Below are 144179 nucleotides of genomic sequence, written 5' to 3'. Positions count from 1 at the left end.
GAACCTGTGACGCACCCCAATGCGCATTTCACCGCCTCTGCAGTTTCATCAGGAGGTAAGTAAGCACCATATCTGGCCTCTTATATAGCCCCCATATAGGTCTCTGACCACCTACAGCTGTGCACGGCGCGTCACCGCCATGTTGTGACGCGGCAAGGAAGGTGGCGCTCAAGATACGCGTCACAGGGTCACATGGTCCGGTCATGTGACCGGGCCTGTTGCCATGCAATGCAACGCCCTCTAAAACACCAGCCGCCTCACTGCAGCACAGCGCATGCACGGTGCGCGCTCAAGCCTGTGGTATCAGGAAGTATTTTAAATCCGTTCAAAATGGATATCCTAGTGGAAAACGTCTAAGCCTAATATCACGCCCATATAAAAATGCAGCAAAAGGGCTAATATAGATATATATAAACATAAATATTACCCCATCTTAATTGACATACACAAACTATATTACAATCTAAATCCATAAATGACAGTTACTTCATTTATGAGTACATTAAAAATACATAGGCAATTGAATACCAAAATATACCATAATCTGCAGCTATATATAATGATATCAAGAGATCAATATAAAATACACAAACAATAAGCTACAAATATAATATTTATGATAATAAGATATATAATGTACATCAGTATGTTAAATCTGCCCTAATACAGAAGAATAATGAACATTAATCTATGCTAGTATCCACAATTAAATCCTTAATGATACACTAATAAAGGGATACATAAATTATTGTACATGTTCCTAAAAAGAAGCACAACAAATTCATCAATTTTCTTCCATGTCCGGTGTTCTAGAGGTTAAACAGTACGTAGATTTGCTCGATATTTTTCTCTTTTCATCCAAAGGGGATTGTTATTTAGGCTGTGTCTTTGGAACTTCTGGAAGAGATCTGTAGATCCCCAGAACAAGCCCCTGACAATACTCCTCCACAAAAACTATTTGTCCCGGCCACATTCCGCCTTCAAGTTCTGATGTAATCACATGATTCCGTCCTTGCAGGGCATCCAGGTATCAATAACACCATCAGACTTGTAACCAGGAATTTTTGGTGGCTAATAGAGTTGAGCGAAACGTGGCGGTCAAATTCATAAGTCGCCGACATACACTGAAGTCGGGTTTCATGAAACTAAACCCGACCATGGCGTAAGGTCGGCCACGAGGTCGGCGACCAGAGCGCCAAAGTCGCGTTTCAAATGTAGCTTCCAGCGTCCTTTTTCAGCCAATGATGGAGGACCCACACTGTGGGCAACGCGATGACAAGGGCATCGGTCACCACCATCTTTGAGAAGGGCATGCAAGTGATTGGCTGGCTTTGTGTGGCATCACATGGGCTATAAAAGGGCGTGCACTCTGACCGTCATCTTACTTCTGCCGATCTTAGCATTAGGGAGAGGTTGCAGCTACTGATTCTGAATAAGGGAGAGCGTTCGGCAGGGAAGAAGATACAAAAAACTGCTTCTGCTGTTAGCGATTTCCACTTACAACACAACACTTTGTGTGCAGTGACAGGGGAGGCTATATTTTGGTGCATCAGCTCTGTTGGTTATTAGGATGCCTTATAAGGCTCCCTGATAGCTGCATTGTTGTTTGCAGACTGCTGTGCAAACTGATTTTTTTAAAAGCAAAAATACTTTTCTTCCTCTTTTCTGCACAGTTACCAAGCGTTCATTTTTCCACACTTTTGTGTGCAGCAGTCCTGCTTATTAGGCTGCCTGCGTCCATACTTGAACTGAGAGCATCATTGTCAGCCTCCTAAAATCTCTAGTGAGATCCAAATTCTCTCCAATACTCTATACACACCTTTTGCCTGGTCATACACCTGCCTATTTCAGCCTGTTAAGTTGAGGTGTATTCTTTACTGGGCCTGAGATAATAGTTCAGCCTCCTAAAATCTCTAGGGCGCTTCCAATTCTCCCCAATACTATATACATCTTATACCTGGTCATACACCTGCCTATTTCAGCCTGTTAAATTGAGGTGTAATCTATAGTGGGCCTGAGATAATAGTTCAGCCCCCTAAATTCTCTAGGGAGCTTCCAATTCTCCCCAATACTATATACACCTTGTACCTGGTCATACACCTGCCTATTTCAGCCTGTTAAATTGAGGTGTAATCTATAGTGGGCCTGAGATAATAGTTCAGCCTCTTAAAATCTCTAGGGAGCTTCCAATTCTCCCCAATACTATATACACTTTGTAACTTGTTTTACAGTACCATACAGCTGGTGGTATTTTGGGTACATTTTTCCAAAAATGAAGAAGTATGATGGAAGAGGCCGTGGAAGTGGGTGGGGGTTGCCAGATGGTACTGATGGTGGTGGTGGTGCATCTGCAGGTAGTGGCAAAAGCACAATATCATCTAAGGAAGGAGGTGTTAAGCCTGCATCATTGTCTGGCTCCACAAGGCCTTGAAGGCTCCATTTTCTGGGAGTAGGTAAACCGCTTTTAAAGCCGGAGCTTCAGGAACAAGTTTTGGCTTACATTGCTGACACAGCCTCCAGCTCTATCGCCTCCTCTTCTGAAGTTTCAAAAAATAAAAGCACTGTGTCGTCAGTGGAGACTCCTGGTCAGGAACAACAGCTTTCCTTGTGTCCTAAACCCCTACCAAAAGTGAAGGATGCGGCAGGCCAAACTACAAATTACTCCATGGAGCTCTTTTCACATTACATGCCTGGGTTATGAAGTCAAATAGTGAATTCCCCAGTCCAAGATGAATCTGACATGGAGTGCACTGATGCACAGCCACTGCTAGATTTTTCTGCTGGTACATTCACTCAGAGCACTACATTGTCCTCACAGTGTACTGAGCCAGAATCTGACCCTGATGAAACTCAGGTGCCCCTTCCCGCATACTATACCACCTTACATTGTGACACAGAGGAAGGTGCACATGAAATTGAAGAGGAGGTGATGGATGACCCAGTTGTTGACCCAGATTGGCATCCATTGGGGAAGAGGGTGCCGCTGCCAATAGCTCAGTAGTGGAGGAGGAGGATCCGCAGCAGGAATCGACGTCGCAACAGCTGTTATCTGGCAGGCCCGGAGCAGTCCAAAAACGGTTTACAAAAACCAAAAGAGCTGCAGGTCATCTTGGCCAGACGGTCAAATTAGCACAGCATGCAAAGCCTGAAAATGTCTTCCATAGTAGGAAGAGTGCAGTGTGGCACTTTTTTTAACAAAATCCTAATGAACAGGCAAAGGTTATCTGTAAGAAGTGCGCAAAGACCATTTGCCGAGGGAAAAATCTGAGAGATTTGAATACCAGTTGCATGCTTAGACACTTAACCACCATACACTTGCAAGAGTGGACGGACTACCGAACCTCACGTACCACATGTGCACCTGCTCCGAATGAAGGTAGTCAGCAACGCTACATCGCTTCCCCCACTGTAAGCCCACCGGTTAGCACACCACCAGCAGCAAATGTTGAGGTGTCGCCGCAAGGCCAAAGCAGTCAGGGAATCACAACGTTATTGCGGTGAAAGACTGAATCTAGGCCATCAGCAACCCCACCAACACCATCACCATCACCAACCCTCTCTCAGTCCGCCATGTCCACCGCTAGTTCCACCATATGCAGCTCTCAAGTCCAGCTCACCCTACCAGAGACTCTGACTAGGACAAGAAAGTACTCATCCTCTTATCCGCGTACACTGTGTTTGAATGCCCAAATTGCCAAACTAATCTCGTTAGAGATGATGCCCTGCCGGTTGGTTGAAAGCGAAGCTTTCTGCGAGTTCATGGCCTACGCAGTACCACGCTATGACCTACCCAGTCGGCACTTCTTTTCTTGAAAAGCCATCCCAGCCCTCCACCTGCATGTGAAAGACCGCAATGTCCATGCACTTAAGCAATCAGTGAGTGGAAAGGTGCACCTCACAACAGATGCGTGGTCCAGTAGACATGGCCATGGCCGTTGTATGTCCATCACTGTGCACAGGGTTAATGTGGTGGATGCAGGGTACACAGGGTACAGCGGTAGTGGGACAGTGCTGCCTGTCCCACGGTATAAGAAACAGTTGGCGGTAGGTGTTCGACCCTCCTCCTCCTCCTGAAGCGAAAGCTCGTCCCCAGAGCGCAGTCGCATGAACAGCCTTGCCTGGCTCACACCTTGAACCTGGTGGTGCAGTGCCTCCTCAATAATTATCCGGAGTTAACAGCCCTGCTCCAGAAGGTGCGAAGACTGTGCGCGCACATCCAACGGTTGCCCGTACACTCCAGTCAAATGCAGAAGCTGCAGCGATTGCTCCACCTTCCCAAGCACCGCCTAATTATCGACGTTGCAACATGGTGGAACTCCACCCTGCACGTGGTTCAGAGGCTGTGTGAACAGAGGCAGGCTGTAATGCATTTGTGGGAGGATACACGGGCAGGCAGTTTGAGGGCTGACATGGAGTTGTCTGGTGTGCAGTGGTCGAAGCTGAAAGACCTCTGTAAAGTCCTTCAGTGTTTTGAGGAATGCACACGGCTGGTAAGCGCAGACGACGCCATCATAAGCATGAGCATCCCACTTATGCGTCTGCTCATGCAAACTTTGACGCACATTAAGGAGCAGGCGTCTGCAGCCGAGGAGGAAGAGGATGAGGGAAGCCTTGATGACAGTCAGCCATTGTCTGCTCAGGGAACTCTGCTGGACAATGTGGAGGAAGAAGAGGAGGAGGAGGATGATGGGGATTATTTAGGGGAGGAGGATGCTTCTCAGGGGGCAAGAGAAAATGTTGGCGTGGCAAGGTCAGGTACAGGGTTTGTGCGTGACTGGAGGGATGTTGATTTGCCAGAAAGTGCTCCTCCATCCAGCACTCGCAGTGCATCATTGACACCTGTAACATTGGCCCACATGTGTGATTATGCCTTGCAGATCATAAAAAGGGACCCCCGCATTGTAAAAATGATGAACGATGATGACTACTGGTTGGCCAGCATCCTGGATCCACGCTTTAAAGGCAAATTCCAAAACATCATGCCATAGGAGAACCTAGAGCTAATATTGGTTAACAAACAAGCAACTCTGGTAAACCGTTTGCTTGAGGCATTCCCAGCACACAACGTCGGTGATGGTTCTCCCACGAGCCATAGGGGGCAACATGGAAGAGGAATTCATGGTGCACACAGTCGAAGTGGCGTTGGACACAGGGGTTTCATGACCATGTTGTGGACTGATTTTTCAAGTACTACTCACACGACTGGTAATACTGCATCAATCGAAAGTGACTGGAGACAGCAGTTGTCAACGATGGTTACAAACTACTTCTCCCATATAGATGTTCTTCCTCACAGGTCATTCCTCTTTGACTATTGGACCTGTAAACTGGACACCTGGCCTGAATTGGCACAATATGCCTTACAGGAGCTCGCTTGCCCTGCTGCTAGTGTGCTATCCGAAAGAGTCTTCAGTGCTGCTGGATCAATCCTGACAGAAAACAGGACCCATGTGTCGACCCAAAATGTTGATGATCTAACCTTCATTAAAATGAACTATGCATGGGTTTCAAAGGATTTTGTCCCACCTTCCCCTGCTGACCCGTAGGTTTCCAGAAAAATGGCTCGCTTTTGTCCTCCTCTTCCTCGGACTTCTCCAATTCCTCCATTTGCAGCTGCTGAATGTCCAACATCAACATATGCCGTTTTTTCAACCTCCCTAACTGGGCTGCCTCCCCCAGGGCTGGGGTCACCACCTGGCGCATGCACCCGTGTGAGTGCCGTTGACCTGGACAGGTGGGTGGGCTCACTCTTGGGTGACGGCACTGGCACAGGGTCCCTCATAGTACAATCAAGTGTCGCTGATGGTGTAGGTGCACACCCACCGTCAGACACACCGGCGTACTATGAGGGGCCCTGTGCCAGTACTGCCGCCCATGAGTGGGCTCCCTCTGCTTGCTCAGGGCCCCAGCACTTGCAATACTTACCTCTCCCTGCTCCACCACTGTGTAGTCTGGGCTGTTAAATCCTTCACTGGGACTGCCAAAACAAATTTGGTGAACTGATAGTTGATGGTTAAGACGTAGCTATGCCCTGTCCTGCTGGGCTCTATCTCCAGATGATCAATGGCTTTTATTTGTTATGGACGTTGACTCACAATGAGATGCATTGTTGGTTTATCATCAGCTTTCACGGTTTTCCTACTCACAGACTTGTGACATTCCTGCCCACATTTTTAAATATGTCCTCTTATGCCAATCCAATAGAATCGCCTATGGCCTGTGGCTTCTGTCTTTTGCACTCCAAAGTTACCTGACAGATCATGATAGGCAGTGAGGACAATGTCTACATCTTTCTCTGTGATCATAATTTGATGGAGATGAGTAACGGTGATGGGATCCATGGTACTGCGATACAGCAAAACTTTCTTCACAAAGAACTATTTTCGCTGTCTCTACAGACAAAGTAATTGAGGGTCAGCATCGCCTCTGAGAATTCTCCCTGGAGTTTTTCCCGTGATTACTAATTCCAAAATTTCTGCAATCACTTGACTTTCCGTCTGTACTTGTATACATCTCGTTTCCTCTTGCGGAGAGTCTGGACTGTCTTACTGAGACTGAAATATATATGAAGATTGAAAAATACCCCAACAGTGTATACTAGTGTACGCTTCGAATACATTACCCTTTTTCTACTTTTTAAATTCTTGTCTAATCCATACTGAGGCTGTGAGTGTCTTTGTCGGACTCCGGAAATATACACAGAGATTTTTTAATGTTTAAACTATGCTATATATACCTGGTATCCAGAGATACTGTACCCTTTCTCAACTTTCTACAATCTTGTCGAATCCATACTGGGCCTGAGACCGTCTGCAATCTGTCCATCCTTTCCGTGGCTGGCATGGTTGAGGTTGCCCGTGTGGAGTCCAACTAAGCCGCAGGCTCCTCTCCTGGTGGTGCCCTTCTGCACATTTCTTTAAGGTTCAGCCTTGCAACCATACTGCCCCCGGAAACCAAGCACTTTGCCTTCATGAACGCCTTTCTTGACTTTATAAGGGCATGACATGCCTATATCTGTGTCTCCTCCTCCTCCTTTTACTCCTCCACCTCTTTTCTTTATGTAGTTGCCCATCTCCATATGTTATTTGCGTCTTCAGAGAATTTTGTCTGCTTTGGGACACCTTTTAAGGTGTTTTGTAATTGTTTTCTATGTGTTTGTATGTGTTTGTATTTGCCTGCCATTGTTTTTAATGGGGTTCGACGGTGTTCGTCGAACGTTCGATGAACATTCGACGAACTTGCCTCCTGTTCGACGAACCGAACCAAACTCGAACACTAGCGGGGTGGCTCAACACTACTCCTGATATATAGACGTACATTTTTAATGTTTAAACTATGCTATATATACCTGATATCTGGTGATACTGGACCCTTTCTGCCAGGAAGTCCTCCTCCACCCACCACTCTAACTGTATAATTGACACCTGGAACATTGGCCCATATGTGTGATTATTTCTTGCGGATCTTCTTTTTATATTGTGGTGTGATCCATTCTGAGCGTGTGAGAGTCTGTGGGTTACTCCTGCAATTTAGATGTACATTTAAAAATTACCCCAACACGAGTGTATACAGCACTACGCTTGTGATACATTACCCATTTACTGCTTTTTATATTCTGGTTTAATCCAAACTGACCAAGTGAGTCACTGTTTCTGACTGTGGAAATAAATACTGAGATTGGCAACAATGACCCCTACACTGTGTACAGCTGTACGCTTCAGATCCATTACCATTTTACCAGTCATGGTCTGGCTCCGGAAGGCCTGGATGGCTACCTTTTCTGGGAGTAGGTTAACTGCTTTTAAAGCCAGAGCATCAGGAACTAGTTTTGGCTTACATTGCCGAAACAGACTCCAGCTAATATGTCCTCCTCTTCTGAAGTTTCAAAAAATGCAAGCACTGAGTCGTCAAGTGCTGGCTCATGGTCAGGAAGAACCCCTTTCCTAGTGTCCTTCACCCCCACCAAAAGTGAATGATGCAGCAGGCCACACTTCACATTAGTCCATGTAGCTCTTTCTCACATACCATGCCTGGGTTATCAAGTCAAATTGTGAATTCCCCAGTCCAAGATGAATCTGACATGGAGTGTGGGTGGCAAGCCAGGGCAGTGGGGTTAATTGGTACCAGGCCGGTGTCTCAGAGGGATGTGTCACGGTGGTGACCCGGTCCGTGGCCCTGGGCGTCCATGCAAAGGGGTGAATAACGTTTATAGGTGAATGATACGTGATGCCACCTGTGGTTTCTGATCAGATTGACCAGCGCTGCAGTGTCACTTCTCTAGGACAGATGTTGTGGTGCAGATAAGATGTAGAAGCCCTGCACAGGTAGGGTCGTAGTCGCAGGGCAGATGAAAGAGTTGGTAGATGGTGTGCAGTGCAGGATGTAGCAGAACCGTGCGCCAGGCGCAGGAGAAAGATGACAGACACAGTTGTGCAGTTCCTTTACCTGTACTTGGTAAGTGCCGTCCAAGACCCAGAGTACAGATGGAGAAGGAGAAGGTCAGCCTGGAAGCAAATTAGGAATTCTCTCTCTGCAGATAGGTAGTGTGGCCTCCGTTCTAGCGCTTATCTGAGGTACTCGCAGTACTGAGTTCACTGAAGTTTCTCCTGTTGACTCTCTTTTGAAACTTTCTCGTATGCAGGCAGCCGTAGCCTTCTCCTTCTGGCTCACACAAGTCGCTGCTGGGGCCTCCGAGCCTTAGTTGGGAACAGAGCATTTACAGCTGCTACTTCCTCCGGTTTCTGCTGCAGGACCGTCAGTGTCGCTACAAACTCGGAGACCGGAATCCTGACCATGTGCTCCAGCTAAGAGTGAGCCTTAACTCTGCTCATCCTCCAGCTCCCCTTCTCACATCCACACACTTCCCCTTAACTTCACGGACTGCCCTAATTTCCCTCCTCCCAACCACAGAGAGCAGCTCCACAGCAGTCAGGTTCAGAGCTCTCCCTGCTGGCCTGGAGTGGGAACTGTGTTGTGTGTTGGTTTAACTGCTAGAGAGATCCTTTGTTGCTCCCAAGCATGATATCACACTCCCTAGGAGGAAGGTAATGCCACTGTGGCGACCTTACTCCTGGGGGCGCCACAAAAGCACTGATGCCCAGCCACTGCTAGATGATTCTGCTGGTACATTGACCCAGACCACTACATTCCCCTCGCACTCTACACAGCCAGAATCTGACCCTGATGAAACTCAGGTTCCCCTTCCCGCATACTATACCACCTTACAGTGTGACAAAGAGGAAGGTGCAGATGAAAGTGCAGGTTCCTTGAGCAGGTGGGGGGGCATATTCATGGGCGAAGGCACTGGCACAGGGCCCCTGATAGTACGCAAAAGTGCCGTCAGACACACTGCCGTACTATGAGGGGCCCTGTGCCAGTGCCGTCGCCAAAGAGTGGGCCCCCCTACTTGCTCAGGATCACAGCACTTGCAAACTTGAAATACTTACCTCTCCCTGCTCCACTGCCGTGACGTCTTCCGCGTTTCCTGACAGTGATATTCTGGTCAGAGAGCGCGATGACATCACGTCTGTACGCCCTCTGCCTAAACAGTCCATGTGCAGAGAGATGGAAGATGGGGATGACGCGGAGTCCAGACTAGTACAGGGATTCCCTAGTGAGGAGACTTATTTAATTGTTTTAAAGGTTGGGAGCAATTTTTGGGGAGCACTATACTCTGGAGAATGATATATTTGGCCCACCATACACTGGAGCATTTCAAAGGTGGACATCAGACGCTGGAGCAGCATTTACAGAGCCTATTATACACTGGAGCATTAGAAATGGGGCCCATTATATATGGAGCATTATTTGGGCCCATAACACAGTGGAGCTTCATCCATGGGGACCAACATATTCTGTAGCATTATGTGGAGCTCATCATATACTGTATCGAACATTATATGGGACCAATGATTCTGTATGGAGAAATATATGGGCCTCATTACTCTGTTTAGCGCACTATGCGGTGGCCATAATACTGTATGGAGTAATATACTGTCCGTTTTTGGAGCTATTGGAGAATTTAAAATCGATATCAGTCATGTGATGTAAGAAGTGAAGTTTTTTTCATTGTACTATATCGCTATTTCTCTGTCGTATCAGAGGATCATGAATTGTGGCATGTGTTAAAGGAGCCCATTGACACTCTTTGGCCCTGGGCCCACGAAAATATGGAGTCAGCCCTACCCCCCCACAACTTTAGCCAAATAATCCCCAGTTTTCAATGCCTATCTATTATTAAAAAGTAAATTAAGGTTGACAAGCTTAAGTAATAAGAATTGATGTTTGTGGCATTAAAATGGGCACTGTAGGTGTGTTTCCTGTCCTCCACTCACTGCCGACTTTTCTTCCCCATTGGCTTGCATTGGGTTTCGTGTTTCAGTCGGCCTTCGACTTTTCATGATAATCGGCCGATTGCGTTCGACCCGACTTTTGCGAAAGTCGGGTTTCATGAAACCCGACTCGACCCGAAAAAAGGCAAAGTCGCTCATCTCTCTTGGCTAACTATAGTAAAGGACTGTAAGGACTATGTACTGGCTTGTGAAACCTGTGCTCGCGCTACGTCTCCCCATAATCGCCCTGCCGGATGGCTCTAGTCGTTGCCTACCCCTGAGGGTCCTTGGACTCATATAGCCATGGACTTTATTACTGACCTACAGCTCTCAGAAGAGAAGACGTGTATCTGGGTGGTTGTTGGTAGATTCAGCAAGCAGTGTCATTTTGTTCCTCTGTCTGAATTACCTAATTCCAAGACTCTAAGCAAACTATTCATTACTCATGTTGTACAACTGCATGGTGCTCCTGTGAATATTGTATCCGACAGGGGCACCCAGTTCATTTCGAAATTTTGTTGGGCACTCTGTAAACAGATTGGAATTGAATTGTCCTTTTCCTCTGCCTATCACCCTGAAACCAATGGTCAAACTGAGCGTACCAACCAAGCTCTTGAGCAGTATCTACGTTGTTATGTCTCTGAGCATCAGTCCGATTGGGTGGAACACCTGCCACCAGCAGAGTATACCATAAATAATCAGTACCAGGAGTACATCAAGACTACCCTTTTCTACAGTAATCATGGGCTGCACCCGCGCTTTGGTTCGTTTTCTTCTAGGATGTCAGATGTCCCTGGGGTAGAAAGGTCCATGGATCAGTTAAGAACTATCTGGTCGGAAGTCAGCGTAAACATGAAAGGGGCTCAGACTAGACAGGCTTCTTCTGCTAATAGAAGGCACTCCAAGGGCCCGGACCTGGGAGTTGAGGACAAAGTTTGGTTTTCTACAAGGAATATTAAGCTCAAGTGCCGTCTGCCAAGCTACGTCCCAGGTTTATTGGTCCATATGAAATTATTGAGGTAATTAATCCAGTAGCCTTTTGTGTGAAGCACCCTCAATCATTTAAACTGCAGAATGGATTCCATAAGTCCCTTCTCAAATTGTAGCGCTATCCGATTTGTCCTGTCCAGTCCCCTCCTCCTCTGGTTTCGGTCGGAGGTGCCTCGGAATACGAAGTCCAAAGAATCCTTTATTCCTGCTTAGTGAGAGGATCCGTGCAGTATCTGGTGCATTGGAAGGGCTACGGTCCAGAGGAAAGGTCCTGGGTGCCTGCCAGTAACGTCCACGCCAAGGGTTTGATCAGGAAGTTTCTGTTAGGAATGGCGGAATGCACTAAATAAAAATAATAATAAAGTGCGTTCGCCACTCGGGGTCCACCGTGCAGTAGGTGATATAACCGCTGCTAAGTGGTGGCAGGAGCAATATGGTGGAAATGCGCACCGGGTTAAACTTCACCCAGGTGCGCAGAGCAATCTCAGTTAATTCACAGAGATGACAAATAAACACAAATACAAAGACTGAGCCTGTTGAGATCACAGTACTCAGTATAAATACACACACGGTGTCAGGTCACAGGAGTAGCCCAAGACGGCGGCACTACGTCCGTCTAGACCTACCGTGTGTGCCGCGTCGCAGCTGCGGACGCTAAGGAGGGCTGCTACTGCAGCACGGCGTGGACACTGCCGCCAAACGACAAAGCTATGACGCAAGCGCAATGTCGGACGCTAGCAGCTGTGGATGTTGCAGCAGAGGAGCGCTGGCGCTGATTCTAAACTCAGTCCCTAACCACATACGTAATATCAGAGGGAAGGGGTTTTATAATGAGTCATTCACCAGAATCATGCATCCGTCCTCATACACACAGCAGCAAGTAAGTCTATACTGACGCGTGGCGGAACAGCCATGCGCGCCTTTTATAGCAGCCGGGACCTTCTGCAAGCCTCCAGATATCTGAGATGGACCAATGAGATCTGGAGCATGACCTGAACACATGACTCCCGATCTCCAATGAGAGATCGTCCCATGAGCATGCTCAGTAGGAGGGCAGAAGGACTTAAGGCCCTGTCACACTAAGCGATCTACCAGCGATCCCGACCAGCGATATGACGCGGTCAGGATCGCTGGTACATCGCTAAGTGGTCGCTAGTGAGCTGCCACACAGGCAGATCTCACCAGTGACATCGCTGGGGACGGGGGTCGCTACTTACCTGTCACACCAGGTGATCCTGCGTCCTCCCGCCCGCATCCACGCGTCGCTCGTCGTCACAGCAGGAAGCGCCACAGGAAGCTGACGACGAGAAACAGTCCTGGACGTTCTTGCGCGATCAGCGATAACCAGCGGGGGAGCCGGTCGTAGGTAAGTATCAGACACAGCGATATCGCTAGCAATATCGCTATAACGTCACAAGTTCCTTGAAGTCCTACTTTGCTAGGGCTCCTGTGCTACATCGGTCCGATGTGGATAAGCCCTTTATCCTGGAAGTGGATACCTCTTCCATCGGTGCTGGAGTAATCCTGTACCAGAAGTATGCCCATGGTCGGAAACATCCTTGTTTCTTTTTTCTAAGACCTCTGCAGAGAGGAATTATTCTACCAGGGACAGGGAGTTGGTGACCGTGAAGATGGCCTTCTTGGAGTGGAGACAGCTCCTAGACGGAGCTCAGCATCCCATCAAGGTATTCACATACCACAAAAATCTGCTCTATTTGCAGACCGCTCAATGGCTGAATTCTCACCAGGTCAGGTGGTCCTTATTCTTCTCCTAGTTTAATTTTACCATCCATTTTTTCCCTGGGTTGAAGAATTTACATGCCGATGCCCTGTCCTATTCAGTAGTTTCATCTGAGGAGGGGGACGATCCATGGCTAATTATCCCTTTGGAGAGTCTCTGAACGGTAGCTCCGGCGTCGCTTGAGCAGGTGTCTCCGGGCAAATCTTATGTACCAACTAACCTGCAGCCGGAAGTCCACTCTTGGTTTCACACTTCCAAGTTATGAGGGCATTTCGGCATTAAGAAGAACACTGAGCTTTTGGCGCGGACTTTGTAACAAGAGGTTAATTTGGGTAATCATCGACCATTTTTCCTAAATGGTGCATTTGGTCCCCCTTCCGCGCATACCATCTGCATGGGCTTTGGCGGCACTTTTTGTCAAACATATTTTCCTCCTTCATGAGATGCCTGACAAGATTGTCAGTGATCGGGGTCCCCAGTTCGCATCTCAGTTCTGAAGAGAGCTTTGTCGGCTGCTCAGCATAGAGCTCAGTCTCTCATGTGTGCACCATCCTGAGATGAATGGGCTGGTGGAGAGGGCCAATCAGACTCTGGTCACATATATATGGCATTTTGGCTCTGCCAGGCATGACGACTGGGCATCCTTTCTGCCTTGTGTGGAGTTTGCTCTGAATAACGCTGTCTCCGATTCCACGGGGCAGACACCATTTCTCCTAAACTACAGTCATCATTCGCATGTTCCCATGCCCATCTCGTCTTCCAACTCTAGGGTGTTGGACTGGGCAGTGGAGGCTCGTGACATCTGGGACCTAATGCAGGATGCTATCAAGGAGAGAATGAGGTTCTCCCCCATCGCGTATCATCGTCCCGCTCCTGACGATTTAGTGTGGCTGCCAGCTCATAATATCAGGGTGCATGTAGAGTCCATTAAATTTGCTCCACGCTACCTAGGTCCTTTCAAGGTCCTTGAACAGGTGAATCTTGTATTATATTGCCCCAGCCTTCCTCCACATTTGAACATCACCGACATCTTCCATGTGTCTCTGTTGAAACCCTTATATATGTCCCGACCTTCTGGGACTCCTGCTGGGACCCCGGATATGTCCTCGGACAATTTTGAGGTCAATGCCATTGTCAGGTCCAAGGTGGTGCGCGGCAATATTTTTTTTGGGGTGGACTGGAAGGGTCATGAGCCTGAAGATAGGACCTGGGAGCCTATAGAGCACATTTTGTGCCCCCAGATTATTGCGGCTGTCAAGCGTGGCGAACATCATCGGGGGGAGATGCTAGCGGGGGTAATGTTAGGTGCCGGGACTCTTCCACTGCACAGGGTAGATCCCAAGCCTTGTTGGCCTTTGTGGTATCCCATTCAGCTTCTGTTGCTGTGGGTGCTCCTGAGTATAGACATCGTTCCCGCTCCATATTGCGCAGCTACCCTTAGTTTCTAATCATGACCTCAGGTATATAATTTTGTTTCCTAAGTCAGGGTCTTTCTCTTTCTATTTTCTGTGCTTGACTCTGTGACATTGTATGCATTAAGTTGACAGGTCTACCATTTATATTTAGCACAATAGAGGATATTGATTGTTAGACTATGTAATTAATTTTACCACTGGTCACTTTTGACTGCGTATAGTCTAAATAATACAGGAGTATGACTGTGTCTTGCTGCTAATTTAACTTATGACTTACTATTAGTATTGCTGTGTATTTTACACAGCTGGACATGTCATACTGCATTGTATTTAACTTTTAGTGGTTAAGTGCTCACCTATTTTGAGACTTCTGAGTGGGATGCCATAGTGGGCACCTACCCAGGGCGTATTTAGAGTTTATGCTGCCCTAGACACTTTTAATGCTGCCTCCTCCATTGGTGAGTATGACTAATGCAGACACTTTGGCAAAAATCGCTGATGTGAAAGTAGACTTTCACCCTATTGCAGCTATCTCCCCAGTGCACCCATCTCCCCAGTGCACCCATCTCCCCAGTGCAGCCCTCTCCTCAGTGCACCAATCTCTCCAGTGCAGCCATCTACCCAGTGCACCCATCTCCCTAGTGCAGCCATCTCCTCGTTGCGCCCTTCTCCCCATTGCAACCATTTCCCCAGTGCACCCACTTCCCTAGTGCAGCCATCTCCCCAGTGCACCTATCTCCCTACTGCAGCCATGTCCCTACTGCAGCCATCTCCTCAGTGCAGCCATCTCCTCAGAGCACCCATCTCCCTACTGCAGCCATCCCCTCAGTGCAGCCATTTCCTCAGAGCACCCATCTCCCTAGTGCAGCCATCTCCTCAGTGCACCCATTTCCCCAGTGCAGCCATCTCCTCAGTGCACCCATCTCCTCAGTGCACCCATCTCCCTAGTGCAGCCGTCTCCTCAGTGCAGCCGTTTCCCCAGAGCAGCCATCTCCCCAGTGTAGCCATCTCCCCAGTGCAGCCATCTCCCCAGTGCAGCCATCTCCCCAGTGCAGCCATCTCCCCAGTGGAGCCATCTCCCCAGTGCACCCATCACCCCAGTGCACCCATCACCCCAGTGCACCCATCTCCCCAGTGCACCCATCTCCTCAGTGCACCAATCTCTCCAGTGCAGCCATCTACCCAGTGCACCCATCTCCCTAGTGCAGCCATCTCCTCGTTGCACCCTTCTCCCCATTGCAACCATTTCCCCAGTGCACCCACTTCCCCAGTGCAGCCATCTCCCCAGTGCACCTATCTCCCTACTGCAGCCATGTCCCAACTGCAGCCATCTCCTCAGTGCAGCCATCTCCCTACTGCAGCCATCCCCTCAGTGCAGCCATTTCCTCAGAGCATCCATCTCCCTAGTGCAGCCATCTCCTCAGTGCACCCATTTCCCCAGTGCAGCCATCCCCTCAGTGCACCCATCTCCTCAGTGCACCCATCTCCCTAGTGCAGCCGTCTCCTCAGTGCAGCCGTTTCCCCAGTGCAGCCATCTCCCCAGTGTAGCCATCTCCCCAGTGCAGCCATCTCCTCAGTGCAGCCATCTCCCTAGTGCAGCCATCTCCTCAGTGCAGCCGTTTCCCCAGTGCAGCCATCTCCCCAGTGTAGCCATCTCCCCAGTGTAGCCATCTCCCCAGTGTAGCCATCTCCTCAGTGCAGCCATCTCCCCAGTGCAGCCATCTCCCCAGTGGAGCCATCTCCCCAGTGCAGCCATCACCCCAGTGCACCTATCTCCCTACTGCAGCCATGTCCCTACTGCAGCCATCTCCTCAGTGCAGCCATCTCCTCAGAGCACCCATCTCCCTACTGCAGCCATCCCCTCAGTGCAGCCATTTCCTCAGAGCCCCCATCTCCCTAGTGCAGCCATCTCCCCAGTGCAGCCATCTCCCCAGTGGAGCCATCTCCCCAGTGGAGCCATCTCCCCAGTGCAGCCATCTCCCCAGTGCACCTATCTCCCTACTGCAGCCATGTCCCTACTGCAGCCATCTCCTCAGTGCAGCCATCTCCTCAGAGCACCCATCTCCCTACTGCAGCCATCCCCTCAGTGCAGCCATTTCCTCAGAGCACCCATCTCCCTAGTGCAGCCATCTCCCCAGTGCACCCATTTCCCCAGTGCAGCCATCCCCTCAGTGCACCCATCTCCTCAGTGCACCCATCTCCCTAGTGCAGCCGTCTCCTCAGTGCAGCCGTTTCCCCAGTGCAGCCATCTCCCCAGTGTAGCCATCTCCCCAGTGCAGCCATCTCCTCAGTGCAGCCATCTCCCTAGTGCAGCCATCTCCTCAGTGCAGCCGTTTCCCCAGTGCAGCCATCTCCCCAGTGTAGCCATCACCCCAGTGCACCCATCTCCCCAGTGCACCCATCTCCTCAGTGCACCAATCTCTCCAGTGCAGCCATCTACCCAGTGCACCCATCTCCCTAGTGCAGCCATCTCCTCGTTGCACCCTTCTCCCCATTGCAACCATTTCCCCAGTGCACCCACTTCCCCAGTGCAGCCATCTCCCCAGTGCACCTATCTCCCTACTGCAGCCATGTCCCAACTGCAGCCATCTCCTCAGTGCAGCCATCTCCCTACTGCAGCCATCCCCTCAGTGCAGCCATTTCCTCAGAGCATCCATCTCCCTAGTGCAGCCATCTCCTCAGTGCACCCATTTCCCCAGTGCAGCCATCCCCTCAGTGCACCCATCTCCTCAGTGCACCCATCTCCCTAGTGCAGCCGTCTCCTCAGTGCAGCCGTTTCCCCAGTGCAGCCATCTCCCCAGTGTAGCCATCTCCCCAGTGCAGCCATCTCCTCAGTGCAGCCATCTCCCTAGTGCAGCCATCTCCTCAGTGCAGCCGTTTCCCCAGTGCAGCCATCTCCCCAGTGTAGCCATCTCCCCAGTGTAGCCATCTCCCCAGTGTAGCCATCTCCCCAGTGCAGCCATCTCCCCAGTGCAGCCATCTCCCCAGTGGAGCCATCTCCCCAGTGCAGCCATCACCCCAGTGCACCTATCTCCCTACTGCAGCCATGTCCCTACTGCAGCCATCTCCTCAGTGCAGCCATCTCCTCAGAGCACCCATCTCCCTACTGCAGCCATCCCCTCAGTGCAGCCATTTCCTCAGAGCACCCATCTCCCTAGTGCAGCCATCTCCCCAGTGCAGCCATCTCCCCAGTGGAGCCATCTCCCCAGTGGAGCCATCTCCCCAGTGCAGCCATCTCCCCAGTGCACCTATCTCCCTACTGCAGCCATGTCCCTACTGCAGCCATCTCCTCAGTGCAGCCATCTCCTCAGAGCACCCATCTCCCTACTGCAGCCATCCCCTCAGTGCAGCCATTTCCTCAGAGCACCCATCTCCCTAGTGCAGCCATCTCCCCAGTGCACCCATTTCCCCAGTGCAGCCATCTCCTCAGTGCACCCATCTCCTCAGTGCACCCATCTCCCTAATGCAGCCGTCTCCTCAGTGCAGCCGTTTCCCCAGTGCAGCCATCTCCCCAGTGCAGCCATCTCCCCAGTGCAGCCATCTCCCCAGTGCAGCCATCTCCCCAGTGCAGCCATCTCCCCAGTGGAGCCATCTCCCCAGTGCAGCCATCACCCCAGTGCAGCCATCTCCCCAGTGCAGCCATCTCCCCAGTGCAGCCATCTCCTCAGTGCACCCATCTCCCTAGTGCAGCCATCTCCTCAGTGCAGCCATTTTCCCAGTGCAGCCATCTCCCCAGTGCAGCCATCTCCCCAGTGCAGCCATCTCCCCAGTGCAGCCATCTCCCCAGTGCAGCCATCTCCCCAGTGCAGTCATCTTGTCATGATCCCAGTGCAGGGTTTTGAGCTGCACACCTGGGGTTAATGTCTGGAGCTCGGTGCAGGTTTAGACCTGCACACATGGGGTTAATGATTGTGGCCTCTTTCTGGTTCTGGGAGAGCTTCTTAAACCCCTGGGAAGCTTCAATTCCTGCCAGTTTTACTTTTGCCTTTGGCCTAGTGTGCTGACCCCCGTGTGCCTGTTTGTTGCTATAGCTTGTTTATATGGTTCTGACCCGGTTCTGTTTCCCGTTGTGAGTTTGCCTGTTGATTTTGTACTGCGTTATTATCTCTGTGTATGTCTCATTGCCTGTGACCTGACTACTCTCTGCTCGCCCCTCTTGTACCATACAGCTATCTCTGTGTGTGACTCATTGGCTACATCCTGACTATCCTCCCGTCTATTCCCCTTGGTAACTTTGTCTCGCAGTTACCCTGCTAGGAGTTCTCTTGCTGCTCCTAGCTCTGTGGAGTTTAGGCCACGTCCCTAGCAGTCACGTGCTTCAGGTCCTGCGGCTCTAAAGTACGCATCTACTCAGCTGCTGCCCGCTCCACAGGTATTTTTGATCACTGTTCTCTTTACTCAGGACACATGTACTGGCTCAGTGAGCAAGTTCAGTGCGGTGTTCCTGACACATCTCCCCAGTGCAGCCATCTCCCCAGTGCAGCCATCTCCCCAGTGCAGCCATCTCCCCAGTGCAGCCATCTCCCCAGTGCAGCCATCTCCTCAGTGCACTCATCTCCCTACTGCAGCCATCTCTCCAGTGCAGCCATCTCCCTAGTGCACCCATCTCCCCAGTGCAGGCTCCGCTCATTCCCCCAGAACACATCCCCCCGGCACTCATTCTCCCTCCCTCCCTGTATGCATGGCCCTGGGCTCAGTCTCCCCCACTGTATGCATGGCTCTGGGCTCAGTCTCCCCCCCGTATGCATGGCTCTGGGCTCAGTCTCCCCCCCCATGCATGGCTCTGGGCTCAGTCTCCCCCCCCATGCATGGCTCTGGGCTCAGTCTCCCCCCCATGCATGGCTCTGGGCTCAGTCTCCCCCCATATGCATGGTTCTGGGCTCAGTCTCCCCCCTATGCATGGCTCTAGGCTCAGTCTCCCCCCTTGTATGCATGGCTCTGGGCTCAGTCCCCCGCCTCATGCATGGCTCTAGGCTAAGTCTCCCCCGTATGCATGGCTCTGGGCTCAGTCTCCCCCCCATGCATGGCCCTGGGCTGAGTCTCCCCCCCTGTATGCATGGCTCTAGGATCAGTCTCCCCCCTATGCATGGCTCTGGGCTCAGTCTCACCCCCTATATGCATGGCTCTCTGGGCCCATTCTTCCCCTCTCCCCCCCAGCGGGATCACCTGAGTCCTGTGTCGCGCGGTCCCTGTAAGTTGTTTATCTCCTGCCGACATGCTTCTTCCTGTGCACGCGGTCAGGTGGTACCATTAATTAAGGTCATGAATATGGACGCCACACCTATTGGAATGGCGTGACATCCATAGTCATTACTGTAATGAGCGGTACCACGTCACCGTGAGCACAGGGAGAAGCATGCCGGCGCCAGAGATCATCGCCGTTTCAGGCACTGCTGGAGCTGGAGGAGGTGAGTATGATGTCATCGAGGGAGGGGGGAGGAGGGGGGAGGGAGGAGGGATGGACTGACCCGGACTAAAAAAAAATAAATTAAAAACCATTGCTCAGGTGCCGCCCCCCCGCAGAGTCCCGCCCTAGGTGCGGGCCCACGAGTGCCTAGTGGCAAATACGGCCCTGCTCCTACCCTTAGTTTCTAATCATGATCTCAGGTATATAACTTTGTTCCCCAATTTAGGGTATTTCTATTTCTATTTTCTGTGCTTGACTCTATGACATTGTATGCATTACGTAGACAGGTCTGCCATTTATATTTAGCACAATAGAAGATATTGATTGTTAGACTATTTAATTAATTTTACTATTGGTCACTTTTGATTACGTATAGTCTATGTATGTGTGGTTTCACATTAGCGTTTCAGAGCGCATGTGTCCTTTTGACGGTGCACTGAGCGCAACCAAATTGCAACAGGTTGCGTTTGGCGCTGGTTGGCGCACCGTCAAAAGGACGCATGCGCCGCCAAACGCATACTGCGCACGGTCTGCGTCCCCAGTGATAAAGATAGGGGACACAGGACGCATGCAGCGTCATGTGCCCGTAGGCGGAGCTCCCGGAGGAGGCACAGCAGGGGGGGGGCATAGCTGCGGCCGTGCACAGGCCGTCGCTGCGCCCTGAAACGCTAATGTGAAACCACCCTAATACAGGAGTATGATTGTGTCTTGCTGCTAATTTAACTTATGACTTACTATTAATATTGCTGTGCCTACACTGCCTGCCTAGACACACAATTGCCATGCTAGTAGCGGCACATGTGCACACAGAGTGGTAATGCATCCACTGACACACACATAGCATAAAGGATCTTAGTGCACTAACATGTGCCCCAAAGACCATTTTATATGCTCTGCTTAAGTCCAGTCAGACAGGACCTTGCTCGTGGACCAATCTGGAACTGCTGCATCACCCGAGCAGCTGACCACTGACCACCAATGAGAGGTCGCCACCTCACGAGCATGTTCAGTAGAGTGATCTCTTGCCTCCAGAGCCTCTGTTTTCTGCCGCTAATTGCTGGTTACCATAGCTTTGGCTGGAAAGCCAGCAGTAATCAAGTGAATCGCACGGGTCTGAGCAAGATGCTGAGATTAACCTCTTTGCTGAGCCGATCCCACTGTGGTCAGAGCAGAATGGGAGGCTGCAGATGTAGACAAGGCTTGGGATCTACCCCGTGCAGTGGGAGAATCCTGGCACCTAACAGTATGTTTCACACTATATGTGTGTGCGGGACATTACAGCAGTGTGATCTTGTCAGCATGTGCTCAGGGTCAGCGGTAAGCCAAAAGAATTCCGGCAACTCTGGAGAGGAGTTTGCTTGAGTGCATTCACTGTTAGGCTAGTCTCACACTAGTGTATGGCAGAGCTGCGTAGGGATGTGGACTTCCTCCGTGAAGCTCCGCCCAGTGCCGCACCTCCTCCATTCAGCTTCGCATGCGGCTTGCGGACCCTATGTTTAGCATTGGGTACACAGGCCATGCCGATGTATGCGGATGCTTCCACATGCATCGTTTTGATGGTGCGGCAACAGGAACAAAATCTAACACGTTGCTTCGGCGCAGGTCGCCGCACCGTCAAAACGACGCATGTGGAGGCATCCGCATACCTCGGCATGGCATGCGTACCCAATGCTAAAGATAGGGTATGCAGGCCGCATGCCGATGTAGGCGGAGCTGAACAGAGGAGGTACAGCAGAGGGTGGAGCTTCGCAGAGGAAGTCCGCATCCCTCCGCAGCTCTGCCATATGCTAGTGTGAAACTAGCCTAAGTGTGTTCACTCCTTGCCCTGTGTGCCGGCTGCGTCTCCCTGTGAGGTTAACAGGGGATCGCATCTAGCGCCATACCTATTAACTTGGCACCAAGCTGCACTGGTCTGTCTAGGGGCAGCTTTATCTCTGTGTACACTCCTCTGAGATGCTATTAGAGGTGGGTAATTAGCTTTCTGTCCACTCAGGGTGATGTTTAACCCCGTGTGTTTTTTTTAGGTCGCTCTCCACACGGTTCTGCCATTACTCACTAGCAGCAGGTTAACATCTCTGCATGGTGGATCCCAGGTTGTGATCGCACTTTATGATTTATTTTTATTTAGTGTGATCCGTCAACACTAGCATCTACAGGTTAGATATTTTACTGTAGTTTTCCGTCATACGGATCACACACAAGTTTGCTCCAAATTCAGACATTTCTGGCCTCCATTTAAATTTTGTTGCAGGGTCTTAACGAAGTTATTGCACAAGTTTGCTGTGAGGAGCAGGTATCTACAGGACAGTTATTTAAAGCTGTCGTTTGTCTGTCACATGGATCACATATAACTGCGCTCAAAGTTCTGCCATTTCTGGAATCCATTTAACCCCTTAGTGATGGAGCCAATTTGCAGCTTAATGACCAGGCCAATTTTTACAATTCTGACCACTGTCACTTTATGGGGTTATAACTCTGGAACGCTTTAACAGATCCCGCTGATTCTGAGAATGTTTTTTCGTGACATATTGAACTTCATGTAAGTGGTAAAATTTGTTCGATATCACTTGAGTTTATTTATGAAAAAAACGGAAATTTGGCGAAAATGTTTAAAATTTTGCAATTTTCAAATTTTAATTTTTATGCCCTTAAAACCCTCCGTCAGGCGCAATAGATCTGACAGGCACACAGTAATTAGTTTCACTTCTCTCTCCTTGCCCACTTATCAGAAAACCCCACCCCTCCTAGTTATCTCCTGACTCTACAGGCTCTGTGAAACCTGATATCACAGTGACTCAGCAGACCTTCTAGTGAGCAGATATCAACACTTTGGCTTCTCAGGCACATTGCGCCTGATTTCAACACAAATTGAAAGGTTAGTATTTTCTTTTTTTATTCATCACGATTGTGTATTTAGCTTGTTTTATGAAGGATTAATGCTAAGTTAGTGTACATAAGTACTGTTTTCTTAGACAAAATGAGGGTGGCTTCTAAGGCACATTGCGCCTTAACACATACTCTTTCTCTCTTGCTTCAGATTTTCTGCTGCAATGGCCAGAAAACAGTATGATTTATCTAAACCCCTTCATTTAGAAGAAATGAAGATTTTTTTGTTAGAAGATGATGAGGAAGAACCAGCAGTAACTGAGGATTTAGAGGAATCTAGTGACATTTCATCTGAAGATGAGGTAGCAGGATGTAACACTGATTCTGGAACAGAGCAGGATGGTGATGACACTGATACAGAGGAAACAGACACAGATCTAGCTTATTATTTGGGCAAAGATAAAAAAACAAAGGACGTCCCAAGGACGTCCCAGAACAAACACCGACTCTACCACCTTCTAAAAGACGCAGTTGTACTACCTGCTCATTTGTATCTGGTTTCAGAAGGCTTTCTAAATATGACTGCAAAATATGTAAAGAATCAATCTGCCTTTCCCATGCAACTTTCGTCTGCCAGCCTTGCTTTTCTAAGTGTACCTGTGCTGCTTCTGCTGCAATTGAAACCACTGAAGATGAGTAGAAAATAATTAAGTAACATCTAAGTGCAATATCCTTTAAGTTTTTTTCCATAATTTTATATTTAAGCAATAGTTAAGTAAAGATAACTGGAGCCTATTTGGCGGTACTACCGAAAAGTGGTACTTTTAGTTTTAATAAGTTTATGGTTAATAAATGATTTTTTTTGCATCTGATTTGGTGTAATCTCTTTTAATACATTCCTATGAAGGTCACTGACTACTTCTATAGTCCTGAAATTGAAATATGTAGCTACTATAGGTGGTTTTCTGACCTGTGCTTGTCAGGCACATTGCGCATGAACTGAGGAGAATCTATATTGCGCCTGACGGAGGGTTAAATCAGAGAGATATGTCACACAAAATACTTCAGAAATAACATGTTCCACATGTCTACTTTACATAAGCACAATTTTGGAAACATTTTTTTTTGTTAGAAAATTTTAAGGGTTAAAATTTGACCAATGATTTCTCATTTTTACAACAAAATTTGCAAAACCATTTTTTTTAGGAACCACCTCACATTTTATGTCACTTTGAGGGGTCAATATGACAGAAAATACCCAAAAGTGACAACATTTTAAAAACTGCACCCATCAAGGTGCTCAAAACCACATTCAAGAAGTTTATTAACCCTTTATGTGCTTCACAGGAACTGAAGCAATGTGGAAGGAAAAAATTAACATTTAACTTTGCTTTTACAAACATTTTCCTTCAGAACCAATTTTTTTTATTTTCTCAAGTGTAAAAAGAGAAAATGGACAAAAAAAAATTGTTGTCCAATTTCTCCTGAATACATTGATAGCCCATATGTGGGTGTAAACCACTGTTTGGGCGCACAGCAGAACTTGGAAGGGAAGGAGCGCCGTTTGACTTTTTCAATGCAGAATTGGCTGGAATTGAGATCGGACACCATGTCACATTTGGATAGGCCTTGATGTGCCTAAACAGTGGGAACCCCTACAAATGGCACCATTTTGGATAGTAGACCCCTTAAGGAACTTACTATATGTGTGGTGAGTAGAGTTGAGCGAAACAGGTCATCAGATTCAAAAATCGCCAACTTTTGCCAAAGTCGGGTTCCGCTCGTGAAGTCGGCCATGCGCTCGTCGACCCGAGCGCCAAAGTCGCATTTCCCATAATGCTTTCAGGTGCCGTTTCTCTGCCAATGAGCAAGGACGCCCATTGTGGGCAACGCGATGACATGGGCAGTGGCCACCACCATCTTAGAGAAGGGCATTGCAGTGATTGGCTGGCTTTGTGTGGCGTCACAGTGGCTATAAAAGCCCTGACCGCCGACCGCCATTTTACTTCTGCCGATCTTAGCGTAGGGAGAGGTTCCTGCCCCTGTTTCTCAGTAGGGAGAGAGTTAGGCAGGCAAGAAAAAAGATAGGCAGGAAAGAAAAAACATTCTGTGCTTGTGCTGATAGCTGTACAGTTAGTGTTCAGTGACAGAGGAGGATTTTTTTGCGTGCAGCAGCGCTGGTTATTAGGCTGCCTGATATCTGCATTGCTGTGTGTACACTGCTGTGCAGACTGGTTTTTACATAGCACTCATACTTTTATTTTTTTTTTCAGCAGTTACCGAGCGTTCATTTTTTCCCACACCATATAGAGCTGTACGCTCCTAACACACTACCATGTACTGGCTGGTATCATGGACAAATATATGCTGACTAACTCTGTGTGACTCCGGAAATAAATATGGAGATTTAAATTTTACCCTACATCATATACAGCTGTATGTTTCTGATACAGTACCGTATATCTGCTGTTTGTATCATGGTCAAATCTATTCTGGGAGAGCGTCTGTGTGTGACTCCGGAAATAAATACGGAGATTTAAATTTTCCCCTACACCGTATACAGCTGTACGTTTCTGATAGAGTACCGTATATCTGCTGTTTGGATTACGGTCAAATCCATACTGGAAGAGCGTCTGTGTGTGACTAAAGAAATATATACAGAGATTTAAATTCTCCTCTACACGTGTAAAGCTGTACGTTTCTCATACAGTACCGTATATCTGCTGTTTGGATTACGGTCAAATCCACACTGGAAGAGTGTCTGTGTGTGACTAAGGAAATATATACGGAGATTTAAATTTTTCCCTACACCATATACAGCTGTAGGTTTCTAATACAGTACCAAATTTCTTCTCTTTGTATTATGGTCAAAGCCATACTGGGAGAGCGTCTGTGTGCGACTAAGAAAATATATACGGAGATTTAAATTTTCCCCTACACCTTATACAGCTGTACGCTCCTCATATAGTACCATATATCTGCTGATATTTCTGGTACATTTTCCCAAACATGAGGAAGTATGGTGGAAGAGGCCGCGTACATGGGCAGGTGGGGCCAGCTGGTACTGATGGTGGTGGTGGTGGAGCATCTGCTGATAGTGCCAAAAGCACAATAGCACCTAAGGCAGGAGGTGTTGAGCCTGCGTCATTGTCTGGCTTAAGGAGGCCTAGATGGCTCCCTTTTCTGGGAGTAGGTAAACCACTTTTAAAGGCGGAGCATCAGGAACAGGTTTGGCTTACATTGCCGAAACAGCCTCCAGCTCTATCGCCTCCTCTTCTGAAGTTTTAAAAATTGCAAGCACTGAGAAATCAGTGCAGGCTTCTGGTCAGGAACAACACCTTTCCTTTTGTCCTTCACCCTCACCAAAAGTGAAGGATGTGGTAGGCCACACTTTAGATTACTCCATGGAGCTCTTTTCACATACCATGCCTGGGTTATCAAGTCAAATCCTGAATTCCCCAGTCCAAGATGAACCTGACATGGAGTGCACTGATGCACAGCCACTGCTAGATGATTCTGCTGCTTCATTGACCCAGAGCACTATATTGCCCTCGCAGTCTACTGAGCCAGAATCTGACCCTGATGAAACTCAGGTGCCCCTTCCCGCATACTATACCACCTTACATGGTGACACAGAGGAAGGTGCAGATAAAATTGAAGAGGAGGTGACCCAGATGTTGACCCAGATTGGCATCCATTGGGGGAAGAGGGTGCCGCTGGCAATAGCTCATCGCAGTAGCGGTTATCTGGCAGGCACGTAGCTGTCCAAAAATGTGTTAAAAAAACAAAAAGAGTTGCAGGACAGCTTGGCCATACGGTCAAATTAGCACAGCGTGCAAGCCCTGAAAATTTATACCATAGTAGGAAGAGTGCAGTGTGGCACTTTTTTGACCAACATCCTACTGATGAGGCAAAGGTTATCTGTAAGAAGTGCGGAAGGACCTTTAGTTGAGGGAAAAATCTCCGAAATTTGAATACCAGTTGCATGCTTAGACATTTAATTACCATGCACTTGCAAGCATGGACAGACTACAAAACCTCAGGTAGCACATGTGCACCTGCTCTGACTGAAGGTGGCCAGCAATGCTCCATCGCTTCCCCCACTGTAAGCCCACCAGTAAGCAAACCACCAGCAAGAAATGTTGAGGTGTCGTCGCAAGGCCAAAGCAGTCAGGGAATCACAATGTGTTTGTGACTGAATCTAGGCCATCACCACCACCACCATCACCAATCCCCTCTCAGTCTGTCCGGTCTACCGCTAGTTCCCCCATATGCAGCTCTCAAGTCCAGCTCACCCTACCAGACAAGAAAGTACTCATCCTCTCAACCACTTACACTGGTTTTTAACACCTACATTACCAAACTGATCTCATTAGAGATGATTCCCTTCCTTTTGGTTGAAAGCGAAGCGTTCCGAGAGCTCATGGCCTACGCTGTCCCACGCTATGACCTTCCCAGTCGGCACTTCTTTTCTAGAAAAGCCATCCCTGCCCTCCACCTGCATGTGAAAGGCCGCATTGTCCATGCACTCAAACAATCAGCAAGTGGAAAGGTGCACCGCACAACAGATGCATGGTCCAGTAGGCATGGCCAGGGCCGTTACGTGTCAATCACTGTGCACTGGGTTAATGTGGTGGATGCAGGCTCCACAGCAGACAGTGGCAGTGGAACAGTGCTGCCTAGCCCACGGTATAGGAAACAGTTGGCTGTAGGCGTTCGACCATCCTTGTCCTCCTCCAGAAGCGAAAGCTCGTCGACAGCGCAGTCGCACGAGCACTCCATCCGCAGCTGCCAGTGTTGCACACGAGGTGTCCCACTATCGAACAGCTAGTGCTAAGTGTCAGCAGGCTGTTTTAAAGGTGATATCTTTGGGTGACAACAGAAACACCGTGGAGGTACTGGCCGAGTACCTGCAGCGAGAAACTGAGTCATGGCTGGGAAGTCTAGATCTTGAGCCAAGCAAAGTAGTCAGTGATAACGGCCATAATTTTGTGATGGCCATAGCCCTTGCAAAACTCAGACACATACCTTGCCTGGCTCACACCTTGAACCTGGTGGTGCAGTGTTTCCTAAATAATTATCCGAAGGTAACAGCCCTGCTCCATAGGGTACGAAGACTGTGCTCGCACACCCATCGCTCACCCGTAGACTCCAGTCGTATGCAGAGGCTGCAGCGATCGCTCCACCTCCCCAAGCACTGCCTAATCATAGACGTTGCAACAAAGTGGAACTCCGCCATGCACATGGTTGAGAGGCTGTGCGAACAGAGGCAGGTTGTAATGCATTTGTGGGAGGATACACGGGCAGACAGTTTGAGGGCAGACATGGAGTTGTCTGGTGTGCAGTGGTCAAAACTGAAAGACCTCAGTAAAGTCCTTCAGTGTTTTGAGGAATGCACATGGCTGGAAAGCGCAGACAACGCCATCATAAGCATACCACTTATGCGTCTGCTCATGCAAACTTTGATGCACATTAAGGATCAGGCATCTGCAGCGGAGAAGGAAGAGGAGGAGGAGAAGAAGGAGGGAAGCCTTGATGACAGTCAGCCATTGTCTGCCCAGGGAACTGTCCTGGACGAGGCGGAGGAAGAAGAGTAAGAGGAGGAGGATGAGGGGGATAATTATTTTGGGGAGGAGGAAGCTTCTCGGGGGCAAGAGAAAATGTTGACTTGCCAAGGTCAGGTACAGGGTTTGTGCATGACTGGAGGGATGTGGATTTGGCAGAAAGTGCTCCTCCACCCACCACTGTCAGTGCATCATTGACAACTTGAACATTGGCCCATATGTGTGATTATCTCTTGCGGATCCTAAAAAAGGACCCCCGCATTGTCAAAATTATGAAGGATGACGACTACTGGTTGGCCAGCATCCTCGATCCACGCTATAAAGGCAAATTACAGAACATCATGCCACAGGAGAACCTAGAGCGAATATTGGCAAACAAACAAGCAACTCTGGTAAACCGTTTGTTAGAGGCATTCCCAGCACACAGCAGCGGTGTAGGTTGTACTACGAGCCGTACTGCGCCAAATGGAAGAGCTGTTAATGGTGCACACAGCTGAACTGGCGTTGGAGGCAGGAGTTTCCAGACCATGTTGTGGACTGATTTCTTGAGGACCGCTCACATGACTGTTAATACTGAATCGATTGCAACAGACAGGAGACAGCAGTTGTCAACTATTTTTCAAAATTACCTCTCCTCCCCTATCGATGTTCTCCCTCACAGTTCATTCCCCTTTGACTACTGGGCCTCTAAATTGGACCCCTGGCCTGAATTGGCACAATATGCCTTACAGGAGCTCGCTTGCCCTGCTGATAGTGTGCTATCTGAAAGAGTCTTCAGTGCTGCTGGATCAATCTTGACAGAAAGAAGGACCCGGCTGTCGACCCAAAATGTTGGTGAACTCACCTTCATTAAAATGAACTTTGCCTGGGTTTCAAAGGATCTTGTACCACCTTCCCCTGATGACACATAGGTTGCCAGCAAAATGGCTCGCTTTGTCCTCCTCTTCCTCAGACTTCTGCAATTCCTCCTGTTACAGCTGCTGAACCTCCAACCTACACCTCAACATATGCCATTTTTTCCACCTCCCTAACTGGGCTGTACCCCCCCAGGGCCGGCATCAGCACCTGGCGCACCCGGCAAGTGCCGGGGCCCTGAGTAGGTGGGGGGACAAATTGTGAGCGATGGCACTGGCACAGGGCCCCTCACAGTATGCCGGTGTCGTTGACAGTAAGGGGGCACACTCGCTGTCACAGACACCATCATGCTATGAGGGGCCCTGTGCCACTGCCATCGCTCACGAGTGGGCCCCCCCTGCTTGCTCAGGGCAACAGCACTTGCAATATTTACCTCTCCCTGCTCCACAACTGTGACCTCTTCCGTGTTTCCTGACAGTGACATTGAGGTCAGAGAGCGCGCTGACGTCACGTCTGTACGCCCTCTGCCTGAAGAGTCCAAGTGCAGAGAGCTTTAATATGGTGACTCTGAGGAGTCTAGAGTGGAGCAGTGCCCTGCGAGGAGAGGTATTTCATTTTTTATAATGTTTGGAGCAATATATGGGAAGCATTATGCAATGGAGAACTATATATGGGGCCCTTCATACACTTGAACATCATACATTGTAACATACATACATAGTTTTGAAGGCTGAAGGAAGACCTTATGTCCATCTAGTTCAGCCTATTTTTAGTGCAGCTGTTCTGCATTGTTGTTCCTGGGGAAGGCAAAAAACCCACAGAGTAGGAGCCAATTTTCTCCATAGGGGAAAAAAATTCCTTCCCCTAAGCTGGGTCAACCATCTACCTATAATATTATGTTATTCGTAACCTTCTATACTGTTACTCACAAGAAAGATCCATTCCTTTCTAACATTCATTCAGTGAGTTGGCCATCACCACTTCCTCAGGATGAGAATTCCAGAGCCTCACTGCTCTTACCGTGAAGAACCCTCTTCTATGCTGGTGCAGAAATTGTCTTTCCTCCAAACGAAGTGAATTCCCCCCTTGTTCTTGTCACAGTCCTTGGTACAAACAGTTCATTGGAGAGATCTCTGTATTGCCCTCTGATATACTTGTACATATATATTAGGTCTCCCCTAAGACTTCTCTTTTCTAGAGTAAATAGACCTAATTTTGATAACCTTTCTGGGTATTGTAGTGAACCAACTCCATTTATCATTTTAGTAGCCCGCCTTTGAAGCCTTTCATAGATAGGGCCCATTATACATTATTCAAAAAGATAAATAAACTGGAGAAGTGGGCAGCAACTAACAGAATGGTTTTTAACAGGGAAAAATGCAAAGTACTACATCTGGGCAATAAAAATGAAAAAAGCATATATAGAATGGGAGGAATAGGGCTAAGCAACAGCACATGTGAAAAAGACTTGGGTATACTAATAGATCACAGACTGAATATGAGTCAACAGTGTGATACAGCAGCAAAAAAGGCAAATGCAATTCTAGGATGTATTAACAGAAGCATACAGTCTAGATAACGTGAAGTCATTATTTCCCTCTACTCCTCTTTCGTCAGACCTCATCTGGAATATTGTGATCAGTTTTGGGCACCACATTTTAAAAAAGACATCAACAAACTGGAGCAAGTTCAGAAAAGAACGACCAGAATGGTGACCGGTCTGCAAACTCTGTCTTAAGAGGAAAGGTTGCAGGATTTGGGATTGTTTAGTTTGCAAAAGAGAAGACTGAGAGGAGACTTAATAGCTGTCTACAAATATCTAAACGGCTGTCACATTGTAGAAGGATCAACTTTATTCTCATTTGCACAAGGAAAGACTAGAAGCAATGGGATGAAACTGAATGGGAGGAGACACAGATTAGATATTAGAAAAAGCTTTTTGACAGTTAGAGTGATCAATGAGTGGAACAAGCTGCCACGAGAAGTGGTGAGTTCTCCTTCAATGGAAGTCTTCAAACAGAGGCTGAACAGATATCTGACTGGGATGATTTAGCGAATCCTGCTTTGAGCAGGGAGTTGGACCAGATGGCCCAGGAGGTCCCTTCCAACTCTACGATTCTATGATTCTATACACTGGAGCATCATATGGGGACCATTATATATGGAGCATTATATGGGCCCATCATATGCTGGGGCATTATTAATGGGGCCGATCATACACCTGCGCATTATAAATGGGGTCCATCATACACTGGAGCATTATAAATGGGGCACATAATACACTAGAGCATCATATACGGGGTCCATTATACATTGGAGCATTATAAATGGGGCCCATCATACACTAGAGCATCATATACGGGGTCCATTATACACTGGAGCATTATAAATGGGGCCCATCATACACTAGAGCATCATATACGGGGTCCATTATATATGGAGCATTATACACTGTTTGTATAATTATTATTAGGCAAGTTGTATTTGAGAGGATTCTTATTATTATTGAACAACAAATATGTTCTCAATCAACCGAAAAGACTCATAAATATCAAATCTTAATATTTTTGGAAGTTGGAGTGGGGTTTTTTTTCTATTTGACAATCTTCGGAGAATATCTGTTTGTGGAGATAACTATTACTCTGCAGAATTATTAGGCAACTTAATAAAAGCCAAATATATACCCATCTCACTTGTTTATTTTCACCATGTAAACCAATATAACAACACAAAATGTAGAAATAAACATTTCTGACATTCCAAACCAAAAAAAAAGGGACCAACATAGCCACCTTTCTTTACGATGACACTCACCTTCCTTCCATCCATAGATTCTGTCAGTTGCTTGATGTGTTTACGATCAGCATTGCATGCCGCAGCCGCCACAGCCTCCCTCACACTGTTCCGAGAAGTGTACTGTTTTCACTCCCTGTAGATTTCACTTTTTTATGAGGGACCACTTGTCCTCTATGGGGTTCAGATCAGGTGAACAAAGGGGCCATCCAATGTCATGTACATGATACAATGTACAAGGTGCAATGCAGGGACATACATAGGAGAAACTAAACAAAAACTTCAAACAAGGATGAATCTGCATAGGCATATGATAAAAACTGAGCTGGACACAGCTGTAGTATTACACTTCTCTAGATCTGGACACAGTATGGCAGATCTAAAAGTCCTAATTTTGAAAGGTCATTTCAATAGTGACAGAGAAAGGAAAATATGGGAGTTCAAATTTATACATATGTTTCAATCTCTAACAATAGGACTCAATTTGACACCTGGATTCATGACTCAGTTCACACTCCACAAGAAGGTCTCCTGATATCTGACAGAACACTTCCAGTTCAGACCTCTACAAGAAGGTCTTCAGATCTCTAATAGAACACTTCCACCTCATCTACATGTATACAAAAACCTTAATTTGATTTCCTTGGCCTATCTTTCAGGCATCTCTCATGTCCTTGTATAATTCCTATATAAGTGTTGCCATCTCTTCTCAGTTTATGCCTGATGAAGGTGTAGGGAAGGTGACCTGACGGATGGACGGAATTGTCAGTTATGATAGAAGGGAAACAGCTGAACAGTGTAGACGAAGTGCAGTACCATGAATGACCACAAGATGGCAGGGGGGAGTGTGAGTTCAGGATTTGACAACAGCCTAGGGCTTTAGAAACCGTTGAAGCTAGATTTGCATTTGTGCTGTGGGTTTTGCTTTAAGAGCTGATATTATGTGGCAGAAGCTCTGTCTTGGAGAGGTCATGTGACGTTCATAGGCGTTGGCATAGTAACTGGGTCTGCCTGCGCATATCAATGAGCTCAACTGCCATTTCAATCGCCTCAGGGCACGTTTTGTCTATGGCAAAATGTCCCCATTCAAATGCAATGAGACAGTTCATTCCAATGACGGGAAAAAAAATTTTCAAACGCAAATTGCGCAAAAACTACAAATCCGATCTACACAAAAAATACTTAGCACACCTCTCATGGACGCTGGCTTCGAAACGACACCTCAATGGAGTCTGTGCGTGTAGCGGTTCGGGCCGCATTAATTGCGGAAATCAACTTAATAATAATAACTAGATGTGTATTTCCTGAAGGAAGTACAGATAGTGGTTTGAAATGGTGCCCGGGCTGCCCCTTTAAGAGACTTGCCTGTTGCCCCTGCAAGACTTTCAACTCAGGATACGATTTAACTGTGGGTGCCTCTCAGGGGCCACTTTGGCCTCATGGTCTGATTTTGTGGGTGGGGCCCCTCAGGGCCTGATTTTGTGGGTGGGGCCCCTCAGGGTCCGATTTTGTGGGTGGGGCCCCTCAGGGTCCGATTTTGTGGCCGGGGCCACTCAGAGTCCGATTTGGTGGCCGGGGCCCCTCAGGGTCCGATTTGGTGGCCGGGGCCCCTCAGGGTCCTTTTTGGTGGCCGGGGCCCCTCAGGGTCTGATTTGGTGGGTGGGGCCCCTCAAGGTCCGATTTTGTGGCTGGGGCCCCTCAGGGTCCGATTTTGTGGCCGGGGCCAATCAGGATCCGATTTTTGTGGCCGGAACCCCTCAGGGTCCAATTTTGCAGGTGGGGCCCCTCAGGATCCGATTTTGTGGCCGGGGCCCGTCAGGGTCCGATTTTGTGGGTGGGACCTCTCAGGGTCCGATTTGGTGGGCGGGGCCCCTCAGGGTCCAATTTGGTGGGCAGGGCCCCTCAGGGTCCGATTTTGTGGGTTGGGCCCCTCAGGGTCCGATTTTGTGGCCGGGGCCCCTCAGGGTCCGATTTTGTGTCAGGGGCCCCTCAGGGTCCGATTTTGTGTCAGGGGCCCCTCAGGGTCTGATTTTGTGGTTGGGTCCCCTCAGGGTCCGATTTTGTGGTTGGGGCCCCTCAGGGTCCGATTTTGTGGCCGCGGCCCCTCAGGGTCTGATTTTGTGGCCGTGGCCCCTCAGGGTCCGATTTTGTGGCAGGGGCCCCTCTGGGTCCGATTTTGTGGGTGGGGCCCCTCTGGGTCCAATTTGGTGGGCGGGACCACTCTGGGTCCAATTTGGTGGGCGGGGCCTCTCAGGGTCCGATTTTGTGGTTGGGTCCCCTCAGGGTCCGATTTTGTGGTTGGGGCCCCTCAGGGTCCGATTTTGTGGCCGGGGCCCCTCTGGGTCTGATTTTGTGGCAGGGGCCCCTCTGGGTCTGATTTGGTGGGCGGAGCCCCTCTGGGTCCAATTTGGTGGGCGGGACCACTCTGGGTCCAATTTGTTGGGCGGGACCACTCTGGGTCCGATTTGGTGGGCGGGGCCTCTCAGGGTCCGATTTGGTGGGCGGGACCCCACAGGGTCCGATTTGGTGGGCGGGGCCACTCTGGGTAAGATTTGGAGGCTGGGGTCGCTCAGCCTCCAATTTGGAGGCCGGGGTCGATGAGCTTCTGATTTGGAGGCCGGGGTCGATGAGCCTCCGATTTGGAGGCCGGGGTGGCTCAGCCTCCGATTTGGAGGCCGGGGTGGCTCAGCCTCCGATTTGGAGGCCGGGGTGGCTCAGCCTCCGATTTGGAGGCCGGGGTGGCTCAGCCTCTTATTTGGAGGCCGGGGTGGATCAGAATCCGATTTGAAGGCCTGGGTCGATCAGCCTCCGATTTGGAGGCCGGGGTGGCTCAGCCTCCGATTTGGAGGCCGGGGTGGCTCAGCCTCCGATTTGGAGGCCGGGGTGGCTCAGCCTCCGATTTGGAGGCCGGGGTGGCTCAGCCTCCGATTTGGAGGCCGGGGTGGCTCAGCCTCCGATTTGGAGGCCGGGGTGGCTCAGCCTCCAATTTGGTGTGTTGGCCCTTTAAGACTCATTTGGGAGTGCTGGCCCTTTAACAATCACTTTGGCGCATTGGCCCTTTAAGAGCTAGTTTGGCTGACTGGGCTTCTTTTAAATCCACTTTGGCGCACACATTCTCTCTCAGGGGCATGTGTCATGTGATGAAGCTAGATTTGCATTTGTGCTGTGGGTTTCACTTTAAGAGCTGATATTATGTGGCAGAGGCTCTGTGCTGGGGTTCAAGTGAAGTTCGCAGGCGTTGGCATAGTAACTGGGTCTGCCTGCGCATATCAATGAGCTCAACTGTCATTTCAATCGCCTCAGGGCACGTTTTGCCATTACCCATTGAAAAGCATTGGAGACAGTGCATTCCAATGACGGGAAAAAAAATTTTCAAACGCAAATTGCGCAAAAACTACAAATCCGATCGACACGAAAAATACTTAGCACACCTCTCATGGACTCTGGCTTCGAAACGACACCTCAACGGAGTCTGTGCGTGTAGCGGTTCGGGCCGCATTAATTGCGGAAATCAACTTAATAATAATAATAATAAGAAGAAGAAGAAGAAGAATAAGTTAGCAGCGTTCGGATTACAATATAGTGGTTTTTTCAAACCACTATAACTAGATGTGTATTTCCTGAAGGAAGTACAGATAGTGGTTTGAAATGGTGCCCGGGCTGCCCCTTTAAGAGAGACTTGCCTGCTGCCCCTGCAAGACTTTCAACTCAGGATACGATTTAACTGTGGGTGCCTCTCAGGGGCCACTTTGGCCTCAGGGTCTGATTTTGTGGGTGGGGCCCCTCAGGGCCTGATTTTGTGGGTGGGGCCCCTCAGGGTCCGATTTTGTGGGTGGGGCCCCTCAGGGTCCGATTTTGTGGCCGGGGCCCGTCAGGGTCCGATTTTGTGGGTGGGGCCTCTCAGGGTCCGATTTGGTGGGCGGGGCCCCTCAGGGTCCAATTTGGTGGGCAGGGCCCCTCAGGGTCCGATTTTGTGGTTGGGTCCCCTCAGGGTCCGATTTTGTGGTTGGGGCCCCTCAGGGTCCGGTTTTGTGGCCGCGGCCCCTCAGGGTCTGATTTTGTGGCCGTGGCCCCTCAGGGTCCGATTTTGTGGCAGGGGCCTCTCTGGGTCTGATTTTGTGGGTGGGGCCCCTCTGGGTCCAATTTGGTGGGCGGGACCACTCTTGGTCCAATTTGGTGGGCGGGGCCTCTCAGAGTCCGATTTTGTGGTTGAGTCCCCTCAGGGTCCGATTTTGTGGTTGGGGCCCCTCAGGGTCCGATTTTGTGGCCGGGGCCTATCAGGGTACAATTTTGTGACTGGGGCCCATCAGGGTCTGATTTTGTGGCCGCGGCCCCTCAGGGTCTGATTTTGTGGCAGGGGCCCCTCTGGGTCTCATTTTGTGGGCGGAGCCCCACTGGGTCCAATTTGGTGGGCGGGACCACTCTGGGTCCAATTTGGTGGGCGGGACCACTCTGGGTCCAATTTGGTGGGCGGGGCCTCTCAGGGTCCGATTTGGTGGGTGGGGCCCCACAGGGTCCGATTTGGTGGGTGGGGCCCCTCAGGGTCCGATTTGGTGGGCAGGGCCTCTCTGGGTCTGATTTGGTGGGTGGGGCCACTCTGGGTAAGATTTGGAGGCTGGGGTCGCTCAGCCTCCAATTTGGAGGCCGGGGTCGTTGAGCTTCCGATTTGGAGGCCGAGGTCAAAGAGCCTCCGATTTGGAGGCAGGGGTCGATGAGCTTCCGATTTGGAGGCCGGGGTCGATGAGCCTCCGATTTGGAGGCCGGGGTGGCTCAGCCTCCGATTTGGAGGCCGGGGTGGCTCAGCCTCCGATTTGGAGGCCGGGGTGGCTCAGCCTCCGATTTGGAGGCCGGGGTGGCTCAGCCTCCGATTTGGAGGCCGGGGTGGCTCAGCCTCCGATTTGGAGGCCGGGGTGGCTCAGCCTCCGATTTGGAGGCCGGGGTGGCTCAGCCTCCGATTTGGAGGCCGGGGTCGATCAGCCTCCGATTTGGAGGCCGGGGTGGCTCAGCCTCCGATTTGGAGGCCGGGGTGGCTCAGTCTCCGATTTGGTGTGTCGGCCCTTTAAGACTCATTTGGGTGCGCTGGCCCTTTAACAATCACTTTGGCGCGTTGGCCCTTTAAGAGCTAGTTTGGCTCACTGGGCTTCTTTTAAATCCACTTTGGCGCACACATTCTCTCTCAGGGGCATGTGTCATGTGATGAAGCTAGATTTGCATTTGTGCTGTGGGTTTCACTTTAAGAGCTGATATTATGTGGCAGAAGCTCTGTCCTCGGGGCGTCATGTGGCGTTCGTAGGCGTTGGCATAGTAACTGGTTCTGCCTGCGCATATCAATGAGCTCAACTGTCATTTCAATCGCCTCAGGGCACGTTTTGCCATTTCCTATTGAAAAGCATTGGAGACAGTGCATTCCAATGACGGGAAAAAAAATTTTCAAACGCAAATTGCACAAAAACTACAAATCCGATCGACACGAAAAATACTTAGCACACCTCTCATGGACGCTGGCTTCGAAACGACACCTCAACGGAGTCTGTATGTGTAGCGGTTCGGGCCGCATTAATTGCGGAAATCAACTTAATAATAATAATAATAACTAGATGTGTATTTCCTGAAGGAAGTACAGATAGTGGTTTGAAATGGTGCCCGGGCTGCCCCTTTAAGAAAGACTTGCCTGCTGCCCCTGCAGGACTTTCAACTCAGGATCCGTTTTAACTGTGGGTGCCTCTCAGGGGTCACTTTGGCCTCAGGGTCTGATTTTGTGGGTGGGACCCCTCAGGGCCCGATTTTGTGGGTGGGGCCACTCAGGGTCCGATTTTGTAGCAGGGGCACCTCAGGGTCCGATTTGGTGGGTGGGGCCCCTCAGGGTCCGATTTGGTGGGAGGGGCCAGTCAGAATCCAATTTGGTGGGCGGGGCCCCTCAGGGTCCGATTTGGTGAGTGGGACCCCTCAGAGTTCGATTTGGTTAGCGGGGCCCCTCAGGGTCCGATTTGGTCGGTGGGGCCCCTCAGGGTCCAATTTTGTGGGTGGGGCCCCTCAGGGTCTGATTTTGTGGGTGGTACCCCTCAGGGTCCGATTTTGTGGTTGGGGCCCCTCAGAATCCGATTTGGTGGGTGGGGCCCCTCAGGGTCCGATTTGGTGGACGGGGCCCCAAAGGGTCCGATTTGGTGGACGGGGCCCCTCAGGGTCCGATTTGGTGGGCGGGGCCCCTCAGGGTCCGATCTGGTGGGCGGGGCCACTCTGGGTCCGATTTGGTGGGCGGGGCCCTTCAGGGTCCAATTTGGTGGGGGGTACACAGTCTGATTTGGTGGGCGGGGCCCTTCAGGGTCCAATTTGGTGGGGGGTACACAGTCTGATTTGGTGGACGGGGCCCTGCAGAGTCCAATTTGGTGGGGGGGTACACAGTCTGATTTGGTGGACGGGGACCCTCAGGGTCCGATTTGGTGGGCGGGGCCCCTCAGGGTCCGATCTGGTGGGCGGGGCCCTTCATGGTCCGATTTGGTGGGCGGGGCCCTTCAGGGTCCAATTTGGTGGGGGGGTACACAGTCTGATTTGGTGGGCGGGGCCCTTCAGGGTCCAATTTGGTGGGCGGGGCCACTCGGGGTCTGATTTTTTTTAGCGGGGCCACACTGGGTCCGATTTGGAGGCCAGGGTGGATCAGCCTCTGATTTGGAGGTCGGGGTGGCTGAGCCTCCGATTTGGAGCCTCGGGTCACTCAGCTTTCGATTTGGCGCGCCGGACCTTTAAGACTCATTTCGGTGCGCCGGCCCTTTAACAATCACTTTGGCGCGTTGGCCCTTTAAGAGCCAGTTTGGCTCACTGGGCTTCTAAATCCACTTTGGCGCACATTCTCTCTCAGGGGCATGCGTCATGTGATGAAGCTAGATTTGCATTTATGCTGTTGGTTTCGCTTTAAGAGCTGAAATTATCTGCCAGAAACGCTGTCCTAGAGAGGTCATGTGAAGTTCGTAGGCGTTGGCATAGTAACTGGGTGAGCCTGCGCATATCAATAAGCTTAACTGCCACCTCACGACTGTCCCATGTTTTCCCTGTGGCAACATTTTCCCATTGAAATGCATTGAGGAAAATGTTTATTCAAACGCAAATTGCGCAAAAACTCTACATCCGATCTACATGAAAAATACTTAGCACACCTCTCGTAGACGCTGGCTTCGAAACGAGGCCTCAACGGAGTCTGTGCGTGCAGCGGTTCGGGCCGCATTAATTGCGGAAATCAACTGAATAGTAATAATAATACTAGATGTGTATTTCCTGAAGGAAGTACAGATAGTGGTTTGAAATGGTGCCCGGGCTGCCCCTTTAAGATAGATTTGCCTGCTGCCCCTGCAAGACTTTCAACTCAGGATCCGTTTTAACTGTGGGTGCCTCTCAGGGGCCACTTTGGCCAGTGGGGCCCCTCAGGGTCTGATTTGGTGGGTGGGGCACCTCAGGATCCGATTTGGCGGGCGGGGCCACTCTGGGTCCGATTTGGTGGACGGGGCCACACTGGGTCTGATTTGGAGGGCGGGGCCACACTGGGTCCGATTTGGAAGCCAGGGTGTCTCAGCCTCCAATTTGGAGGCTGGGGTGGCTCAGCCTTCGATTTCGTGCGCCGGCCCTCTAAGACTCATTTTGGTGCGCCGGGCCTTTAAGAATCACTTAGGCGCGTCGGCACCTTAAGAGCCAGTTTGGCGCACTGGGCTTCTAAACCCACTTTGGCGCACATTATCTTTCAGGGGCATGTGTCATATGATGAAGCTAGATTTGCATTTGTGCTTTGGGTTTCGCTTTAAGAGCTGATATTATCTGGCAGAAACTCTGCCCTGCTGGGGTCGTGTAGAGTCCGTAGGCATTGGCATAGTAACTGGGTGTGCCTGCGCATATCAATGAGCTTAACTGCCACCTCACGATAGCCCCATGTTTTCCCTATGGCAACATTTTCCCATTAAAATGCATTCAGACAGTGCATTCCAATGACAGGAAAATGTTTTTTCAAACGCAAATTGAGCAAAAACTACAAATCCGATCGACACGAAAAATACTTAGCACACCTCTCGTGGACGCTGGCTTCGAAACGACGCCTCAACAGAGTCTGTGCGTGTAGCAGTTCGGGTCACATTAATTGCAGAAATCAAATGAATAGTAATAATAATACTAGATGTGTATTTCCTGAAGGAAGTACAGATAGTGGATTGAAATGGTGCCCGGGCTGCCCCTTTAAGAGATACTTACCTGCTGCCCCTGCAAGACTTTCAACTCAGGATACAATTTAACTGTGGGTGCCTCTCAGGGTCTGATTTTGTGGGAGGGGCCCCTCAGGGCCTGATTTTGTGGGTGGGGCCCCTCAGGGTCCGATTTTGTGGGTGGGGCCCCTCAGGGTCCGATTTTGTGGCCGGGGCCACTCAGGGTCCGATTTGGTGGCCGGGGCCCCTCAGGGTCCGATTTGGTGGCCGGGGCCCCTCAGGGACTGATTTGGTGGGTGGGGCCCCTCAAAGTCCGATTTTGTGGCTGGGGCCCCTCAGGGTCCGATTTTGTGGCCGGGGCCACTCAGGATCCGATTTTTGGGCCGGAACCCCTCAGGGTCCAATTTTGTGGGTGGGGCCCCTCAGGGTCCGATTTTGTGGCCGGGGCCCGTCAGGGTCCGATTTTGTGGGTGGGGCCTCTCAGGGTCCGATTTGGTGGGCGGGGCCCCTCAGGGTCCGATTTGGTGGGCAGGGCCCCTCAGGGTCCGATTTTGTGGTTGGGTCCCCTCAGGGTCCGATTTTGTGGTTGGGGCCCCTCTGGGTCCAATTTTGTGGGTGGGGCCCCTCTGGATCCAATTTGGTGGGCGGGACCACTCTGGGTCCAATTTGGTGGGCGGGGCCTCTCAGGGTCCGATTTTGCGGTTGGGTCCCCTCAGGGTCCGATTTTGCGGTTGGGGCCCCTCAGGGTCCGATTTTGTGGCCGGGGCCCATTAGGGTCCAATTTTGTGACCGGGGCTCATCAGGGTCCGATTTTGTGGCCGCGGCCCCTCAGGGTCTGATTTTGTGGCAGGGGCCCCTCTGGGTCTGATTTTGTGGGCGGAGCCCCACTGGGTCCAATTTGGTGGGCGGGACCACTCTGGGTCCAATTTGGTGGGCGGGACCACTCTGGGTCCGATTTGGTGGGCGGGGCCTCTCAGGGTCCGATTTGGTGGGCGGGGCCCCACAGGGTCCGATTTGGTGGGCGGGGCCCCTCAGGGTCCGATTTGGTGGGCAGGGCCTCTCTGGGTCTGATTTGGTGGGTGGGGCCACTCTGGGTAAGATTTGGAGGCTGGGGTCGCTCAGCCTCCAATTTGGAGGCCGGGGTCGTTGAGCTTCCGATTTGGAGGCCGAGGTCAAAGAGCCTCTGATTTGGAGGCAAGGGTCGATGAGCTTCCGATTTGGAGGCCGGGGTGGCTCAGCCTCCGATTTGGTGTGTCGGCCCTTTAAGACTCATTTGGGTGCGCTGGCCCTTTAACAATCACTTTGGCGCGTTGGCCCTTTAAGAACTAGTTTGGCTCACTGGGCTTCTTTTAAATCCACTTTGGCGCACACATTCTCTCTCAGGGGCATGTGTCATGTGATGAAGCTAGATTTGCATTTGTGCTGTGAGTTTCGCTTTAAGAGCTGATATTATGTGGCAGAGGCTCTGTGCTGGGGTTCAAGTGAAGTTCGTAGGCTTTGGCATAGTAACTGGGTCTGCCTGCGCATATCAATGAGCTCAACTGTCATTTCAATCGCCTCAGGGCACGTTTTGCCATTTCCTATTGAAAAGCATTGGAGACAGTGCATTCCAATGACGGGAAAAAAATTTTCAAACGCAAATTGCGCAAAAACTACAAATCCGATCGACACGAAAAATACTTAGCACACCTCTCATGGACGCTGGCTTCGAAACGACACCTCAACGGAGTCTGTGCGTGTAGCGGTTCGGGCCGCATTAATTGCGGAAATCAACTTAATAATAATAATAATAAGAAGAAGAATAAGTTAGCAGCGTTCGGATTACAATATAGTGGTTTTTTCAAACCACTATAACTAGATGTGTATTTCTTGAAGGAAGTACAGATAGTGGTTTGAAATGGTGCCCGGGCTGCCCCTTTAAGAGACTTGCCTGCTGCCCCTGCAAGACTTTCAACTCAGGATACGATTTAACTGTGGGTGCCTCTCAGGGGCCACTTTGGCCTCATGGTCTGATTTTGTGGGTGGGGCCCCTCAGGGCCTGATTTTGTGAGTGGGGCCCCTCATGGTCCGATTTTGTGGGTGGGGCCCCTCAGGGTCCGATTTTGTGGGTGGGGCCCCTCAGGGTCCGATTTTGTGGCCGGGGCCACTCAGGGTCCGATTTGGTGGCCGGGGCCCCTCAGGGTCCGATTTGGTGGCCGGGGCCCCTCAGGGTCTGATTTGGTAGGTGTTGCCCCTCAAGGTCCGATTTTGTGGCTGGGGCCCCTCAGGGTCCGATTTTGTGGCCGGGGTCAATCAGGATCCGATTTTTGTGGCCGGAACCCCTCAGGGTCCAATTTTGCAGGTGTGGCCCCTCAGGGTCCGATTTTGTGGCCGGGGCCCGTCAGGGTCCGATTTTGTGGGTGGGACCTCTCAGGCTCCGATTTGGTGGGCGGGGCCCCTCAGGGTCCAATTTGGTGGGCAGGGCCCCTCAGGGTCCGATTTTGTGGGTTGGGCCCCTCAGGGTCCGATTTTGTGGCCGGGGCCCATCAGGGTCCGATTTTGTGGCCGGGGCCCCTCAGGGTCTGATTTTGTGGTTGGGTCCCCTCAGTGTCCGATTTTGTGGTTGGGGCCCCTCAGGGTCCGATTTTGTGGCCGCGGCCCCTCAGGGTCTGATTTTGTGGCCGTGGCCCCTCAGGGTCCGATTTTGTGGCAGGGACCCCTCTGGGTCCGATTTTGTGGGTGGGGCCCCTCTGGGTCCAATTTGGTGGGCGGGGCCACTCTGGGTCCAGTTTGGTGGGCGGGGCCTCTCAGGGTCCGATTTTGTGGTTGGGTCCCTTCAGGGTCCGATTTTGTGGTTGGGGCCCCTCAGGGTCCGATTTTGTGGCCGGGGCCTATCAGGGTCCAATTTTGTGACTGGGGCCCATCAGGGTCCGATTTTGTGGCCGTGGCCCCTCAGGGTCTGATTTTGTGGCAGGGGCCCCTCTGGGTCTGATTTGGTGGGCGGAGCCCCTCTGGGTCCAATTTGGTGGGCGGGACCACTCTGGGTCCAATTTGTTGGGCGGGACCACTCTGGGTCCGATTTGGTGGGCGGGGCCTCTCAGGGTCCGATTTGGTGGGCGGGGCCCCACAGGGTCCGATTTGGTGGGCGGGGCCACTCTGGGTAAGATTTGGAGGCTGGGGTCGCTCAGCCTCCAATTTGGAGGCCAGGGTCGATGAGCTTCCGATTTGGAGGCCGGGGTCGATGAGCCTCCGATTTGGAGGCCGGGGTGGCTCAGCCTCCGATTTGGAGGCCGGGGTGGCTCAGCCTCCGATTTGGAGGCCGGGGTGGCTCAGCCTCCGATTTGGAGGCCGGGGTGGCTCAGCCTCCGATTTGGAGGCCGGGGTGGCTCAGCCTCGTATTTGGAGGCCGGGGTGGATCAGCCTCTTATTTGGAGTCCGGGGTGGATCAGCCTCCGATTTGAAGGCCTGGGTCGATCAGCCTCCGATTTGGAGGCCGGGGTGGCTCAGCCTCCGATTTGGAGGCCGGGGTGGCTCAGCCTCCGATTTGGAGGCCGGGGTGGCTCAGCCTCCGATTTGGAGGCCGGGGTGGCTCAGCCTCCGATTTGGAGGCCGGGGTGGCTCAGCCTCCGATTTGGAGGCCGGGGTGGCTCAGCGTCCGATTTGGAGGCCGGGGTGGCTCAGCGTCCGATTTGGAGGCCGGGGTGGCTCAGCCTCCGATTTGGAGGCCGGGGTGGCTCAGCCTCCGATTTGGAGGCCGGGGTGGCTCAGCCTCCGATTTGGAGGCCGGGGTGGCTCAGCCTCCGATTTGGAGGCCGGGGTCGATCAGCCTCCGATTTGGATGCCGGGGTGGATCAGGCTCCCATTTGGAGGCCGGGGTGGATCAGGCTCCGATTTGGAGGCCGGGGTGGATCAGGCTCCGATTTGGAGGCCGAGGTGGCTCATTGTCCGATTTGGAGGCCGGGGTGGCTCAGCCTCTGATTTGGAGGCCGGGGTGGCTCAGTCTCCGATTTGGTGTGTCGGCCCTTTAAGACTCATTTGGGTGCGCTGGCCCTTTAACAATCACTTCGGCGCGTTGGCCCTTTAAGAGCTAGTTTGGCTGACTGGGCTTCTTTTAAATCCACTTTGGCGCACACATTCTCTCTCAGGGGCATGTGTCATGTGATGAAGCTAGATTTGCATTTGTGCTGTGGGTTTCACTTTAAGAGCTGATATTATGTGGCAGAGGCTCTGTGCTGGGGTTCAAGTGAAGTTCGTAGGCGTTGGCATAGTAACTGGGTCTGCCTGCGCATATCAATGAGCTCAACTGTCATTTCAATCGCCTCAGGGCACGTTTTGCCATTACCCATTGAAAAGCATTGGAGACAGTGCATTCCAATGACGGGAAAAAAAATTTTCAAACGCAAATTGCGCAAAAACTACAAATCCGATCGACACGAAAAATACTTAGCACACATCTCATGGACGCTGGCTTCGAAACGACACCTCAACGGAGTCTGTGCGTGTAGCGGTTCGGGCCGCATTAATTGCGGAAATCAACTTAATAATAATAATAAGAAGAACTAGATGTGTATTTCCTGAAGGAAGTACAGATAGTGGTTTGAAATGCTGCCCAGGCTGCCCCTTTTAAGAGAGACTTGCCTGCTGCACCTGCAAGACTTTCAACTCAGGATCCGTTTTAACTGTGGGTGCCTCTCAGGGGCCACTTTGGCCTCAGGGTCCGATTTTGAGGGTGGGGCCCTCAGGGCCCGATTTTGTGGGTGGGGCCCCTCAGGGGCTGATTTGGTGGGTGGGGCCCCTAAGGGTCCAATTTTGTGGCCGGGGCCCCTCAGGGTCTGATTTGGTGGTTGGGGCCCCTCAGGGTCCAATCTTGTGGCCGGGGCCCCTCAGGGTCTGATTTTGAGGGTGGGGCCCCTCAGGGTCTAATTTGGTGGGCGGGGCCCCTCAGGGTCTGATTTTGTGGGTTGGGCCCCTCAGGGTCCGATTTTGTGGCCGGGGCCCCTCAGGGTCCGATTTTGTGTCCGGGGCCCCTCAGGGTCCGATTTTGTGGCCGGTGCCTCTCAGGGTCCGATTTTGTGGTTGGGGCCGCTCAGGGTCCGATTTTGCGGCCGGAGCCTCTCAGGGTCCGATTTTGTGGTTGGGGCCCCTCAGGATCTGATTTTGTGGCCGGGGCCCCTGAGGGTCCAATTTTGTGGGTGGGGCCCCTCAGGGTCCGATTTTGTGGGTGGGTCCCCTCAGGATCCGATTTTGTGGTTGGGGCCCCTCAGGGTTCAATTTTGTAGGTGGGGTCCCTCAGGGTCCGATTTTGTGGCAGGGGCCCCTCAGGGTCCGATTTTGTGGCCGGGGCCCGTCAGGGTCCGATTTTGTGGCCGGGGCCCGTCAGGGTCCGATTTTGTGGTTGGGGCCCCTCAGGGTCCGATTTTGTGAGTGGGGCCACTCAGGGTCCGATGTTGTGGCCGGATCCCCTCAGGGTCTGATTTTGTGGGTGGGGCCCCTCAGGGTCCAATTTTGTGGGTGGGGCCCCTCAGGGTCCAATTTTGTGGGTGGGGCCCCTTAGGGTCTGATTTTGTGGGTGGGGCCCCTCAGGGTACAATTTGGTGGGAGGGGCCACTCTGGGTCTGATTTGGTGGGCGGGGCCAATCTGGGTCCGATTTGGTGGGCGGGGTCACTCTGGATCCGATTTGGTGAGCTGGGCCCCTCAGGGTCTGATTTGGTGGGCGGGATCTATCAGAGTCCGATTTGGTGGGCGGGGCCCCTCAGGGTCCAATTTGGTTGGCGGGGACCCTCGTGGTCCGATTTAGTGGGTGGGATCCCTCGGTGTCCGATTTGGTGGGCGGGGCCCCTCGGGGTCCGATTTGGTGGGTGGGGCCCCTCGGGGTCCGATTTGGTGGGTGGGGCCCCTCGGGGTCCGATTTGGTGAGCGGGGCCACTCTAGGTCTGATTTGGTGGGCGGGCCACTCTGGGTCCGATTTGGTGGGCGGGGCCCCTCAGAGTTCAATTTGGTCAGCGGGGACCCTCAGGGTCCGATTTTGTGGGTGGGGCCCCTCAGGGTCCGATTTTGTGGTTGGGGCCTTTCAGAATCTGATTTAGTGGGCGGGGCCCCTCAGGGTCCGATTTGGTGGGTGGAGCCCCTCAGGGTCCGATTTGGTGGGCGGGGCCCCTCAGGGTCCAATTTGGTGGGCGGGGCCCCTCAGAGTCCCATTTGGTGGGCGGGGCCCCTCAGGGTCCTATTTTGTGGGCGGGGCCATTCTGGGTCTGATTTGGTGGGCGGGGCCACTTTGGGTCCGATTTGGTGGACGGGGCCCTTCAGGGTCCAATTTGGTGGGCGGGGACACTGAGTCTGATTTTGTGGGTTGGGCCCCTCAGGGTCCGATTTTGTGGCCGGGGCCCCTCAGGGTCCGATTTTGTGTCCGGGGCCCCTCAGGGTCCAATTTTGTAACCGGTGCCTCTCAGGGTCCGATTTTGTGGTTGGGGCCCCTCAGGGTCCGATTTTTGGGGCCGGGGCCCCTCAGGGTCCGATTTTGCGGGTGGGGCACCTCAGGGTCCGATTTTGTGGGTGGGGCCCCTTAGGGTCCGATTTTGCGGGTGGGGCCCCTCAGGGTCCGATTTTGCGGGTGGGGCCCCTAAGGGTCCGATTTTGCCGGTGGGGCCCCTCAGGGTCCAATTTTGTGGCCGGGGCCCCTTAGGGTCCGATATTGCGGGTGGGGCCCCTCAGGGACCGATTTTGAGGGTGGGGCCCCTCAGGGTCTAATTTGGTGGGCGGGGCCCCTCAGGGTCCGATTTTGTGGCTGGGGCCCCTCAGGGTCTGATTTTGTGGCTGGGGTCCCTCAGGGTCTGATTTTGTGGGTGGGGTCCCTCAGGGTCCGATTTTGTGACCGGGGCCCCTCAGGGTCTGATTTTGTGGTTGGGGCCCCTCAGGGTCCGATTTTGTGGCCGGGGTCTCTCAGGGTCCGATTTTGTGGCTGGGGCCCCTCAGGGTCTGGATTTGTGGATGGGGCCCATCAGGGTCCGATTTTGTGGGTGGGGCCCCTCAGGGTCCGATTTTGTGGCTGGGGCCCCTCATGGTCTGATTTTGTGGCTGTGGCCCCTCAGGGTCTGATTTTGAGGGTGGGGCCCCTCAGGGTCTAATTTGGTGGGCGGGGCCCCTCAGGGTCCGATTTTGTGGGTGGGGCCCCTCAGGGTCCGATTTTGTGGGTGGGGCCCCTCAGGGTCCGATTTTGTGGTTGGGGCCCCTCAGGGTCTGATTTTGTGGGTGGGGCCCATCAGGGTCCTATTCTGTGGGTGGGGCCCCTCAGGGTCCGATTTTGTGACCTGGGACCCTCAGGGTCTGATTTTGTGGGTGGGGCCCCTCAGGATCAGATTTTGTGGCTGGGGTCCCTCAGGGTCTGATTTTGTGGGTGGGGCCCCTCAGGGTCCGATTTTTGTGGCCGGGGCCCCTTAGGGTCTGATTTTGTGACTGAGGCCACTCTGGGTTCGATTTTGTGGCCGGGGTCTCTCAGGGACCGATTTTGTGGGTGGGGCCCCTCAGCGACCGATTTTGAGGTTGGGGCCCCTCAGGGTCTAATTTGGTGGCGGGGCCCCTCAGGGTCCGATTTTGTGGGTGGGGTCCCTCATGGTCTGATTTTGTGGGTGGGGCCCCTCAGGTTCTGATTTTGTGGTTGGGGCCCCTCAGGTTCTGATTTTGTGGCTGGGGTCCCTCAGGGTCTCATTTTGTGGGTGGGGCCCCTCAGGGTCCGATTTTGTGACTGGGGCCCCTCAGGGTCTGATTTTGTGGTTGGGGCCCCTCAGGGTCCGATTTTGTGGCCGGGGTCTCTCAGGGTCCGATTTTGTGGCCGGGTCCCCTCAGGGTCTGGATTTGTGGGTGGGGCCCCTCTGGGTCCGATTTTGTGGGTGGGGCCCCTCAGAGTCCGATTTTGTGGCTGGGGCCCCTCAGGGTCTGATTTTGTGGCTGGGGCCCCTCGGTCTGATTTTGAGGGTGGGGTCCCTCAGGGTCTAATTTGGTGGGCGGGGCCCCTCAGGGTCTGATTTTGTGGATGGGGCCCCTCAGGGTCCGATTTCGTGACCTGGGCCCCTTAGGGTCTGATTTTGTGACTGGGGCCCCTCTGGGTTCGATTTTGTGGCCGGGGTCTCTCAGGGTACGATTTTGTGGGTGGGGCCCCTCAGGGTCTTATTTTGCGGCTGGGGTCCCTCAGGGTCTGGTTTTGTGGGTGGGGCCCCTCAGGGTCTGATTTTGTGACCGGGGCACCTCAGGGTCTGATTTTGTGGTTGGGGCCCCTGAGGGTCGTATTTTGTGACTGGGGCCCCTCTAGGTTCGATTTTGTGGCCGGGGTCTCTCAGGGTCCGATTTTGTGGTTGGGGCCCCTCAGGGTCTGATTTTGTGGCCGGGCCCACTCAGGGTCCGATTTTGTGGGTGGGGCCCCTTAGGGTCTGATTTTGTGGGTGGAGCCCCCTGGGTCCATTTTGGTGGGCGGGGCCACTCTGGGTCCGATTTAGTGGGCGGTGCCCCTCATGGTCCGATTTGGTGGGCGGGGCCCCTCATGGTCCGATTTGGTGGGCGGGGCCCCCTGGGACCGATTTGGTGGGCGGGGCCCCTCTGGGTCCGATTTGGTGGGCGGGGCCCTTCAGGGTCCGATTTGGTGGGAGGGGCACCTCTGGGTCCGATTTGGTGGGCGGGGCCCTTCAGGGTCCGATTTGGTGGGCGTGGTCAATCTGGGTCCGATTTGGTGGGCGGGGCTCCTTGGGGTCCGATTTGGTGGGCAGGGTCAATCTGGGTCCGATTTGGTGGGCGGGGCTCCTCAGGTTCCGATTTGGTGGGCGGGGCCCCTCAGGGTCCGATTTTATGGTCGGGGCCCCTCTGGGTCCGATTTGGTGGGCAGGGCCACTCTGGGTCCGATTTGATGGTCGGGGCCCTTCAGGGTCCGATTTGGTGGACGGGGTCACTCTGGGTCCGATTTGGTGGGCGGGGCTTCTCAGGGTCTGATTTGGTGGGCGGGGCTCCTCAGGGTCCGATTTGGTGGACGGGGCCCTTCAGGGTCCGATTTGGTGGGCGGGGACACTCGGAGTCTGATTTGGTGGGCGGGGCCCCTCAGGATCCGATTTGGTGGGCTGTGCTACTCTGGGTCTGATTTTTTGAGCGGGGCCACACTGGGTCCGATTTTGAGGCAAGGGTGGCTAAGCCTCCGATTTTGAGGCCGGGGTGGTTCAGCCTCCGATTTGGAGGCCGGGGTGGCTCAGCCTCCGATTTGGAGGCCGGGGTCACTCAGCTTTCGATTTGGCGCACCGGCCCTTTAAGACTCATTTCGGTGCGCTGGCCCTTTAAGAATCACTGTGGCACGTCGGCCCTTTAAGAGCCAGGGTGGCTCACTGGGCTTCTAAATCCACTTTGTCGTACATTCTCTCTCAGGGGCATGTGTCATGTGATGAAGCTAGATTTGCATTTGTGCTGTGGGTTTCACTTTAAGAGCTGATATTATGTGGCACAAGCTCTGTCCTTGGGATGTCATGTGACGTTCGTAGGCGTTGGCATAGTAACTGGGTCTGCCTGCGCATATCAATGAGCTCAACTGTCATTTCAATCGCCTCAGGGCACGTTTTGCCATTACCCATTGAAAAGCATTGGAGACAGTGCATTCCAATGACGGGAAAAAAAAATTTCAAACGCAAATTGCGCAAAAACTACAAATCCGATCGACACGAAAAATACTTAGCACACCTCTCATGGACGCTGGCTTCGAAACGACGCCTCAACGGCGTCTGTGCGTGTAGCGGTTCGGGCCGCATTAATTGCGGAAATCAACTTAATAATAATAAGAAGAAGAAGAAGAATAAGTTAGCAGCGTTCGGATTACAATATAGTGGTTTTTTCAAACCACTATAACTAGATGTGTATTTCCTGAAGGAAGTACAGATAGTGGTTTGAAATGGTGCCCGGGCTGCCCCTTTAAGAGAGACTTGCCTGCTGCCCCAGCAAGACTTTCAACTCAGGATCTGTTTTAACTGTGGGTGCCTCTCAGGGGCCACTTTGGCCTCAGGGTCCGATTTGGTGGGTGGGACCCCTCAGGGCCCGATTTTGTGGGTGGGGCCCCTCTGGGTCCGATTTTGTGGCCGGGGCACCTCTGGGTCCGAATTTGTGGGTGGGGCCCCTTAGGGTCCGATTTGGTGGACGGGGCCACTCAGGGTCCGATTTGGTGGGCGGGGCCACTCAGGGTCCAATTTGGTGGGCGGGGCCACTCAGGGTCCGATTTCGTGAGTGGGGCCCCTCAGAGTTCAATTTGGTCAGCGGTGCCCCTCAGGGTCCAATTTTGTTTTTGGGGCCTTTCAGAATCCGATTTAGTGGGTGGGGCCCCTCAGGGTCCGAATTGGTGGGCGGGGACCCTCAGGGTCCGATTTGGTGGGCGGGGACCCTCAGGGTCCGATTTGGTGGACGGGGCCCCTCAGGGTCCGATTTGGTGGGAGGGGTCCCTCAGGGTCCGATTTGGTGGGCGGTGCCACTCTTGGTCTGATTTGGTGGGCGGGGCCACTCTGGGTCCGATTTGGTGGGCGGGGCACATCAGGGTCCAATTTGGTGGGCGGGGACACTGAGTGATTTTGTGGGTTGGGCCCCTCAGGGTCCGATTTTGTGGCCGGGGCCCCTCAGGGTCCGATTTTGTGGCCGGTGCCTCTCAGGGTCCGATTTTGTGGTTGGGGCCCCTCAGGGTCCGATTTTGTGTCCGGAGCCTCTCAGGGTCCGATTTTGTGGTTGGGGCCCCTCAGGATCTGATTTTGTGGCCGGGGCCCCTCAGGGTCCGATTTTGTGGCCGGGGCCCCTCAGGGTACAATTTTGTGGGTGGGGCCCCTCAGGGTCCAGTTTTTTGGCCGAGGCCCCTCAGGGTCCAATTTTGTGGGTGGGGCCCCTCAGGGTCCAATTTTGTGGGTGGGGCCCCTCAGGGTCCAATTTTGTGGGTGGGGCCCTTCAGGGTCCGATTTTGTGGTTGGGGCACCTCAGGGTTCGATTTTGTGGTTGGGGCCCCTCAGGATCCAATTTTGTGAGCGGGGCCCTCAGGGTCTGATTTTGTGGGTGGGGCCCCTCAGGGTCCGATATTGTGGTTGGGGCCCCTCAGGGTCTGAATTGGTGGGTGGGATCTATCAGAGTCCGATTTGGTGGGCGGGGCCCCTCCGGGTCCGATTTGGTGGGCGGGATCCCTCGGGGTCCGATTTGGTGGGCGGGGCCCCTCGGGGTCCGATTTGGTGGGCGGGGAACCTCGTGGTCTGATTTGGTAGGCGGGCCACTCTGGGTCCGATTTGGTCAGCGGGGCCCCTCAGGGTCCGATTTTGTGGTTGGGGCCTTTCAGAATCCAAATTAGTGGGCGGGGCCCCTCAGTGTCCGATTTGGTGGGCGGGGCCCCTCAGGGTCCGATTTTGTGGCCGGGTCACCTCAGGGTCTGGATTTGTGGGTGGGGCCCCTCAGGGTCTGATTTTGTGGGTGGGGCCCCTCAGAGTCCGATTTTGTTGCTGGGGCCCCTCAGGGTCTGATTTTGTGGCTGGGGCCCCTCAGGGTCCGATTTTGAGGGTGGGGCTCCTCAGGGTCTAATTTGGTGGGCGGGGCCCCTCAGGGTCTGATTTTGTGGGTTCGGCCCCTCAGGGTCCGATTTTGTGGCCGGGGCCCCTCAGGGTCCGATTTTGTGTCGGGGGCCCCTCAGGGTCCGATTTTGTGGCCGGTGCCTCTCATGGTCCGATTTTGTGGTTGGGGCCCCTCAGGGTCCGATTTTGCGGCCGGAGCCTCTCAGGGTCTGATTTTGTGGTTGGGGCCCCTTCAGGATCTGATTTTGTGGCCGGGGTCCCTGAGGGTCCGATTTTGTGGGTGGGGCCCCTCAGGGTCCGATTTTGTGGGTGGGGCCCCTCAGGATCCGATTTTGTGGTTGGGGCCCCTCAGGGTTCAATTTTGTAGGTGGGGTCCCTCAGGGTCCGATTTTGTGGCCGGGGCCCCTCAGGGTCCGATTTTGTGTCCGGGGCCCCTCAGAGTCCGATTTTGTGAGTGGGGCCAATCAGGGTCCGATACTGTGGCCGGATCCCCTCAGGGTCCAATTTTGTGGCCGGGGCCCCTCAGGGTCCAATTTTGTGGGTGGGGCCCCTTAGGGTCCGATTTTGTTGGTGGGGCCCCTCAGGGTATAATTTGGTGGGCGGGGCCACTCTGGGTCTGATTTGGTGGGCGGGGCCACTCTGGGTCCGATTTGGTGGGCGGGGCCACTCTGGTTCTGATTTGGTGAGCTGGGCCCCTCAGGGTCTGATTTGGTGGGCCGGATCTATCAGAGTTCGATTTGGTGGGCGGGACCCCTCAGCGTCCAATTTGGTTGGCGGGGACCCTCTGGGTCCGATTTGGTGGGCGGGATCCCTCGGGGTCCGATTTGGTGGGCGGGGCCCCTCGGGGTCTGATTTGATGGGCGGGGCCCCTTGGGGTCCGATTTGGTGGGTGGGTCCCCTCGGGGTCCGATTTGGTGAGCGGGGCCACTCTAGGTCTGATTTGGTGGGCGGGCCACTCTGGGTCCGATTTGGTGGGCGGGGCCCCTCAGAGTTCAATTTGGTCAGCGGGGACCCTCAGGGTCTGATTTTGTGTGTGGGGCCCCTCAGGGTCCGATTTTGTGGTTGGGGCCTTTCAGAATCCGATTTGGTGGGTGGGGCCCCTCAGGTTCCGATTTGGTGGGCTGGGCCCTCAGGATCCGATTTGGTGGGCGGGTCCCCTCAGGGTTCCATTTGGTGGGCGGGGCCCCTCAGGGTCCAATTTGGTGGGCGGGGCCACTCTGGGTCTGATTTGGTGGGCGGGGCCACTTTGGGTCCGATTTGGTGGATGGGGCCCTTCAGGGTCCAATTTGGTGGGCGGGGACACTGAGTCTGATTTTGTGTCCGGGGCCCCTCAGGGTCTGATTTTGTGGCCGGGGCCCCTCAGGGTCCAATTTTGTGTCCGGGGCCCCTCAGGGTCCGATTTTGTAGCCGGTGCCTCTCAGGGTCCGATTTTGTGGTTGGGGCCCCTCATGGTCTGATTTTTGGGGCCAGGGCCCCTCAGGGTCCGATTTTGCGGGTGGAGCCCCTCAGGGTCCGATTTTGCGGGTGGGGCCCCTCAGGGTCCGATTTTGCGGGTGGGGCCCCTCAGGGTCCGATTTTGCGGGTGGGGCCCCTTAGGGTACGATTTTGCAGGTGGGGTCCCTCAGGGTCCGATTTTGTGGCCGGGGCCCCTCAGGGTCCGATTTTGTGGCCGGAGCCCCTCAGGGACCGATTTTGAGGGTGGGGCCCGTCAGGGTCTAATTTGGTGGGCGGGGCCCCTCAGGGTCCGATTTTGTGGGCGGGGCCCCTCAGGGACCGATTTTGTGGGTGGGGCCCCTCACGGTCCGATTTTGTGGCTGGGGCCCCTCAGGGTCTGATTTTGTGGCTGGGGTCCCTCAGGGTCTGATTTTGTGGGTGGGGCCCCTCAGGGTCCGATTTTGTGACCGGGGCCCCTCAGGGTCTGATTTTGTGGTTGGGGCCCCTCAGGGTCCGATTTTGTGGCCGGGGTCTCTCAGGGTCCGATTTTGTGGCTGGGGCCCCTCAGGGTCTGGATTTGTGGGTGGGGCCCATCAGGGTCCGATTTTGTGGGTGGGGCCCCTCAGGGTCCTATTTTGTGGCTGGGGCCCCTCATGGTCTGATTTTGTTACTGTGGCCCCTCAGGGTCTGATTTTGAGGGTGGGGCCCCTCAGGGTCTAATTTGGTGGGCGGGGCCCCTCATGGTCCGATTTTGTGGGTGGGGCCCCTCAGGGTCCGATTTTGTGGCTGGGGCCCCTCAGGGTCTGATTTTGTGGGTGGGGCCCCTCAGGGTCCGATTCTGTGGGTGAGGCCCCTCAGGGTCCGATTTTGTGACCGGGGACCCTCAGGGTCTGATTTTGTGGGTGGGGCCCCTCAGGGTCCGATTTTGTGGCCGGGGAACCTTAGGGTCTGATTTTGTGACTGAGGCCCCTCTGGGATCGATTTTGTGGCCGGGGTCTCTCAGGGTCCGATTTTGTGGGTGGGGCCCCTCAGCGACCAATTTTGAGGGTGGGGCCCCTCAGGGTCTAATTTGGTGGGCGGGGCCCCTCAGGGTCCGATTTTGTGGGTGGGGTCCCTCATGGTCTGATTTTGTGGGTGGGGCCCCTCAGGTTCTGATTTTGTGGTTGGGGCCCCTCAGGTTCTGATTTTGTGGCTGGGGTCCCTCAGGGTCTGATTTTGTGGGTGGGGCCCCTCAGGGTCTGATTTTGTGGTTGGGGCCCCTCAGGGTCCGATTTTGTGGCCGGGGTCTCTCAGGGTTTGATTTTGTGGCCGGGTCCCTTCAGGGTCTGGATTTGTGGGTGGGGCCCCTCAGGGTCTGATTTTGTGGGTGGGGCCCCTCAGAGTCCGATTTTGTGGCTGGGGCCCCTCAGGGTCTGATTTTGTGGCTGGGGCTCCTCAGGGTCTGATTTTGAGGGTGGGGCCCCTCAGGGTCTAATTTGGTGGGTGGGGCCCCTCAGGGTCTGATTTTGTGGGTGGGGCCCCTCCGGGTCCGATTTCGTGACCTGGGCCCCTTAGGGTCTGATTTTGTGACTGGGGCCCCTCTGGGTTCGATTTTGTGGCCGGGGTCTCTCAGGGTCCGATTTTGTGGGTGGGGCCCCTCAGGGTCTTATCTTGTGGCTGGGACCCATCAGGGTCTGATTTTGTGGGTGGGGCCCCTCAGGGTCTGATTTTGTGGGTGGGGCCCCTCAGGGTCCGATTTTGTGGGTGGGGCCCCTCAAGGTCTGATTTTGTGACCGGGGCCCCTCAGGGTCCGATTTTGTGGTTGGGGCCTTTCAGAATCCGATTTGGTGGGTGGGGCCCCTCAGGTTCCGATTTGGTGGGCTGGGCCCTCAGGATCCGATTTGGTGGGCGGGTCCCCTCAGGGTTCCATTTGGTGGGCGGGGCCCCTCAGGGTCCAATTTGGTGGGCGGGGCCACTCTGGGTCTGATTTGGTGGGCGGGGCCACTTTATGTCCGATTTGGTGGATGGGGCCCTTCAGGGTCCAATTTGGTGGGCGGGGACACTGAGTCTGATTTTGTGTCCGGGGCCCCTCAGGGTCTGATTTTGTGGCCGGGGCCCCTCAGGGTCCAATTTTGTGTCCGGGGCCCCTCAGGGTCCGATTTTGTAGCCGGTGCCTCTCAGGGTCCGATTTTGTGGTTGGGGCCCCTCAGGGTCTGATTTTTGGGGCCAGGGCCCCTCAGGGTCCGATTTTGCGGGTGGAGCCCCTCAGGGTCCGATTTTGCGGGTGGGGCCCCTCAGGGTCCGATTTTGCGGGTGGGGCCCCTCAGGGTCCGATTTTGCGGGTGGGGCCCCTCAGGGTCCGATTTTGCGGGTGGGGCCCCTTAGGGTACGATTTTGCAGGTGGGGTCCCTCAGGGTCCGATTTTGTGGCCGGGGCCCCTCAGGGTCCGATTTTGTGGCCGGAGCCCCTCAGGGACCGATTTTGAGGGTGGGGCCCGTCAGGGTCTAATTTGGTGGGCGGGGCCCCTCAGGGTCCGATTTTGTGGGCGGGGCCCCTCAGGAACCGATTTTGTGGGTGGGGCCCCTCACGGTCCGATTTTGTGGCTGGGGCCCCTCAGGGTCCGATTTTGTGGCTGGGGTCCCTCAGGGTCTGATTTTGTGGGTGGGGCCCCTCAGGGTCCGATTTTGTGACCGGGGCCCCTCAGGGTCTGATTTTGTGGTTGGGGCCCCTCAGGGTCCGATTTTGTGGCCGGGGTCTCTCAGGGTCCGATTTTGTGGCTGGGGCCCCTCAGGGTCTGGATTTGTGGGTGGGGCCCATCAGGGTCCGATTTTGTGGGTGGGGCCCCTCAGGGTCCGATTCTGTGGGTGAGGCCCCTCAGGGTCCGATTTTGTGACCGGGGACCCTCAGGGTCTGAATTTGTGGGTGGGGCCCCTCAGGGTCCGATTTTGTGGCCGGGGCACCTTAGGGTCTGATTTTGTGACTGAGGCCCCTCTGGGATCGATTTTGTGGCCGGGGTCTCTCAGGGTCCGATTTTGTGGGTGGGGCCCCTCAGCGATCGATTTTGTGGCCGGGGTCTCTCAGGGTCCGATTTTGTGGGTGGGGCCCCTCAGGGTCCGATTTTGAGGGTGGGGTCCCTCATGGTCTGATTTTGTGGGTGGGGCCCCTCAGGTTCTGATTTTGTGGTTGGGGCCCCTCAGGTTCTGATTTTGTGGCTGGGGCCCCTCAGGGTCTGATTTTGTGGGTGGGGCCCCTCAGGGTCCGATTTTGTGACTGGGGCCCCTCAGGATCTGATTTTGTGGTTGGGGCCCCTCAGGGTCCGATTTTGTGGCCGGGGTCTCTCAGGGTTTGATTTTGTGGCCGGGTCCCTTCAGGGTCTGGATTTGTGGGTGGGGCCCCTCAGGGTCTGATTTTGTGGGTGGGGCCCCTCAGAGTCCGATTTTGTGGCTGGGGCCCCTCAGGGTCTGATTTTGTGGCTGGGGCTCCTCAGGGTCTGATTTTGAGGGTGGGGCCCCTCAGGGTCTAATTTGGTGGGTGGGGCCCCTCAGGGTCTGATTTTGTGGGTGGGGCCCCTCAGGGTCCGATTTCGTGACCTGGGCCCCTTAGGGTCTGATTTTGTGACTGGGGCCCCTCTGGGTTCGATTTTGTGGCCGGGGTCTCTCAGGGTCCGATTTTGTGGGTGGGGCCCCTCAGGGTCTTATCTTGTGGCTGGGACCCCTCAGGGTCTGGTTTTGTGGGTGGGGCCCCTCAGGGTCTGATTTTGTGGGTGGGGCCCCTCAGGGTCCGATTTTGTGGGTGGGGCCCCTCAGGGTCCGATTTTGTGACCGGGGCACCTCAGTGTCTGATTTTGTGGTTGGGGCCCCTGAGGGTCCTATTTTGTGACTGGGGCCCCTCTAGGTTCGATTTTGTGGCCGGGGTCTCTCAGGGTCTGATTTTGTGGTTGGGGCCCCTCAGGGTCTGATTTTGTGGGTGGAGACCCCTGGGTCCATTTTGGTGGGCGGGGCCACTCTGGGTCCGATTTAGTGGGCGGTGCCCCTCATGGTCCGATTTGGTGGGTGGGGCCCCTCATGGTCTGATTTGGTGGGCTGGGCCCCCCTGGGTCCGATTTGGTGGTAGGGGCCCCTCTGGGTCCGATTTGGTGGGCGGGGCCCTTCAGGGTCCAATTTGGTGGGCGGGGTCAATCTGGGTCCGATTTGGTGGGCGGGGCTCCTCAGGTTCCGATTTGGTGGGCGGGGCCCCTCAGGGTCCGATTTGATGGGCGGGGCCCCTCTGGGTCCGATTTGGTGGGCGGGGGCACTCGGAGTCTGATTTGGTGGGCGGGGCCCCTCAGGATCCGATTTGTTGGCTGTGCTACTGTGGGTCTGATTTTTTGAGCGGGGCCACACTGGGTCCGATTTGGAGGCCAGGGTGGCTCAGCCTCCGATTTGGAGGCCGGGGTGGTTCAGCCTCTGATTTGGAGGCCGGCCCTTTAAGACTCATTTCAGTGCGCTGGCCCTTTAAGAATCACTGTGGCACGTCGGCCCTTTAAGAGCCAGGGTGGCTCACTGGGCTTCTAAATCCACTTTGTCGCACATTCTCTCTCAGGGGCATGTGTCATGTGATGAAGCTAGATTTGCATTTGTGCTGTGGGTTTCACTTTAAGAGCTGATATTATGTGGCAGAAGCTCTGTCCTTGGGATGTCATGTGACGTTCGTAGGCGTTGGCATAGTAACTGGTTCTGCCTGCGCATATCAATGAGCTCAACTGTCATTTCAATCGCCTCAGGGCACGTTTTGCCATTACCCATTGAAAAGCATTGAGACAGTGCATTCCAATGACGGGAAAAAAAAAATTTCAAACGCAAATTGCGCAAAAACTACAAATCCGATCGACACGAAAAATACTTAGCACACATCTCGTAGACGCTGGCTTCGAAACAACACCTCAACGGCGTCTGTGCGTGTAGCGGTTCGGGCCGCATTAATTGCGGAAATCAACTTAATAATAATAATAAGAAGAAGAAGAAGAATAAGTTAGCAGCGTTCGGATTACAATATAGTGGTTTCTTCAAACCACTATAATAATACTTTACACTTTACATTTCAGAGGAGACTTGTACAGACAATAGACATTACAGCATAACAATAATCACATAGATTATAACAGATACCAAGAGGAGTGAGGGCCCTGCTCACAAGCTTACAGTCTATGAGGGAAAAAGGGGAGACACGAAAGGTGGGTGGTAACAGTTGCCCTGATTGTATGGACCAGCCGTAATGTTAAGTGTGTAACAGTACAGACACAGAGGGCTAATGGATGTATAAAGCATGTGGGAACATGATGCGGGGATTCTGGTTATGGTAAAACTTTTGGCTGTGCCACACAGGGATAGATTAGGTTAATATGTTGAGGTGGTAGGCCACTCTGAATAAATGTGCTTTCAGGGCACGCTTAAAATTGTAGGTATTGGGGACTAATCGTATTGACCTGGGAAGTGCATTCCAAAGAATTGGCACAGCACGTGTATAGTTTTGGAGACGGGAGTGGGAGGTTCTGATTATTGAGGATGCTAACCTCAGGTCATCAGCTGAACGGAGGGTGCAGGTAGGGTGGTAGACTGCAATGAGGGAGGAGATGTAGGGTGGTGCTGAACCTTGGAGTGCTTTGTGGGTGAGGGTCCTCTAGACCATCAGCGCTCGGCGCCGTGGCTGCAGTGCCAGCAAAAGGATAGAATATATACAATTGCGCCAAGTGCGCACAGTAATGCTTTGTACTGTGGCTTATAGCTTAGCCACTGACAGGCGCTGACTCTAACCTCTAAGCCATAACAACAGTCACAACCAAGGGTAGGGGATTCATAATGTCATTCGCCGTAACAAACATCCGTCATCATACACACCATAAGCCTCTATACTAGCTCATGGCCGAGCGGCCACGTGACTCTTTTATAGCGGCGTCCTTCCGGGCACTTCCTAGTGGACCAATCAGAGCAGGAACGGGACCTGCGCATGTGACCTCCGACCTCCAATGAGAGGTCGTCCCACGGGCATGCTCAGTAAGCAAAATACAGGACTTAGTCTCTGGAATGTCTACTTACTGCTGACTCAAACATGGGGTTACAGCAGAGCCTGAAGGAGCAACCAGACACCTAGCATTAGACTGGGCAAGGCGCCTGGACCAATGTCTCTGCTGAGCAGGAATCTCTGCGGCCGCAGAGAAATGGGAGACCGCAGAGGACATGGCTTGAGATTCCCCCTGTGCAGTTGGGGAAACTCAACACCTAACAAACTGTCCCTAACTTACACTTAATCACCAAGTTAGAGTCCATAAAGTGCATAGACGACCTGCAGTCCGCAGTAAAAACACTGCTTTCCTTCACATCACCATCTCCTCTCCTTGCGTTTGGTGGCGCCACCTCCATAGGTTCAGATGGTGGCAAAACAACAGGATTAGAAGGGAGTAAAGGAATCTCTTGCTTTGTAACACCTCTCTCACTGAGTCATATCCTCGTCCAATGAGGTGGATGGAGAGCAAGAACATCCTTCAGGTGATCCAATAGTCCACTCCTGAACTGACATCTCAGCACAGAGTCATCCCAGGATGCCTCGATGGACCTCAGAGCAAGAGCTTCCCATGAAAGAGACTCATGATTGTGTCCTCTGCCACACTGACCCGGTCAGGCTCCTCAAAAATAAGTCCTAAGGCCTCAAAGAACCTATCCAGAGACACATGCTCAGGGGCAGAAGCAGGTAAAGAGGAAGCCCAAGATGGAGATCCCTCCCACAGTAAGGAAATGATTATCCCCACCTGCTAACTCTCATCTCCAGAGGATCGGGGTCTAAGAGAAAATAATAGCTTGCAACTCTCCTTAAACATACGTAACCTCTCCTTTTCCCAGAAGAAGGTATCTGGGAGCATAACTGTAGGTTCAGAAAAGTGCAATGAGATATCAACAGTGTTAGAGTGCTTATAGACAGACTGGGAAGAAAATCCTTGGAAAGATTTTACCTGAGTCAGAAAGTTCCCTGTGCAGGTGGTTATGAGTCGAGGCCAAGGCCGTATTTTTCATAGACAGATCCTGCATTGTGTCAGACTATCCATTGGATCCACCAAGGTATGGAGTGGATCCATAGTAAGCAGAGCAGAGAAAAAAACCTAGCTGTTTCAGGTTGGTTATAATGTAATGCCTGCTGCAGCCAAGTAGCACACAACCTCCACCAGGCGTGCGGGTGAAGGAAAAACAGGTACACTCACAATGAAACCACAGAACAGCAGGCAGGAGCAACTAGGTGGAGGAAGAGTAGTCACAAAAGCCAGGTCAGCAACAGAGAGGGAACGAAGTACCAGAGTTCACAGCAATACACGTGGTCAGAATCAAGCCAGATAATCAGCAATGGTCGGAAGTGGATTAGACAAAGACAGAAACAGGTCAGGATGCAAACCAAGTCGAAACCAGGGAATTAGCACACAAATGGGTAACACTGAGTCAGGATGGGAATAGGGGAAAACAGAGACATGGGATCAGATAGCAATCGTAGCAGGACCAATAAGAGCAATCAGAGTCAGCTACAGCAGCTCTAGACAGAAACTATAACCAACATCGCCTGCAGAAAGCAACAGCGACATATAGCAAACCTGAACCCAGACTGAGGCTGAGAAAGGTTAACCCCTATATGACCAGACCAGGAAAAAGGGAAAACAGGACTCCAACCCTGGTCTGGATCATGACAATTGTTACCTACAGACCAGCTATTTAAAATGGTGGTTTTCCGCCACACGTATAACATATAAGTTCGCTCCAAATTCAGCCATTTCTGGCCTCCATTGAAATTTTGTTACAGTGTCTTAGCAAAGTTATTGACACCAGTTTGCTGATAAAAATAATTACCTACAGGCAGGCCATTTAAAACTGTGGTTTGTATGGCAGACTAGAGATGAGCGAAACGTTTCGGCCAAATTCAGAATCCGCCGACTTTTGCTAAAGTCGGGTTTCGCCGATCGAAACCCGACCATAGCGTGAGGTCGGCCATAAGGTCGCAGACTTGAGCGCCAAAGTCACGTTTCCCACAATCCTTCCAGCGCCTACTCTCAACCAATCATGAAGGACGCACACTGTGGGCAACGCGATTACGTCACCACCATGTTAGAGAAGGGCATGGAAGTGATTGGCTGGCTTTGTGTGGCGTCACAGTGCCTATAAAAGGCCGTGACCGCTGACCGCCATTTTACTTCTGCCGATCTTAGCATAGGGAGAGGTTGCTGCTGATCGTTCTCAATAGGGAGAGTGTTTAGGCAGGGAAAAAGTAAAAAAAAAATGCTTGTACTGATAGTGAATGTCACTGTAAAACACAACTGTATAGTGTGCAGTGACAGGGGAGGATATATTTGTGTGCAGCAGCTCTGTTGGTGATTAGGCTGGCTCCCTGATAGCTGCATTGCTGTTTGCACACTGCCGTTCAGAGTGCTTTTTTAAAAGCAAAATTTTTTTTTTCCTTTTCTCTGCACAATAGATACTGAGCGTAAATTTTTTCACACACCGTATAGAGGTGTACGCTCCTCACACACTACCGTGTACCGGCTGGTATCACGGACAAATACATGCTACATGTGTGTGACTCCGTAAAAAAATACACGGAGATTAACATTTTTCCATACATACACCGTATAGAGGTGTACGATTATCAAATAGTATCGGATATCTGGTGTTTTTATTACGGTCACATCTCCACAGAGTCAGCGTGTGTGTGACACTCCGTAAATACATATACGGACATTTCCATTTCTCCATACACCGTATTGACTGCTGTCCGATTATCAAACAGTATCGGATATCTGGTGTTCTTATTACGGTCAGTGCACATCTACACAGAGTCAGTGTGTGTGTGCGTGTGAGACACTCTGTAAAGACATATACGGAGATTGACATTTTCACCAACAATGTATACAGCTGTACACATACACTTCTGATACAGTACCATATATCTGCTGGTTGGATTACGGTCAAATACATACTGGGTGAGCGTCTGTGACTCCCAAAATATATACAGAGATTTCAATTTTTACATACACCTTACAAAGCTGTACGCTCCTCATACAGTATCATTTCTCTGCTGGTATTTTTGGTACATTTTCCCAAACATGAGGAAGTCTGGTGGAAGAGACCGCGGATGTGGGCGGGGGGGGGCGCAGCTGGTACTGATCGTGGTGGTGGTGGTGCATCTGCTGGTATTGCCAAATGCACAATAGCAGCTAGCGCAGGAGGTGTTTAGCCTGCGTCATCGTCTGGCACAAGAAGGCCTTTAAGGTTCCCTTTTCTGGGAGTAGGTAAACCACTTTTAGAGCCGGAGCATCAGGAACAGGTTTTGGCTTACATTGCCGAAACAGCCTCCAGCTCTATTGCCTCGTCTTCTGAAGTTACAAAAGCTGCAAGCACAGAGTCGTCAGTGCAGGCCTCTGGTCAGGAACAACACCTTTCGTTGTGTCCCTCACCCACACCAAAAGTGAAGGATGCTGCAGCACACACTTCAGATTACTCCATGGAGCTCTTTTCACATACCATTCCTGGGTTATCAAGTCAAATCCTGAATTCCCCAGTCCAAGATGAATCTGACATGAAGTGCAATGATGCACAGCCACTGCTAGATGAATCTGCTGGTACATTCACCCAGAGCACTACATTGCCCTCGCAGTCTACTGAGTCTGTATCAGACCCTGATGAGACTCAGGTGCCCCTTCCCGTTTACTATACCACCTTACACGGTGACACAGAGGAAGGTGCAGATGACATTGAAGACAAGGTCATGGATGACCCAGTTGTTGACCCAGATTGGCATCCATTGGGCGAAGAGGGTGCTGGTGACAATAGGTCAGAACAGGAGAAGGATCCGCAGCAGGCATTGTCATCGCAGCAGTGGTTATCCGGCAGGCCCGTAGCTGTCAAAAAACTTGGCGAGAAAACTAAAAGAGTTGCAGGACAGCTTGGCCAGACGGTCAAATTAGCACAGCATGCAAGCCCTGAAAATTTGCACCATATTAGGAAGAGTGCAGTGTGGCACTCTTTTGAACAAAATCCTACTGATGACACAAAGGTTATCTGTAAGACGTGCCGTTGGACCTTTAGCAGAGGGAAAAATCTAAGAAATTTGAATACCAGTTGCATGCTTAGACATTTAACCAACATGCAATTGCAAGCATGGACGGACTACAAAAGCTCAGGTCGCACATGTGCACCTGCTCCGACTGAAGTTAGCCGGCAACGCTCCATCGCTTCCCCCACTGTAAGGCCACTGCTAAGCACACCACCATCAAGAAAAGTTGAGGTGAAGTCGCTAGGCCAAACCAGTCAGACAATCACAATATTTTCACGAGGAAACACTGAATCTAGGCCATCAACACCTCACCATCACCAACCCCTTCTCAGTCCGTCATGTCCAATACTAGTTCCCCCATATGCAGCTCTCAAGTCCAGCTCACCCTACCAGACACTCTGAGTAGGACAAGAAAGTACTCCACCTCTCATCCCGTCCCGCACGCTCGGTGCCTTGGGGTGATCCTCGACTCTGCGCTCTCTTTCAAGCCACATATCCAAGCCCTCGCCTCCTCCTGCCGCCTCAAACTCAAAAATATTTCCCGGATCCACTCATTCCTCAACCACGAAACCACAAAAACACTAGGGCATGCTCTTGTCATCTCCCGCCTCGACTACTGCAACCTCCTATTCTCTGGCCTCCCCTCTAGCACTCTGGCTCCGCTCCAGTCCATCCTACACTCTGCTGCCCGACTAATCCACCTGTCTCCCCGCTATTCCCCAGCCTTCCCCCTAGGCCAGGCCCTTCACTGGCTTCCTATTGCCCATAGGCTCCAATTCAAAACCCTAACCATGACATACAAAACCATCCACAACCTCTCTCCTCCATACATCTGTGACAAGGTCTCTAGGTACCTACCCGCACGCAACCTTCGATCATCTCAAGATCTCCTTCTCTACTCCCCCTTATCTCTTCTTCCCACAACTGCATACAAGACTTCTCCCGTGCTTCCCCCATACTCTGGAACTCTCTGCCTCAACACATCAGACTCTCACTATCAATGGAAACCTTCAAGAAGAACCTGAAGACACACTTGTTTCGACAAGCCTACAGCCTGCAATGATCCTCGGTCTACTGAACCACCGCACGACCTACTCTACCCTCTCCTACAGTATCCTCACCCATCCCTGTAGACTGTGAGCCCTCGCGGGCAGGGTCCCCTCTCCTTATGAACTTGTTTGTCCCTTGTCTTACACATGTTTATTATACTTGTCTATATTTCACCTTTTCACATGTAAAGCGCCATGGAATAAATGGCGCTATATAAATGCATAATAATAATAATAATAATCCGCGTACACTGGCTTTGGACGCCTACATTGCCAAACTGATCTCATTAGAAATGATGCCCTTCCGTTTGTTAGAAAGCGAAGCGTTCCGAGAGCTCATGGCCTACGCTGTCCCACGCTATGACCTACCCAGTCGGCACTTCTTTCTCGAAAAGCCATCCCTGCCCTCCACCGGCACGTGAAAGACCGCATTGACCATGCACAAAAACAATCAGTGAGTGGAAAGGTGCACCTCACAACAGATGCATGGAGCAGTAGGCATGGCCAGGTCCGTTAAATGTCCATCACTGCGCACTGGGTTGATGTGGTGGATGCAGGCTCCACAGGCTACAGCGGCGGTGGAACAGTGCTTCCTAGCCCATGGTATATGAAACAGTTGGCTTGTAAACAAAAAAGAAAGAATAAGGAGAATCTAATACCATATACAAATAGTATTTTATTGAATATATTCATAAATTATAAAAAAAAAATTCATTATTATTTATATAAAAATGTATTTTAATTAAAAATGTGAAGGACACAAGACAAAAGGTCCGACACAGTTACTATAATTACAGATCAGAAATACCCATACGGCATATATGGAATCCTTTGGCTAAACATGGGAGCAAGTAAAACAACAAGTAGAAAGAATAATGGCGAGACTATGGACCACAATTTGTTTTATGTTTTCACGGTGTTTTTCACTTTTTTGTTGTTTATTACTGTATTTGTCACTTTATGATATTGTATTGTTATTGTATACATTATGTATAATGATATATCATTTATGATTATTAATATTTACATTGTATTATTTTTATGATATTTTCAATTTTTATTATAATTGTTCACTTTATTTATATTTTTCTATATGCATGTGTTATATATATATAATAGTACATTTTTGATATTTATCTCCTTATTAGCTTAGAATTTGAATTATGAATGTGGTTGCATTGAGTGGTGCTTGAACTGGGATCACTTGGTGGTTCTGGTGTGTTTCTGACGATCCCCGGCGGTGTTCTTGCAGGCTGTGCTCTTGCAGGCTGTGCTATATGGGGAGACATAAAAGCCACTTTGTTATATGCCTGGGTTCCTATGAACATGTGCGGATGTCTGTGACGAGTATGGGCGGGAATGTTGCGTCTGGCGTCCGTGGTGTGGGGTGCGAGACTCAAGTTGCTATGAGGCGATCTGTGCACTCGCATTTCGAAACTGGAGGCCGGGGGGACGTCCTTTTTCGGCCCTGCGTGTGTCATTCAGATGCGCCACTGAGCATGTTCATGATGATGTGGGTATTTACAAGCTGACCTTTGTTTACGACATGTGAGGTTGCTATGGTAATAGTGTGGTCACGTGATTGTTCTATGACCTGGAACCTTATAGATCTTAACCTTATGTGACTCATCCATGTGCGCCGCTCGTTATACCGTGATTTGATACAGATGTATGGGGTATATATATATATATATATATATATATATATATATATATTTATGACTGAACACATAGACTTATGCACAGCCCCCTGAGGAAGCCCAAGCGAAACACGTGTTGGGGCTGCTTGGTGTGACCGGTTACACAGATACATTCGGGTGAGACCTTTTATACTATTTAGACTGTTCAAATAGATTGTGTGTGGATGCTAGTTTAGCATATGCTATACGTATATATATGTACTAGCTGAAGAGCCCGGTGCTGCCCGGGCATAGTAACTAACTGTGGTTAGTTATAGAAAATTATAATTATCCTCCATCCCATAGTCCCGTGCCCATATACCCATCATACATATCCACGATCCCATAGGCCCATGCCCATATACCCATCATACATATCCTCCATCCCATAGTCGAGTGCCCATATTCCCATCACACATCCTCCATCCCATTGTCCCATGCCCATATACCCATCATACATATTCTCCATCCCATAGTCCCATGCCCATATACCCTTCATACATATCCTCCATCCCATAGTCGGGTGCTCATATACCCATCACACATCCTTCATACCATAGTCCCATGCCCATATACCCATCATACATATCCTCCATCCCATAGCCCCGTGCCAATATACCCATCATACATATCCGCCATCCCATAGTCCCATGCCCATATACCCTTCATACATATCCTCCATCCCATAGTAGGGTGCTCATATACCCATCACACATCCTTCATACCATAGTCCCATGCCCATATACCCATCATACATATTCTCCATCCCATAGTCCCATGCCCATATACCCTTCATACATATCCTCCATCCCATAGTCGGGTGCCCATATACCCATCATACATATCCTCCATCCCATAGCCCCGTGCCAATATACCCATCATACATATCCGCCATCTCGTAGTCCCGTGCCCATATACCCGTCATACATATCCTCCATTCTATAGTCCAGTGCCCATATACCCATCACACATCCTCCATCCCATAGTCCCGTGCCCATATACCCTTCATGTATATCTTCCATCCCATAGTCCAGTGCCCATATACCCATCAAACATCCTCCATCCCATAGTCCCGTTCCCATATACCCATCATACATATCCTCCATCCCATAGTCCGGTGCCCATATACTCATCACACATCCTCCATTCCATAGTCAACCATTATGACATCATAATGAGCGGCGGCAGGGCTTGCAACCTTTGATGACATCAGCGTCGCCATGGCAACCATTGTGACACCATAATGAGGGGCGGGGCTTGATACGCCCACACTGCTTCCCCAGTATGCAAATAGGGGCATTGTGACATCACAATGAGGGGCGGGGCTTGATGCGCGCACACTTTTTCCCCCAGTATGTAGATAGGGGCAAAATTGTTTGGTGAATTGGAACGCGCGGGGTTAAAATTTCGCCTCACAACATAGCTTAGAACGCTCTCGGGGTCCAGACGTGTGACTGTGCCAAATTTTGTGGCTGTAGCTGCTACGGTGCGGATGCCTATACCGGACATACACACATACATACACACATACACACTTTGAGCTTTATACATTAGACTAGCTGAGTGGCCCGGCGCTGCCCGGGCATAGTAACTAACTACTGTGGTTAGTTGTAGCAAATAATAATTATCCTCCATCCCATAGTCCCACGCCCATATACCCATCACAGATCCTCCATCCCATAGTCCTATGCCCATATACCCATCACACATCCTCCATCCCATAGTCCCATGCCCATACACCCATCATACATATTCTCCATCCCATAGTCGAGTGCCCATATACCCATCATACATATCCGCCATCCCATAGTCGAGTGCCCATATACCCATCATACATATCCTCCATCCCATAATCCAGAGCCCATATACCCATCACACATCCTCCATCCCATAGTCCCATGCCCATACACTCATCATACATATTCTCCATCCCATAGTCGAGTGCCCATATACCCATCATACATATCCTCCATCCCATAGTCCAGTGCCCATATACCCATCACACATCCTCCATCCCATAGTCCCATGACCATACACCCATCATACATATTCGCCATCCCATAGTCGAGTGCCCATATACCCATCATACATATCCGCCATCCCATAGACCCGTGCCCATTTACCCATCATACATATCCTCCATCCCATAGTCCAGTGCCCATATACCCATCACACATCCTCCATCCCATAGTCCCATGCCCATACACCCATCATACATATTCTCTATCCCATAGTCGAGTGCCCATATACCCATCATACATATCCGCCATCCAATAGTCCAGTGCCCATATACCCATCACACATCCTCCATCCCATAGTCCCATGACCATACACCCATCATACATATTCGCCATCCCATAGTCGAGTGCCCATATACCCATCATACATATCCGCCATCCCATAGACCCGTGCCCATTTACCCATCATACATATCCTCCATCCCATAGTCCAGTGCCCATATACCCATCACACATCCTCCATCCCATAGTCCCATGCCCATATACCCATCATACATATTCTCCATCCCATAGTCCCATGCCCATATACCCATCATACATATTTGCCATCCCATAGTCGAGTGCCCATATACCCATCACACATCCTTCATCCCATAGTCCCGTGCCCATATACCCATCATACATCCTCCATCCCATAGTCCCGTGCCCATATACCCGTCATACATATCCTCCATCCCATAGTCCAGTGCCCATATACCCATCACACATCCTCCATCCCATAGTCAACCATTATGACATCATAATGAGCGGCGGCGGGGCTTGCGACCTATGATGACATCAGCGTCGCCATGGCAACCGTTGTGACATCATAATGAGGGGCGGGGCTTGATACGCACACTCTGCTTCCCCAGTATGCAAATAGGGACATTATGACATCACAATGAGGGGCGGGGCTTGACACGCACAGACTTTTTCCCCCAGTATGTAGATAGGGGCAAAATTGTTTGGTGAATTGGAATGCGCAGGGTTAAAATTTCACCTCACAACATAGCTTAGGATGCTCTTGGGGTCCAGACGTGTGACTGTGCCAAATTTTGTGGCTGTAGCTGCGACGGTGCGGATGCCTATCCCGGACATACACACACACACACACACATACATACACACTTTGAGCTTTATATATTAGATATCTAAAGTGGCACAAATGACTCTATATGTTTGGCACTATTGGTATATGTAGAGATATTGTGAGGTTGTCTCCCTGATCTGTAATTATAGTAACTGTGTCGGACCTTTTGTCTTGTGTCCTTCACATTTTTAATTAAAATAAATTTTTATATAAATAATAATGAGATTTTTTTTTTATAATTTATTAATATATTCAATAAAATACTATTTGTATATGGTGTTAGATGCTCCTTATTCTTTCTTTTTTGTTTACAAGTTTTATTGGAGTATGCCTTTAATTATTTTTATCATCTAGTTTTAACTCCTTTTTCTGGGATTTTTTTAATTGTAGGAAACAGTTGGCTGTAGGCGTTCGATCCTCCTCCTCCTCCAGAAGTGAAAGCTCATCGACAGAGCGCAGTCGCACGAGCACTCCATCCACATCTGTCAGTGTTGCACATGAGGTGTCCCACTATCGAACAGTTAGTGGTAAGCAGCAGCAGGTTGTTTTAAAAATGATGTATTTGGGTGACAGTAGACACAGCGCGGAGGTACTGGCCGACTACTTGCATGGACAAACTGAGTCATGGCTGGGCGGAATTTTGTGGCAACCATAGCCCTTTCAAAACTCACATACATACCTTGCCGGGCTCACACCTTGAACCTGGTGGTGCAGTGCTTCCTCAATAATTATCTGGAGTTAACAGGCTTGCTCCATAAGGTGCAAAGACTGTGCTTGCACGTCCGTCGCTCAAACGTCCACTCCAGTCCTATGCAGAAACTGCAGCGATTGCTCCACCTCCCCAAGCACCGACTAATTATAGACGTTGATACAAGATGGAACTCCACCATGCACATGGTTGAAAGGCTGTGAGAACAGAGGCAGGCCATAATGCATTTGTGGGAGGATACACGGGCAGGCAGTTTGAGGGCAGACATGGAATTGTCAGGTGTGCAGTGGTCAAAGCTGAAAGACCTCTGTTAAGTCCTTCAGTGTTTTGAGGAATGCACACGGCTTGTAAGTGCAGATGACGCCATCATAAGCAAGAGCATCCCACTTATGCGTCTGCTCATGCAAACTTTGACGCACATCAAGGATCAGGCGTCTGCAGCTGAGCAGCAACAGGAGGAGGATGAGGAGGGAAGCCTTGATGAGTCAGCCATTGTCTGGTCAGGGAACTGGCGTGGACGAGTTGGAGGAAGACGAGAAAGATGAGGAGGAGGATGAGGGGGATGATTATTTTTGGGAGGAGGATGCTTCTCAGGGGGCAAGAGAACATGTGGGCGTGCCAAGGTCAGGTACAGGGTTTGTGCGTGACTGGAGGTGTCATGATCCAGGACGGGGTTTTGCTTTGGCCCGTCCTGATCAGACTGGGGGTTAATTGTTCCACCTCTCTCTGGCAGAGGAAGGCTATTTAATGCTCACTGGACCTAGGTGCGGTGTCAGCTATACTCCTGCCCTCGGCTGAGTTAGCTGACCTTGTGAGTACGTGTGCCTTGTGCCTGATATCTTGCTTGTTTGGTTTTGATCCGGTTCTGTCCCTGTTACGAGTTCTGCCTGGCCCTCTTGTACTGCGCTACCTCTCTTGTATGACTCTCTGCTTGTGACCTGACTTCTCTCTGCTCGTCCCCTTGGTACCACGTCGCCCTCTTGTGTATGACCTTTGGCTTTGTCTGACTACCCATCTGTTTGTCCCTCCTCTGCCTCGTTTGCCCGTATTGTTGTGACCTCCGTTTTGCCTGACTCTGAGTTGTTCTATGGTGTCCTGTCATATCTGAAAGCAGGCCACTAAGCCCCGCCCCCTTGCAGTCACCTGACCATAGGTCCTGTGCCAGCTTGCTAATTTCAGTGTCCGCAGGTCCTGTGCCTCTTTACTTTCCGGCGCTGACTGGACCCTGAGACTAATAGTTTGAAGCACACATTGTCACTTCTGCTGCCCTGCTCCACAGGTATCTTTTAGCACTGTTTCTGTACTCAGGACACTCGCACTGGCTCTGTGAGCAAGTGTAGAGCAGTGTCTATGACAGGAGGGATGTGGATTTGCCAGAAATTGCTCCTCCACCCACCACTGGCAGTGCAGCATTTCCACCTGTAACATTGGCCCACATGTGTGACTATGCCTTGCGGAACCTAAAAAGGGACCCCCGCATTGCCAAAATTATGAGGGATGATGACTACTGGTTGGCCAGCATCCTCGATCCACGCTATAAAGGCAAATTACACAACATCATGCCACAGGAGAACCTAGAGCTAATATTGGCTAACAAACAAGCAACTCTGGTAAACAGGTGGTTTTAGGCATTCCCAGCACACAGCAGCGGAGCCTGTTCTCCCGCGAGCCATAGTGGGCAAAATGGAAGAGGTGTTTGTGGTGCACACAGCCTAACTGGCGTTGGAGACAGGGGTTTCATGACCATGTTGTGGTCTGATTTCTCAAGTCCCGCGCACACAACAGCTAATACAGAATCGATTGCAAGTGACAGGAGACAGCAGTTGTCAACTATGGTTACAAACTACTTCTCCCATATCGAGGTTCTCCCTCACAGGTCATTCCCCTTTGATTATTGGGCCTCAAAACTGGACACATGGCCTGAATTGGCACAATATGCCTTACAGGAGCTCGCTTGCCCTGCTGATAGTGTGCTATCTGAAAGAGTCTTCAGTGCTGCTGGATCAATCCTGACAGAAAAAAGGACCCATCTGTTGACCCAAAATGTTGATGATCTAACCTTCATTAAAATGAACCATGTATGGGTTTCAAAAGATTTTGTCCCACCCTCCCCTGATAACACATAGGTTGCCAGAAAAAAAGGCTCGCTTTTGTCCTCTTCCTCTGACTTCTCCAATTCCTCCATTTGCAGCAGCTGAAAGTCCAGCCTACACATATGCCATTTTTTAAACCACCTGAAATGGGCTGCCCCCCACCCTAGGCCCAGGGTCACCACCTGCCCCACCCGGGCAAGTGCTGTTGCCCTGAACAGGTGTGTGGCCCCACCCTTTGGAGGACGGGACTGGCGCAGGACCTCTCATAGTACAATAAAGTGTACCTGATGGTGGAGGGGCCCACTCGCCATCAGACACACTGGCGTACTATGAGGGGCCCTGTGCCAGTACCGGCACCCATGAGTGGTTCCCCCCTGCTTGCTCAGGGACACAGCACTTGCAATACTTACCTCTCCATGCTCCACGGCTGTGTAGTCTGGCCAGTTAAATCCGTCACAGGGACAGCCACTACAAATTTGGTGTACTGATCGATGATGGATAAGATGTAGCTAGGTCCTGTGCTGCTGGCCTCTACCTTGAGATTACCAATGGCTACCATTTGTAATGGACATCAACTCCCAATCAGATGCAGTGGTTCTTTATGATCACCTTTCACATTTTTCATAGTCACAGACGTGTGACATTCCTGCCACCATTTTTCAATGTCTCCTCTCATGGCAATCCAATAGAATCCCCTACGGCCTGTGGCTTGTGTTTTGCACTCCAAAGTGACCAGACAGATCATGATAGGCAGTGAGGACCATGTCTACAGCTCTCCGTGATCACAATTTGATGGAGACGAGTTACTGTGATGGGATCGACGCTACTGCGATGCAGCAACCCTTTCTTCACTAATTTGTGTTTTAGCTGCATCCACAGTTAAAGTTATTGAGGGCCAGCATCGCCTCTGCGGATTCTCCCAGGAGGTTTTCCCGTGATTACTAATTGAAAAACATCTAAAATCACTTGACTTTACGTCTGTACTTTTATCCATCTACCTTCCTCTAGCAGAGAGTCTGGACTGGCAGACTGACACTGAAATATAAACGAAGATTTCAAAGTACTCCAACACTGTATACTGGTGTGCGTTTCGAATACATTTCACTTTTTCTCATTTTTATATTCGGGTGTAATCCATACTGAGCCTGTGAGAGTTTGTGTTTTACTCTGCTAAAATATAAGGATATTTAAAATGACACAACACTGTATGTAGCTGAATGATTGTAAAACATTACCCTTTTTCAAGTTTTTATATTCTTGTGTAATCCATACTGAGCCTGTGAGAGGCTGTGTGCTACTCTTGAAATACCTTTATATATGTAGATCGCCAAATGACCCCAACACTGTATACAGCAGTACGCCTGGGATCCATTCCCCTTTTACTGCTTTTTATATTGTTGTGTAATCCATACCGGGCCTCAGAGCGTCTGTGTCTGCCTCCTGAAATAAATACGGATATTTTGAATGTTGAAACTATACTATATATACCTTGGATCTGGTGATACTGTAGCCTTTTTCAACTTTTTAGATTGTTGTCGAATCCATACTGGCCATGACAGCGTCTGTGTCTGCCTCCTCAAATATATACATAGCTTTATAATGTTGAAACTATACAATATATCCCTGTTATCTGGTGTTAAAATGAAATGCCACGCAGGGCCGGGGGTTACTCAGTACCGGGCCTTTTAGGCTCTTTTAAGGGGGAAGTGTGTCACCGTGGTGATTGGGACCCGGTCCGTGGCCCTGGGTGTCCAATAAAGAAGATGATAGTTCAGATGAGGGGGATGATGGTATGATAATTTGGAAAAGGGGGATCGTGACGCCACCCGTGGTACTTGGCTAGGGTAGCCGACGCAGCAATGCAGATCCTCTGGGCCGGTGTTAAAGCAGCCAAGATGATGAAGCTCACCACGGGCAGAGCTGTATCCCAGGGCAGTTGAGATGGTGTTTGTGAGCCATTGAAGGTAATGGTTAGTGTAGCGTGTGAGGCAGGCGAGTTGTAAAAGCCACCAAGGACACAGTTGGGTGCAGTTTTTAAGTTTTTCCTCTAAAGTTTTGTGCGCATGATGACACGATTGGTACTGTGTCATCCGAGGGAGGGGTCCATCAAACTTCAAGGTAGATCATGAACACATGTTCAAGACTCCTCCTTGTGTATCCTTTCTATGCCGTGTCTCTGCGCTAATCTTTCCCTTCCTTCCTGCTGTGCGCCTTCGCAAACAGTGTCCCAAGCCGGCAGCCACGGATCACATCGGGCGGTGTGGGTCAGGCTCCGGGATCCTTTATTCCAACTGCTGCCTTTTGAGTATTGAATGCGTCTGCGACTGAGGCACTTAAAGCTACCTCAGCCTCCGTCTTTCTAGCTGAGCCCTGTATTTCTCCACTACCTTCAGGAACCACCTTCCCCAACGAGGCCTGGTCCTTCCTTCTCCAGAAACGGGCTTCACAGGTGGCTTATTGCACTTCCCGTGCCCCAAGGACCCCTTCCTTTCAGTCTATGAGCTTGGACAAGATTCTTCTCTCTTCTCTGACCCTCAGCCCTCTCACAGCTATCCTGCTCTTACTCTGTCCTGTCACCGACTGACAACTCTCTTGAAAGATCCATTTACCTCAGACTAGCTCCACCCATCCATTGTCAGCTTGCTCTCTCTGATTGGATGCCCACAATCACTCCACTACCAAAGCTCCTCCCACTGTACCTACCTTCCATGCTAACCCCCATCACCCTTTCCTAGTCAGTTTGGGATGAGGCCATCCTCCCGCCGGGTACACCCAGAAAGCACTGACTAACTAGTGTGTGTTGAGTGCAGGGTTAGGAGTCCTAAGTGGTGATCCCTCCTTACCTGAGGGTGGGTTACCACACCTTTGGATGAGGTGCAGTACCTCTGTGGTGACCGTACCCTTTCTCAACTTTCGATATTGTTGTCGGATGCATACTGGGCCTGAGAGCGTCTGTGTTTGCCTCCTGAAATGTATACGGAGATTAAGTATGTTTAAACTATACTATATATACCTTATATCTAGTGATACTGTACCCTTTTGCAAATTTTTATATTATTGTCTAATCCATACTGAGCCTGTGACCATCTGTGTCTGACTTGTGAAATATATACAGAGATTTGCAATTATCCCTAAACTGTATAGAGCTGTCCACTTCTGAAACAGTACCATATATCTGCTGGTATTTTTAGTCCATTTTCACAAAAATTATTACATATGGTGGAAGAGGCGGCGGACATGGGTGTGGGGGGGCCAGCTGGTACTGATGGTGGTGGTGGTGCATCTGCTGGTATTGCCAAAAGCACAATAGCAGCTAATGCAGGAGGTGTTGAGCCTGCGTTATCAGCTGGCACAAGAAGGCCTTTAAGGCTCCCTTTTCTGGGAGTAGGTAAACTGCTTTTAAAGCCAGAGCATCAGGAACAGGTTTTGGCTTACATTGCCGAAACAGCCTCCAGCTCTATTGCATCCTGTTCTGATGTTATAAAAACTGCAAGCACAGAGTCGTCAGTGCAGGCTTCTGGTCAGGAACCACCCCTTTCCTTGTCACTTTCACCCACACTAAAAGTGAAGGATGCGGCAGCCCACATTTCAGATTACTCCATTGAGCTCTTTTCACAGGCCATGCCTGTGTTATCAAGTGAAATTCTAAATTCCCCAGTCCAACATGAATCGGAGATGGAGTGCACTGATGCACAGCCACTGCTAGATGATTCTGCTGGTACATTGACACACAGCATTCCCTTCCCCTCACACTCTACAGAGCCAGAATGTGACACTGATGAAATTCAGGTGCCCCTTCCTGCATACTATACCACCTTACACGGTGACACAGAGGAAGGTGCAGATGAAAGTGTCGGTTCTCTAAGCAGGTGGGGGGGTCCTACTCGTGGGCGACAGCAGTGGCACAGGGCCCCTCATAGTATGCAAAAGTGTCTCTGCCGGAGAGAGGGCCCACTCGCCGTCAGACATACCGTCATACTAGATAAATCCGATGAACATGACTGGAGGGAAAATTTAAGCAGATTTATACAATGTGGAGACAAAATCCCACACAACCTCCATGAATAGGGACAGTAAATGACCAACTGTAAGAATATAACCACAAGCAAAAGAAAATCCAGTCGTCAGGTCAAACTAGCAAAATAGGATCAATTTTATTAATGTATATTAAAAATTATACAGACAAAGGAGCATACAGTAGGGCTGGAAGATGGAACATAGCTGTTGCAACCACATGCAAGAAGGCCAGGGTGGGTCTGTCAGAGGCAGGTATGCATAATCATCATATTAGTAGAAGTATAACACATCACTCCTCAAAACATGCACAATGGCAGACATTTACAGGGCACCCAAACAGGTATACATGCCAAAGAAAAGCCTAACCATAGTCACACAATGAGCTATTAGTGCAAATAGCGCACCATTGTGATTAGACTTTATACAAATAACTGATAGGGAGTGAAGCAGCCTTGCCAGACAGCACCACCCGCCCCGACGCACGTTTCGGTGTGCCTTTATCAAGGGGCATAAGTTCCAAGTTGTATACATGGTCTTTAAATAGTACATACCCCGGATATGTCCATTACAGCAGCGTGGCCCCCCCGGTGACGTCACGTTCGCCGGATCGCGCTCATGCGGGCAGCTGAGAGTAGGAGCCACGTGGGGCCCCATGTGACCCAGAAGCCAGCGCACCGCCAAGCTGCGAAACGGCCGCCACAACGAGACCAGAGCGCAAGCGCGCTGCAATGGAATGCAGGATGCACCATAGCAAGTACTGGCAAAGTGTGGGCGATCATCAGGACACACCATATATGCACTATAAGCAGCATGGCCCACCAAGTAGCTGCATATAGTAACGGATATAAAATAGGAAAGTATGGCCGCATCTTACAGAGCACCATAGGGCGCAAGCGCAATACAATTAAAGCGAAAGTGCACCATAGTGAGTGCTGATAGAAAATGAACAGGTATCAAGTATGCACCATTTATAGACGGCCAGTACATAGCTACACAATATACCATTATAAGTAGATCTATCTCCAGTAAATCTAATATATAAAGCTCAAAGTATGTATATATGTATGTGTGTGTATGTCCGGGATAGGCATCCGCACCATCGCAGCTACAGCCACCAAATTTGGCACAGTCACACGTCTGGACCCCGAGAGCTTCCTAAGCTATGTTGTGAGGTGAAATTTTAACCCAGCGCGTTCCAAATCACTAAACAATTTTGCCCCTGTCTACATACTGGGGATAAAGTGTGTGCGTGTCAAGTCCCGCCCCTCATTATGATGTCATAATGCCCCTATCTACATAATGGGGAAACAGTGTTTGCGTATCAAGCCCCTCCCCTAATTATGATGTCACAATTGTTGTCATGGCGACGCTGATGTCATCAAGTCCCGCCCCTCATTATGATGTCATAATGCCCCTATCTACATAATGGGGAAACAGTGTTTGCGTATCAAGCCCCGCCCCTCATTATGATGTCACAATTGTTGTCATGGCGACGCTGATGTCATAAAGCCCCGCCGCTCATTATGATGTCATAATGGTTGACTATGGGATGGAGGATGTGTGATGGGTATATGGGCACGGAACTATGAGATGAAGGATGTGTGATGGGTATATGGGCACTCGACTATGGGATGGAGGATATGTATGACGGGTATATGGGCATGTGCCTATGGGACGGTGGATATGTATGATGGGTATATGGGCATGGGACTATGAGATGAAGGATGTATGATGGATATATGGGCATGTGCCTATGGGACGGTGGATATGTATGATGGGTATATGGGCACGGGACTATGGGATGGAGGATAATTATAATTTGTTATAACTAACCACAGTTAGCTACTATGCCCGGGCAGCGCCAGGCTCTTCAGCTAGTCTAATATATAAATATGGCCATATTATTAATGGCATCATAACGCAAAATGATGACAATATGTGCTCCCAACACAATATTAACCTATCAACTGGTGTAGTGTTGAACAGAAGAAAATTTATCACCACATATCATAAATACAATCCCCCATCATCCAAGGCCCACCAGGCATAAATAATGATATATACAGAAAACCCCCAACCAACTGTAAATGGTACAGCATCAATATACACACTAAGAAAATTACATATCATCTCACATAGGTCAAAGTAGTTCAACAATATAATCCAATTTATTAGGCAGTATATAAATATAAAAAAGTAAGTATGTATATCAAAACTGAGCCAGTAGTGTTCCAACCACAATCTAATATAATGGCCCAGAGGGGTTACAATCAATGTATACCAGTGTATACCACAAAATGTGCTTACATGTATGTATGTTAAAAGCACAAACATTACAAAACATACTAGAGGCCATGAATAGATACAGGCATAAATAACCCTGAAAAAACAGGGAATAGTAACATAAGTAGCAGACGCAGCGACGATTGCAGAATAAGCCAGGAAGTTGGTGGACACCCATGAAGATATCCGGGTACAATACACGGTAATCAATGGAAAACAAAACTATAAAACAAACAAACACATATTTAAAACCAAATAAAAGTCTTGGATGCGGACAAACAGCTAAACACAGTGAACCGAAAACTAGAGAAATGGCGAAAAGCTGAGGTTTTCATTCAGTCCCAATGGCTGAACAGTATGGAGAGTCCAAATCCATCTACTTTCTCATTGACCAAGGCATTTGGATAAATTACCACCCCTGATATTAATGTCCAAAACATCAATTCTCCGAACTCTTGGAAGAGTACTATTGCATTGCTGGAACTGTTTAAAATGTTTGGGGATAGTTTTGAGAGTGGTTGTCTCGTCGTGTCCGTTGGCCGCCTGGATACCCAAAACATGTTCTCTAATGCGGACTTTTAATTGTCTAGTTGTCACCCCAACATAAATTAGCCCACAAGGGCAGGTAGCAAAATAGATGACATACCTAGTGGTGCATGTAATCCGTTTTTTGATTTTATAATTCCTTGTACCACTAGAATTAAAAAAATCATTACACCTATCCACGTTAGGGCATTCAACACAATGGCCACAAGGAGTACAACCACCCCCCAGATGGAACAATATCCAAAAATGTCTGTGGCTGCAGGCTCACGTGATGACTCTTTGTAAGGACATCAGGTAGGTTCCTAGCCCGTCTAAACGTAATTAATGGACGTTTGGGCAGGAATTTCCCAATTATGGGGTCTACCTGTAAAATGGGCCACGCCTTAGTTAACGCGGATCTAACACGATCCGAGTATGGATGAAATCTACATTGATTCACTGTATCAGTTTCCATAACCCGCTTTCTATATAGCAGGAGATTGCATGTAGAATGCTTTGTCCTATGGTAGGCCTTCTTAATAATCCGCCTACTGTAACCACGCTCCAAAAACCGAAGTTTCAGTTCCTCCGCCCGCCGCTCAAAGTCCACATCAGAGGAACATAAATGTCACAAGCGGAGGAACTGCCCCACCAGTATAGAGGCAACCATGTGGCGCGGATGGCACGAAGTAGCGTGTAACAATGTATTGGTGGAAGTAGGCTTACGGAAAATGTCCGTACTCACATTGCCACACCGATCTTTAAAGATTGAAATGTCCAGAAAATTAATTCTAGTTTCGTCCCATTCACAGGTCAATGTAATATTCAGGTCACTGTTGTTGAGGCATTCAATGAATTGCGCAAGGTCGATGGCCGTGCCTTGCCAGACGAACAGGATGTTATCGATAAACCGCATCCAAAAAGGGACGTGGTCTATCGATAACACCCGGCCCGAAAGGAAGAGGTCCCTCTCCCACAGCCCCAGGAACAGATTAGCATAGGCAAAGGCCTCACCCATGGCTGTCCCCTAGAGCTGGGGGAAGAAGGACCCCTTAAACCCTTATACCTGTTTGGGTGCCCTGTAAATGTCTGCCATTGTGCCTGTTTTGAGGAGTGATGTGTTATACTTCTATTAATATGATGATTATGCATACCTGCCTCTGACAGACCCACCCTGGCCTTCTTGCATGTGGTTTCAACGGCTATGTTTCATCATTAATAAAATTGATCCTATTTTGCTAGTTTGACCTGACGACTGGATTTTCTTTTGCTTGTGGTTATATTCTTACAGTTGGTCATTTACTGTCCCTATTCATGGAGGTTGTGTGGGATTTTGTCTCCACTTTGTATAAATCTGCTTAAATTTTCCCTCCAGTCATGTTCATCGGATTCATCTTATATATATACTTTGCTGTGTTATGCGAAGGTTCTATTCCTGATGAAATGGACTACAGAGCCAAAGAGAAAGTATGGCTCAACCGATTGGATCAGATCCTCGGTGCTAGTGGGGCCGGTACACAGTGTGCTGATAGCTCTGAGTGTGACGATAAGCTGATGGCTGTAAAAAATTCAGTAATCAAATGTTCCAAGTTATGGTGGAACAAGATATTTTTGGAGAAGTATATCCTTAATAAAATGATTCCCAGGGACTTGAGGGTCCGTGTGACTCCCACCTTCCCAGTAGAGGATGATTTGTTTATCAAGAAATGGGAGGAGGCCTGCAATAGCTGCTCTTTTATTCTTATGCAGCTTTTGGTAAATTTGAATACTTCAAATATCAGTGAGTTAGATAAACTCATTGATGATATGCAAGCAAACTTGAGACCCGACTGTTCAAAAGAGAAATTACAACAATTCGATAATGACTTAAAGAAATCTCTTGATAGCCTTGTGAAGAAAATCCAGGAGAATCAATTCTCCAAATACAATAGAGATCTAAAGGACCATCAGAATAATAAAGTCTATATGTGGAGGAAAATCCACCCGAATCTACCCCGTACATCATCCAATACCTCACTTACATCAGTGAGTGGACAGTCGGATATGTCGGCTTCCTCGGGTACTCTACGTTTACGGGATCATTCCTACCATCCCTATAGGAGACAACATATTCATCAGTCTGGCCTGGATAAAAGGGATAATAGGGTAATTAACTTAAGTCATTATGTATTATCCCCCTCTGATATATCACTTTTGGGTAGGGGCTTTGCCTTTTCACCAACTCCGGAGTTTGACACATTTGCCACGGTTAAAGATCTAAACCTTTTTGCCAGGTCATTACTGTTGAAGAGGCATTTTTTCAATGATGATAATAATATGCTTTTCCCCACATAGGAGGAACAAAAAGCCTTGAGAGCCCTGGAGGAGTTGGCGGTGGAGCATGTCCATGAGGGAGGTAAGATACCTCCCTCTATGCGTCCACGAAGTTCACCCCCCCGGCTACATGTGCAAATGTTGATCTTTTTGTCCAGGTGGTGACCCAGGAACTTACCCAGATCCCTAGATTTTCAAAGGAGGACAACCTGACTAAAGAAGAACGTGCTAGATTGAGGCACTTCCAGGGTCCTCCTGATGTGGTACTGAAGCCGGCTGACAAAGGTGGTAATGTCGTGCTGTGGCCCACTAAGCTCTATGAAAAGGAAGCTTATCGTCAGTTGAATAATAACGTATGCTATAAAAAATTGACGTATAATCCCTTGAGTGCTTATTCTAATCAATTAGAAAACATCATAAAGAGGGCCACACAGGACGACATTATCACCAAGGAACTGGCTTCGGCACTAATAGTAAGTGAGCCTACTGTGGCCACTTTGTATTTACTACCAAAAATTCATAAGGATCTGAGGGCGCGACCTGGTCATCCTATTGTGTCAGGGAGGGGTAACTTCTTGGAGCATGTCAACCATTGGATCGACTTCCACCTGCAGCCCCTTGTTACGGCTCTTCCTTCATATTTAAAGGATACAGGGGAACTTTTGCGCAAGGTCGATGGCCTATGTCTTGAGGGTGAATCTCTGCTAGTTTCAGCAGATGTGAAGTCCCTTTATACGAACATCAAACATAAAGATGGTATTGCTGCAGTTCAATTATTTCTGCAAACTTCTAATTTATCCATTGGTTTGAGGGGACTCCTAGTGGAACTGCTGAAGTTCACCCTCACACACAATTTCTTTGTGTTTAAGGGGTCCTTCTTCCTCCAGCTCCAGGGGACAGCCATGGGCACGGCCTTTGCGCTGGCCAATGCTAGTCTATTCCTGGGGCTGTGGGAGAGGGATCTCTTCCTTTCGGCCTGGGTGCTGTCGATAGACCGCATCCAAAAAGGGACATGGTCTATCGATGACATCCTGTTCGCCTGGCAAGGCACGGCCATCGACCTTGCACAATTCATTGAATGCCTCAACAACAGTGACCTGAATATCACATTGACCTGTGAATGGGACAAAACTAGAATTAATTTTCTGGACGTTTCAATCTTTAAAGATCGGAGTGGCAATGTGAATACGGACATTTTCCGTAAGCCTACTTCCACCAATACATTGTTACACGCTTCTTTGTGGCATCCGCGCCATATGGTTGCCTCACCGATGGGGCAGTTCCTCCGCTTGCAACGTTTATGTTCCTCTGATGTGGACTTTGAGCGGCGGGCGGAGGAACTGAAACTTCGGTTTTTGGAGCGTGGTTACAGTAGGCGGATTATTAAGATGGCCTACCATTGGGCGAAGCATTCTACATGCAATACCTGCTATATAGAAAGCGGGTTATGGAAACTGATACAGTGAATCAATGTATATTCATTACTACTTTTCATCTATACTCGGATCGTGTTAGATCCGCGTTAACTAAGGCGTGGCCCATTTTACAGGTAGACCCCATAATTGGGAAATTCCTGCCCAAACGTCAATTAAGTTTAGACGGGCTAGGAACCTACGTGATCTCCTTACAAAGAGTCATCACGTGGGCCTGCAGCCACAGACATTTTTGGATATTGTTCCATCTGGGGGTGGTTGTACTCCTTGTGGCCATTGTGTTGCCTGCCCTAACGTGGATAGGTGTAATGATTTTTTTTAATTCTAGTGGTACAAGGAATTATAAAATCAAAAAACGGATTACATGCACCACTAGGTATGTCATCTATTTTGCTACCTGCCCTTGTGGGCTAATTTATGTTGGGATGACAACTAGACAATTAAAAGTCCGCATTAGAGAACATGTTTTGGGTATCCAGGTGGCCAACGGACACGACGAGACAACCACTCTCAAAACTATCCCCAAACATTTTAAACCGTTCCACCAATGCAATAGTACTCTTCCAAGAGTTCGGAGAATTGATGTTTTGGACATTAATATCAGGGGTGGTAATTTATCCAAATGCCTTGGTCAATGAGAAAGTAGATAGATTTGGACTCTCCATACTGTTCAGCCATTGGGATTGAATGAAAACCTCAGCTTTTCGCCATTTCTCTAGTTATCGGTCCACTGTGTTTAGCTGTTTGTCCGCATCCAAGACTTTTATTTGGTTTTAATTATGTGTTTGTTTGTTTTATAGATTTGTTTTCCATTGATTACGGTGTATTGTACCCGGATACAGTCATATGTTAAAGTTTGGGCACCCCTATTAATGTTAACCTTTTTCCTTTATAATAATTTTGTTTTTTGCAACAGCTATTTCAGTTTCATATATCTAATAACTGATGGACTCAGTTATATTTCTGGATTCAAATGAGGTTTATTGCAGAAAATATGCAATCTGCATTTAAACAAAATTTGACCAGTGCAAAAGTATGGGCACCCTTATCATTTTCTTGATTTGAACACTCCTAACTACTTTTTACTGACTTCCTGAAGCACTAAATTGGTTTTGTAACCTCATTGAGCTTTGAACTTCATAGCCAGGTGTATCAAATCATGAGAAAAGGTATTTAAGGTGGCCACTTGCAAGTAGTTCTCCTATTTGATTCTCCTATGAAGAGTGGCATCATGGGCTCCTCAAAACAACTCTCAAATGATCTGAAAACAAAGATTATTCAACATAGCTTTTCAGGGGAAGGATACAAAAAGTTGTCTCAGAGATTTAACCTGTCAGTTTCCACTGTGAGGAACATAATAAGAAAATGGAAGAACACAGGTACAGTTCTTGTTAAGCCCAGAAGTGGCAGGCCAAGAAAAATATCAGAAAGGCAGAGAAGAAGAATGGTGAGAACAGTCAAGGACAATCCACAGACCACCTCCAAAGACCGGCAGCATCATCTTGCTGCAGATGGTGTCACTGTGCATCGGTCAACAATACAGCGCACTTTGCACCAGGAGAAGCTGTATGGGAGAGTGATGCGAAAGAAGCCGTTTCTGCAAGCACGCCACAAACAGAGTCGCCTGAGGTCTGCAAAAGCACATTTGGACAAGCCAGTTACATTTTGGAAGAAGAAAGATTGAGTTGTTTGGTCATACAAAAAGGCGTTATGCATGGAGGCTAAAAAACACAGCATTCCAAGAAAAACACTTGCTACCCACAGTAAAATTTGGCGGAGGTTCCATCATGCTTTCTGGCTGTGTGGCCAATGCCGGCACCGGGAATCTTGCTAAAGTTGAGGGTCGCATGGATTCAACTCAGTATCAGCAGATTCTTGACAATAATGTGCAAGAATCAGTAACGAAGTTGAAGTTACGCAGGGGATGGATATTTTAGCAAGACAATGATCCAAAACACCGCTCCAAATCTACTCAGGCATTCATGCAGAGGAACAATTACAATGTTCTGGAATGGCCATCCCAGTCCCCAGACCTGAATATCATTGAACATCTGTGGGATGATTTGAAGCGGGCTGTCCATGGTCGGTGACCATCAAACTTAACTGAACTGGAATTGTTTTGTAAACAGGAATGGTCACAAATACTTTCATCCAGGAACTCATTAATAGCTACAGGAAGCGACTAGAGGCTGTTATTTTTGCAAAAGGAGGATCTACGAAATATTAATGTCACTTTTATGTTGAGGTGCCCATACTTTTGCACAGGTCAAGTTTTGTTAAAATGCAGATGGCACTTTTTCTGTTAGTACAATAAACCTCATTTGAATCCAGAAATATAACTGAGTCCATCAGTTATTAGATACATGAAACTGAAATAGTTGTTGCAAAAACCAAAATTGTTATAAAGAAAAAAGGTTAACATTAATAGGGGTGCCCAAACTTTTACATATGACTGTATCTTCATGGGTGTCCACCAACTTCCTGGCTTATTCTGCAATCGTCGCTGCGTCTGCTACTTATGTTACTATTCCCTGTTTTTTCAGGGTTATTTATGCCTGTATCTATTCATGGCCTCTAGTATGTTTTGTAGTGTTTGTGCTTTCGACATACATACATGTATGCACTTTTTGTGGTATACACTGGTATACATTGATTGTAACCCCTCTGGGCCATTATATTAGACTAGATTATGGCCCGATGCTATCGCATCGGGAGGATGCGATAACATCACACCTCTTGCCATGTTAACACACACACTCCTCAACACACGCTCCTCTCACCTTTCACCATCTCCACTCACTCTTTCACTCCACATACGACCCCTTCTCTCACTCCGTCTCTCATACTCACGCCGTCATCGCCGCTGCTCCACGATCCCTGACATCTTCTTCCGCCGGCGCCATCCTGGATCCAGACATTGTCCACGCCGGCGACATGTTCTTGCGGCGACGCCATCTTGAGTATCGTGAAATCCCGCGATAGTCAAGATAGCGTCGCCGGAAGAACATGTCGCCGGCGTGGACGACGATGACGGTGTGAGTATGAGAAACAGAGTGAGAGAAAGGAACGTATGTGGAGTGAAAGAGTGAGTGGACGTGAGTGAAGGTGAAAGGTGAGAGGAGTGTGTGTTGAGGCGGTGTGGTGTGTTGAGGGTTAACATGTGCGTGTGTGTGGTGACGTCACCGGTTACAACTGGACGGAAGTTGTTACAACCGGAAGCTGCTTAGGGCATTTATTATTATAGATGATGAGGAAGAAGCCGTCTGTTGTTGGCGGTGATGGCGTGTAGAGGCTTCTTCAGCCAATGTAATAGATTTAGAGTTAGGGGATTTGTGTGTGAGACGACGGCGTTTATAAGCCTTAATCTTGTCAAGTCGATGCTGTTTTTCCTCAGGAGTCTCATTAGCACGGCGTTGTTTTTGTCATAGTGCTAAAGCTGCTTTCCTTTCACTGGCATTGGCATACTGTGCATCGGTATTGAATGGTGGTATTGATAGGGCAGAAACAGATTGCTGATTAGTTATGTCAGTGAACGGCATATGGGATGAAGTGTAGCAGTAAATTGTTCCACATGCTGATGTGGAAGCATCCTGTTGTGAGTCTAATAATAATGATGAGGAAGAGGCCGTCTGATGTCGGCGGTGACGGCATGCAGAGGCTTCTTCAGCCAATCTTATGGATTTAGAGTTAAGGGATGCGTGTGTGAGGCGACGGCGTTTATAAGCCTTAATCTTCTCAAGGCGATGGTGTTTTTCCTCAGGAGTCTCATTAGCACGGCGTTGTTTTTGTCGTAGTGCTAAAGCTGCTTTCCTTTCACTGGCATTGGCATACTTTTTGTTATGACTCATGTTGGCACAGGTAAAGGAGTCTATTTGGCAGTTATCTGGCAGTGAAGAAGGCATCCTGGAGTATTGTAGAGTAAACAGATACTAATTGACCCTGTAATTGCCCAGCAGTAGTTATGAAGTGGTAGTGGCAAATTGGCCCTGTAGTTAGACACCGGCAGAGGAGCAAGGCAGCAGTAGTTATGGCGGTAGAGGCAAATTGGCCCTGTAATTAGACACCGGCAGAGGAGCAAGGCAGCAGTAGTTATGGCGGTAGAGGCAAATTGGCCCTGTAATTAGACACAGGCAGTGAACAGTCAGAGGAGCAAGGCAGCAGTACTTATGGCGGTAGAGGCAAATTGGCCCTGTAATTAGACACCGGCAGAGGAGCAAGGCAGCAGTAGTTATGGCGGTATAGGCAAATTGGCCCTGTAATTAGACACCAGCAGAGGAGCAATGCAGCAGTAGTTATGGCGGTAGAGGCAAATTGATCCTGTAATTAGACACCAGCAGAGGAGCAAGGCAGCAGTAGTTATGGTGGTAGAGGCAAATTGGCCCTGTAATTAGACACCAGCAGAGGAGCAATGCAGCAGTAGTTATGGTGGTAGAGGCAAATTGATCCTGTAATTAGACACCGGCAGAGGAGCAAGGCAGCAGTAGTTATGGCGGTAGAGGCAAATTAGCCCTGTAATTACACACCGGCAGAGGAGCAAGGCAGCAGTAGTTATGGCAGTAGAGGCAAACTGATCCTGTAATTAGACACCGGCAGAGGTGCAATGCAGCAGTACTTATGGCGGTAGAGGCAAATTGGCCCTGTAATTAGACACCAGCAGAGGAGCAATGCAGCCGTAGTTATGGCGGTAGAGGCAAATTGATCCTGTAATTAGACACCGGCAGAGGAGCAAGGCAGCAGTAGTTATGGCGGTAGAGGCAAATTAGCCCTGTAATTAGACACCGGCAGAGGAGCAATGCAGCAGTAGTTATGGCGGTATTGGCAAATTGGCCCTGTAATTAGACACCAGCAGAGGAGCAATGCAGCAGTAGTTATGGCGGTAGAGGCAAATTGATCCTGTAATTAGACACCGGCAGAGGAGCAATGCAGCAGTAGTTATGGCGGTAGAGGCAAATTGGCCCTGTAATTAGACACCAGCAGAGGAGCAATGCAGCAGTAGTTATGGCGGTAGAGGCAAATTGGCCCTGTAATTAGACACCAGCAGAGGAGCAATGCAGCAGTAGTTATGGCGGTAGAGGCAAATTGATCCTGTAATTAGACACCGGCAGAGGAGCAAGGCAGCAGTAGTTATGGTGGTAGAGGCAAATTGATCCTGTAATTAGACACCAGCAGAGGAGCAATGCAGCAGTAGTTATGGCGGTAGAGGCAAATTGATCCTGTAATTAGACACCAGCAGAGGAGCAAGGCAGCAGTAGTTATGGCGGTATTGGCAAATTGGCCCTGTAATTAGACACCAGCAGAGGAGCAATGCAGCAGTAGTTATGGCGGTAGAGGCAAATTGATCCTGTAATTAGACACCGGCAGAGGAGCAAGGCAGCAGTAGTTATGGCGGTAGAGGCAAATTAGCCCTGTAATTAGACACCGGCAGAGGAGCAAGGCAGCAGTAGTTATGGCGGTATAGGCAAATTGGCCCTGTAATTAGACACCGGCAGAGGAGCAAGGCAGCAGTAGTTATGGCGGTAGAGGCAAATTAGCCCTGTAATTAGACACCGGCAGTAAACAGGCATAGGACCAAGGCAGCAGTAGTTATGGTGGTACAGGCAATGCCAAGCGTCCGCACAGCAAGTCGGCGTGAGGTAAATGACGCAATTTCACGAATGCAAGATGGCGTCGGCGAAATCTCGCGAGATTTCGCCGACGTCGTTAAGGCTGTGTGCACATGCTGCGGATTAGGTGCGGATTCATCCGCGCGGATTTTGTAAAATCCGCAGGTGAAACCGCAGGTCAAAAGACCTGCGGTTTTACCTGCGGATTGCTCTGTGGTTTTGCCCTGCGGTTTTTCATCTCCTCAATAGAGGAGATGGCAAACCGCAGGAGAATCCGCAGAAAGAATTGACATGTCAATTCTTTCTGCGGATTGAAAACCGCAGATAATCCGCGCGGAAAATTCCGCACCGTCTGCACTGCGGTTTTTGATTCCCATAGGGAATCATGGTACTGTACACCGCAGCAAAAACTGCTGCGGGTCTGCAGCGGCCAAATCCGCTGCGGCACCGCAGCAAAATCCGCAGCGTGTGCACACAGCCTCACACCTCTTGCCATGTTAACCCTCAACACACCACACTGCCTCAACACACACTCCTCTCACCTTTCACCTCCACTCATGTCCACTCACTCTTTCACTCCACATACGTTCCTTTCTCTCACTCTGTTTCTCATACTCACACCGTCATCGTCGCTGCCCCGACATCTTCCTCCGCCGCCGCGATCCAGGATCCAGACGTTCTCCAGGCCGCCGACATGTTCTTGCGGGACGCCATCTTGGATTTCGTGAAGTCCCGCGATATTCAAGATGGCGTCGCCGCAACAACATGTCGCTGGCATGGGCGACATCGGGATCCAAAATAGCGTCGGCGTAATCTCGCGAGATTTCGCCGACGCCATCTTTTTGGATCCCGATGTCGGCGGCCTGGAGAACGTCTGGATCCTGGATCGCGGCGGCGGAGGAAGATGTCGGGGCAGCGACGATGACGGTGTGAGTATGAGAAACGGAGTGAGAGAAAGGAACGTATGTGGAGTGAAAGAGTGGGTGGACATGAGTGAAGGTGAGAGGAGTGTGTGTTGAGGCGGTGTGGTGTGTTGAGGGTTAACGTGCGTGTGTGTGCGGTGACGTCACCGGTTACAACTGGACGGAAGTTGTTACAACCGGAAGCTGGTTAGGGCATTTATTATTATAGATTGTGGTTGGAACACTACTGGCTCAGTTTTGATATACATACTTACTTTTTTATATTTATATACTGCCTAATAAATTGGATTATATTGTTGAACTACTTTGACCTATGTGAGATGATATGTAATTTTCTTACTGTGTATATTGATGCTGTACCATTTACAGTTGGTTGGGGGGTTTTCTGTATATATCATTATATATGCCTGGTGGGCCTTGGATGATGGGGGATTGTATTTATGATATGTGGTGATAAATTTTCTTCTGTTCAACACTACACCAGTTGATAGGTTAATATTGTGTTGGGAGCACATATTGTCGTCATTTTGCGTTATGATGCCCTTTATATTATGGCCGTATTTATATTCATATTTACTGGAGATAGCTACACAATATACCATTATAAGTAGATCTATGTACTGGCCGTCTATAAATGGTGCATACTTGATACCTGTTCATTTTCTATCAGCACTCACTGGTGCGCTTTCGCTTTAATTGTATTGCGCTTGCGCCCTATGGTGCTATGTAAGATGCGACCATACTTTCCTATTTTATATCCGTTACTGTATGCAGCTACTTGGTGGGCCATGCTGCTTATAGTGCATATATGGTGTGTCCTGATGATTGCCCACACTTTGCCAGTACTTGTTATGGTGCGTCCTGCATTCCATTGCAACGCGCTTGCGCTCTGGTCTCGTTGTGGCGGCCGTTTCGCAGCTTGGCGGTGCGCTGGCATCCGGGTCACGTGGGGCCCCACTTAGCTCCGACTCTCAGCTGCCCGCGTGAGCGTGATCCGGCGGAAGTGACGTCATCGGGGGGCCGCGCTGCTGCAATGGACATATCCGGGATATACACTTTAAAGACCATGTATATAACTTGGACCTTATACCCTTGATAAAGGCATACCCTATCAGGTATTTGTATAAAGTCTAATCACAATGGTGCACTATTTGTGCTATGAGCTCATTGTGTGACTATGGTTAGGCTTTTCTTTGGCACGTATACCTGTTTGGGTGCCCTGTAAATGTCTGCCATTGTGCATATTTTGAGGAGTGATGTGTTATACTTCTATTAATATGATGATTATGCATACCTGCCTCTGACAGACCCACCCTGGGCTTCTTGCATGTGGTTACAACAGCTATGTTCCATTTTCCAGCCCTACTGTATGCTCCTTTGTCTGTACAATTTTTAATATACGAGGGGCGATCCAAAAGTAATGATAATCAATAATAAACACAATGAATATTGTCAAAAAAATTTTTTATTTTTCTACATAGTCTCCTAACAAGTCTATACATTTAGTCCACCTCTTTTCTAAACTTAGAATTCCCTTCGAAAAAAATTCTTGATCTTGACCCTCAAAAAACTCCCCAACAGCAGTTATCACGTCGCTATTGTTGTCAAATTTCTTGCCCCGAAGGTGTTCCTTGAGCCGAGGAAAGTGAAAGAAATCACTGGGGGGCTAGATCTGGCGAATAGGGGGGGTGTTCCACCAGTTCAAAGCCTGCTTCTTGAATGGTAGCCATGGCAACTGCAGCTTTGTGAGCCGGTGCGTTATCTTGGTGAAACAGCACTCCAGCTCGCAGTTTGCCGCGCCTTTTCTCCTTGATAGCCTCCCGCAATCTTCTTATTTGTTCTGCGTAGTAGGAGCCCGTAATAGTGGCTCCCTTCTCCAAATAGTCCACCATAATAATTCCTTCAGCGTCCCAAAAAAGGACGCCATAACCTTCCCTGCTGAGCTTGACACTTTGAATTTCTTCGGCGTCGGTTTGTCGGCTCGTTTCCATGTCATCGATTGTTGTTTAGTTTCGGGATCAAAGTGGTGGATCCAGGTCTCATCCATGGTCAAAAAACGTGACAAAAAATTCTCCTTGTCTGCTTGGAACTTTTCGAGATTTGCTATTGAAATGTCAACTCGTTTCTTCTTTTGCTCGACGGTTAACATTTATGGCACCCAACGCGCGGAGACCTTTCTCATATGCAATTCTTTTGCAAGAATTCTTTGAATACTGCCATATGAGATCCCTGTGACCTCAGCTACATGCCTGATAGTCACTCTTTGATCTGCCAACACAACTTCTTCAACTTTTTTCACGTTTTCTTCATTGAGGGACGTGGATGGGCGTCCTTCGCGATGTTCATCTTCCGTCGATGTTCTTCCCAGCTTAAATTCCTTGGCCCAACGTGCAACTGTGGAATATGGAGGAGAAGAGTCCCCCAATGTTTCCACCAAGTCGCTGTGTATGTCTTTGGTAGACATTTTTTTCAAGCAGAGGTATTTGATGACAGCTCTGAGCTCGTTTTTATCCATTTTGATGTTCACTCCTTGGAAGTTCATATTCAAATGAATGTAGCTCCCGGGAATTGTGGCCTATTTAAGTGATTTTTTTTTCCTGGACTAGTGGGTACCTAAGAGAGAAGAAAACATTTTATTTTAATTTCTGTGTGCAATAGAAATAACCGATTATCATTACTTTTGGATCGCCCCTCGTAAATTAATAAAATTGATCCTATTTTGCTAGTTTGACCTGACGACTGGATTTTCTTTGCTTGTGATACCGTCATACTAGGAGGACCAACATATACTGTACCACTATGTGGAGCTCATCATATACTGTATGGAACATTATATTGGACCAATTATTCTGTATGGAGAAATAGATGGGGCTCATTATTCTGTATGGCGCACAATGTGGTGGCCATAATACTGTATGGAGTAATATACTGTCCGTTTTTTGAGCTATTGTAGAATTTAAAATAGATATCAAATATGATCTTGCACCCTCACACCACTGTCAATGAGCATAGAACAATATTCTCTGCATATGTTATCATATTATGGGACCTGCAATTGATGTCTGTCTCTTTGCTTTCTTTTAGGAAAGATAGAATTCACGCACCAGGCATAATTAGCACTCTGCACTTTACGGTTGGCACCTTGATAATGGAAGGCCATGATATCCTTATATTATAATATTCACTTCTCATGTTCGCTATATAGGAAATTAAAGCGGTTATTTCCTTAATATTGACCTATACACCTTGTCTCACAGATCACTGGCACCTGGAATCCAACTATGAGATATTATACTGTTTGACATGATTTTGTTTTCTTTGAAAGATACATTTCTATTCATGCATTGTAAGATTTGATATATTTTTCTCTATATTGTGATACATATTAATATGGATTTATTTCTATTTTTGTATATTTGTTCATTCCTTTAGAGAAGTTCTGATGAAGATCCATTATTGGATCGAAAACGTTTAACACGCATAATCTGGATGCAAAATAAAAAAATAAAAAAATAAGAACTATTATCTGAGTGTTGTTTTACTCTCTCTTTAAAATAGATATCAGTCATGTCTAGAGTTGAGCGATACCGTCAGATACTTCAAAGTATCGGATCGGAATGGATCGGCCGATCTTAAAAAAAAGTATCGGTATCGCCGATTCCGATACCGGAAGTCCCATTCAAGTCTATGGGACTTCCGGTATCGGAATAAGAAAAATCCTGTTTTTCCCTTGTACAGCCTCTCTGGGGTCTGTACGGGCCTTTCGGGGGGCTGTGCCGGCATGCCAGGGGGTCTGTGCAGGCTCCGGTGGTCTGTGCCGGCCTGCCGGTGGGCTGTGCAGGCTCCGGTGGGCTGTGCCGGCCTGCCGGGGGGCTGTGCCGGCCTGCCGGGGGGCTGTGCAGGCTCCGGGGGGCTGTGCCGGCCTGCCGGGGGGCTGTGCCGGCCTGCCGGGGGGCTGTGCAGGCATCGTCCGATGGGACTAAAAGTCCCATCTGGCGATGCCTGCTACCATGACAGTGATTGACACATTAGCCAATGATGGGACAGTAGTAGTCCCATCATCCGGCTAATGTGTTGAATGTAAAAAAAAAAAAATACATGCTACATACATACAACATGCATACTACATACATGCTACATTCATACTACATACTACATACATGCTACATTCATACTACATATATACTACATGCAACATACATACTACATATATACTACATGCATGCAACATGCATACTACATATATACTACATGCTACATACATACTACATATATGCTACATACATACTACATATATACTACATGCATGCTACATACATACTACATGCTACATACATACTACATATATACTACATACATACAATACATTCATACAATACATACATAGACATACAGTACATATAACATAGAGTAACATACTTACCAATACTTGTCACATTGTTCCCCGAAGCCATTGTCTTTTCCGGAATAAATATTAACATAACAAACCACAAAAATACTCACACACGATCCGAAGCAGTCCACGAGTGTGTCCCACGACGATCTTGGGTAGAGAACTGCAGCATCACACAGCAATGGCATAAAGTGAGACTAGGGACTTTTTTTTTTTTAAGTGGCGGAGGAATACAGTGCGGAAGGATACCTACCTTCCGTCATTGGATTCCTGCAGCCCGTAGAGAACAGCAGCAACAGCTGATGCTGCCGTTCTCTACCCAAGATCGTCGTGGGACACACTCGTGGACTGCTTCGGATCGTGGGTGAGTATTTTTGTGGTTTGTTATGTTAATATTTATTCCGTAAAAGACAATGGCTTCGGGGAACAATGTGACAAGTATTGGTAAGTATGTTACTCTATGTTATATGTACTGAATGTCTATGTATGTATTGTATGAATGTATTGTATGTAGTATGTATGTAGTATATATGTGGTATGTATGTAGCATGTAGTATGTATGTAGTATGTATGTAGCATGCATGTAGCATGCAGTATGTATGTAGCATGCATGTAGTATATATGTAGTATGTATGTAGCATGTAGTATGTATGTAGTATGTATGTAGCATGTAGTATGTATGTAGCATGCATGTAGTATGTATGTATGTAGTATGTATGTAGTATATATGTAGTATGTACAGTGGGGAAAAAAAGTATTTAGTCAGTCAGCAATAGTGCAAGTTCCACCACTTAAAAAGATGAGAGGTGTCTGTAATTTACATCATAGGTAGACCTCAACTATGGGAGACAAACTGAGAAATAAAAATCCAGAAAATCACATTGTCTGTTTTTTTTTCATTTTATTTGCATATTATGGTGGAAAATAAGTATTTGGTCAGAAACAAGCAATCAAGATTTCTGGCTCTCACAGACCTGTAACTTCTTCTTTAAGAGTCTCCTCTTTCCTCCACTCATTACCTGTAGTAATGGCACCTGTTTAAACTTGTTATCAGTATAAAAAGACACCTGTGCACACCCTCAAACAGTCTGACTCCAAACTCCACTATGGTGAAGACCAAAGAGCTGTCAAAGGACACCAGAAACAAAATTGTAGCCCTGCACCAGGCTGGGAAGACTGAATCTGCAATAGCCAACCAGCTTGGAGTGAAGAAATCAACTGTGGGAGCAATAATTAGAAAATGGAAGACATACAAGACCACTGATAATCTCCCTCGATCTGGTGCTCCACGCAAAATCCCACCCCGTGGGGTCAGAATGATCACAAGAACGGTGAGCAAAAATCCCAGAACCACGCGGGGGGACCTAGTGAATGAACTGCAGAGAGCTGGGACCAATGTAACAAGGCCTACCATAAGTAACACACTACGCCACCATGGACTCAGATCCTGCAGTGCCAGACGTGTCCCACTGCTTAAGCCTGTACATGTCCGGGCCCGTCTGAAGTTTGCTAGAGAGCATTTGGATGATCCAGAGGAGTTTTGGGAGAATGTCCTATGGTCTGATGAAACCAAACTGGAACTGTTTGGTAGAAACACAACTTGTCGTGTTTGGAGGAAAAAGAATACTGAGTTGCATCCATCAAACACCATACCTACTGTAAAGCATGGTGGTGGAAACATCATGCTTTGGGGCTGTTTCTCTGCAAAGGGGCCAGGACGACTGATCCGGGTACATGAAAGAATGAATGGGGCCATGTATCGTGAGATTTTGAGTGCAAACCTCCTTCCATCAGCAAGGGCATTGAAGATGAAACGTGGCTGGGTCTTTCAACATGACAATGATCCAAAGCACACCGCCAGGGCAACGAAGGAGTGGCTTCGTAAGAAGCATTTCAAGGTCCTGGAGCGGCCTAGCCAGTCTCCAGATCTCAACCCTATAGAAAACCTTTGGAGGGAGTTGAAAGTCCGTGTTGCCAAGCGAAAAGCCAAAAACATCACTGCTCTAGAGGAGATCTGCATGGAGGAATGGGCCAACATACCAACAACAGTGTGTGGCAACCTTGTGAAGACTTACAGAAAACGTTTGACCTCTGTCATTGCCAACAAAGGATATATCACAAAGTATTGAGATGAAATTTTGTTTCTGACCAAATACTTATTTTCCACCATAATATGCAAATAAAATGAAAAAAAAAACAGACAATGTGATTTTCTGGATTTTTTTTTCTCAGTTTGTCTCCCATAGTTGAGGTCTACCTATGATGTAAATTACAGATGCCTCTCATCTTTTTAAGTGGTGGAACTTGCACTATTGCTGACTGACTAAATACTTTTTTTCCCCACTGTATGTAGCATGTAGTATGTATGTAGCATGCATGTAGTATGTATGTAGTATGTATGTAGTATGTATGTGGTATGTATGTAGCATGTAGTATGTATGTAGCATGCATGTAGTATATATGTAGTATGTATGTAGCATGTAGTATGTATGTAGCATGCATGTAGTATGTATGTAGTATGTATGTAGTATGTATGTGGTATGTATGTAGCATGTAGTATGTATGTAGCATGCATGTAGTATATATGTGTTATGTATGTAGCATGCATGTAGTATGTATGTAGTATGTATGTGGTATGTATGTAGCATGCATGTAGTATGTATGTAGTATGTATGTATGTAGTATGTATGTAGTATGTATGTAGCATGCAGTATGTATGTAGCATGTATGTAGTATATATGTAGTATGTATGTAGCATGTAGTATGTATGTAGCATGCATGTAGTATATATGTAGTATGTATGTAGCATGTAGTATGTATGTAGCATGCATGTAGTATGTATGTAGTATATATGTAGCATGTAGTATGTATGTAGCATGCATGTAGTATATATGTGTTATGTATGTAGTATGTATGTAGTATGTATGTAGTATGTATGTAGTATGTATGTGTTATGTATGTAGTATGTATGTAGTATGTATGTGGTATGTATGTGGTATGTATGTAGTATGTATGTAGTATGTATGTAGTATGTATGTAGTATGTATGTGGTATGTATGTGGTATGTATGTGGTATGTATGTAGTATGTATGTAGCATGTAGTATGTATGTAGTATGTATGTAGTATGTATGTATGTAGTATGTATGTAGTATGTATGTGGTATGTATGTGGTATGTATGTGGTATGTATGTGGTATGTATGTGGTATGTATGTAGTATGTATGTAGTATGTATGTGGTATGTATGTGGTATGTATGTGGTATGTATGTGGTATGTATGTAGTATGTATGTAGTATGTATGTAGTATGTATGTAGTATGTATGTAGTATGTATGTGGTATGTATGTGGTATGTATGTGGTATGTATGTAGTATGTATGTAGCATGTAGTATGTATGTAGCATGTATGTAGTATGTATGTAGTATGTATGTATGTAGTATGTATGTAGTATGTATGTGGTATGTATGTGGTATGTATGTGGTATGTATGTAGTATGTATGTAGTATGTATGTAGTATGTATGTGTTATGTATGTAGTATGTATGTAGTATGTATGTATGTGGTATGTATGTAGTATGTATGTAGTATGTATGTAGTATGTATGTATGTAGTATGTATGTAGTATGTATGTAGTATGTATGTGGTATGTATGTGGTATGTATGTAGTATGTATGTAGCATGTAGTATGTATGTAGCATGTATGTAGTATGTATGTAGTATGTATGTATGTAGTATGTATGTGGTATGTATGTGGTATGTATGTGGTATGTATGTGGTATGTATGTGGTATGTATGTAGTATTTATGTAGTATGTATGTAGTATTTTTTTTTTTTTTTTTAACATTTAACACATTAGCTGGATGATGGGACTACTACTGTCCCATCATTGGCTAATGTGTCAATCACTGTCATGGTAGCAGGCATCGCCAGATGGGACTTGTAGTCCCATCGGACGATGCTTGCACAGACCCCCGGACATCAGCACAGCCCCCCGGCAGGCCGGCACAGCCCCCCGGCAGGCCGGTACAGACCCCCACAGGGTGCACAGACCACCGGCAGGCCGGCACAGCCCCCCGGCAGGCCGGTACAGACCCCCACAGGGTGCACAGACCACCGGCAGGCCGGCACAGCCCCCCGGCAGGCCGGTACAGACCCCGGGCAGTCCACACAGCCCCCCGGCAGGCCGGCACAGCCCCCCGGCAGGCCGGCAGAGACCCCCGGAAGGCCCGAAATGACGGCGCATCATGATGCGCACACACCGCGCATCATGATGACGTCAGGCTGTCAATCAACTTTGAACTTCCGATTCCGATGCCGACTTCCGATATTGAAAAAATATCGGAAGTCGGTATCGGAATTCCCATACAGCAAGTATCGGCAGATACCCGATACTTGCGGTATCGGAATGCTCAACACTAGTCATGTCATGTAAGCAGTGAAGTATTTTTCATTGTACTATACCTATATTTCTGTGCCGTATTAGAGCATTATGAATTGTATGTGTTAAAAGGGCGCACAGACACTCTTTGGCCCTGGGCCCATGAAAACCTGGTGCCAGCCCTACCCCCCCACAACTTTAGCCAAATGACCCCCAGTTTTCAATGCGTAACTATTATTATAAAGTAAATTAAGGTTGCCAAGCTTAAGTAATAAGAATTAATGTCATTAGCATTGAAATGGGCACTGTAGGTGTGTTTACTGTCCTCTACTCACTCCCGACTTTGCTTCCCCATTGACTTGCATTCGGTATCGTATTTCAGTCGGACACTGACTTTTCCCTATAGTCGGCCGATTTCGTTTGACCCGACTTTTTAGAAAGTCGGGTTTCATGAAACCCGACTTGACCCGAAAAAAGGCAAAGTCACTCATCTCTATGGTAGACGTATCACATATAACTGCACTAAAAATTCTTCCATTTCTGGCCTCCATTTAAATTTTGTTGCAGAGTGTTAGCGAAGTTATTGACAACAGTTTGCTGTGAAAATTAGTTACCTATAGGGCAGCTATTTAAAACTGTGGTTTGTCCATTACACAGATCACATACAGTAAAACTGTTCTAAAAATTCTTCCATTTCTGGCCTCCATTTAAGTTTTTGCAGTGTGTTAGCAAAGTTATTGACACCAGTATATTGCTAAAAATTGTTACCTAAAGGCCAGCTATTTAAAACTGCGGTTTGTCCGTGACACGGATCAAATATAAGTGCACTCAAAATTCTGCCATTTTTGGCCTCCAATTAAATTTTGTTGCAGTAATTTACACCAATTTGCTGTTAAAAATACTTAACTACAGGCCAGCTATTTAAAATTGTGTGTCATGATTGAGGATGAACGGATGACACGTTATGGGAGGACAGGACGGAATGCGGCTTAGCTTATGCTCCCACACCACCAGGCCATGACAATGTGGGGCGTGCGTCCCAAATGGTAAGGGAATGTGGACCCTCTGGACCACAGAGAGGTACCCGGGCCTACCTTGACTTGGGAAGGGAAGCGACCGGGGTCTGTGGCATGTGGGCAAGGTGACGACATGCAGGACTAGACGACACCACACAACTTCAGGTATGAAGAAACATAAAGTTTACTTAAGCAAAGTCACAGTACAAAACTAGACATCACAATGCCAGGCTCCCGATTTCGCAGATCAAGGAAGAGAACACTTCCCAGGTCGCAGACGATGGCAGGAGGACATCATGGGTTGATGCAGTCCAGGGTCATCTGGCACGGGCTTACCAGGAGAATCTCTCTCTCAGGCCTCTGGCGCAGCACAGGCACAGCAGGAGAACATCAGACACCGACCTCGGACAGATGTCATCACAGGTGGACCACAGGGAACATCGAGACACAGACAAGACACGGACAGCACAGGTCCAGGAACATCAGCATGGCAGCTCAGGACATCAACTGGTCAGATCAAGGAGATGCATGCGGAGCCATCACCAGAAAACAAGACTGGATACTCCCCAGGAACACTGAGGAGGAGTCCATCCAGGAACATGAGTGGGACCGACTCTGGCAGGACATCGAAGGCACAGGCAGGACACCGGAGGCACAGGCAGGACATTGGAAGCACAAGCAGAACATCAGAAGCACAAGCAGAACATCAGAAGCACAGGCAGGATATTGGAGGCACAGGCAAGACATCGGCTGGTCAGATCCAGGACAAACAGGCAGGGCCATCACCGGGAAACAAGGCTGGAGACTCCCCAGGAACACGAAGGAGGAGTCCATCCAGGAACAAGGAGGAGGCGTCCATCCAGGAACAAGAGCAGGACCAACTCTGGAACACAGACTGGACCACCAGTAGCATTGACTGGACACAGGCTGGACATCGGGACACAGGCTTGACACCGGCAGAACATTGAGCAGCGGTCGCCAGACTCCAAATATTGAACACGACCTGCAGGCATTTCACAGTGGTTGTCAGGCTCCAGGCACCAGACAGCGATCGCCAGCCTCCAGACATCGGACACGAACTCCAGACACCACACAGCGGTAATCAGACTCCAGACAGTGAACCCTAGACTCCGGACACGACTTCAGGCACCAGACAGAGATCGTCAGGCTCCAGGCACCAGATGGCAATTACCAGACTCCAGACATCAGACATGACCTCCAGGCACCAAACAGCGATCGTCAGGCTCCAGGCCCCAGACGGTGATCACCAGACTCTGGACATCAGACCCAGGAAGGAACGCAAGCAGGATGGTGCAAGCAACACAGGATTGAACCGAGGCTGGACGGAGCTAGCACCGCAAAGTAGGCAGAGCACAGCGAAGTAGACGCTCAGCAGGAACACCGGACTCCATCTTCAACAGATGAACACAGGCTTATTCACAGGACACAGGTTACAGGAAACTCACAGTCACTAGGTACATGGTTCAAGACACAGAAGGACTTCAGGATTTTCACACAGCAGGAATCCACATTCAGGTTGAGTTCACACATCGCGGTTTTTTTCGCGTTTTTGCGGTTGTTTTAAACGCGCGATTTTGCCGCGAAAACACTAAAAATAAGCATCCCTTGCAATCCTATGGGATTCCGCAATGCTGTGCTAATGCTGTGGATTTTTCCGCGGCGGAATCGCTTCACGGTAAAAAATGCAGCTTGCTCATTAATTTAGTGGAATCGTTGCGATCCCTCACCCATAGGATTGCATTGTTCCACTTACTTCCTGGATGTGGCTGTGTCCACCATGCGAAAAGTAAGCAGAACATTTGCCGATGGTACCCACGGTCCGGAGGAGAGGCGACTGTCCTCCAGGCTTTGGGTATCATATCCTTGTAAAAAATAGAATTAAAATAAAAAATATTGTTATCCTCACCTTCCGGCGTCCCGCGCAGCCTCTCTCCACGCTCCTGGTCCCAGTAATCCTTTGCGAGAATGACCGCGATGATGTCGAGATCTCACGGGAGCGTGAAGTCTCGCGGTCATTCGCGCAAAGGATTACTGGTACTGCAAGCGTGGAGAAAGGTGGGAAGGCTGCGCGGGACGCCGGAAGGTGAGGATAACAATATTTTTTATTTTTTTTATTATTTTTTACATTCTATCTTTTAATATTGATGCCGCATAGGCAGCCTCAATAGTAAAAAGCTGTATGTTTGATGGGTGTGACCAACCTGTCAATCAGCTCTCCAAGCGATGCTCCAGATCGCTTGGAAAACGCTAGCATTCTGCAAGCTGATTATGTTTGCAAATCGTTAGTTTTTCCGCAGGAAAATCGCAGGAATTTAAAATGTGATTTTCCCGCAGAATGGAATTCCGGAATTCTCGCGGTAACTTCCGCGAGAGTTCCGCTACGTGTGCACATAGCCAAAGGCAAGGACTTTGGTACCAACACATAGACAGGACAGGTCCAGGGACGAAAGACATCTTCTTTCCTAGAATTGATCACAGACAGACCAGGAGCAACATGGAGGACCAAACGCACATGGCTAGGTTCAGGAACCTAATGTGAAGCTCTGGCCATGCCCAACAGGAAAGAGGAACTTTATATAGGAGCTTCCCCTAAGCAATAGGCTGAGGACAGCAATTCAAGCTCACACACTGCCCCTAACAAAAGCAGGGAAAGTGTGGCTGCTCGCACCATAAGCACAGACAGAAACAGTACAGTATGGCCAGCACAGGAACTAAGGCTTAAGGCACCAGACTGCGCAACAAGCCTGGACACACTTGGAAAGTCATGCACCAGCTGCAGAGGACCTTGCAACCCGTGGATAGCTTCCATAGTGGCAGCCAGGGACCACACACGCGGATAGTCATGCCGTGGAGCAAAGACTCTACATCACATATACGGCTACGCAGCAGAGCTGGGAACTGAGCAGCATCCATACAGGTAAGGCTAGGTTCACATCGCGTTAGGGGCAATCCGTTTAATGGATCCGTTACTAAGCGGCACTAACGCAATGTAACGGATCCGTTAACGCACCCATTGACTTCCATTAGCGTAATGCTATGGCGCCCCTGAGGGTTCAGTCGCCACAGAGGTACTGCACCTCCTCCTGAGGTGTAGTATCCCACTTCCCAGGTAAGATGGAACACCTGACCAGACTCCACCACTCACATCCAGCACAAACATAGTAGTGTATCAGAGCACCCTTCATGGCTCCCTGCTTGGAACACGAAGAGTGATGGGAGGTGGGTGAAGCTTAGACTGCACAAGATAGCGGGAGAATGTTAGGAAGTAGTCAGTTGGTGAGAGAAGATCCCCTGAGAGGGATGGAGTGAAGGAAGTGCTGCAGCAGATTTCAGTGACCTGGAGCTGCTGGCATGGGAAAGAGCAATAGAAAGCCTGATTCTTCAGAAGAAAGGAATATTAGTGCGGAACGTAAGGAGAAGAGAACTTAGGACTAGGGTCACAGCAGAGCCCTTCCTCAAGTTTGAAGCGCATGGCCGGGGTCCGGTCCCCGAGGCTGTTTGTGAAACTAATGTTCCTGAAGCAGACACTGGTGGAATAGGAGCGGTGACCGCTCTATTCCCACAATAGACTCGAAGACACGGTGGCAACCTAAGTGTGAGCTGGGACATGACAGATGGAGTCCCCGAAGCAGGCTACAGTCACTTGTCATGCAAGTGGAGTTCTAAGCAACATCTGAGAGGAGGAACTTGAGTTTAATACACAACTACAAGTACTTCAGTTTAAGCGCTAGTGAGGAGACGTTCAGAACAGGCACACGAAAGGGAGAGCTGGAAAGGTTAATTCCATCTGCCTGGAAGTTGGCTGAGCCCCTGATCTGGAGACCGCAGCATTGAAGTGGGCACCTGTCTGTGCCAAGAACGTGAGTAAAAGAACTGGAACTGCCTTCATCTGTCTCATTGGCTTGTCTGTCACACGGATCAGATTTAAGTGGGCTGAAAATTCTGCCATTTCTGGCCTCCATTTAAATCTGTGGTTTTCCATCACACTGATCACATATAAGTTTGCTCCAAATTCAGCCATTTGTAGTGAATATCGAAAATATTGTCCATCATTTAAAATGGGCTAGGAAAGTGGCAAGGGATGGGGAACTGGATGTAATGGTGATGGGAGAGGCCGAGGCCGTGGGTAAGATGAAATTGTGCCACAATAAACACCCACATCTTCTCACCAGACCTTCCTGTCCCAATTACTAGGGGACCGCAGCACATGACTATTGAAAGCAGAGCAGTGTCATAAGGTGGTTGGTTGGATAGCGGATTATGCTTCCAGTCATTTTGTCACCACCACCAGCACCCTGTCTTCCACATGGTCAATTTTTCCTAATCAAGATATGGAAAAATGGGAGCAGCAGATTAGTAAAAACAAAATGAAAAAATATCAACGTGATCTATTGGACTATGATCATAAGAAAGTTTTCCGTTGGCAAAACAAGATCTTAGCAGAAGATCAGAAACTATCTCTGACTAGAAGCCCTTCTGTGTCTTCAGTTTCGTCTATATCTAGCAATACCACTTCAAATCATGAAAGGGATTATTATACTCCCAGACGTATCAAAACAAGATTTGGTGGTAGAGGTAGAGGAACTGTAAGACATCAATTCAATTCTGGTACCAGGAGAGATGACAAACCGAAGGTAATAAATTTATCCTCGCATAATTTATCTAAGGAACAGATTGAATTGTTAGAAAAAGGTTTATCCTTTTCTCCATCTCAACAATTAGATTCCTTCACGGCCATAAAAGACGTACATTTATTTGCGAGGAAATTGGTATTAAAGAGGTTCCACGAGAAAAATAGTATGGGATTATCACTTAACTCTGAGGAAGAGAAAGCTGCTCTGGAGATTTTAGAATCCCTAGCGGAGGAGAGCAACCCTGTGGAAGCGGTGAGTTCCTTTCCCGTTTCTTTATTTAATAAATCAAAGAAATTTCCTAATCTCAATACCTGTTCGGCTGTAGAGATTTTTGTTAGATTGGTGACTCATGATATAGAGGAATTAAAGAAAAATCATCATATTAGCCCTGCTATTAAGAGAGAAAGAGAGGTGATTATGGAAATGCAAGATTGGAAAGATGTAATTTTTAAAAGAGCCAATAAAGGTGGCAATTTAGTTCTATGGCCACGTGATCTTTATGAAAAACAGGCTCATAAACTATTATCCGACACGAATTGTTATAAAAAATTGACTCATAGCCCTCTACCTGTATATCACAAAGAACTTAATGATATCTTGTTGGAGGCTTATGAGAGGGGTATTATCCCCAAATCTTTGTTGGATTTTGTACAATCTTTAAAACCTAAATTGCCTACCTTGTATTTAATTCCCAAAATACATAAGAATATTGAGGACCCTCCCGGCCGTCCCATTGTGGCGGGAAAAGAAGGACTTAGTGAATTAATTTGTCAGATAGTAGATTACTACCTGAAGCCCTTGGTAACTACCTTGCCCTCTCATATTCTCGACACAACAGCGGCATTGCGAAGGCTAGATCAGCTGCACCTGGAAGATGACATGATCCTGGTCACGGCTGATGTGGAGGCTTTATATACCTCTATTCGCCATGACCAGGGTCTCAGGGCTGCCTCCTGGTTTTTGAGAAACAGCAATCTGGATTCCCCCCTGGCTGCCCTGATTGTAATTCTGTTAGAATTTATTCTGACGCATAATTGTTTTTTATTTAAAGAACAAAATTTTCTGCAAACACAAGGTACAGCCATGGGGGCAGCATGTGCTCCGGCTTATGCCAATTTTTTCTTAGGTTTTTGGGAGAGGGAAATTTTTCAATGTTCTCCTGTGACCAATATTGAAAAGGCTCATAATTGGATGAGATTTATAGACGATGTGATGTTTGTATGGGAAGGCTCGATAGATGATCTGAAAACATTCATGTCGGCATTAAATGATAACAATCTGAATATAAAACTTACTTACTCGTATGGGAGGAGAGTCAGTTTTTTGGATATAGATATTTTAGTCAATAAGGATGGGTCAGTATCTACTGACATGTACAGAAAACCTACGGCAACCAATTCTATCTTACACGCAAAGTCCTCTCATCTAAAGTCTACCATACGTTCAATCCCAGTAGGGCAATATCTGCGAGCAAAGAGGATTTGCTCTTCGGAAAAGGCATATCAAAATCAGGCTGCAGATTTATACTCTAGATTTAGAGAAAGAGGATATGGTCATAGGCAGATTCGTAGGGCCTATAATAGGGTACAAGAAATACCCAGGGACCAATTGTTATATAAGAAGAATTCCAAATCTAGGGACAATAACCAAGTCCGATTAATTAATCCTTATAATCATCAATGGGACAAATTTACTGGTATAATTAATAAACAATGGCATGTGTTACAATCAGATCCCATTTTGAAAAGGACATTGTCCGTTAGACCTTGTATTACGGCCAAAAGATCTAAAAATCTTTCAGATCTACTTGTAAGGAGTCATCTATCCTCCAATGAAAAAGTACAAAAAGGTATCTTTGGTGAACTTCAAGGATTTTTTCCATGCCGAACTGTAAAGCGTGCTCTAATACACTAAAAACTACCAATTTTCAAAGTTCAGATCAATCTAGGACATTTTCGATCAGAAAATGTCTTACTTGTTCATCTAAGGGTGTAATATATTATGCAAGTTGTCCTTGCAAAAAAATTTATATAGGAATGACTACAAGAGAGCTCAGAATAAGAATTCGTGAGCACGTTCGAGATATCGAAAAATCTAAGGAGGCCAAAGATGAGGATCAATTGAAGACTTTACCGAGACACTTTCGTGCATTTCATCATTCTCAAGCAGGTGATCTTCGTGTTTTCGCAATTGATCAGGTATCCTTGGGTGTGAGGGGTGGAAATTTATTCCAAATTCTATCACAAGTAGAAAGTAAATGGATCTATAGGCTTAATACTATGATACCAGATGGTCTAAATGAGAGTAATGGTTTTGGGTCCTTTTTATAAAATAGTCAATATTGAGTATAATTTTTTAATTTAGCTTCGGTTTTAATTATTAATTTTAATCCTTATATATTTTCAGTTTTTCTTGCTATTTTCATCATGTGACTTACCTCGATACCAGTTCGATCTCAGGTGCGGACTATATTTCATACAATACAGAAGAAGATTGGCATCTTACTATTTAAGAAGAATTTTTTTGAAAAGATTGTCTCTATTATGTGGGAGTGAATGTTTGAAATTTCACATGTGGACCTCTGTCTAATGTTATATTCTGTCATATTTTTATATTTTTGCATTTAAAAAATGTTTCTTATTGTTATTTATCCTTACACGAGATATAAGTTTAATTATGTGATTCACTTCACATTATATGTAAATTATGTGTAATATAATTTTTGTATATTTAGTCTAAGTAGCACTAATCTTTTCACTACACAGTGGGTACAATTTTCATATAATTTTTATATAATTCTCATATTTTGGCATTATGATATATTATGTTCACTCCATATTTTTTGTGCACTGTTTCATATAATTTTTATAATTTTTACTTTCCATTATTATTTATTTTCTATATGTTCAGGTCTGATTGCATGTATATTCAGAAAAAAAAAATTTCTATTTCGTGTGCATGCAATATTTATTATTATTATCGTTTTTATTTTTTATTAGTGAAATATTCAAACATTTGCTCATTTTCTTTTTGTTACCATTCCTTCTAGTATAGTCTGTTCAGGTCTGATTGTACGCATGCCCAGAATTTTCCTCACTTGAGGTCTCCTGATATGCTCACCAGGTGCGCTTGTGGTGTTTTGTTGCCTCGCAACAGGATCCATTCGCTCCCTATGAGCGTGAAAGCAGGATCTCCTGCTTAATAGCGGGGAGAGATCAGCGCATGCGTCGTTAATCTTCAGACCTGTAGAAAGAGAAGTCATTCTGTTCCGTTCTCGGGACTTCATTGCGCATGCTTTTAATTAGGATTACACCTGATTTGTGATGTTGCTTATTGGATAGTGACTCCATATATACTAACTCCGGGGCTCTTGGAAATTACGCCTCCTGAGGAAGCTGCGGCGTAACGCGCGTAGGGGTGGCAGGCAGCGGCAGCATTCTGGGCACTTAAAGCAAGTGAGTCTCAGCACCTTCATGCAGTGAAAACTGTCCATGACATTCACGTTTTCTTGTATATTATACAACAGCTAGCTAGCCCTTGCTCTGATGGTAACAATAGCGGGCTTATCTCTGCTAGTAGTTGTTTGGATAATCTTTACCCTTAGTCTAATATCAGTGGGTTAATACCTGCTACTATGTGTACTATCTACTTATGCAAATGTGATTAGCACAGCATCCCGTAGATTAATTCAATTAACGGGGCGGCAGGGAGCGGCAGCACTTTTGTCACTCCTTGTAAGTGAATCTCAGCACCTTCGGATTATTCAAGGTTGATGGATTTCTTTATATAGTGAAATCTGTATATAACATTTACATCTTTATTTATACTATTTAATAACGGGCTGACCCTTGCTCTGATGGTTGAAGCGGCGGGCTAACCCCTGCTGGTAGCTGCTGGTATAATTTTCACTGTTAGATTAATAGCAGCGGGTTAATTCCTGCTACTATTTGTACCATCTAAATTATGTAAACGTGATTAGCGCAGCACCTTGAAGATCAATTCAATTAACTGGTGTGATTTATTATTACACACTGTGCGTGATAAAAATTCCTCAATATTGACTGTATACATGAGTTACTTATTTAGGTGTGAGTTTGTGTCTATTATGCCTATCACTGCCTGCATTAGCAATGATGCTCTGTTTTTAATTTTTGTGTAATAAAATTTACTATTTTTGCTAAAACTCTTTGGATCCCTAATTCTTGCTTAATTGTTCAGACAGGGAAATTTATTGATATATATTGTGTTTTGAGTTGTGCTATTACGTGTTTCCCATTAGTAGGGGATATTCTCGTATCTAATGGTCAAGTCTCAGTAGCCATGAATCTTGACCGCATATTCCTCACCTTGATCCTCCTTCCTCCCACCATGCCAAGTTCCCAGAGACAACTGATCCCTCACTTGGACACTCCGAAGGGCTGTTCACTATTCCATTTATAGATTCGGTCCTCTCGCACAGTCCACTAGAGGCGGGACAAATGGAGATTGCATGTAGCGATGCCCAAATATTTGAGCAGCCACAGTCACATGAAGGAGATGGTGGTAAAGTGTCACAAGAGGTGGATGATGATGAGACACAATTGCCAGAAAGTCAGGAGTAGGACCAGGGTGCGGAAGTGGAAGAAGAGGTGGTGGATGATATTGTAACTGACCCAACCTGGCAGGAAGACATGCAGTGCGAGGACAACAGCACACAGGAGGAGGGAGGCATAAGCACCCCAAGAGGCAGGAAGAAAAAGTGTGGTGACTGCAGACAGAAGGTAGGCAACTGTTTCCCGTAACACCAACACAAAGGAAGTTGCCAGTCCAACTGTTAGGTCTTCCTGAGTTTAGATGTTTTTTAAAGACTCTGCCTGTAACTCCAAAAATGCCATTTGCACCACCTGCCAAGCCAACATCAGCAGAGGTAGTAAAACTACCAGCCTGACCACCACCTGCATGATCATGGACATGGCAGTAAAGCACCCGACTTTGCTGGCCAAACCCCAGGGTCCCGGAGCAGTGTCTGTAGGTGACACAACTGCTTCTTCCACTGTTGTGAGTGCAAGGCTATCCCTTGTCCATGGTGCATGCAAAGATGCCTCCTGCCCTGCACCTATCAATACACACACCCAACTAGCTCCATCAGCAAGCACGTCCACATCCTTGTCCCAGTGCAACCTTCAGTTGTCCATACCCAAGTCGTTGGAATGCAAGCACAAATAAGCCAATGCCCCACAGGCCACATTACTGAATTCCCACATTTCACGACAGCTTGTGCTAAAAATGTTGCCTTTTAGGCTCCTGGAGACGGAAGCTTTCTGCAACCTGATGGCGGCGGCCATCCCAATGTACTCAGTCCCCAGCCGCCACTATTTCTCACAGTGTGCTATCCCGTCATTACACAAGCATGAGTCCCACAACATTAGCCATGCCCTCAATAATGCAGTTACTGGGAAAGTCCACCAAACCACGGATACGTGGACAAGTGCTTGTGGGCAGGGACGGTACATCTACCTGATGACACACTGGGTTAACATAGTGGAAGCCGGGACCAAGTCGGACCTTGGGATGCAACACGTCCTCCTGACACCGAGGATTGCGGACTCTAGATCAATAAGGCTTATCACCACAGTCTGCAGCTCCTACACCTCCTCTTCCTCTTCAGTCTCCATCTCTGAAATGACCACATCAGTCACAAGCTGGAAGCACTGCAGCACTGCCTCAGCCAAGCAGCAACAGGCTGTGCTGAAGCTAATATGCTTAGGTGACAAACCACACAATGCTGGAGAGTTGTGGACAGCTCTGAAAGAGCAGGCAGATCTGTGGCTGACACTGCTGAACCTACAGCCAGGAATGGTTGTGTGTGACAATGGCCGCAACCTCGTGGTGACTCTCAGGCCAGGCGAGCTCAGAGCACATACCATGCCTGACCCATGTGCTTAACCTCATGGTTCAGTGGTTTCTCAAAACCTACCCGGAGCTGCCCGATCTCCTTGTCAAAGTACGCCACCAGTGTGCCCATTTTAAAAAGAAAAAAAGCAAACCACTGATAGGAATGCAAACTGCCAATATATCATAGAAAGAGATGACTTTATTGATAACAAATGATTAAAAACATTTAAAAAAATAATTGTAATAATTTTTTTAATGTTTTTAATCATTTGTTATCAATAAAGTCATCTCTTTTTATGATATACTGGCAGTGTGCATTCCTATCAGTGGTCTGCTTTTTTCTTTTTTGTTTTGAATTCATGTATTGACCACTGGTTTGCACCTCCGCCCTATTTTCAGTGAGGTATTAGCAGTGCACCAGTTCACATTATTCATCCCATTTTAAAAAGAGCTACCGTATATACTCGAGTATAAGCCGACCCGAGTATAAGCCGACCCCCCTAATTTTGCCACAAAAAACTGGGAAAACTTATTGACTCGAGTATAAGCCTAGGGTGGGAAATGCTCCATAGATTATTCCCCATATGCTGCCCCCATAAGAAGCTCCATAGATTATTCCCCCATATACTGCCCCCATAAGAAGCTCCATAGATTATTCCCCCATATACTACCCCCATTAGAAGCTCCATATTTTTCCCCCATATACTGCCCCCATTAGAAGCTCCATATTGTTCCCCCATATGCTGCCCCCATTAGAAGCTCCATATTGTTCCCCCATATACTGCCCCCATTAGAAGCTCCATATTGTTCCCCCATATACTGCCCCCATTAGAAGCTCCATATTGTTCCCCCATGTGCTGCCCCCATTAGAAGCTCCATATTGTTCCCCCATACACTGCCCCCATTAGAAGCTCCATATTGTTCCCCCATATACTGCCCCCATTAGAAGCTCCATATTGTTCCCCCATGTGCTGCCCCCATTAGAAGCTCCATATTGTTCCCCCATGTGCTGCCCCCATTAGAAGCTCCATATTGTTCCCCCATGTGCTGCCCCCATTAGAAGCTCCATATTGTTCCCCCATACACTGCCCCCATTAGAAGCTCCATATTGTTCCCCCATATACTGCCCCCATTAGAAGCTCCATATTGTTCCCCCATATACTGCCCCCATTAGAAGCTCCATATTGTTCCCCCATGTGCTGCCCCCATTAGAAGCTCCATATTGTTCCCCCATGTGCTGCCCCCATTAGAAGCTCCATATTGTTCCCCCATGTGCTGCCCCCATGTGCTGCTGCTGCTGCATGTAAAAATAAAAAAATGACATACTCACCTCTCCGTCGTTGGGTGTCAGATTCTCACCTGTCCTGCGTCCATGGCTGCTCCCCGCTATCTGCCACGTCATCGGTCAGTGACGTTCAGACTGCAGGGGGCGCGGCGTGCACTAACCACGTCACCGCGCCCTCTGCTGTCTGAAGTCACTGACCGATGACAGACAGCAGCAAGCAGCCATGGACGCAGGACAGGTGAGTATCGCTGTACTTACCTGTCCTGACGCTGTGTCTTGAGCCCCCAGCTTCTCCGCGCTCTCTCTTCCTGCCTTCAGCGGTCACATGGTGCCGCTCATTAATATGCGCATATTCATGAGTTTTAATGAGCGGCACCACGTGACCGCTGAAGGCAGGAAGAGAGAGCACGGGGAGAAGCTGGGGGCTCAAGAGACAGCGTCAGGACGGGTAAGTATGACCTGACACCCCCGCCCCCCTCCCCTTCTGACCCCCGGTGTATATGACTCGAATATAAGCCGAGAGGGGGACTTTCAGCCCCAAAAAACGGGCTGAAAATCTCGGCTTATATTCGAGTATATACGGTATATCTCCCGCTGCCCTTGCCGTGCTCAAGCAGCGTTTACACCTTCCGACTCACCGACTGGTGTGTGATGTCCCCACGTGTTGGAACTTTACACTACAGATGTTGGCAAGTATTTGTGAGCAGAAGAGGGCAGTTGTTAACTACCAGCATCAACAAAGCCATCACTATTCAGTTCAGACTCCACAACATAAGACCTCAGGAGTGGACATGGATTTCAGACATATGTACCATCCACCAAAATTTTGAGGACTCCACCAAGATGGTGAGCGGCGATGACGCCATAATTAACATCACCATCCCACTTCTCTGTGTTCTGAAATAATCTCTGCTCACAGTCAAAGAGGATGCATTTCAGGCAGAGCACGATGAGATGGAGCAAAGAACCATACAGGGTGATTACACACAGCCCAGCCTCATCTCATCCCAATGTGGAATGTAAAGCTGCGCAACTGCATGTAAGTTTTTTTTATTTTCTGTGTGAAGCAGACTGTGAGCTCTTATTTCCACTCACACATGATGGGAGGAGGGATGGATCTGTGCACAAGATTCTCTGTGTTTCTTTCCTTGCTGTAATACGCACTGGGAGATTTGTGTTTTTAAAGCAACAATACTGGATTGAAGTAGAATATAATAGTGTAATTTGAATTATTTGGAAGTAAAAGAAACCTATTTTAAGAGGAAACTTGTAAGTGATTGGTCATTAATGTGTTTGTACCTGCTTCTAGTTATGTGATTGAGGATCAGCAAAATGAGGTAACCAACTGCATGGCTGATCTAGTAGGTGAGAGGCCTGAGCCTTCCTACTTTAGCCAGCGTTTTTTTGTGTGGGTGAGATGCCTGATCCTTCCCACTGTTCATGGAGCTGGTCTAGTAGGTGTGAGGCCTGAGTCTTCCTACTTTAGTCAGCTGGTCTAAAGGGTGAGAGGCAAAGAGTCTTCCCATTACACCCTGTAGGTTTACCGGGTGAGAGGCAAGGAACCTTCCCCTACACCTTGACATGCTCAATATGACTTGCTAAAGTGTGGCCCATAGACTAAGTCCAGGCACACTGAGAGGGCAGTTGCAGAAAGGTGAGCTCTCTGGAGAATAAGTTGAAGCCATGGGCAACTTGTTCTGTGGGCAGTCAGGTCCCCTAATGGGATCCAAAACAGCTTTACAGATTGTAAAAGATAGAGAAGGAAAGGAAGCAGTGAAAGATATGGGACCAATATTTAAAGAGGCAACATGCCAGAGTGTGGATGTTTGGATGTACAAAAATGGCACAGTTTCAGGAAAGAGAATAAGGTTGGATAAAAGAAAAGGGAAAACAGCAACAAGTGAATAAATGGTGTTGTGTGGCAAAGAAAATACATCAGTATGGAAATAAAGAGACTACAGTGGGAAATAAGTTGTATTATTATGACTGTTTCGATGCACAAAAATCTATGACTATGGACTGCTACTGTGGCGCCCCAGAGGGTTCAGTCACCACAGAGGTACTGCACTTCCTCCTGAGGTGTAGTATCCCACTTCCCTGGTAAGATGGAACACCTTACCAGACTCCACCACTCACAACCAGCCCAGACACAGTAGTGTAGCAGAGCACTCTTCATGGCTCCCTGCTTGGAACATGAAGAGTGCTGGGAGGTGGGTGGAGCTTAGAATGCACCAGAGAGCGGGAGAATGTTAGGAAAAAGGTCAGTTGGTGAGAGAAGATCCCCAGAGAGGGATGGAGTGAAGGAGGTGCTGCAGCAGACTTCAGTGACCTGGAGCTGCTGGCACAGGAAAGAGCGATAGAAAGCCTGATTCTTCAGAAGGAAGAAAGATTAGTGCGGAACGTAAGGAGAAGAGAATTTAGGACTAGGGTCAGAGCAGAGCCCTTCCTCAAGTTTGAAGTGCATGGCCTGGGTCCGGTCCCCGAGGCTGTTTGTGAAATTAATGTTCCTGCAGCAGACACCGGAGGAATAGGAGCGGTGACCGCTCTATTCCCACAAAAGACTCGAAGACACGGTGGCAACCTAAGTGTGAGCCGGGACATGACGGATGGAGTCCCTGAAGCAGGCTACAGTTTTTTTTTTTTTTTTTTTTTTTTTTTTTCCCTTTCTCAGTTTGATGGCCTTGTCCAGCGTTAGTTATTTACCCTGCATAGTAATGCCTGCTCTGGCCTTGTGCTAATTGGTTAATTACTGATTGTGGCCTTTTGGTGGCTGAAGCTAGCAGACATTTCATTTCATATATATTTAGCTCTGGCTGGGATAGCACGCGTGCGGGCTTACGCGTGCAACAGATTAAGTGCAACAGGATAAAGTGTTTTGCAGTTAGACAATGCAGTTGGACAGGGCAGGAGACGGGTAAGGTGCATAAGTTTTTCATGCACGCTTGCTTCTTGGTCAGTTGTACTAAATATGCATTGATCATATCAACCTGCTGCTTATTTGTCTTCACTTCTGCTTTTTAACAACTCGCCTGCCCTTTTACACATTCTGTGCACTCTCTGCATATCCACCCCTCCCTTTTCCCCTCTCCCATGTTTAACTCTGAGGCTCTATTGACATTTCTTACCCACACCAAACCATCCAAAACCTCCATGCAGCACTCAAAACGTTCATACAAATCATCCCACCACCTGCTTTTTCTGTTTTTTCTCCTTTTAATAGTTGCAGGTGACATCTCCCCCAACCCTGGGCCTCCCTCCACCAGCATACATTACTCTCCTCCAGCTGCATATAGAAACCCTGCTAATCTTATTAACATTCAGTGCATGCCTTCTCCTCTCACTTTCCAATGTGCTCTCTGGAATGCACGGTCTGTGTGTAACAAACTGACTTACATTCACGATCTTTTTCTCTCTAATTCCCTTAACCTTCTGGCTATTACAGAAACCTGGATCCAGCATTCAGACACCACCGCTGCTGCCGCTCTCTCGTTTGGTGGGCTGAAATTTTCACATACCCCCAGACCTGAGAACAGACAGGGTGGAGGTGTTGGTTTGCTCCTTTCATCACAATGTGCTTTCCAGGTCATCCCCCCGGTTCCATCACTTACATTTCCTTCCTTTGAAGTCCACGCCGTCAGACTCTTTAAGCCCTTCTCCTTACGAGTGGCGGTCGTTTATCGCCCTCCAGGCTCCTCCCGCCAGTTTCTAGACCACTTCACCACCTGGCTTACTCACTTTCTGTCCTGTGACATCCCCACCCTCATCATGGGAGACTTTAACATCCCCATCAATGATCCGCTCTCCCAGTCTGCCTCTCATCTTCTTTCTCTAACTTCTTCATTCGGCCTCTCACAGTTTACTAATTCTCCTACACATGAGGACGGGAATACTCTGGACCTGGTTTTCTCCCGTCCCGGCTCGCTGCACAACTTTACTAATTCACCTCTCCCGCTCTCGGACCACAACCTTCTTTCCTTCTCTGTCAAGAATTGTCTCCTCACCCGGGACACCCCCACTTACCACACTTATCGGAATACACGTACCATTAATACCCAACAGCTTAGGGACAATCTCCACACATCTTTAGCCCCCATCTCCACCCTCTCCTGTCCAGACATAGCATTGTCACACTTCAATAATACACTGAAGAATGCCCTAGATGAAGCAGCACCTTCTATACGCAGAAAGACCCGACACAGACAAAAGCAGCCCTGGCACACAACACAAACACGCTCTCTTCAGCGCTGCTCGAGGTGTGCAGAGCGGCAGTGGAGAAAATCTCTCTTAGCAGAAGACTTCATCCACTATAAGTTCATGCTCAAAACCTATAACTCTGCCCTTCATCTGGCCAAACAATCCTACTTCACCACCCTCATCACCTCACTATCCAACAACCCAAGACGACTTTTTGAAACCTTAAACTCCCTCCTGAAACCTAAAGTACAGGCCCCCATCACCAACCTCAGCGGTGAGGATCTGGCCACTTATTTCCTAGAAAAAATCAACCACATCCATCAGGATATCTCAGCCCTATCTCCTCAGTGCCTGGATCCCCTTCCCTGCCGCACCTCAAGCTCACTAGACATCTTTGAGCCTGTTTCAGAAGAAGAAGTTTCCAAGCTCCTCGCTTCTGCTCGGCCTACAACCTGCAACAGTGACCCTATTCCTTCACAGCTCCTGCAGTCTCTCTCACCAGTGGTCACCACTCACCTGACTAAAATATTTAACCTCTCTCTTTCTTCAGGTATATTTCCCTCCTCATTTAAACATGCCATCATAACCCCTTTACTTAAAAAGCCATCCCTGGACCAGAACTGCACTGCTAACTACAGACCTGTCTCTAACCTTCCCTTCATCTCTAAACTCCTGGAACGCCTGGTCCACTCCCGTCTAATCCGCTATCTCTCGGATAACTCTCTTCTCGACCCCTTACAATCTGGTTTCCGCTCTTTACACTCTACTGAAACTGCCCTCACTAAAGTCTCTAATGATTTAATAACAGCTAAATCGAAAGGTCATTGCTCCCTGCTGATTCTCCTGGATCTCTCTGCCGCATTTGACACTGTGGATCACCAGCTCCTCCTCACTATGCTCCGCTCTATAGGCCTCAAGGACACAGCCCTCTCCTGGTTCTCCTCCTACCTCTCTGACCGCTCCTTCACTCTATCTTTTTCCGGCTCCTCTTCCTCTTCTCGTCCCCTTACTATCGGGGTCCCGCAGGGCTCAGTCCTAGGCCCCCTCCTCTTCTCTTTATACACTGCCCCTATTGGACAAACAATCAGCAGATTTGGGTTCCAGTATCATCTCTATGCTGATGACACCCAATTATACACTTCTTCCCCTGACATCACCCCTACCCTAATTCAAAATACCAAGGATTGTCTGTCTGCTGTCTCTAGCATCATGTCCTCCCTCTATCTGAAACTAAATCTCTCTAAAACTGAACTTCTTGTGTTTCTCCCCTCTACTAACCTCACTCTACCTAACATCGAAATAACCCTGGAGGGTTCAACCATAACTCCCAAGCAGCATGCCCGCTGTCTTGGGGTCATATTCGACACTGAACTTTCCTTTACTCCGTACATCCGATCACTCAGTCGCTCTTGTCACCTGCATCTTAAAAACATCTCCAGAATCCGACCTTTTCTCACCTTTGAAACTGCTAAGACTCTTACTGTCGCTCTTATTCATTCTCGTCTGGACTACTGCAACTCTCTTCTGATCGGTCTCCCTCTTACCAAACTTTCTCCTCTCCAATCCATCTTGAATGCGGCAGCCAGGGTCATATTTCTGTCCAGCCGCTTCACCGATGCCTCCATCTTGTGCCAGTCATTACACTGGCTACCTATTCGCTACAGGGTCCAGTATAAACTCATCTCTCTCACCCACAAAGCTCTCCACTGTTCTGCACCGCCTTATATCTCCTCTCTCATCTCTGTCTATCGCCCTACACGTGCCCTCCGTTCTACAAATGACCTAAGACTAACATCCCCCGTAATCCGAACCTCGCACCTCCGTCTCCAAGACTTCTCTCGTGCTGCTCCAGCTCTCTGGAATGCACTTCCCCAGACGATCAGACTGATACCTAGCCCTGACCTATTCAAGCGCGCTTTGAAAACCCATCTCTTCAAAGAAGCCTATCACATCAACTACTCAGCAAGCTAACTTTGCCCTGTTCCCTCCTTCCAAATATTATTCTGAATCTGCACCCTACTATTCATCTGTCTCCACACCCTTCATGCACATGATAACTGCACTTGATACTTGTCTATTGCGCTTAAACACACGGGCTGATGACCGGATCATGCAGCTTTATATGAAAATCCCTATTATAATTGCCAGACCTGAATTAACAAGCATTTCTCACCTACTGTGTCCCCCCATTTCCTTGTAGATTGTAAGCTTGCGAGCAGGGACCTCACTCCTAATGTCATTGTTTGAATTGTCTTAACTTGTATTGAATTTATTGTCTGTACATGTCCCCGCTTAATTGTAAAGTGCTGCGGAATATGTTGGCGCTATATAAATAAAAATTATTATTATTATTATTACAGTCACTTGTCATGCGAGTGGAGTTCTAAGCAACATCTGAGAGGAGGAACTTGAGTTTAACACACAACTACAAGTACTTCAGTATAAGCGCTAGTGAGGAGACATTCTGAACAGGCACACGAAAGGGAGAGATGGAAAGGTTAATTCCATCTGCCTTGGGGTTGGCTGAGCCCCTGATCTGGAGCCCGCAGCATTGAAGCGGGCACCTGTCTGTGCCAAAAAAGGTGAGTAAAAGAACTGGAACTGCACTCAGCTGTCTTATTGCCTTCTTCCTGCGCCAACCCGCTCAGCACTGCTACATCTGTGTGCCTAACACTGTACCATTTACCAACCTCATCTACACTGCCTGCAACTACAGCTCCACCTGTGGGGAGCTTCAACATCATTGCTGCACCACACCATCTGTCCCAGAGAAGCAACCCTGCAGCGCTGGTCAAACTGACCAGAAACCACAGGTGGCGTCACAAATCATCTTAATAACTTTATCCCCATCACTCTACCCCTTTTACATTGACTGCCTGAGGCCACGGGCCGGGTCCCCGACACTGTGACATCTCCCATTGAAAGCAACGAGCCCGGCACCGAGTACCCCATGACCTCTCGGGGCGAGTCACTACTACCCCACCTCTGTATAACCAGAGACCCAGACAAGACAGATGGACTTGTAAACACTGTGTTCAACCAAACCCAGACTGGAGAGATATTTGTATGACCTGTGCTGCAACCCGACCTAAGCGAATTGCGCTAAAACTGGTCTGGGCAAGATCACATGTAGTGACAGAAGAAGCTGACTCAGAAGTGGGGGCATTGACTTTTAGGGAGGAAGCTAACAGTAGTTCTGAGAGGGACGAAACTGTAGAGCAGCATGTCACCCCCACTGATCATCCGGTCACCTCCACCTCCAGACAGCCTACCACATCAGGACCTAGAAGGGAAACTAGAGCAAGACAGATATAAGAGTATTATCCATAAAGCCCTTCTGACCAGCTAGCTATGCTGCAGCAGCTGCATAACCCTGAGGACCAACGTTTCCCTTTTTACATACAAATAAAGGAAATACAGCAGGCATATAGGTGTACCTGGGCAGACCTAGAGAGTTTGGTGAGTGTAAAGGCAGGTGAAGTACCAGGACGCATACTGTAATTAAGACACATACAGATGTGGCAAAGGATCAAATATCTGCACTGTCCAGGGAGGACACGAAAGTCTTGCCAGTCTGACACTGTCACGCCACGCTCACCTGGAGTCAGGACCCCACACCCATTGTCACCACTTCCGGTGCCGCAGCTGCTCCAGGGGTCCCGTTGGGTGTGCACGCGCACCTCTCACACTTAGTCTCATGGCTGCACAATGTTGCTAGTGCGCAAGCGCGCTCTTTCCTACTTTGACTGCAGCCAAGCCATCTCTATGGTCCTGGAGGACCTGACCAGGAAGTCCCAGCGCTCATGCCCTATATCAGGCTACCTCTTCCTATGGGAGGTGCCTGATTATTGTTGTTCTTCCCTGCTAGGCCTGCTTTGTCCCTGCTCGGTCACTCTCTGTATTCAGGTCCCTTGATAAGTGCTCCGCCGTGCTTCCCAACATGCGCTCTGCTCTGTGTTCTGTTGTGCTCCATTGCACACGCTCAGCTTCTGCCTTGTGTCATTTCGTGCTTCTTAGTGATTCTTAGCACACCTTCTTCCTTGCCTTGCTCTCAGGCGTGCTTCCTAGTGCACGCTCTGTTTAACCTTGCGCTTTGGTGTGCCCTCTTGCACTTGCCCTGCTTTGCCCGTACCAGAGCATGCTTGTCAGTGCGTGCCATACGTGCTCCCGTGTATTCGCCTTGCACTATCCAGTATCTACCGCACTCCCATGTACACGTCGTGTATTGTCCTGAACCCTCCATACTTCTGTACACTTGCCCTGAACTATCCTATCCCCTGCGTGCCCCTATGTCCACTCTGTGCTATGCCATGCTTCCCAGCATGTGCTCTGATCTGTGTTCTGTCGTGCTCCATTGCACACGATCAGCTTCTGCCTTTTGTCCTGTCGTGCTTCTTAGCACACCTTCTGCCTTGCCTTGCTCTCAGGCGAGCTTCCTAGCACACACTCTGTTTATCCTTGTGCTCTGGCGTGCCCTCTTGCACGCGCCCTGCTTTGCCCGCACCCGGGCGTGCTTGTCAGTGCATGCCATATGTGCTCCTGTGTACTCGCCTTGCACTATTCAGTATCTAATGCACTACCGTGTACATGCCCTGTATTGTCCTGAACACTCCGTACTTCCGTACACTTGCCTTTTACAATACTATACCCTGCATTCCCATGTGTCCACGCTTTGCACACTCTTGTACTCTGCACATTCCCTGTTGCACTTTGCTAGACACACTCACTCATGACTTCTGAGAGCCGGCCACCTGGCTCCAGCAGTCGTGGTACCTTACTCCCTTGGGCTTGCCCCTGACACTCCCTGTATAGTGGGTGGTCCTCACTAGGTCAGCTCCCCTGGGTGGGCTGGTGCCAAGACCCGGAGGGTCCACTCCAGGAGTCATCACAGGCACGCATGGCTGAATTTATGTTATGCTGCCTTTCCTGAGACCCTCGCATTCTCAAAATTTTGAGTGACAGTCATTGATGGTTGGTGACACTTCTAGACCCACTCTACAAGCAAAACTTTCTCTATCTCTCATTCTCAAGGTGGACAGATCTACTAAAATGGGGCAGTACCAGAAGGCCCCTGCTGCGGAATTATTAAAAAAAATTCCCATGTGAAAACGCTGGTGGCAGAGCTCACAGTTCGTTGGACAACTAAGGAGTACAGGCAATAGAGACACAACTCCAATCCAGCAGAGGCAGGGGAACACTGGCAAAGTTCTGGGAGAGTTTTATCGGACTTTCCTGTCCCAATGTCCCTGAGGTATGGAGTACTCTCACAAGGAGTGCAAAGTTTTGGAAGATGCTGAGGGACCTTACTAACGTCCTCCGTGATTCCTCTGTGCCTTATAATTATTGGGTATGTAAGCTGGACACGTAGAATGGACTGGCTGTCTACGCCTTGGAGGTCCTTGCCTGCCCTGCCACTAGCGTTTTGTCAGAGCAGGTTTTTAGTGCTGCCCATGGGTATACGCTGCCTGATTTTGGCTATTTGCTGTTGTCCTCCATCTCATCATCCTCATCCTCCACTACCATATCACCAGGGTGATCAAGGTTCTTCATGCAAAATCCACATAATTTTTTTAAAAGGGGTTATGATGCCTGTAACGAAACATTTGCTATATAGTATGCTCATGTATACCCCCCAAGGGTAAATGTTTGACAGCCCATACACTTTGAGACCCACTGCTTTCTATTGGGAACATTTTGGGGCATTGGAGTGCCTACAAATTTTTGGCAGCCCTTGCATTTGCTGTAGAGGAAAACACTATGGGAGACCCACTTCCTATTGATGGGAACACTGTTTTCAGGAGGCCCTCCTGTACGTCTCTTCAAAGGGGTATTGGAGTGCATCCAAATTTTGGGCAGTCCTGCCACTCACTGCATATGGAATAACAGCATAGGAGACCCAATGTTTAATAATGGGAACAACAAAGCATAGCCGGCTGATAGTTCTCTAATAGTGATGAGCGAGTGTGCACATTACTCAAGTTTTCCGAACATGCTTGGGTGTTCTCCAAGAATTCTGGGTGTGCTCATAAATTTAGTTTGAGTCATTGCAGCTGCATGATTTGCAGCTGCTAGACAGCCTGAATACATGTGGGGATTTCCTAACAAGCAGGCAATCCCTGCATGTATTAAGGCTAATTAGCACTGAATATGAAAGCAAGTTCAAAAACGCTACATGTGAACATAGCCCAAGGTGTGGAGGAGCATTTTTGTTTTTGGTTATTTATTTTGCCTTATATACAAGTCATTACTCTGAAAAGGATGTTTCTTTTCTCCAGGGGAAGAGTCCTGAGGAGAGAATTTGCATATTCCCAGTGCCTTCTGGGATAAGTGCGCGCAAATTTTGGCTCATCTTTCATCGTTTTTAAGAAATCTCAAGATGGAAGAGGCCAGGAGCCATTTGGTGAGCTGCATTTCTTGCTACATGTTCACAGACTTACCAGTGGAAAAGCCAAACTTCACATGCCACAAATGCAAGCTTGTGTCCCTGTTGGAGGAAAAGTTGCAAAATCTCGAAGAGAGGTTAGCTATGTTGAAGATCATTAAGGAAGGTGAAGAGTTCTTAGACAGAGCAGAATTATCTCTTCATGTTACAGAAAGAGAAGAAATGCGAAGTGCACCTGAACAAACAGAGGGATGGAAACATGTGACCCAGAGAAGCAGGAGGATCAGGAGGCAGTCAGCACCCATACTGCTCAGGAACCAGTACCAGGCTCTCACGCAGGAAAACGATGAAGAAATACATCAGGATAAGACTTTGCCCACAGACAGCAACCTTGTACGCCCTCAGAGTCCTCCTGGATGGAGAAAGAAAAATGTTGTGAAGAAGAAACGGAGAGTGGTGGTCATGGGGGATTCCCTGTTGAGAGGAACTGAGGCCGCTATCTGCAGACCGGATATAACCTCAAGAGAAATGTGCTGTCTTCCAGGTGCAAACATTAAAGATGTGTCTGACAGGATATCAGGACTCTTCAGACCTACAGATGACTACCCATTCCTGCTACTACATGTGGGGACAAATGACACCGCAAGAAACGACCTGGAAACCATCTGCAGAGACTTTGAAGACTTAGGCAAGAAAGTGAAAGAACTGGGAGCGCAGGTGGTCTTCTCTTCCATTCTCCCAGTGGATGGCCATGGAACAAGGAGGTGGAATAAGATTCTGCAGGTGAACAACTGGCTACGTCGATGGTGCAGTCAGCAAAGATTTGGATTTCTGGATCACGGAGTGAACTACTTATACGATGGACTACTTGCTAGAGATGGGGTGCACCTTACGAAGACTGGAAAGCATGTATTTGGAAGTTGCCTTGCTACACTTGTAAGGAGAGCTTTAAACTAGAACAACATGTGAAGGGAAGCAAAAGACCAGAAAAAGTCACACACCTGACAAATGCTATTGAGAACTCTGCTATTAGAAGTGGAAAGGAAGAACAAAGACAAAAGAATCTAATTAATAAAAATATTGGAGAAAGAGAAACCAATCACAAACTAAAATGTTTCTATACTAATGCACAAAGCATGGGCACCAAACAAGGAGAATTGGAACTACTAACACAGGAAAAGAAATATGATGTCATTGGAATCACTGAAACTTGGTGGGACAATACACCTGATTGGAATACAAGACTAGAAGGATACAACTTATTTGCAAGAAACAGACTTGATAAACAAGGAGGAGGTGTCGCATTGTATGTTAGAAACGCGTATATCTGCACAGAGATTGAAGCTTCAGAGACTGGGAGTTCTGTGGAAACTGTGAGTTCTGTGGAAACTGTTTGGGTAAGAATACAAGGACAGAACAATGGAAAGGACACCATTGTAGGCATTTACTACAGGCCGCCTGTGCAAGCTGAAGCTATGGATGAACTCTTTATGCATCAAATGGCCAAGTTCCCCCAAAAATATGACATAGTTGTCATGGGAGATTTCAACTATCCAGACATTTGTTGGGAATCTCTCTCAGGCAAAACTAACAGGTCAAGGAAATTCTTATCCTCTCTTGCTGACAACATTATCTTCCAAAAGGTAGGGGAGAAAACAAGGGGAACTGCTACCTTGGATCTAATCCTTACAAACAGGGAGGAAATGGTTGAGGAGGTAAAAGTGGCTGGGACCCTAGGAGGTAGCAACCATGCTATTTTAGAATTTTGGATAACTAGAGGCGGAAGACCTGTGAAGACTCAGACGTCAAGGTTAGATTTCAGAAAGGCAAATTTTAAGGGATTCAGAAAGAGAATTGGAGGGATCCAATGGCTGGATATCCTAAAAGACAAAAATGTCCAGGAGGGATGGGAAATCTTGAAAAACGAAATTCTCAAAGCACAGTTGTTAACAATTCCGAAAAGAGGGAAGAATAGGAAGCATTTAAGGAAACCAGGATGGATGAACACAGAACTTAAGCACATGCTAAAAAGGAAGAAAAAAATGTTTATAAAATGGAAAGAGGGAGGCATATCTAAAGAAGAATATAATGCTCTCTGCAGAACCTGCAGGGCACAAATCAGATTAACTAAAGCTGAAAATGAATTGAGGCTTGCAAGAGATGTCAAAAGCAATAATAAAGGATTTTGGGGATATGTCAAAAGTAAAAGAAAAGTCAAAGATGCTATAGGATTTTTACAGGATGAAAATGATGATATGGTAAGACAGGATGTTGAGAAGGCTGAACTTTTAAATTCCTATTTTGCATCTGTTTTCTCTCAGAAAGGAAATGAAACATCAACTGTTCTTCACTGTCCTATTAAGGGAATAGAAGAATCCAGGATATCTATAAACAGAAAGATAGTGAGGAAACACTTAGCTAACCTAAATGAATTCAAGTCTCCAGGTCCAGATGAATTACACCCCAGAGTACTGAAGGAGATAGCAGAAGAAATTTTTGAACCCCTCTCCATAATATTTGAAAATTCTTGGAGAGCAGGAGAAGTCCCAGAAGACTGGAGAAGAGCAAATGTTGTTCCTATCTTCAAAAAGGGGAAGAAGGTGGACCCAGGCAACTTTAGGCCGGCGAGTCTGACTTCTATACCAGGAAAGATCTTTGAACAAATTATTAAACAACATGTATGTCGGTACCTGGATAAGAATGAAGTGATTAAACAGAGTCAGCATGGGTTTGTAACTAATAAGTCATGTCAGACTAACTTAATTTCCTTCTATGACGGAATCACTGATTGGGTGGATCAAGGAAATGCTGTAGATATAGTATATCTTGACTTCAGCAAAGCATTTGACAAAGTCTCTCATACAATCCTTATTGAAAAAATGACTAAGTATGGAATGGACAAGGCAGCTGTTAGGTGGATTAATAACTGGTTTAGTGATCGGGCCCAAAGAGTGGTTGTAAATGGCTGCACATCCAGTTGGAAGAATGTCTCAAGTGGGGTACCACATGGCTATGTCCTGGGCCCTGCATTGCTCAACATCTTTATCAACGATTTAGATGAAGGAATTGAGGGGAAACTGATTAAATTTGCTGATGACACAAAGCTAGGAGGGATAGCTAATACTAGAGAAGAGAGAGAGAGGATTCAAAAAGATTTAAATAAACTGGAAAAGTGGGCAGCAACTAACAGAATGGTTTTTAACAGGGAGAAATGCAAAGTACTACATCTGGGCAATAAAAATGAAAAAAGCATATACAGAATGGGAGGAATAGGGCTAAGTGACAGCACATGTGAAAAAGACTTGGGATTCTAGGATGTATTAACAGAAGCATACAGTCTAGATCACGTGAAGTCATTATTTCCCTCTACTCCTCTTTGGTCAGACCTCATCTGGAATACTGTGTCCAGTTTTGGGCACCACATTTTAAAAAAGACATCAACAAACTGGAGCAAGTTCAGAAAAGAGCGATCAGAATGGTGACCGGTCTGCAAACCCTGTCTTATGAGGAAAGGTTGCAGGATTTGGGAATGTTTAGTTTGCAAAAGAGAAGACTGAGAGGAGACTTAATAGCTGTCTACAAATATCTAAAGGGCTGTCACATTGTAGAAGGATTAACTTTATTCTCATTTGCACAAGGAAAGACTAGAAGCAATGGGATGAAACTGAATGGGAGGAGACACAGATTAGATATTAGAAAAAACTTTTTGACAGTTAAAGTGATCAATGAGTGGAACAGGCTGCCACGAGAAGTGGTGAGTTCTCCTTCAATGGAAGTCTTCAAACAGAGGCTGGACAGACATCTGACTGGGATGATTTAGCGAATCCTGCTTTGAGCAGGGGGTTGGACCAGATGGCCCAGGAGGTCCCTTCCAACTCTACGATTCTATGATTCTATGATTCTATATTTCCCAGGAAAATCCATTTTAGTTTTGTTTTTGTATGTTTTATTGTGCTTCTGTAAAAGTGGCGTAAGTCTCTGACATCATTGTTCACAGCAGTGACCTGGGAGTCAGAAATGCTTCCAGGGGTCTTCCCCATGCTGTTCTCATGTCATTTGAGTACTGTTCCCATTGATTTCCACAAATTCTAGTTCCTTTGTAGACCGCCGGGAGGCCAGCGGAAAAATGCTCATGTTTCCCATAGACTTACATTGGGCTCGTTGCCTGGGTCGAGGACCCGAGCATTCCAATTTTTTCAACCTGAGCAACAAGCACCTAAGCATTTTACTATTCGCCCACCACTACTTCTCACCTCTGCGTGTTTCCATGTTGGAGACTGGGTATTCATGTAAAGCTCTTGGCCACTGACCGCCCATGGTGTAAAATGTCCTACTTTCATACTTTGTGCAAGCTTAAAACTTGTATTATGAGTTAATCTCCAGTTTGTTATCTTATATGAATGTTCCGCTTCCCCGTGTTCATTAAAGTAATTTATAGGCTTCGTTGTATCGGGTGAATTCTTCGTCATTTGGATGAAGCGCTGTAACTTCCGTGTGTATTGTACAAATCCGGGTGTGGAATTTTCTTGATATTTGTCTTTTATGAATAAGAACATTTCATGTAGAGCTTTAGCCAGAACTTCTACTGCGTAATATAATCTTGGAGAAAACCCTGATGAGAGGTAATAACAATAACTAGGCAGAGTATACTCAACCGAAATATTATAATCATCCACTGTCCAATTGATCGAAAAGAAGTAATATCTCTCTTCATCAGTTAATGTCTGATCTAATATTTTCCATTCATTATCTTGGGTTGTATTGGGAATTTTCCTGTTGTTTTTCAAAATGTCTTCCATACTAGGAGAAATGTCAACTACTAAACTTCCGTTCAATATTAGAAAATCTCCCTGTTTAGTGAGGTAACTGGAGACCCAGAATGGTGGAAAGATGAAAGTTTTGTCAATAAACAGAGAAGATAAGAGCTCTATTATTTCATACTCTTGAGAGAAGGTCCCACAAATGATAATGATACTGACTTCTGGATGCTTAAAAATCGCTAAAATATTATACAACTCTATATCCCTTTTAAGTTTTATGGTGAAGGCCACACAGATCCCATGTTCTCTCATGAGTTTTGTTAGTGTCTGCAGTTCATTCTCTCCATTATCATCATCTGATACTAAAATCCCAACCCAGGTCCAGCCAAAATGCTTCAGCAGTTTGGTGATTACCATGTTGTGGATTTGGTGATTTTGGACTGTACTGAAAACATGTGGATTGAGGCGTCTGTCAGATAATGAGCGATCGGTGGATCCATAACTGATCTGCAAAACACAAGAAACATTTTGGGGGCGACTGATTAATGTGCTGGAAAAACACCTTCAGAAGCCGCAATATCTTTGAGCAAAAAGGAAATTTGTAGCGATGATCGAATAGTCAAATATTCAGAATTGGTGAAAAACGGCACAAATACTTTCTAATATTAGGGTAGTCGTACCGAATAACGAATCTAATACAAGTCAATTGGAAAGCCCATTATTTTTCTGCTGGACCCAATAAACAGGTCTGGGGGCTGAGAAAAAAGCTGAAATGGATGGAAAGAGCTGAAAACTAAATGGGAGCAGCATGGAGACGATGCCGGCATGACATTCTGACTCACATATGGGATCTGGGAATAATGTTGTCAGACTATTGCACCAGTTTTACGGATTTTAAAAAGACCTACCAAACCAAATCAAAAATCTTCTTTAACCACTTCATGACAGAAGCTTATTTTGGTTTTGCATTTTTATTTTTTATTTTTCCGGCAATATGGCCATGTGAGGACTTATTTTTTGGAGGACAAGTTGTACATTTGAAAGATTCTGGTAAAAGGGTAGGAAAGAAAGAAAGCGCACCGATCTAAATGTAAATGTATAATTAGATCGCAGGTGTCACTCACCTTTTATAAATCTTGATATCTTGCATATAGGTCACTTAGGACCATTAGGTGTTCAAAGGTGGATTTCTTCTGTGGTCAGTATGATGCAAATCTCTGATAGCTTGTACGTCACGCAGACCAAGAAACCATAGGAATGTATTCCAATAAACTTTATACCAGAACATTTGCGCTCCCGTAGGTGTAGGATCCAAGGCTTCTTATTATCCAAAAAAGTTTTTAATATTTCTCAAGAAAAGACAGTATAAAATGTCTTCCTCAGGTATATTGTGATTAATGTTCCAAAATTGTGGATAGCCTTATAAGAAGTAGTATTATGCTAAACAGGGTGTGGACCACTGAAATGAGTTCCTAACACACCCACTATAGAACTGCAATACAAAGTAGAAGTCTACAAGAGCACATAATGATAGCAAAAGCAAATGCATTATATCTATTTATATAAAACTGAATGTATGTATGTGTGCACCATCAACCAATCACAAAGCATCTTTCATTTCACCAGAGCTGGTTAAAAAAAGCTGAGCTGTGATTGGTTGCTATGAGCAACAGTTTTCCTTGCAACCAATCACTAAGAATCTCTCATTTCATACCTGAGGAAGACATTTTATACTGTCGAAACGCGTTGTATGTGCTTTTCCTTGAGAAATATTAAAAACCTTTTTAAGATAATAAGAAGCCTTGGATCCTACACCTACGGAAGCGCAAATAGCCTACATTTGAAAGATATCAAGATATCATTGGTTTTACCATGTCGTTTACTAGAAAAATGTGAAAAAAATTCCAACTGCGGTGAAATTGAAAAAAAAAAGTGCAATCCCACAAAATAAACTGCATCATTTTCCGGGACCTGTAGTGTCTCCATTTTTTGTGATCTCAGGTTTAATGAGGGCTTATTTTTTGCACGACGGGGTGACGTTTTTGATTATCCCATTTTGGTGCAGATACGTTCTTATGATCGCCCGTTATTGCATTTTAATGCAATGTCATGGCGACCAAAAAATGTAAATTGGCCGTTTTTAATTTTTTTCTCTCTACGCCTTTTAGCGATCGGGTTAATCCTTTTTTTTTATAGATCGGACAATTCTGAATGCGGTGATACCAAATATGTGTATGTTTGATTTTGTTATTGTTTTATTTTGAATGGGGCAAAAAGGGGGTGATTTGAACTTTTATATATTTTTATTTTTTTAATATTTTTAAAAACATTTTTCTTTAACTTTTTGCATGCTTCATTGGCCTCCATGGGAGGCTAGAAGCTGCCATAGCCTGATCAGCTCTGCTACATAGAGGCAATGATCAGATCGCCTCTATGTAGCTGAATTGTGACTTGCAATGAGCGTCGTCCACCGGGTGACACTCATAGCATTCCAGCACTGATAATCATAGCTGTCTGCCCCACGCTTCCAGCTCATCTCAGGACCTCCGCCTGGTCCCTGCCAGACCGGACTTTTACATATGGCACTTTAGTGAGGTTTGAAAAAGACCCGACATAGGGTGGAAACGTTACCTCAACGCACTATTCCCTGTGGTGTTTTCAATAAAAAATTGAAAATCAAAATTTCCCAGAGTGCAGCTGTTTACACTTCACCTGAGACCTCTGGCTGTCATGCCAACACACTGGTGACCCGCGATCACGTGACGTGGGTCACTGGTGTGTGCATTTCTGGCGCGATTGACAGCAGCATTTAAGGGGTTAAAAGCCATTGGTGGATCGCGATTCCACCTGCGGCTATGGCGGAAAAGATGTGTGCTCACTGCCGGAGGCAACATCAAAGGGAGGGATACTGACATCTGCGTACTATTACGCCCAATGTCAGTAAAGGGTTAAAAGGAAAAATGCTAAGAAACATTATTTCATTCACAATGACATGTTTATAGCACAAAATAAAAAAAGAAAAGAATATAAATCTATACCTCTCCTTCTGCATATTTTTACTTCAAGCGTTTTGGCTTTATTGTTTCCTTTATTTTTCCTTTATCATCTGTGAGTAAAGTTGAGCGAAACGGGTCGGTCAGATTCAGACATCGCCGACTTTCACCAAAGTCGGATTTCGCCAAGCAAAACCTGACCATAGCGTGAGGTCGGCCATGCGGTCGTCGACCCGAGCGCCAAAGTCGCGTTTCCCATAATGCTTGCAAGCTATCTGTGTGTGACTCCGGAAAAAAATAGACAGAGATTAAAATTTTTCCATATATACACCGTATAGAGCTGTCCGCCATTCAAACAGTATCGGATATCTGGTGTTTGAATTACGGCCAAGACTGTGGTGACCTGTAACCAAAACCCCACTGGCACGCTTCCAAATCTCCACTCTTGATAACAAAATAAAACTCGTACACCAAATTGATGGGTGACGGTCGGTCACAGCTTTTATTAAATGCTTTTAACACAAACATTTAAATGGCACTTAACTTTATTAACACGCGCTCGCCGCCTAATGCCCTGCTGCCAATTTGCAGGCAAGTCAGCCAGCGAGCCGTAACTTTGTGCCTTTCTTCCTTTCACCGCCACGGAGGATCCTGTTTCTCAAACAGGACTACGACCCCCACCCATCAACAACAACGCTTTCTCAACACCATCTTGAAGCCCAGATAGGAAGATATCGAGCCCGATATCATTCAAATGCACTCTGTCTGGCCTTAGCAGACCCACATTATCACCCTCCAACTGCCTGTGTCGGATGACTACTCCAAACTTCTCCCACACGAACTTCGAAATACGAGAGTTAATTGTACTCCTGGTCCGCTCAATGGCCATTCCATCTCTGGCTCCTTGACATACCGCCTACGGGATAATTTCGGACCAAACCAACACTAGTTCCAGAAAAAAGCTAGGAAAATGCTCCATATCTGCCCTCATCAAGGTTATGAGTTTCGCCACCTTGTGTGCACACAGGTCATTTCCCCCCGCATGTAAGACCAATATTACCGGCCCTGTAGATCCTCTTGCGATGTTCACTACTTCCGGTAGGACTTGAGGCCATAGCAAACCCTTGATGCCCCGCCACATAACATTCACCTCGAGGAATCCCAGGTGCTTCCCACCTGGGCGACATTCGGCCCGTTGCACTGCCCAAAAGAAGTACGAATGTCCTAACAACCAGACCATTGGTCTAACAGCATCTGTCGGTAAAACAAAGTGTTAATACAACAAATCAGGCCGGATATAATGAGCAAAGCATGCCAAACTCCACCTCCCTATTCTCTGTACCTCGGCATCCGTCAAACCCTCCTTAGCGTCCTCGGTGGCAGCCCCAATGCGGAACAAGTGAGTGCCATAATCCCTGGACGAAACCCCCGCTGCCCCTAATCATTCAGTAAATACAGCCTGAAATTGGTACCTTGTTAAAGGTGACTAATCGGCATGTGTTAAGAAAAAATCACCCCCTCGCCTAACGGTCGAATATGCAGTCAACATAGCCACCGGGCTCATCGGAGAATTCACCGCGTGCAGCAAAACCCAAGTACCCCGGCCCAAAGGATCAGTTTTCGATTTCTGAATCCGAACCTGAACCCCTGAATCCAGAAACATCACATCCTCGACTAATAAACCACCCGTTGAGCTCGACTTCGACCGCGGAACCAATTCACTGATCCTTAAGGCCCCAAAAAATGCCAACCCAAAAGCCGCCGATAAAAGGGCAGATTCAAAAACAGAACTACACACAGATTCAGTAATAGCTATAAGACAACCCAGTAAAACTAGTGAAATTGGACGTCTACACTCATTGCTGGGCTGCAGTTTTCTCCACCCTTTCATGGCCTTCTAATAATAAAAGACTTGGTAACATCCACCCAACCCAATAACTGAAACTGAAAAGCCAAACTCGACAAATGCTGCTTCGCCGATGTACCTGACAGGCCTCTGTTGTTAAGCTGACTAAGATATTCCATCGTGACTTGCAATCTCGCATCTGCGACCAAACAGGAGGCACCATTCATCCCAAGCCTTACCGTTTGCCTGCCAAGTTGAATCAAATGAAACGAACCTGGTTCTTTTTTTGGGACGATGCCCAGCGGTGACACTCTGAAATTTTGAAAAAGCGGACAAGAAAAGAGGCTGGCCATTCTGCAAAGAGCAACCTCCTTCCTAATTTTAGAGAGAGGAACCTCTGGATGTTCGCACGCGGATTTCAAATTGGCCGGAAAGCTAGGCGAGCTTTGCAATTTAAACAGAATGAAAAAACGAATGAAAAACCAAAACGCAGTTGACCTGCTGCCTCCTTGTTAGGATACAGGTCGAGCCACGGTCCTATCGAGACCACGCTCACCGGTGTCCTTCCGATCAGTTTGTTGCGGCTTAACTGGCAGTTTACCAGCTGGCCGGGGACACCGAGCCGCCGGGTGGGATCCCCCACACGCCAAGCATTCATGTTTGAATTTGCAGAGGCCATAGAATCGACAGTGTCCCTCATTAAACAACTAACAGGCACCGGGTCTTTGCATGACCACTGAATTCAGGCCTGTTGAGCCTTGTCCCGTAGTCGCAGCTGGAAAGGGGTATTGTTTTGCGTCATTATAAGATGCAACCAAACCTCCGTTGCTTAGACCCCCCAAACTATTTCTGGGTGTAGAGCAAGGCGCCTCCAGAATTCCTCATCATATCGCCACCAGGCGGAACCACCGTGCGCCTTGTAAGAATTGTAAATCATATCTTGATATATAAACAACTCCGAGCAACGTTCCGAGTGCTTCTGCCCGATAATGCAACCCAGTACGGCAAAAGCCTGCTACCAGTTGTTCATGGTTTTTGCCACCTTTTGCCGGACCCGATCCGAAAACCTCTCAGCAGGTCTCCGTTCCTTGTCAACCGTGTGTTGATCTACCGAAATCAATGCCCAAATATTAATGTAATCATTGTTCCAGATTTTAGATTTTGTATCCTCATCTATGTGCGATCCCAGTGCGCTAACGCCACAAAATATGGCATCCTTATGCACCCCCGCTAGCGAGGAATCAACCCTATTAACTTCCTTCACCTCACCAGGTGGTGCGGGCAATTGCCCGATCAGCGCCCTCAGAGCCAAAATAAGTGCCACATTGTCCACAGTCTTAACACCCGCAACAAAACACTCACCCGAATCCACTGGCAGAGGAGAGACTCCCATAGGTGGGTTGTAAGGTAACTGGCTCCTCCACTGAGCCAGCAGAGGAACTATCCTGCCTATTTCCCATGACTAGCACCGCCGGGCTGCTGGGGTTAATTACCGCACTATACTGCGGTTGCACCTGCCTCCTAGGGTGCGCAATAGCGTTGGGCACCTGCCGGGACTGAGTGGTGGGAGTGAAGGGCTGTAACGGCGCCAATGCTGGACTATGCACGTCGCTCCAGTGAGACGCTGCAGCCTCGTGCATCTGACTGGCAGGCAGGAAGTGAGGGGGCGGGGACTTCCTCCTAGCCACGTGCCGACGAGAGACACCAGCGGCCACCGGTGAAATCTTCCGGAGACGCGCAGGAGGGCGGGAAAGCCATGCAGACCGCCTGCCTCCTTGCTGACCCGCCACCGCCGACTGTCCCTGAAGTAGCGACACGGCAGCGGCCAGATCAGCAGACGGGTGACCAGAGATGGGGCCAGGCAGCAACGCAGAAACTGACAGCTGGGAGCTGGAAAGGTGAGTGCTGAGCCCCGCAACCAGAGACTGTAGCCAGTGCTTAATTTAGATTGTGAGCCCCATCGGGGACAGTGATGAAAATGTGTGCAAACTGTAAAGCGCTGCGGAATATGTTAGCGTTATATAAAAAAATAAAGATCATAAAAAAAAAAATAAAGATCATAAAGTGCTCACCTTCCTGCTCCACTCTCAAGCACAGGGCCTCGACAAGAGGGTCTGCCATGCCTCACACCAGACAGCGCTAGCAACAAGCGCTTCCAGGACCTAGATACCCGGGGGAAGAGGGCCAGCTACCCATGTACCTGTATTTTATACATACAGGAAGAGGCTGGGATAACCCCTTACTGACCCTATTGGTTCCCTGACATGCCAGCAAAAATTAACCCCTGCCCGACAATTAATAGGGTGAGCAGGCAAACGCGCACTACCAAACATGAGGGAACAAGGGGGAGGAGGGAGCACCACAGTCAGAGGCACTCTCCTTAACCAGTGCAGTACCTGCCAATCTATACAGAAACAGCATGCGTGTGAGACTCCATTAAAAAATAGACGGAGATTAAAATTTTTCCATACATACACCGTATAGAGCTGTCTGCTTCTCAAACAGTATCGTATATCTGCTGTTTGAATTAAGGTCAAATCTATACAGAGACAGAGTGTGTGTGTGTGAGACTCTGTAAATACATATACCGACATTTCTAGTTTTCCATACACAGTATAGAGCTGTTCGCTTCTCAAACAGTATGGTACTGTAAATCTGCTGTTTCGATTATGGTCAATACACATAGAGACAAAGTGTGTGTGAGTCCGTAAATACATATACGGACATTTCCATTTTTCCATACACCGTTTAGAGCTGTCCGTTTCTTAAACAGTATTGTATATCTGCTGTTTCGATTACGGTCAAATACATAAAGAGACAAAGTATGTGTCTAAGTCCATAAATACATATACGGAAATTTCCAGTTTTCCATATGTGGTGCCCCTGCGGGTTCAGATGCCACAGAGGTACTGCACCTCAACCATAGGTGTGGTATCCCACGACCAGGTAGGATGTATGCACCCAACCAGATTCCAACACTCACACCCAACACACACAGTAGTGTAGCAGAGCACCCTTCATGGCTCCCTGCTTGGAACACGAAGTGTGCTGGGAGGTGGGCGGAGCGTAGCAAGGCGGGAGAATCTAGGCTGAGGTTAGACAGATCCCCTGAGAGGGAGGGAAGGAGCAGGACGTAGTCTGCACAGCTCCCAACTGCATGGGGAGTGCCAGACGGATTGGACTGAAGCATCAGATTCTCCGTAAGGAAGAGTGGTTCTTCCAGGGACACGTTGGAAAGTTATCCTGTGGTCCCATTCGACGCTGACCGTCGTCAGGTGGAGGAAGGAACCAGACTGGTCGTAAATGGAACGGTCCCTAGCCTAGATCACATTCCTCTGGGTGCCAATAGCAAGCCGATAGCTTTGGTTTCTTTATGGACCATCACCCTGACCACAGTTAGTACAACTGGAAAGGCGGCTATATAGAATCACAGAAACGGTGAGGTGTTGTCTGGAGAGGATTCGCAGCTGCTGGCCCAGAACGATAATTGTGAAGTGCTGGAGTGGAAGTTAGGCGGAAAAGCAGCATTTAGTTTGGAGATGGCCAGGAAAGGAACACACTGATCGGGAAAGCTGGAAAGATGCATTTCATCTTATCTGGAAGTTATCTGGACCCCTTTCCTGGAGGACTCAGCACTGAAGTGGGCACCTGTACTGCAGACAGACTGTGAGTAAAGCCTTTGGAACTACATGCAATTGTGTCCTCCACTTTATTCCTGCGCCACTCATCCAGCACTGCTACATCTACCTCACTATCTAACAACTCATCTCTACTGCCCTGGGACTACAGCCCTACCTGTGGAGGGACTCAACATCTCAGCTGCACCCAACATCTGTCCCAGAGAAGCAACTGCAGCGTCATTCTGACCAGGAACCATAGGTGGTGTCACGAATCACTACATAAACTTTATCCCCATTCAATACTACCCCTATTACATGACGGCCTGGGGCCACGGACCGGGTCACCGCCGCTGTGATATCTCCCATTGAAGTTAACGGACTCAGTACCGAATATCCCATGGCCCCCCGGGCATATCACATACACCGTAAAGAGCTGTCCTCTTCTCAAACAGTATCGTATATCTGCTGTTTCGATTCCTGTCAAATACTTACAGAAACAAAGTGTGTGAGTCCGTAAATACATATACGGACATTTCCAGTTTTCCATACACCGTTTAGAGCTGTCCGCTTCTCAAACAGTATCATATATCTGCTGTTTCAATTACGGTCAAATACATACTGGGAGAGCGTCTGTGCCTAAGGAAATATATACGGAGATTTAAATTTTCCCTTACACAGTTGTATGCTCCTCATACAGTACCATATATCTGCTGGTATTTTTGGTACATTTTCCCAAACATGAGGAGGTACGGTGGAAGAGGCCGCGGACATGGGCGGGGGGGCAGCTGGTACTGATGGTGGTGGTGCATCTGATGGTTATGCCAAAAGCACAATAGCAGCTAAGGCAGGAGATGTTGAGCCTGCGTCATTGTTTGGCTCAAGAAGGCCTGTAAGGTTCCCTTTTCTGGGAGTAGGTAAACCGCTTTTAAAGCAGGAGCATCAGGAACAGGTTTTGGCTTACATTGCCGAAACAGCCTCCAGCTCTATCGCCTCCTCTTTTGAAGTTTAAAAAACTGGAAGCAGTCAGTGCAAGATTCTGGTGAGGAACAACACCTTTCCTTGTGTCCTTCACCCCCACCAAAAGTGAAGGATGCGGCAGGCCACATTTCAGATTACTCCATGGAGCTATTTACACATACCATGCCTGGGTTATCAAGGCAAATCCTGAATTCCCCAGTCCAAGATGAATCTGACATGGAATGCACTGATGCACAGCCACAGCTAGGTGATTCTGCTGGTACATTGCCCTCGCAGTGTACTGAGCCAGAATGTGACCCTGATGAAACTCAGGTGCCCCTTCCCGCATACTATACCACCTTGCATGGTGACACAGAGGAAGGTGCAGATGAAATTGAAGAGGAGGTGATGGATGACCCAGTTGTTGACCGGATTGGCATGCATTGGGGGAAGAGGGTGCCGCTGGCAATAGCTCAGAAGAGGAGATGGATCCACAGCAGGCATCATCATCGCAGCAGCGGTTATCTGGCAGGCCCGTAGCTGTCCAAAAACGTGGTAAAAAAAAGTTGCAGGACAGCTTGGCCAGACTGTCAAATTAGCACAGCGTGCAAGCTCTGAAAATTTATACCATAGTAGGAAGAGTGCAGTGTGGCACTTTTTTGACCAAAATCCTATTGATGAGGCAAAGGTTACCAGTAAGAAGTGTGGAAGGACCTTTAGCCGAGGGAAAAATCTCTGAAATTTGAATACCAGTTGCATGCTTAGACATTGTCATGCTCGCCATGTCTGTCATGTCCGCCATGTCTGTTTTGCCTCATAACCCCTGGAGCGGTGTTCATGCGCATCTCATGACTGCTATCCTGCATGTTCCCTAGAACATGTCCGCCATGTCTGTTTTGCCTCATAACCCCTGGAGCGGTGTGCACACTCACCTCATGACTGTTGAGCTGCGGGATGCCTGTGTTTCTGCTCTGCCTTCTGTCATCGTCTAATCATGTCTAGAACCCCTGATCATGTGTCCTTCCTAGGTTCCAGCAGAGGCTGGTTCTGCATTCATCTCTGCATGTCTGGAACGCTGATCATGTGACCTGCCTAGGTTTCAGCACTGGTTCTGCTATCATCTCTGCATGTCTGGAATTCTGATCATGTGACAGGCCTAGGTTTCAGCACTGGTTCTGCAATCATCCCTGCATGTCTGGAATCCTGATCATGTGACTGCTCCCTGTGATCCTGGAGGACTGAACTGGAAGTCCTTCCCTGGTTCTGACCCGGAAGTGGAGGTGCTATGCCCTGTATCAGACTGCCCTTTCCTATGCTCAGGGACTGAGTATTGTGTTACTTCCCTGCATGGCTGCTTGGTCTGCTGGGTCGCTCCCTCTATTCTGTGCCCTTGCACTTTGCTCTGTCGTGCGTCTCTGCACACGCTCCGTGCTCGTATTCTGTCTCTTGTCTCGTGTTGTCCTTCGTGCTTTGTTTGTCCTCGCTATGCTTCCTTGTTATGCTATGTTCTGTACCCTGTCCCTGACGTGTCTTTCTACACATGCAGGCCACCGTTCTGTACCCTGTCCCTGACGTGTCTCTACACGTGCAGGTCACCGTTCTGTACCCTGTCCTTGACGTGTCTCTCTACACGTGCAGGCCTCTGCTAAACTCTGTCCCTGGTGTGTCTCTCTACACGTGCAGGCCCCTGTTCTGTACCCTGTCCCTGGCGTACCTCTCGGCACGTGCAGGCCTCCGCTCTGTGCTCTGTCTAGTCCCAAGGCTCTCCCTTGGCCCGGCTCTGGGCTTTGGCCTACGCTCCGCTGCTAGACTCTGTCCCTATCCCTGACATGGCTCTCTACATGTGCAGGCCCCTGTTCTGTACCCTGTCCCTGGCGTGCCTCTCGGCACATGCAGGCCTCCGCTCTGTGCTCTGTCTATTCCCAAGGCTCTCCCTTGGCTCGGCTCTGGGCTTCGGCCTATGCTCCGCTGCTAAACTCTGTCCCTGTCCCTGGCATGTCTCTCTACACGCGCAGGCCTTGTCTTGTACTTTGCCCTGGCATGCACTCTGCATGCGCAGGACTCTGCCTCTTACCCTATGCCTTGTCTCTGATGTTTCTTGCGCTCTTGCACTTTTCGTACTAGGCTTTGCCGTGCTGTTTCGCACACGTCTCTGTCCTGTACCTTTGCCTAGCCCTGCCTTGTGGCTCCGTGCCCTCTTGCCTGGTCGCCCTGTGCCTGCCTGTTGTGCCTCAGCCGTTCCGCCTCTAGTCGTGCTCGCCTGTGTGCCTCAGCCGTGCCCGCAGTCCAGTGCTATAGTGGTTACTGGCTGTGTGAGTCGCAGCTGTGCCGCCTCTAGTCGTGCCCGGACCGTCGGTACCGCCTGCCGATGCCCCAGCCGTGGTTTCCGTGCTCCCTTGCACGCTCGCTGGTTTTTGCACTGTGCCTTTTCGTGCTACTCTTGCACAAAGTCTTTTGCTTACTTTGCTCTGCTCTGAACCCTGTCTTGCCTGCCGGATTCCGAACCTGCCGACCGCTGCCAGAGGTCCGGACCTAGATGACTGCGGCCTGATGTCCGGAGCTGATTTACGCAGTCTGATTCCTGGACCCTGTCGGTCGATGCCAGCACCCCGGATTCCGATGCCAGCGTACCCTATCTTGGTCCCTGGCGTGTCCTCTGCACGTGCAGGCCTCCATCCTGTATCTCTCCCTGGCGTGTCTCTTCGCACGCGCAGGCCACCGTCCCTGTACCTGGCATGCGCAGGCCTCCGTCCCTGTACCTGGCATGCGCAGGCCTACGTCCTGTGAACCTGACCCTGGCGTGTTCATGACACGCATCCTGTTTCTAACTTTGTCTTGTCTCCTTGCATGGAACCCTGATTTACATATCGGATGTCCAGAACCTGCCGATCACCTTCAGAGCTACAGAACCTGATGTCCCGGTTGATCATTGCCTGCTGTCCGGAGTCCGATGTCCTCGTGCCTCTGTCTACCATCTGCACATACCATGCTTTGGACCTCGGCGTGCCCTTGCACGCACCTTGCTCTATGTACTCTGTGTGTTCACGTCTTGCACCTGTTATACCCTGAAGTGTTCCTGATGCCTTGGACCTCGGCATGCCCTTACACACATCTTGCTTTATGTACTTTGCGTGTTCACGTTTTGCACTTGTTGTACCCAGAAGTGTTCCTTAATGAAGTTTCCTTGAACTAACGTCTTGTCTCGCCTTGTCTTGCTTCCCAGAGCCGGCCGTCTGGTCCAGCTGCTGTGGTGGCTCACCCCCTTGGTCTTGCCCCTGACACTCCCTGTATAGGGGGTGGTTCCTCACAAGCTCAGTTCGCCCTAGGTGGGTGCCACGGCCCAGAGGGTCCACTCATTCAAAAAGAACGACTCAGCTTAAGCTGACGCTCGTCACAGACATTTAACCACCATGCACTTGCAAGTGTGGATGGACTACAAAACCTCAGGTAGCACATGTGCACCTGCTCCGACTGGAGGTAGCCAGCAACGTTCCATCGCTTCCCCCACTGTAAGCCTGTCGGTAAGCACACCACCAGCAAGTAATGTTGAGGTGTCATCGCAAGGCCAAAGCAGTCAGGGAATCACAATGTTTTTTCAATGAAAGACTGAATCTAGGCCATCAACACCATCACCAACCCCCTCTCAGTCCGCCATGTCCACCGCTAGTTCTGCCATATGCAGCTCTCAAGTCCAGCTCACCCTAGCAGACACTCTGAGTAGGACAAGAAAGCACTCTTCCTCTCATCCGCTTACAAGGGCTTTGAATGCCTACATTGCCAAACTGATCTAATTAGAGATGATGCCATTCCGTTTGGTTGAAAGCGCAGTGTTCCGAGAGCTCATGGCCTACACTGTCCCATGCTATGACCTACCCAGCCGGCAATTCTTTTCTAGAAAAGCCATCCCTGCCCTCCACCTGCATGTGAAAGACAGCATTGTCCATCCACTCAAACAATCAGTGAGTGGAAAGATGCACCTCACAACAGATGCATGGCCAGGGCTGCTACGTGTCAATCACTGCACACTGGGTTAATGTGGTGGATGCAGGGTCCACAGGGGACAGCGATGGTGGGACAGTGCTGCCTAGCCCACGATATAGGAAACAGTTGGCTGTAGGCGTTCGACCCTCCTCCTCCTCCAGAAGCGAAAGCTCATCAACAGAGTGCAGTCGCACGAGCATTCCATCCTCAGCTGGCAGTGTTGCACACGAGGTGTCCCACTATCGAACAGCTAGTGGTAAGCATCAGCAGGCTGTTTTAAAGATGATGTGTTAGGGCGACAACAGACACACCGCGGAGGTACTGGCCAAGTACTTGCAGCGAGAAACTGAGTCATGGCTGGGCAGTCTACATCTTGAGCCAGGCAAGGTAGTCAGTGATAACGGCCGTAATTTTGTGACGGCCATAGCCCTTGCAAAACTCAGACACATACCTTGCCTGGCTCACACCTTGAACCTGGTGGTGCAGTGCTTCCTAAATAATTATCAAGAGTCAACATCCCTGCTCCATAAGGTGAGAAGACTGTGCTCGCACATCCGTCTCTCGCCCGAATACTCAATTCATATGCAGAGGCTGCAGTGATCGCTCCATCTCCCAAAGCACCACCTAATCATACATGTTGCAACAAGGTGGAACTCCACCATGCACATGGTTGACAGGCTGTGCGATCAGGGGCAGACTGTAATGCATTTGTGGGAGGATACACGGGCAGGCAGTTTGAGGGCAGACATGGAGTTGTCGGGTGTGCAGTGGTCAAAGCTGAAAGACCTCTGTAAAGTCCTTCAGTGTTTTGAGGAATGCAGACAGCTGGTAAGCGCAGACGATGCCATCATAAGCATGAGCATTCCACTTATACGTCTGCTCATGCAAACTTTGATGCACATTAAGGATCAGGCATCTGCAGCGGAGGAGAAAGAGGAGGAGGAGAAGGGAAGCCTTGATGACAGTCAGCCATTGTCTGCCCAGGGAACTCTCCTGGATGAGGTGGAAGAAGAGGAGGAGGATGAGGGGGATGATTATTTTGGGGAGGAAGATGCTACTCGGGGGGCAAGAGAAAATGTTGGCTTGCCAGGGTCAGATACAGGGTTTGTGCATGACTGGAGGGATGTGGATTTGGCAGAAAGTGCTACTCCACCCACCACTGTCAGTGCATCATTGACACCTGGAACATTGGCCCACGTGTGATTATGTATTGCGGATCCTAAAAAGGGACCCCCACATTGCCAAAATTATGATGGATAACGACTACTGGTTGGCCAGCATCCTCAATCCACGTTATAAAGGCAAATTATAGAACATCATGCCACAGGAGAACCTAAAGCTAATATTGGCGAAAAAACAAGCAACTCTGGTAAACCATTTCTTAGAGGCATTCCCAGCACACAGCAGCGGTGCAGGTTCTACCACGAGACGTACTGGGTCAAATGGAAGAGGTGTTCGTGGTGCACACAGCAGAACCGGCATTGGAGAAAGGCCTTTCATAACCATGTTGTGGACTGATTTCTCGAGGACCACTCACACGACTGTTAATACAAAATTGATTGCAACAGACAGGAGACAGCAATTGTCAACTATGGTTCAAAATTACCTCTCCTCCCCTATTGATGTTCTCCCTCACAGTTCATTCCCCTTTGACTACTGGGCCTCTAAACTGGACACCTGGCCTGAATTGGCACAATATGCCTTACAGGAGCTCACTTGCCCTGCTGGTAGTGTGCTATCTGAAAGAGTCTTCAGTGCTGCTGGATCAATCCTGACAGAAAAAAGGACCCGTCTGTCAACCCAAAATGTTGATGATCTAACCTTCATTAAAATGAACCATGCAGGGGTTTCAAAGGATTTTGTCCCACCTTCCCCTGATGACACATAGGTTGCCAGAAAAATGGCTCGCTTTTGTCCTCCTCTTCCTTGGACTTCTCCAATTCCTCCATTTGCAGCTGCTGAATGTCCAGCCTACACATCAATATATGGCATTTTTTCAACCTCCCTAACTGGACTGACCCCCCCGAGGGCCGGGGTCACCACCTGGCACACCCGGGCAAGTGTCGTTGCCCTGAACAGGTTTGGGGCCCACTCGCCGTCAAACACACTGGCGTACTATGAGGGGCCCTGTGCCAGTACCAGCGCCCATGAGTGGGCCCCCTGCTTGCTCAGGGCCCCAGTACTTGCAATACTTACCTCTCCCTGCTCTACCGCTGTGTAGTCTGGGCAGTTAAATTCTTCACAGAGACCGCCACTACAAATATGGTGAACTGATCGATGATGGTTAAGACGTAGCTATGGTCTGTCCTGCTGGGCTCTACCTTCAGATGATCAATGGCTACCATTTCTAATGGACGTTGACTCACAATCGGATGCAGTGGTGCTTTAAGATCAGCTTTCACAGTTTTCCTAATCACAGACATGTGACATTCCTGCCACCATTATTCAATGTCTCCTCTCATGTCAATCCAATAGAATCGCCTACGGCCTGTGGCTTCTGTCTTTTGCACTCCAAAGCGACCAGACAGATCATGATAGGCAGTGAGAACCATGTCTACATCTCTCCCTGGGCTCATAATTTGATGGAGACTAGCAATGGTGATGGGATCCACGCTACTGCGATACAGCAACCCTTTCTTCACAAAGAACCGTTTTTGCTGTCTCCACAGACAAAGTAATTGAGGGTCAGCATCGCCTCTGCCAATTCTCCCGGGAGGTTATCCCCTGATTCGTAATTCCCAAATTTCTGCAATCACTCGACTTTCCATGTGTACTTGTATCCATCTAGTTTCCTGTAGCGGAGAGTCTGGACTGGCTTACTGAGACTGAAATATATACGAAGATTTAAAAGTACCTCAACACTGTATACTGGTGTACGCTTCTAATACATTTCCCTATTTCTAATTTTTACATTCTGGTGTAATCCATACTGAGCCTGTGACAGTTTGTGTCTGACTCTGGGAAACTATACGGAGATTTCAAATGACCTCAACACTGTATGCAGCTGTACGCTTCTAATACATTACCCTTTTCGACTTTTTATATTCTTGTCTTATCGATACTGAGCCTGTGATCGTCTGTGTCTGCCTCCTGAATTATACATGGAGATTTACAATTACCCCTACACTGTATACAGCTGTACGCTTCTGATCCATTAATCTTTTACTGCTTTTTATATTGTGGTCTAATCCATACTGAGCCTGAGATCGTCTGTGTCTGACTCCAGAAATATATACGGAGATTTACAATATTTTCACTATACTATATATACACCTGCTATCTGGATGATACAGTACTAGTGTTGAGTGATACCGTTTGATTACCCAAAAATATCGTATCAGATGGTATCGCCCGATACGAAAAAAATATCGGGTATCGCCGATTCCGATACCGGAAGTCCCATTCAAGTCAATGGGACTTCCAGTATCGGAATTTAAAAAAGCCCTTTATTTCCTTGTTGGCTAATTCTACATAATTGAAAACAAATAAGAATCATGTAGAATGTATTGTGGGAGGTGGAGGAGACATTAAAGGCAAGTGGTTTATTCAAATCACATGGCATAGCATTAATTCCAATTTTTTTTTCAAGACGTTCGGAGTTAAAAAGATATTGACTATGTTAACCTTTTTTATATTTTCTCAGATATGTATGTTTCACAACTTCCATGCTCTTCACCTTCTTTTGTACTTCTCCCACACTTTCTCCTTCATGATCCGCAGCAGTAGCATTTTTTTCATCAACTTTTTCTTCACCTTATTCATCTTCTTCTTCTTTACCTTCTTCCCATTATTTTTTTTTCCATTCTCCATATTCTTCTTATTCAGCTATTATTAATTTTCATATGCTATTTCTTCATCTTCTTCCTATTCTTCTTTTTCTTCATTTTCTTATGGTGACAGGCATTCCTGTAGTACCTATCTATAAAAGTTATAAGATTACACCTTACGTTCTGCCTGTCACAAAAGATTTACAACAGGATTTGTCCGAGTTCAGTTTGGCCTGCAGCAGCAGGAATTTTCCAGGGACACCATGAGGAGGAACGGACTCACCCCCATTTACTGCTTAGTCTTCTTCTGCTTATAATTTTGATTTCTTCTATGCTGATTTTTAGTCTTATGCTTAATGTTCTTCTGCTTTCTGTTCTTCTGCTTTTACTTCTTCTGCTTCTTGTTCTTCTGTCTTTTGTTCTGTATCTTGGTGGTTGTCTTCATGTTGTTTGTCCTCTTGGTCATATTATTTAGGGTCATATTTCTGGTCTTCTTTGGTGTGGTCTTCAGGGTCGTCGTCATCAGGGTCGTCGTCATAGAGATCAATAAGGATTACCAAAGACAATTTCAAAAAGCTTGATCTTGGAAATGTAGCAGAAGGTACAAGAAGGCTGAGAAACTGGCGAGAACCAGCTGACAGTACTGGAACCCGTAGTGGCAGCAGAAGGAACAATAGCCAATGGCTTACCAAAGGTAAGGGAGAAAACAAGGGGAACTGCTACCTTGGATCTAATCCTTATAAACAGGGAGGAAATGGTTGAGGAGGTAAAAGTGGCTGGGACCCTAGGAGGTAGCGACCATGCTATTTTAGAATTTTGGATAACTAGAGGCGGAAGACCTGTGAAGACTCAGACGTCAAGGTTAGATTTCAGAAAGGCAGATTTTAATGGATTCAGAAAGAGAATTGGAGGGATCCAATGGCTGGATATCCTTAAAGACAAAAATGTCCAGGAAGGATGGGAAATCTTGAAAAATGAAATTCTCAAAGCACAGTTGTTAACAATTCCGAAAAGAGGGAAGAATAGGAAGCATTTAAGGAAACCAGGATGGATGAACACAGAACTTAAGCACATGCTAAAAAGGAAGAAAAAAATGTTTATAAAATGGAAAGAGGGAGGCATATCTAACGAAGAATATAATGCTGTCTGCAGAACCTGCAGGGCACAAATCAGATTAGATAAAGCTGAAAATGAACTGAGGCTTGCAAGAGATGTCAAAAGCAATAATAAAGGATTTTGGGGATATGTCAA

General features: G+C 48.5%; 1 long non-coding RNA gene across 1 annotated transcript; it reads left to right on the top strand.

The window, feature by feature from the left end:
* The first annotated feature begins 65870 nt into the window (after nt 1-65870).
* Nucleotides 65871-91995, top strand: LOC141058886 (uncharacterized). The gene is made up of 3 exons (XR_012222345.1): nt 65871-65981; nt 69321-69457; nt 91914-91995. It is a non-coding gene; the product is annotated as an uncharacterized lncRNA (long non-coding RNA).
* Nucleotides 91996-144179: the final 52184 nt, after the last annotated feature.

This window comes from Dendrobates tinctorius, unplaced genomic scaffold (genome assembly GCF_039654945.1).
Source record: "Dendrobates tinctorius isolate UK_male_01 unplaced genomic scaffold, ASM3965494v1 ptg000216l, whole genome shotgun sequence".
In the NCBI taxonomy this organism is placed as follows: Eukaryota; Metazoa; Chordata; class Amphibia; order Anura; family Dendrobatidae; genus Dendrobates; species Dendrobates tinctorius.
This window is presented reverse-complemented; position numbering and strand designations above follow the sequence as displayed.